The sequence below is a fragment of the Pleurodeles waltl genome, chromosome 6, assembly GCF_031143425.1.
Source record: "Pleurodeles waltl isolate 20211129_DDA chromosome 6, aPleWal1.hap1.20221129, whole genome shotgun sequence".
Lineage (NCBI taxonomy): Eukaryota > Metazoa > Chordata > Amphibia > Caudata > Salamandridae > Pleurodeles > Pleurodeles waltl.
In genome coordinates, this window is record NC_090445.1 from 449,237,035 (window position 1) to 449,381,213 (window position 144,179).

At 42.4% G+C, this 144,179-nt stretch overlaps 1 protein-coding gene and 1 long non-coding RNA gene across 3 annotated transcripts; both read right to left on the reverse strand.

Moving 5' to 3' along the window:
* Positions 1–43,266: 43,266 nt before the first annotated feature.
* NUCKS1 (nuclear casein kinase and cyclin dependent kinase substrate 1) lies at positions 43,267–64,760 on the reverse strand. 2 transcript variants are annotated; one of them, XM_069238563.1, is made up of 8 exons: positions 64,479–64,760; positions 59,806–59,849; positions 58,851–58,944; positions 58,645–58,706; positions 57,594–57,746; positions 57,284–57,427; positions 56,833–56,982; positions 43,267–46,152 (listed from the first exon to the last, which is right to left on the reverse strand). In XM_069238563.1, exons 1-8 carry the CDS (start codon positions 64,493–64,495, stop codon positions 45,878–45,880), a joined length of 939 nt encoding a protein of 312 aa, XP_069094664.1. In that variant the 5' UTR covers positions 64,496–64,760; the 3' UTR covers positions 43,267–45,877. The 2 variants fall into 2 exon arrangements, with proteins under 2 accessions (XP_069094664.1, XP_069094663.1); XM_069238562.1 differs by having other exon boundaries at positions 57,284–57,430; positions 64,479–64,752.
* An 11,022-nt stretch (positions 64,761–75,782) lies between these two features.
* Positions 75,783–118,823, reverse strand: LOC138299878 (uncharacterized). Its single transcript, XR_011204843.1, has 3 exons — positions 118,674–118,823; positions 106,462–106,533; positions 75,783–75,845 (listed from the first exon to the last, which is right to left on the reverse strand). It is a non-coding gene; the product is annotated as an uncharacterized lncRNA (long non-coding RNA).
* Between the last annotated feature and the right edge of the window lie 25,356 nt (positions 118,824–144,179).

Here is a 144,179-nt window from a genome sequence, read left to right on the forward strand (position 1 = left end):
ATGCATAATTTGGGATAAACCTCGAATAAAACTCACACAATCCTACAAAAGAGCGCAACTCATCCTTATTTTTAGGAGGAAGACAATGACTAACGGCATCCACCAAACCAGGTCTCGGTTTTACACCCTCCGAGGACACAACATGTCCCAAGAATTCTATCTCTTTTTTCCAAAATTCACACTTATCTTCTTTAACTACCACTCCATTCTCCTGAAAAATTTGTAATACCATCTTGAGAATCGTGTTGTGATCAAGTAACTGTTTGGCAAAAATCAATACATCATCCTGGAACACCAGGACACCTTCCAAATCTTTCAGCAAATGGGACATAATATGTTGGAAAACCGAAGCAGCCGAAGCAAGACCGAAAGGCATACGACAAAACTGGAAAGTGCCAAACGGTGTATTGAAGGCAGTTAAATGTTTAGAGTCTTTCTCCAGGACAACCTGATGATAGGCTGAAGCCAAGTCAATTTTAGAAAACCAGACTGCGCCACTAAGTTTCTCAAGCAAGTCATTAATCCTAGGTAATGGAAAAGAATCTACCCAAATTTCTTTGTTGAGACTTCTTAAGTCAACACATAAGCGGATTTCACCATTACGTTTGCAAGCAACGACAATAGGAGATAACCATAAACTAGATTCAATCGGTTCAATTACACCAGACACCTGTAATCTCTCCAACTCTGATTTTAGGTCGTCCCTCAAACTGAATGGAATCGCTCTTAATTTGTGCTTTATAGGAATAGCATTGTTTTTAATTTTAATAGCATGCTTAAAACCTTTAATACATCCCAACTTTTTCTCAAACACATTGGGGAACATCGTATGGAGAGTAGGCAGATCCACGTCACGATAGTCAGTAACCACCATCACTTGCTCAGTAGTCCCTGGCCTCAGAACCATACCAAAAAGACCTTGATGGAACCAACCTAGGATATTGAGACACTTGACAGCAACATATACCTTTCCTCTAATCTTGTGCCCCTTGAACTCCATTACATCTTCAATAAAACCTTCTAGCTCAATCCTCTTTCCCTCATAGGAAACCGGAGCTCTGTCGGGTGGAAACAATTTTCTGGGACCCCACGTCCTCTTGAACAAGTCTAAAGTTATCATCCTAATTCGTGCGCCTGAATCCACCAGTAAATGTAGAGTTTTCCCACCCACACAAATATCTACATATGGATCCACACACTCTTCAACATCACTTGAACGGGATTGCTCATCAGTGACAACAAGAATCATGTCACACAATTCACTTTCTAAACTTTGACTAGGCATATCACTGGTATTAGCCACAGTGCTGACATGAACATTCTTGTCATTCCTAATACTCTGACACACTCTAGCAAAGTGGCCTGTTCGGCCACACCTGTGACACACTACATTCCTAGCAGGACAACCCTTAGAGTCCTTAGAGTGTGGTAAATTGCCACATCTAAAACAAACATTACTGCGTTTGAAAAATTGATTATTGTTAGTCTTGAGTTCTTTATGCGAAGAGACAACATTGACACTAATTTTCTCTTCCTCCTTGCGTTGGTACGAAAGTTCCTTAAGAGAAGCTTGAGCAAGCTCAAAACTCTTCGCCTGTTTTATTACATCCTCAAGAGAAGGATCCCCCATCGTTAGTAGTCTCTGTTGGATGTGTTTGTCGAAGCAATTGCCAATGAGTTGATCCCTGATGAGTTGATCACGAAATGCACCAAACTGACATTGAGCACACAACTTACGAAGTGCACTGATAAACTCATCAATAGATTCACTTTGAAGCTGGACTCTCTTAAAAAATTTGTGGCGTAGTACAACCAGACTAGGTTGTTTAGCAAATCTCAAAATAAGTTTTTTTACAGTCTCCTGATACTCATCCAATTCTTCATCTTCTAACACATCAATTTCAGGAAGGTGTTTTAACGTCTCACGGCCCTCAAATCCCAGTGAATGTAACAATAAAAACGTTTTCCTTTCAGGTCTGAAACGTGATGCACCAATGGCCCCTAAATAAGTTTCAAAGGCGTCAAACCACTGAGACCACGGCACAGGTGGCTCCCCAGGTGTTTCAAGAAAAGGAGGAGGAGCCAAAACGGATTGCATAGTTCAGAATACAAATGTGTCCCACCGCAAAGCACCTGCAAAATAATGTTCAGTGACAATTCTGAGTAAGATTGATACACCGTAGTCAGTGACCTGAATAAGAACTAATATCCAAGAACACGCCAGCACAGAAACGCGTGTCTCGCCGTAGAAATCTATATATAAAGAAATGATTGGTAAGATACACGTTGGTTGCCAAGGTACGCGCTGGTTGCTAGCGTACCATTTGTGAAAAGAGAATGCGTGCGCATGCACTTCTTGCTGGCGTTTGTTGATTGACGTGAAACTACGCCCACGTTGAAAGCACAAAGAGAAAGACGCGCGTGAGGACCGCGTGCCGGCCGTCGTCTCCCGTCTGTCCTGCCATTTGATAAGTTTTGTTTTGACCAATGACTTTGTGTTTCACCACTGCGCATATTAGTTGCTCAATGTTCACCAGTAGCACATGGTATGTTTTGTTCAGTTTAGCCGCCTATTGGCTTTGACATGGCATTAGCCATTACTTTCTGTATTCAGTTTAGCCGCCTATGGGCTTTGACATTGCATTAGTCATTACATTCTGTATTGTGCCTATTGGCTTTGACATGGCATTAGCCATTACTTTCTGTATTCAGTTTAGCCGTCTATGGGCTTTGACATTGCATTAGCCATTACATTCTGTATTCTGCCTATTGGCTTTGACATGCTGTATCCAGTCTAGCCGCCTATTGGCTTTGACATTGCATTCCTATTGGCTTTGACATGATGTATTCAATTTAGCTGCCTATTGACTTTGACATGCTATTAGATATACTGCCTATTGGCTTTGACATGATATTCAGCTCCGCTGCCTATTGGCTTTGACATGATATTATACATTACACTTTGTATTCAGCTCCGCTGCCTATTGGCTTTGACATGATATTATACATTGCATTTTGTATTCAGCTCAGCTGCCTATGGGCTTTGACATGATATAAGACATTGTATTTTGTATTCAGCTTAGATGCCTATTGGCTTTGACATGACACTAGACATTGCATTTGATATTTAGGTTAGCTGCCTATTGCCTTTAACATGACATTGCATTTGATATTTAGGTTAGCTGCCCATTGCCTTTAACGTGGAGTTCTGTATTTTTCCAAGCTGTGTTTTTGCACCAGAGAACCAAGATGTTTTGCTCTCACAGTAGACTAGACCTGATAAGAGAGAGTACATGGGCGTTGTTTCTCTTCCCTTGAGCTTGGGAACAGGAGTAGTCTTGGAGACCTGGCCAGTCTCCAAAAGGCTTGCTCAGTTTCCCAGGTCTGAGGGGAGGGGGCACACCTTTGTAACGAATGTAACAGGCTGCAGAGAGTCAGATTCGAATCTGCCGGACCTCGTGCTGGAGCTTGGCGCAGGCTGCCAGCAATCCCGTGTGGGTAGATGAATCTCTCTTTCTCGCGGTTGACAGGGGTCCTCAGCTTGCAGACCTTAGAAAGATGAAGCTGTGAATAGTTCCCACACGGTGAAGTATTTGTTTTGCTTTGCATTCAATATTTTATAAATATAACCTGCTGTGTATATTGCAAACTGATATATTTTGTTTGATTAACGCGGACTTGAAAGCTACTAATTCGTCATTCATTCATAAACATTGTGGTTGGGGAAGAATAAAATAACAATAAAAGTCTTCTTTGACCTCACAAGTGCATTTCTGTTGTGTTATGTTAGTGCTTAGAAACTAAATAAGAGGAAAGCACTACACCGTCGTCTTCAGGGAGTGCTAGAAACAAGAAATAATTCCCGGAACAAATCCACGATGAACAGCGGCACAACGAGCAGTCTCACCTTCAAGCTGGGTAATGTATTCATCAAAGATGTATCGTCTGTTTGCCGAACATGGATGAATAATATGCGTAGATTCAGAGGTGGCTCGCCCCCTCGTCGCCAAAATTATGTTGTGGTTCCCAGAACACTGACGCTGAGAACAGGTGCTGGTAATAGGTTTATTCGCATATAAGTCCAAAGATGTACAGAGCCACCTCACAGCGTATTGCCGGCATCTTCCCCAACCGCCTTCCTTCTGCCACCCAACCTTCCACATTCCACCCCACGAGCCCGCATTCTACTCCCCACATTCTACCCACAGACACTGCATATTAATTAACATACTTCAAACCCTGGATTAAGATACTACAACATAACAATGAGCTTGTGGCATAAAACCAATTTTGAAAAGGCAAAGTCAATTTTGAAAAGTTCCAATCGATTCTGGGACCATAGAGGACAGATCTTCCACTTTGGCCGATGTTAAAGTTGGAAAGTCATCGCCAAGAAGGATAAAGGAGCAGGTGTGTTCCGTAGCCTCAGCATCAGCCAAGGAAGCATTCTGTGGTGTGTCCAGTGATGAGTCGTGAGCTACATCCTCCAGGAAGGGCAACTCATAAGTAGCTTCTTGTAGCAAACGCAACCTCAGTGCACATGTCCGGTAATGAACCCTCAGCAAGAACATTAACAGATCAGCATCCAATGTAGGCAAGCGCTGCGTCGAAAGGCAGACTTCCAGTGCGTGTTTGAAAGATCACCAGAGGCACCGAAACACCGGCTGCACACAATGCAAAACCGGTCTGAATGACAAAGACCAGCCACACTTCAATTGCTCCAGGAGTGTTGCTCCAAAATACTGCATCATTCATTCACGACAAAGCTGCGATGATAGCAACAGCGAGATGCCAGCTAATAAAGCCAAAGTTATCGGAAATCCCCCGAAAATGCTAGAGAAAATTGAGTGAATTGCTGATGGTATTAAACCGAATATGGAGGAGAAGGTGTGAATGAAACCAGAACCAACAGCTTTAAAAAAGTGTGCGATTCCAGTTGTACTGGACGCATTAAATATTCGTCCCACGTGTTCACCAAAGTGTCTCAGAACGTTTGTATTTAAGAGGGATTGTATTTCTGCTGACGACCTTGCCACCTGAAGTGTGTAGGTCTCGCGTGCAGAAGTAAGGGCCACATGCTTTTGAAACAGTACAAGCCTTGAGTCTGCTCCGCTTGTCAAAATTCACATTTGAAGTAGCAATATGAGGCCAAATGTCAGCTACCTCCTTAATTTTAGTGGGGGGGGGGGAGGGAGTACTTTCCCCCAGCATATAACGACCTTAGAGACCGAAACAACATTACTATTCCGGCTCGCATACCACAACAGTCTTCACCATTGAGGAGGATGTAACTTCTGTTTGAAATCACCTGGAACGTAGGTCTAATCAAGGGGACTGGAACTCCCTTCAGATAACAAACTAAGTTCACTGCAGAAGCGTTACCCGCCCTATGCAAGGACAGCTGTTTACAAACCATTGAATGGCTGACTGAAGTCCTGCATTCACTACCGCTAAGAAAGACTTCTTTCATGCCACTGAAACATTTGTACGAGAAGGGAAGCTCCCACACCTCATGGATGTAAAAATCTCCCAGCCTTTCATATCTGCCTACCGGAATGTGTTTTAAACAGGAGGTGAATTGAAGTGTAGAAATAGGTGGCTTGATGACCCCGTGTATTAGCCACTCAGCAGATGGTATTTCAGCCACATTAAAAGGCAACTTTTCTAATTTCTCAATATTAAGCATGACATAAATTGCTTCCTTCTTAGCCATTAGTTGTTGTTGTCGCATTAAATTAAAGGAGGAAAATACCTCCCTGGCACTGAGGGAACGCAACCCGCCTTCAATGTTTGAAGAGTCCAACCAAACTGCATAATGGACCTTAGCTGACTTTGTCCTTGATATAACGAAGACATATCTGTTTGTACGATGTCTATAGCAGAAGAAATGATGTTATTTAAAGTGTATATACGGTCGGACAAGGTGTTAATCCCATTATCCACAACAGCTAATGCCTTTTTCAGATTTTCCTGGTTTATTTGCCTTAACCGGGCAGCTGCGTCTTGCTGGGAAAGCTTCCAAATTTCATTATATTCTTTATATAAGAAACGCTTCCTACGGTGTTTTCTGGGGCCTAACAGGAAGTCCTGTAAGTCAGTGTTATTAGACAGGAGACTGAGGTGTTCTCTAACTGCTTCTAGTGAGGAAGTTCCTAACCACTGCTGGCATAATTTCCCTACACTATATGTCGTAACTATAGCCGCATGTTCTGATGATATATAGCGAGGGTCCGGCCTACTAGTTCTAAAACCCCTGAGGAGTTGATAAAACGTTGATGACACCCATTGGTAGCTATTGTGCACAATAACCACCCGCAGGACGTGTCAGTAAAACATTAAATGTACCATTCTGGACCCATTCGTCGAGCTGATCTTCAGTTGCATTCGTATATTTTTGCCATTTATTAAACTTTGCAGGGGCAGGTATGCTGGGCATATTTAATTCATTACTTTTAGCTAAGTCTAAACAACTTGTTTGTTGTACTGTTTCATTTAAGAATATCACATGTACAGGTATAAGGCATGCTCTAAATAAAGCTTCCTTTCCCCTAATTTGCCAATGTCTAGTTCCCCATACACTTTTCAGATCAATCGATTTCTGCCAATATTCATAGCCTTTGATAGACAAAAGGGAAACAAAGGACTCTGAATATATAAATTTAATATTCGTCAATAGCATATGTATATCTTTAGCAGGTAATACTTTAAAATAATAAGACTCAACATTTTTCACATTGTGCCCAGAAAAATATGTAAACTTTTCAGAATATGTTTTGGAACTCCCTTGCGGTGGAGTCGGACTATGTTCCCATTGTGTATAATTAAAAACAGTTTTGGGGCTGCTTGCTCTATGTATGAAATAGTGGCCATAATAATTATAGCCAAACATTTCACCATGATTCTCTTTAGATTGATAAACATCTTTGTTTTTAAATACAGTGTAATACTGTAATTCAGTCATCATCGAATCAACTGTTTTCACATCCCAATCATCTGAAACAATGCCTGGTATTATAATATCGTTCATTGATAGTTTGAGCACATATGGTATTTGAATTACTTCCGTGGGACCATGTATATCAAATATTACTTTGTCCCAAACAATCCCATCAGGAATTGGTACTGCGGAAATGTTCACAAATGATAAGTCTCTTCGGACCTTGTGTGATGAAAAATGTGGTTTTAAGACCTCCTCCACCAATCCAACTATTGATTTTTCAGGAAGAAAATGACCATGTATTAACAAGAAAAAGGTAATAACAAAACCAATCCAAAGTAGGAAAGCTAGGACAGTCAAAGAGAGCCATAGATAGTTCCATGGAAAAATAAAATGTGTGTTTTTTAAGCCAGTTTGTTAGTTTACGTGTTTTTGACAATTCAGGTGTCAAAGAGGCAAATGAGTTTGTGACGTCATCATTGAAGTCAGCAAAATATCCAGAAGCAGTACGTGCAAAGGCTGGAGCCATGGTCACTGGTGGAGTTGGTGTTTCCCGTGGTGGCACACAATAGATAGCACCATCCGTTTGTGTTGGAGTTGAGTCAACTCAGTCAATTATTTCTGTATTTTTCGATGTTAGTGAAACCAATGCAAGATCATCCTCCACCCTCCCCAAGCTTGGAGAGGTGTCAGTGTTGGTATAAACAACTTGTAGAGAGACTTCTTGACGAGTAGTGAGAGGGATTCAGGAACTACTGGATGCTCCTCCTGGTCTGCTGTGCAGGATCGGCCACATGGTGTAGTTTGACTTGTTGATGGAGACAAAATGATTTTCTTTGGCACCTGCCAACGGTGGTAGAATTACAGTTCTGGTACCGTGTATCCCCAATACTGGGACTGGTGCTCGATAGGAAGGGCCGAATTCCTTTTTCACAGCGACATTCTCGCGTACAAAATCCCCGACTCTGGGAATCCAGCCGGTGGATGTTACAGGCACATCCTTGATTCCTGTGGAGGCAGCACTGATAGAAGAATTATCTTCACGGAACTGTTGCAATTCCTGTAAAACAGTGACACGTTCATTTATGTCAAAAGGTGTATCCGCTGCCTCCACGCCAGGACCATCAAGATCCGGAACATACATTCAGGTTCCGAACAGGCACTCATATGAAGTACGACCCCTCAGGGACCTTCTAGTCAGATTATTAAGTGCTCTCTGTACTCCATACCGATGATTAAGCCAACTACGACCCGTACCTAGGACTCTGGCTCTTAAGGATTGCTTTAAATCATGGTTTAATCACTCCACAACACTATTTCCCTCAGGATGAAATGGAGACGAGTACTGGAGTTGGACCCCCAACAAAGCCATGGCATCCCTGAATGCCCTTGAGCTGAAAGCTGAATCGTATTTGGTGGTTGTAACTGTGCGCATTTGTCTAAGAATTGTGGCGCTAGGCTCTTTCCTTCACTTGACAGCTCATATCCCAGAAACAGGACGCTGAGGAAGGCGATTTTTTTTTTTTTTTTTAAATTGAATTTGTACCCAAATTCAGCGAATCCTACAACAATGCGGGCTACCCGTCTTAAATGTTGTAGCAATTCATCATCCGTAAGATAGATATCATCTACATAGGACAATGCTTCAGGATCAATCTCGGGCAAAATTGCTGTCACACGAGCTGCGAACAGTCCTGGACTGTTCTTATACTCCTGAGGTAAACAACATAATTTTTTCTGGGAGCCTAGTGCACTGAAACTTTTTAAGTCTCTACTCTCATGCGCTATATTCTGGCAGAAGAAACCATTGGAAATATCCAGTGTTGTTTTGTATTTTTTACGCACTATTTTGTTCATTAGTGCTGTGCTACGTGAATTTTGTATAGCATACGTGCGTGTATGACTGTTCAAGTGTCTGTAGTCTAAGACTATTTTATATGAATGGTCTGGTTTAGCTACTGGGAACAATTGATTATTCATTGGGGAGACACAGGGTTCAATTACGCCCTGGTACTCTAATTGTGTGAGTATTTCTCTCACAGGTGCTTTTGCTTCATGTTTTATTGGATACTGAGTTTGGGGTTGAGGTTAATTTTTAATGGGAATTACATGGTAGAGGGATTCTTTATCCCATCCTATGTGATTTCGGTATAACGCAGGTGCCTGTGCCAAAGCCCAATCGATGGCATAGGATTCAGCAAGTTCCTCTGAAACAAGGGGCGAGAAGGAAGGCTTAATGACGTCCTCTCCAAATGGGCAGGTACGGACAAGTTCAGGCAGCCAATCTCGTTCAGCCAACAAAACATCATATATGTTTACTAAGCGATCCCACAAGATTGCGTCTATTATGCGCTCAATGTCTCCTTCTAACTGTAGCTTTACTTTATACACCCTATCAGGCGTGGAGACACGCATGTCCGCAGTTTCTACTTGTATAAAGTCATCAGTTGCTTTCACCTCCAGATGCTCTAGAAGACTCCTGCGAACTATTGTGACCTCTGCCGCGCTGTCTAGCAGTGCTAGAGCCCACTTCTTGTTCTTCAAGAGGACCCTCTTCCTGAGTGGCATGTCGGACTGTGACTGTTGCCACTTTTTTCTTTTTGAATTGGGGTTTTTGTTGGGCGGGTTTCTCTTCCTTTTTCACCGCCGATGAGCATTGTGACTCCTGTCTCGGTTTCACGTACTCTGTTCTTCGCTCTGACCGCCCACCTCTCTCATTTCTTTTTTCCGATAAGTCCTGGAAGGGACGAGATTGGCGTGTATCGGTATATTGATATCTATCAGGCGTTTTTAAATTATCTCTATTTCTGAGATTATATCTATTTTGTGGGGTCTCCATTCGTGGAGATTCTCCCCTCTCCTTTTTAGGAGTTTGTTGTTTTTTTATCCCAGTGTTTCTTATTACCCTCAGGATCTTGCTTGGGAAAATCTTTATTAGATTTGCCCAGAAATTGTGGTTTAGATGGTCTGGCCCCTAAACTGTCTCGACCAATGCTAGAATAGGTCTCTGCAATGATTTTAGGCAGCTCTCGTTCTTGATCGTGTTGCGGAACGACATGGAGCTGCATGCGCACTGCCAGTGCGACCGCTTCCCCTTTAAGGTTACTTAAAATGATTGAGGGAACTGTGGCAAAATTGCCCATCAATTGCATCCCCAAATCTAGGGCCGGGGCAGCCCCGTATTCATCTTGAATTTGTTTCAACACCTTGGATAAATTGGAAAGTGTCGGTGTACCGTGTGCAGTTGTATAGAGCGCAGCAAATACCATGCCCCAAGTATTGCAGTTATCTACTGTAGGGACCATTTCAAATGGCAAGCACATCGTTAGAATTCTATGTTTATTCTGAGGTCCCGTATGGGGAAATACCGCTTCCAGCACATTTATTTTCTGTGCTAACCAAAATGGATTTTCCTCTCATTTGGCGGGTACTTTACCCATAATTGAATGTACAGTAGCAGGATTTATACCTGGGGTTACTGCATGGGGATGTGCTGGGTTTGTATTTAATGTTTTCATTACAAATTGTACTAATCCTCTATATATCTCTGTTAATTCTGTATAAAAGCGACAAACCTCAGCTACCGCTAAATTAGCAAATGCAGGGAGTGGTGTATAGGTGGCCAATAAAGGCCAGGTAGGACCATCGTTACTTAGAGGACTTAACCCTACTGGTAAAATTGTGTGTGGTAGGGCTCCATCAAGCCAATTATCATGTTCTTGATAAGATAATGATATTTCTAAATAAGCGTATGCTCTGTATTGTCCAGGTGCAAGTGTATAATGATGAAATGTATTTGTGTTCCCATCAACTGCTGGAAATGTGACCCAAGAATAAAACAATTCTGTTCTATAAGCTGCATGGGCATCCACCACAAATGTGACTGGACCCCCCTGGACCGTTAGGCCATTTGCTAATAAATGTGCAGTCAAAGGTTGTCTCATATTAACTGCTATTTGTATCTGCTGTGGATTCACCAATATAGACTGACTATAAGTTCAGAGAAGGCACACCAAATAGGGTTTTCCTTTTAAAGTTCAAGCTTGAACAACCTCCAGAATTCTGCCCTTCAGGTTCCCTTGGGAAGACATCAACCCCCATACCTGAGCAAAGGCCTGCGGTCTGCGTTAGCATCTGTAGCGAAGCATTCAGCAATCAGCATAGAGTCGTGGTTCACTGGCTGGAATCTCCCTCTAACGTGTAAGGGACCAGGAAGTGTTTTTATAATAACACAGCTGATGTTCTGAGAAATGTCCCTACGTAAGGATGTGTGTTTTCTACGAATGTTGGAGACTAAACTTCTACGACGTTCAGCAGCAATGTGCCATGCTGTAGCCTTGGAAGAAGCACAGAGTGATCAAGAATGTCTTGTTTGAGAACAGAGTGCTGGCCTAGGCAAAAACAGTTAGATAAACGGAAAATAAAACAAGAGCGTAAAAATGGTTATTGTAACAATAATAAGACGAAGCTGAATAAAATATATCTAGGTTAAAGTGCATAGCAGCCTAATGTGTTGGAATAACGTGCATGGAGCTGTAACTAAAATGGCTACACAACACACCCTTACCACTCAAATGCTTACCCACCCCTAAACCCTAAAAACACTCTTACCACCCAAATACCCTTTTCCAATCTAACTTATCTGAGATATACTTACAATTTAGTTGTAAAGGCATGTGTGGCAAAGACAATGCGTGGTATAGGCATTGCGTGGAAAAGACCGTATGGCAAAGGCTTTGCGTGGTAAGAACTGGGTTGTAAAGGATGTCCCCCACTCTGGATGTCAAGTGACTCCAAACAGTAGGAGTGGCAGGACAAAGGAGACCCATACCTCAACTTCATGTGCTTGGATTTCTTGGACTTACCTGGACTTCAAAGAAGAATGGCTGAAAGATCAGCCACAGGAGCAAGGGAGCTTCTACCAATTTGACCATGGACCTAGCCTTCTTTGTTTTCCTTCTAAGGTCTGCGACAGCAAGTTCAGCTTTGCAGTCATGGAAGTCCTTATTTTTCTTCACGCAACACTGAGTCAAAGCACCTAAGACAAACATCATGGATGTCTGTTACTAACATCTGACAGTTGCAGTCCTTGCAAGGCTTGAACCAGGTGGCTTTTGGAGGGGACGTACCTCTACTACACTGGAAAGGTTTTGAGGGAAACTATCAGAGCTACTGAGTTTAATGGAGCTCCGGATCCGTATTTCAAATGGGGTGCGAGGGGGTGGTAGAAAGGAACAAACGTCAGCACACAGAGATGGAGCAGTTGTAGTGGCCCCACCGTCACATCCAGGGCAGGTGTGTGATGGATTTGACACATTTCAACACCACTATGGCGCACAATGGGATTGCTATCAAAATTTTCCAGATCCAGGCTGGCACCTGGTGGAATACACAAGGTCAGGCATCTGCGGTTAATAGTCTGTATCAGAAACAGGTGGTTAATTTGTTTTCTTCTTATTTTTTTTTTTAATCGAGTAATACATGGTCAACACATGGATTCATTAAGATACCTATTAATATTATAATAATTGAAGGTTGTCTTATGACAAAAAGATGCCAGATGGTAAACACAGATGAGAAGCTCGTTTTTTAAATATAGTTAGGAGATTCCACATTCCGTGCATCAGTTGCTTAAAGAGCAATGTAATTTGAACTTTGAAACACTGCAAGTCCTTTAGAGACACCATGTATGTGTAAAGAGATAATATTCTATAATAAATGGAATGCCAATTACATTTTTAGCAAACAGTGACTAATGGCTCATATTAAAACATTCACAAAAAAACTGCTGTTCGCTCAATGAACATAACACATATTTATTGGCTGTGAACAAATTGAGTATTGTTGTCATAAACTACACCTGGCAACACAGCAAGTGGTGACTACACTTTGTTGGCCGAATACTTACATGTTTTGTACGCACACCTTGACAGATTGAAAAGCATACTTTTGTTGTTATCAAAACACGATTTAGTAGTATAATCTGTAATTATGCAGCATGATTTATACACATTGCACATAAAATACTAGTTATAAATAATATATCCACCTTATTTTACTAAAAGTTTAGAAACTATATCACATGCTTAAAACACAATCATGATAATGAAAGCAGCAGGAAACGGCAAGCTAGAAATAGTTAAGTAAACATTAGTGTTAGCTTCACATTCACAACTTATTCACAGGACTGAATCCTATTTTATTAGTACGTACAATAACAGTATTTGTAAAATAGATTTGAAGAAAATAAATACTGAAATTACCATAGATGTGTTGTGTGTGTGTTTTGTTATTTAACTATTACTATGTGCTCCTTTTGGTGACTTGTGTGCTCGAGGCTGCATTCGAATACAGCAACTTGTTATGTCATTGTTTCTTTTCAAACATGGTCTTGTGGTTTTGTTTATGTTTAAGATATGTATATGAGTGTGATTCGTGTGGCTGTGTCTTCGGTTAAGGCAGTTTTTGCTTTTCTCTTAGAGTTACCGGTCGCACAGGTTGCGGGCTCATTTTACCATGTCAGGAAAATAAAAAGTTAGACTTCTTACTACAATGTTTTTTCTGGATGGTTTTATTTCCTACAAGTTGTGGGACAACTCGTATTACATTTTTGCATCTTTATGAGCCTGAAACCACGTTTGGATTTATTTACTGCTTCTGAAGAACCAATACTGAAGGTTATTATTTGAACTGGATTACTCACGGAAGTGGAAGTCAAGCAGACGTGTGTCCACATGTTGTGTGCTGTTACCAGTGCTAACGCGTCCCTTTATGATAATTTATTACACATCAGGACTCGTTTTAGGCCAATTAATCTTTTGACCCAGTTGAGAGACACCTTAGGACGAGATAGCTAATCAATATGTCAATCTATATGTCAATAATGTCATCAATATTTATTACAACAATGCATTTCACTTCAGTCAAAGACATCAATCAATTCAAGACACCACCATGACATGGCAGTCATGCATAACCACACCAGTTTAGTAGAATGTTATGAGTTTTATTCCCTATTAATTACAATTCTAAGAGCAAATGTGTTAATCTCAAAACCAAGAAACAAAATAGCATAGTCACAATATGGCAACTCTGATAAGATTTAATTAAGGCAAGAATCACAAACATCAAAACATAACACGGCGTGAACATAGATCAACTTTAGCAGAGTGTCGTTAACGCATCAGTTCAACAAAGCATAGATTCAGTCGTTTGTCTATTTGCGCCAGTTTAGTGAACACCTGTCCTAACCACTGATTAGCATTAGCATGTTGGGCTTCATGCAAAACAATTTAGAACACCAATTTGGAAAACATCTAGCTATGGTCTCTGTCAAAAGTAAGCAGTTGGTACCTAGAAAGGAAAAGCAAACAGACAAATCACAATTTCATTGTCATAGTTACCCTCCAAGGTTTAGGTCAGCACTCAGGTTCAGCCTTCGTCTTCAGGACATCAGTTTATTTGCCATCAGTCAAAACTCAGCCCTGGGGCAAAAAGGACCACTTCCCTCATAAGGAGGCAAAGTGTAAAATGGATAATCTAAGAAAGAGGATGGTTTTAGTAAACCAATAAGTCACCAAACAGAGTGACAGATTTTCTGGATAAAATGAATAGCATTCCCTAACACCTCTCTAGGCTCCCCGTGTCATGGGTTTTTATCCCTTTTTCATTGTACATACCCCTAAAATCTAATTGGCTAAGGGGTTGCACCCCACTATCTCTACCCAATTAATTTTGAATTAGCTCATCAAATTTGTCACCCCACAATAATTCACAGACAGTCTATTGGTCCATATGATTGACGTCTTCAGGTAGCACGTCCGGTATGATTTCATCCTTCTGTAATTCTTTGCACATCTTTTGGTCAGTAGCTCCATTGTCTTCACCGGTTTAAGCGACCTTGTACATTACATTAATCTACACTGTTGCATTTTGGCTAAACATTTCTACAAGCAATATGAATTTCATGAGAACGGATCTACTATGGTTACATTCAGCTTCTAGTTGAAGAAAACAAGAGGTCATGTCCTTTTGCGAGTCAGCACACTGCACGTTAGCAAAACACATTTAATATGAGAGCCAGGCAGCTAATCTTCGGCTCATGCTAACTTAAGGCCTACAAGACTCATTTATCATCACTTAAATAATATAATCATTAATAATTAGTACAAAACCATTCTCTAATACAAATAGTCATAGGCATTATTCCTCTTCATTAGTCCCTGTATACATTGGCGGCCACTCCCCGTGGTCACACTTCAAGTGCACGTTATAGCAAAACAGGTTAATACAACTTCTAAGTGGCATTATCACACATTAGTCCATAAACATTTCATGTAAATATAGATTCTATAAGCTACGCTCTCTCAGTCCCTCCTCTGATGACGTTCGTCATCACACAAACCTTTCCTTTTTGACCTTTCACTTTCAATTTTTCACTTTGCGCATAATGCGCATTTCAACACCCTGTCCTTTGTGTGAACTTTCCCAAATTTCATTAAACATTTTCTCCCTTTCACTTTCCTCGTTTCTTCTATTCCTTTTGGTCCAATTTCTTCTAATTTTCTCATTTATTTTGCATGCTCCCCATAGACCTAATAAACAAGCCAGGACAATCAATAGACCCCCTAATATTTTTGCAAGTACCCCATTCCAAATATTGGTAAACCAGCTCCCTACTCTGGCAATTCCTTTTCCAACTTTCTCCCAAACTCCGGGTTCCTTCAAATCTTTCAAATCTGCACTATCTCTTGATAGGTTAGTAAGCATACCTCTAATCCTTCTACTATTATCCGGAATAAACGAGCAACAATGACGCTCGTTAAGCATCTTACAGACTCTGCCGCTCTTTGCTAAAAGAATGTCTAAAGCAAGCCGATTTTGAAGAGTCATAGCTCTTTCCGCAGCAAGTTCAGTATCCATCAGGAGTATAGCCCCTGTGAAGTTTGTCAGCATGTTATCCACAATAGTAGACAACTTTCGAATCTTTATGGAGTTTAAAATAACCCCTACTGAAGAAATTATGGCTCCAAATATGTCACCAACGACAGCAGCCGCTGTCTCTCGTTTTTGTCTAGTATGTTGTAATTCAGACATTTTAGGTATTTGCTTTAATTCATCAATCTGGTAAATCTTTGGGAAAACTATCCCCAGATAACATGTCCCATACCATTCCTTAGGGAGACGGTAATAAGCATTGAGTCCACAGATGTAATAGATCCCAGGGATCGCTGGATCCTGTCCATTTAACATGAATGTCCATTTACTCTGAAACAAAAACACATGCCTGCATTCACTCGTTCCCACAAATAAAGTGTCATGATCAGATTTCGGCCTATATATACAAAGCCTACCTACATGCAATGCATCTATAGCTAATTTGCCCTGCGTCTTTATTGCGGTGTAAGCATAATCATTTGCATATGTGCGTTTCTCTGGCCCTTTTTCTAATCTTTCTTTCAGTGCTTTGCGTCTATCATCAGTGTGATCTAAGAAGTTTTTCTCTACAGGTGTTAATAAGCAGGTCAGATTGTTGCGGTGTGCATAAGCTGTGCCAAAGGTTAGTGTCGGCTCAAAGAAACCTCTAACTAATTTTATACTGTGTTCTTTAGCTAACTTATTCAAAAATTCAATCACAGGTACAAAAGAAAACACTACATCCAGATTTGAATAAAAATATTGCACATGTTCCTGGTCATAGAATCTTGTTAGTTGCAGACTACAACTTATCCCATATGTTAATGGAAGACTATGATAGGTGACCCCTTCTTGTACTGATGAAGGAATCTTTGTGCACACAAACAGTTCCTCGCATCCATAGTATCAACATACTCATTCAGCAAACGATAGAAGACTTTAGTAGAGAGTTCCCCCTTTGAATTAGTTCCCTCATGCAAATATTTAGTATCCTACTCCAACTTCTCCCATGGAGTTAGTGTAGCAGTCTCAGATTTTGAAGCATTGTTAGTCACTTTCTCATCCAACCATGGCATTCCCACAATCACACCCACAATAATTAGTGTACACACAATACCCAATATAACACTTAACCAACCACATACTTTACTCTTTTTGCTACTATCCCTAGTGTAAGCCATGATCTGTAAAGAATCAGATAGAAAAATAACTCAAAACAAATAATCAACTTTAGGACGATTAAAAGCTCTTTTTTTTTTTTCTTAATGCAAAAAGTCTCTTTCTCTCTCCTTCTTGGCGTATATTTACAGCGTTTCACTCACCCCAGGACCCTTTTGTCAAATTAGGTTAGCAACTTGTCATAATCGGTTTTTCAGAGCCAATTCAGGTTTTATATGCCAAATCCGGTAATTTATAAGTCTCCTTTCTCAGCTTTCAACTTTCAATTCTCAATTTCAATTTTAGCAGTCTTTTCTTATTTGAATTCAGGTACCGTAGTATTGGCCTGGTACTTCTCGATCAAAGCAAAATGCTAAGAATTCTTGTTGCCATTCAGATGTCGTTGCATATGCCCATTCAGGACCTGCGTACCTTCTGTTTGTGATTCTCTTTCTTTTCAGTCTACGTTCACTTCGCAACTCTCCTTCACTAAGATCCTCCTTTCTGGTTGTGTCAATTTCTTCCTCTATTGTTTCACCTGGGACGACCTCTTTCCTTGCAGCTTGTTTCTCTGGCCAGTTATCACCTTTATGCGTTTTCTTCCTGCTTGGTCTTTCAGGACGCTGAACAGCACCCTCCTCTTGTACTATGGTGTTTTCTCTAGACGGACCTGCAATTCGCTCAGGAGATATCTCTGTATTTTGATCTCCTTCTGCTCTCTCCCCCTCATCTTCTGGGTCTGTAACGGGTTCAAGCTCTAACCCGTATCCATCTACTTCTGGGAGAACCTCTCCTTGTTGCGGTTCTCCTGCTGCCTCTACTGAGATAGGCTCACCGTCACCTCTCAAACTCATTTACTGTTTGAGGGACTAGGCCGTCCTCAGTGGGCTCTCCTACAGTCTCAGTTTCCCTTTGAATACTCTCCGGCCCTGAGACTTCCCTCTCTGGAGCTGTTGTTTCGGGCACTTCAAGTTCCTCATCAGTTGGACATGTTACCTTCTTTGTGTGACTGGCATGTATCCAGTTTGGAACTCCTGCACACTTCACAGCAGTGGTTGTTGTCAGTATTACTTGATGTGGCCCCTTCCAGCGCGGCTCCAAACACAACTTTCTTACATGCTTCTTGACAACCACCCAGTCTCCAGCTTGTAGAGTATGACCTGGATCAATGATAGGTGGCAATGTATTGGCCTCCAACTGGTGGGAAAAAGAGCGGACCACGTCAGCCAAACCCTTGCAGTAGTCCAACACCATTTCATCCGTGATATTCACAAGAGCATTTGCAGGTACTGCGGGTAACCTCATAGCTCTGCCCATGATTATCTCATGGGGAGATAATACTGTCTTCTTGTCAGGTGTGTTTCTCATTTACATCAACACTAAGGGCAATGCATCTGGCCATTTCATATTGGTAGCTACGCACATCTTTGCCATTCTCGATTTCAAGGTACCATTCATTTGTTCCACTAGTCCTGATGCTTCGGGCGATAGCTACAATGCAGCTTCTGCTCAATGTCTAATGCGGCACACAAGAGCTTTATCACCTCATTGTCAAAGTGTCTGCCCCTATCTGATTCTAAAGAGACCGGAAAACCGAACCTTGGTATTAACTCTCTAAGCAACAGCTTTGCTACTGTAAAGCTGTCATTCCTACGTGTAGGATAAGCTTCAATCCAATGACTGAAAACACACACAATCACCAACACGTACTTCAAGCCTCCACACACGGGCATTTCAATGAAATCCATTTGCATCTTGCTAAACGGACCTCCAGCTCTCCGGCTCAAAGTCACTACAGTTCCCTTTCCTGCATTCATCTGTTGACAGATGATGCACCTGTGACAGGTAACCTCTGCGGCTTGTCTGAATTTCGGATTAAACCAGTCAATTTTGAACAATCTGATCATTGCGTCTCTCCCAAGATGTGCCTGTCCATGATAAAGCCTTGCAAATTGTGACAAAAGACTGTTTGGCAAAACCAACTTCCCCTCCTCTGAGACCCACAAGTCGTCAGCTCTCTGTACACATTGCATTCTCTGCCAGGAGCGTTTTTCTTCTCTGCTAGCACTACCGTGCAGTGATTTTAGCTCATCTAATGTATCAACAACTCTTAATGCAAAATTTAAGCGCGTTTCATTTTCTGTTTGTGGTAACAATTCCCACTGATCCTTGAACGATATACAGTTCAATGCGCAAAACCTTGCGACTTGATCTGCATAGCCGTTTCCCATTGACACAAAGGGGGTCATTTCAACCCTGGCGGTACAGGACCGCCAGGGCTGAAATGAGGGAAGCACCGCCAACAGGCTGGCGGTGCTTCCGAGTTCATTACGACCGCGGCGATTGCGGCGCGGTCGCACCGCTGGGGCCGGTGGTTTCCCACCACATTTGCCCCGGCGGTGATAATCCACCTGGGCAGCGATGCTAGCAGCGCTGCCCAGGGGATTACGAGTCCCAGACCGCCAGCCTTTTCCTGACGGTTTTAACCGCCAGGAAAAGGCTGGCGGTACGGGGAGTCGCGGGGCCCCTGTGGGCCCCTGCACTGCCCATGCCACTTGCATGGGCAGTGCAGGGGCCCCCTGATAGGGCCCCTTGCAGCTTTTCACTGTCTGCTAAGCAGACAGTGAAAAGCGCGACGGGTGCAACTGCACCCGTCGCACGGCCGCAACACCGCCGGCTCCATTTGGAGCCGGCTCCCATGTTTGCGGCCCACATCCCCGCTGGGCCGGCAGGCATAAACTCGGTTTCCGCCCGCCGGCCCAGGGGGGATGTCAAAATGGGCATGCGGGAGTGCGGCCGCATTGGCGGCCGGCAGTTGCCGCCCGCCAAAGTTGTAATGAGGCCCATAGTCTTGTGACTTAACATGAGCATTGCATTTCACCACGGCAATTTCAAGAGGCAACTGAATCGCATGTAACAAATCCTTAATCTGTTCGCCATTTTTCACCGGTGAACTAGAAGAGGCCATGAAACCCCTCTGTGACCACAATTGACCAAAATCATGTACAATTCCAAACCCGTATCTGCTGTCAGTATAGATAGTAACTTTCAGATTTTCAGCTGCGTGGCATGCCTTAGTAAGGGCAATTAATTCAGCCACTTGTGCGGAATACACTCTTTCGAGCCAGGAGGCTTCTATAATACCGGTGATTGTACACACAGCATAACCGGCTCTCAGAATTCCGACTGAGTCTCTCAAACATGATCCATCAACAAACATAATGCAATCATTTTCTTTTAGCTGCATATCTTTAATGTCAGGTCTGGGTTTGGTACATAGTTCTGTTACCTCAAGACAGTCATGCTCCACTTCTTCTGTGTTACTAATCTCAGTGTTTTCAACAGGAAGTAGAGTTGCCGGGTTCAATACAGTACATCGCTTTAAGAAGACATTAGGTGACCCCAAAATAATTGTCTCATATCGGGTAAGTCGGGCATTTGTCATGTGCTGAGTTTTAGTTCGGGTCAACAGAATTTCAACTGAATGCGGAACCATTACTGTTAGGGGATGTCCCATCACTATGCCTTCACACTGTGTGAGGCTTTGACCAACTGCTGCAACTGCGCCAAAACAACCCGGTAAGGCTGCTACGACTGGGTCCAGAGTAGCTGAAAAATATGCTAGAGGGCGGTTTGCACCTCCATGGACCTGTGTTAAGACAGACAGAGAACAAGCAGTAGAAAAGGTTTCGTATAATCAGGCATACCTAGAGCTGGTGCCCTACACATGCACTCTTTCAATTTTATGAATGACTCAAGCTCTTCCTCAGATAAAGTTATGGTATACGGTTCATCCTTAGTTTCCTTGCCTGTCAGCTTTATCAATGGTTTAGAGATAATCGAAAAGTTGGGAATCCACTGACGACAGTAACCCACCATTCCCAAAAGCATTCTGACATCTCTCTTTGTTGTCGGGGGGTTCATCTGCAGTATGGCCGTCACCCTCTCTTTTGATATTCTCCTGGACCCTTTGTCAATCAAATGCCCTAAATATTTTACCTCTTTCTGACAGTACTGCAGCTTCTTTGGGGACACTTTATGTGCATTCTTTCCCAAATGGTTTAATAAGGCAATTGTGTCATACCTACAGTCATCTTTTGTTCTGGACGCAATCAGCAAGTCATCAATGTATTGTACCAGAGTCGAACTGAAAGGTAATTCTAGCGATTCCAAGTCCTTCTTCAGTATCTGATTGAAGATGGAAGGTAACTCAGAAAACCCTTGTGAAATTCTGCACCAACTGTACACCTTGTCCAGAAATTTGAAACTGAATTAAAATTGGCTGTCCTAATGAAGAGGTACCGAAAAGAATGCTTGTGACAGGTCTACAACTGGGAACCATTCTGCATCACATGGAACCTGGAACATAATCACTGCTGGATTTGGCACTATGGGGCAACACTTTACCACAATCTTGTTTACTTTTCTCAAATCTTGTATAATTCGAACCTTCCCACAAGGCTTTTTCAGACCCATTATTGGTGAATTACATGGGCTGCTCAATACCTCTTTCAGGACACCTTGCTTTATATAGTCCGCAATTATCTGCAACACCTTAATAAGGACATCTTGTGCCATGTGATACTGCGGCACCTGGGGGAACACTGCATTTGGCTTCACTTGCACTTTAACCGGTTCTACTCCTTTTATCAGTCCCACTTCCTTTCCTGTCAGGTCCCACACTTTCTCTGTCACAGTTCCTTGCATCTCAGCTGGCAAGTCAGTCACTGTAAGCATCGGGAATAAGGTTATCAAAGGGTAGTCTTCATTTGCGGTCTCTGTTTCTGATTCTGAAAACTGCCCATCATCTCCCTCATCATCACTGTTGGTTTGTACCTTAATCCCTTCATTAGAACAGGTAATCGAACATTTTGTCTTGCACAGTAAGTCTCTTCCCAGTAGGGATACGGGACTCGAATCACAGACCACAAACTTATGCAGTCCCTGGAAGTTGCCAATCTCAACTTGAACCGGGTCAGTAATCGGATTTGTCAGGTACTGGTTTGCTACTCCTACCACTCTTATGGTACGTCCTGATAGTGGTAATTTCGGAACCTCTGCACTTCTGACTGTAGAGCGTGTAGCTCCTGTGTCAACCAAAAATGAAACCTTGTGACCCATCACTTTTCCCTCTACATAGGGTCCTCTCTGATCTACTTCTGGGATGCTGCAAGCCTGCACTCCTCACTGTCTGAACTGTCATCCGACCATTCATCATTCATTCCATCCTCACCACGCAATGGGAATTGCTGTACTGTGTTATTTTGGCTCATCACTTGACCTGTGACCTGCTGAGGAAGCATCACCTGTTGCTGTCCCATTGGAGCTAATGGTAATTGCATTTGCTGTCTAGGTACCATGGGAACCTGCTGTTGTACTTGCTGCATTTGTGTTGGTTGAATACGCGGCATTTGTATTTGCTGCATGGGCTGTAACCCCTGCATCTGAACCATGTTATTCTGGAAGTTTTGATATTGACCTCTCAATTTTGGACCCCTCACATTTTGAAATGTCCTGACATCAGTGCTTTGTTGAACGACACCATCATGCACCACATTTGGGCATTCCCGCTTCCAATGCTCCACAACCCCGCACGCTTGACATGGTGAAATCTTTTTCATCCCCTGCGCGTCATTTTGAACCACAACCGTATTCAAGTCTGGACCGCGATTCACAAAACCTTGACCTCTTGGTTGCACCTGAAACACGCTATTCCCTTGCGATTGCTGCTGTATCATTTGCTGGATTCTGTTTCCTTGCATACATGCCTGTGCTGCCTCACTCTGCATCACCATCACTTTTTCCTTCAATTTTCTCTGCTTCAGCTCAATCTTGTCACTACAGTACTTTGCATACTGCAACACCTCATCAATTGGCTTCGCTTGCCAACAGATCAAATGATTCTTAATCATCTGGCTAAACTCTGGTCTTAGCCCTTCAACAAATCTGAACACAAGATGGTTCATGTCTTTCGGCTCAATAGTATCAGTGCCACTGTAATGTTTGAACGCTTTCAACAACCTCTCATAATAAGCATGGATTGACTCTTTAACCTCCTGTGAGGTCTGGTCGATTTTCTGCCAATCAGTCACTTTCGGCGACACTATCTGCTTCAAAAACTCAATCACTTTATGATAGTATTTCATCACCTCCTCAGATGGTGCTCTAGTCACCTTATCCCTTGCCGGTTCCTGTGTCGGCCAGTCTACACCTCTTTTACACTCAAGCCATAAATCAGGTGGAACAATGATCTCAAACAAGTTATTCAAGTCCTCCCAGAGACACTTTGCAAGCTTCACAAACCTGTCTGTCTGCTGGTAACCACTCTATCGGTTTCTCCCTCAACCTGGGATAATCATTTGTAAATGAAAGAATGTCTCCCCTTGACCACGGTACATGGATTAGAACCCCACCAGCTGTTTCTCTCATCGGTAACATCTTTACTAATCCCGTATCTGGTGAAGCTTTAGCTTGACTTGATCCCGGACTGTCGCTTTTCACCTTATCTCTTTTCTTTGCCCATCTGCCTTCCCATTTCTCTAAGGCTCCCCAGATCTGCTCACTTTGCAGTATTTCTTTAAGATGCGCTTTCATTCCGGCAGACTCATGTGCTCAAAGTCCTTAGAGTCAAAGTCTAATCTGTAGCTTCTCTTCAAGTGTTTAGTATTCTCAATATCAATATTGTATTTGTCTGCAAGGTTCGCCAACCTCTGATGTACCTTACCTACTTCTTTCGTGATTTTGGGGCACAAATATCTCAATTCTGCTTCTGTGTATGACTCTAATCTGTTCACCCCCATTGTCCCTTCCACTAGTTCCGCAGGTTCTACACCCAGTCTTACAAAGTTTAGGTAATCATCTCTCTTTGATCTCTCTGAGATCACTGTAGCAGTTTGAGAAGTTTTGTTATTTCCCAGCCACTCATTTAGTTGCTGCATGGATAAACCTTGCAACGAGATAGTTCCTGCCTGCAATAATGGTGTCTGTGATGTATCCACACTCATGGTCTGTGGGGTTAACACACTTGACCCTACTTGTCTCATTGCCTCTAAAGGAGCCCCAACTGGGCTAAGGCTTAACAGAGATCTAAGATGTTCGGCTGTTTGCGACCTTGATCGAGGTGTTCCTGTGAGTCCTTCTCTCATTATCTCCTGGGTCCCCACCCCTTGATCACATGTCAGGTTTACCCTGCGCATACAGTGGTACAGGTGGACCAACAGTAATTGGTAACGATATGGTAGCTGGTGTCTTCCCTGATCCCAAACCCCGCGGACCAGTAACTCCCAAAGCTTGGCTCCCAGTGGCTGGTGTAGGTACGAATGGGGATCCTACCACTGGACTGTAACTTGGAATCAGTTGTTGCTGCGGCTGGGGCAGCAATTGCGGAGTTGGCTCAATCTGTACCAGCCTTGATTTTGTATATATCGGATCAGGCGGTACTATTAGATTCGTAGTAGTCTCTAGTACTGGGACTTCTGGTTAGATTCTCTGTATCTGCGGTGGAGGTTGCAACTGTATCTGTATGTCTGGCGCAGTGGGTACACTGACACCATTCTGTATCAAACCCGTATCACCAGTCTGTACTGTATCTGCAACTCCCTTCTCCTGCGTCTGGTTCCCAGGACCCGCACTAGTGCTCGGGCATTGTCGTCTACTGCATAAGGTGGCGGGCGATCATGCAACAACAGATTAAGAAACTGTTCATTGTCTGAGTCATCTTCTTCTATCCAGGACCTCTTAGTCTCTTTAGGCTTATTAGAGTCTTTGTCTGTCTTGCAGGTGGCTTTCTTTCCCTGTGTTTCATCTCCCTGTGTTATTGATGGGAACAATTTAAGTCCATCAACTATTCCCCTTCTCCACATTTTGCTCTCATTGCCCGATCTAGCCTCGGCTAAGGTCTTTTCTGCCCTCCTCATTCTTCTCTCAAATTTCTGCTGTGTTTGTTTAGTAGCCATTAAATCCCAGACTGCTAATGCCTCGTACTGAGCTGGCCTTGGAGGTGGCTTTTGTACACTTAACATCCACCTCAAATTCTCTAAAATCCTTGTATTGAACGTTCCGTGTTCCGGAAACGCCAAACATCCCTCCTTTTCTGTCAATTTGCGCCACTGTTTCATCCATAAGCAAGGCGCGACTCCCTTCTCCTCCATTACTATATAAGCTGGAGTACCCTCGGGCGGTGTAGGCTCCTCTTCACTCGCCATAATGTACGCGTCTCCTTTCAGAGCGCTCCTAAAAGTCTTGATAAAATTCATCTTTGCGTCTTTTCTTTTGTTTTGTATTTAATCGGAAGTGACTTTAATTCCCAGGACACTGTTCACCCACCTTTCTCAACCTATTGCCTCTCACGGACGGCTGCCAATCCGTGCGCGACCCCTCTCGGCAACTGACCTATCCCAGCGTGGCACCACTGACGTCACACTCACTCGCAGCTGACTAAGTCTTGCGGCTTGTCCGCCCCTTACTAGATTCACACCAAACTAATGCAAAATTACTGTGAGCACCTTTAACAACAACAACAACTCAAATTTGCCTGTTTACTACAGGAAGGGTACACAATCGCTTTAGAACTTTACAGAGATTTCACTTGAAGCCTCGGCCGCTACTCTCTTTTTCTCAGCTCCCGCATACGCAGGCAGAATTCGACCTGCAAATCCTACTCTCGACTTGTCAATAGTTCGTTCTAGTGCACTTTAGAACTAGCCAAATCTCCATCGAAGGTTTCACTCACACATTTAGACTCAAACTCAACTTGTCAACCACGCCCGATTGACCTAATAAAGCGCACAAATTACAATATAAACCCAAGTGTCTCCTACCCTTTATCGATATACTCCGGAGTCTTAGACCACGACGGGTCCGTACATTAACAACCAACCACGTGAATAATTTTTTTAGCACAAAGCGCCACACTCATATGAAGTACGCTGACTTCCCTACTCTCATGCTGTGGAGTACGCCCACTCCTACTAAAACAACATTTTCCTGGCCTAAACACACATAATCTTCACAAAACACCTGCAATATGCATAAGTTGAGCAAGCGCAAATCTACACCACACATGCTAAGATGCCGAGAACATTCCCAAATCACTTAGGCAGGCTTCGAGATCCCGGGAAAGTCATGGGGAATTTAGAAACACATCATATCTCCAATTTGCATTATCTCAGAAAAACAATCTAAACAATAATTCTCCGTCCTAGGGCCCCAAAGGGCCTAAACCGTCGCTCTGCTACCAAAACTGCTAACGCGTCCCTTTATGATAATTTATTACACATCAGGACTCGTTTTAGGCCAATGAATCTTTTGACCCAGGTGAGAGACACCTTAGGACGAGATAGCTAATCAATATGTCAATCAATACGTCAATAATGTCATCAATATTTATTACAACAATGCATTTCACTTTAGTCAAAGACATCAATCAATTCAAGACACCACCATGACCTGGTAGTCATGAATAACCACACCAGTTTAGTAGAATTTTATGAGTTTTATTCCCTATTAATTACAATTCTAAGAGCAAATGTGTTAATCTCGAAACCAAGAAACAAAATAGCATAGTCACAATATGGCAACTCTGATAAGATTTCATTAAGGCAAGAATCACAAACATCAAAACATAACACAGCGTGAACATAGATCAACTTTAGCAGAGTGTCGTTAACGCATCAGTTCAACAAAGCATAGATTCAGTTGTTTGTCTATTTGTGTCAGTTTAGTGAACACCTGTCCTAACCACTGATTAGCATTAGCATGTTGGGCTTCATGCAAAACAATTTAAACACCAATTTGGAAAACATCTAGCTATGGTCTCTATCAAAAGTAAGCAGTTGGTACCTAGAAAGGAAAAGCAAACAGACAAATCACAATTTTGTCATAGTTACCCTCCAAGGTTTAGGTCAGCACTCAGGTTCAGCCTTCGTCTTCAGGACATCAGTTGATTTGCCATCAGTCAAAACTCAGCTCCGTGGCAAAAAGGGCCACTTCCCTCATAAGAAGGCAAAGTGTAAAATGGACAATCTAAGAAAGAGGATGGTTTTAGTAAATCAATAAGTCACCAAACAGAGTGACGGAGTTTCTGGATAAAATCAATAGCATTCCCTTAACACCTCTCTAGGCTCCCCGTGTCATGGGTTTTTATCCCTTTTTCATTGTACATACCCCTAAAATCTAATTGGCTAAGGGGTTGCACCCCACCATCTCTACCCAATTAATTTTGAATTAGCTCATCAAATTTGTCACCCCACGATAATTCACAGTCTATTGGTCCATATGATTGACGTCTTCAGAGGTAGCACATCCGGTATGATTTCATTCTTCTGTAATTCTTTGCACATCTTTTGGTCAGTAGCTCCATTGCTTTCACCGGTTTAAGCGACCTTGTACATTACATTAATCTACACTGTTGCATTTTGGCTAAACATTTCTACAAGCAATATGAATTTCATGAGAACGGATCTACTATGGTTACATTCAGCTTCTAGTTGAAGAAAACAAGAGGTCATGTCCTTTTGCGAGTCAGCACACTGCACGTTAGAAAAACACATTTAATATGAGAGCCAGGCAGCTAATCTTCGGCTCATGCTAACTTAAGGCCTACAAGACTTGTTTAGCATCACTTTAATAATATAATCATTAATAATTAGTACAAAACCATTCACTAATACAAATATTCATAGGCATTAGTCCTCTTCATTAGTCCCCGTATACATTGGCGGGCACTCCCCGTGGTCACATTTCAAGTGCACGTTATAGCAAAACAGGTTAATACAACTTCTATGTGGCATTATCACACATTAGTCCATAAACATTTCATGTAAATATAGATTCTATAAGCTACGCTCTCTCACCAGCATCTAGAATTTTTTTCAACGGTCCGTGTTGCTGAGCAGCGTTTTATTTGAAGCATTTCTCCGATGCAGTGTTGCTGAGAAGCGTCTGAGGTGATGCCTTTGTGAGCTGAGCGGAGTTGCTGAGCCACTTCCTGGTACTGTTTTTAGTTAATGGTGCCTGCGCACCTTTTTAGACGTCGCACAAGCCCTGGCTGTGCTTACTTGGCATTAACTCTTCAAACCTGTGATAATTTCAGACGCATTGTGCTCTGTTGCTGTTTTAATCAGTGACAGGCACACCTGTTCAGTTTTGATTGCCTGTTTACTTCGTTTTGACAATATCTTAGGTGACAGGCACATCTTTCGGGACCTTTTTGTTAAAGTATATTACGTCACTGGAACCTCAAATTGATGCAATTTCACTACTGGATTGTAAAATCAAAGATCCTGTTTGTCAGGTAAAGTTGGGTGATACTATTACTATTCAAATGGTGTATAATTCAGGAGCACCAATCACTATTATTTCTGATACATTGTTTTATTCACATTGGAAGGATACTGTAATGTTGAAGGAATCTACATTGTTGGATATTTTGAACAACAAACTGCATGTTTGGAGCGGCTAGCAAAAACTATTTTTTTTGTAGCCGTCAAACGTCGGCATATTATTGGGTGGCGAGATCTGGCAAAACTGGGTCTTATTTTACTTCCAGGGGCTGATTCGCCTGTCCGAGTGTCTGATGTTGATAATTCATCAGTACAAGCTGCAGATTTCTCATGAAAGTATACTTAAAGCTTATTAGGATTTATTCAATGATAGCATTGGTTGCAAATATGTCAATTCCATTAAGCTTAAATGCAAAGCTATTCCTGTTGTGCATAAACTACGGCCAGTTCCACTAAGTATCAGGGCAGAATTGAAAGTTTTACTAGAGAAAATGTTGAAGGATGGTGTGATCAAAGAAGCTGGTCCATCAGAATGGGTGAGTCCCATTGTTATTGTTCGTAAAAAGGACAATAGCATTAGACTCCGCAGTCTCAACAAAAATATTATTGAGTCTCATCCTTTACCTAAAATACATGAACTCTTAGCAAATATTGGTACAGCTAAGCATTTTTCGTTCCTAGACCTCAAATCTGCTTACCATTCCTCTTGATGACATTTCACAGGATTTTACCACATTTGTCACCCTTGTGTATTTTTTTAATTTACTAGGCTACCGTTTGGATTAGCCTTAGCAGCTAGTGTTTTTCAGAGGTTGATGGACAGTTTTGGATGGCATTGTGGGGGCACAGGCTTTTCAGGATGATGTTCTTGTGTTTGCAAATAATCTGTCTGAACATAACAAAGTGTTTGACAGATTTAGGGAATTTGGTAATACACTTCACTCTGACAAGAATAAATTTAATGTACACAACTTTGATTACTTGGGGCTTAGCATTAGTCCTGAAGGTATTTCTCCAAAATATTCTCTTATCCAAGCTATTCCAGATGCACAACATCCCAAAGATAAGGATACCCTTAGATCATTTTTAGGTTTAAGTGAGTATTATTCCCATTTTGTAAAAGGTTATGGTTACGTTGCACAGCCACTAAGAAATGTACCTAAAAAAGGGACAAAGTACATTTGGACCAAAGAAGTGGATGAAGTGTTCACTACGCTGAAGAATATAATTTTATCTGCACCAGCATTATCACCTTTTGTTGCAGGTAAAAAAACGTGTCAACATTGTGGACATGAGTCAGATAGGTTTAGGAGCGGTTCTGTCTCAGATTGATCAAGGTAATGAGACCACTACTGCATTTGTTTCACGTTCCCTCTCTAATGCTGATTCGCTTTACAGCACCATAGAGCGTGAAGCATTACCATGTTCATGGGTAGTAGAAATATTTAAGAATTTAAATGGGGTGTTAGGTTTGCTATGATTACTGATCACAAGCCATTACTTCATCTTTTGAATGGAAATGGTTCTGGAAGAGCATCTAGTCCGTTAGTGAGGTTACTTTCAAAATTGAAGGCGTATGATTTTATTCTTAAGTATATTCCTGGTGGTAGGAATGTTCGTGCTGATTGTCTTTCCAGATTGCCAGTTCATTATGAAGCAGACATTGATAGTTCAGATGAAGGTGATTGTGTTATTGCTCTAGTGCAGGACATTGTAGATGATGCTGGTTCATTATCATACAAGGCTTGGATTACAGCAGCACAAGATTAAACATTAGTAGAGATTAAAACTTTCTTCAAAAAAGGTTGGCCAAAGGAAAGGAATGTTAATGCATGTTTGCATCCATATGTGCAAGTATATGATGAATTAGCACTTATAGATGGTCTGTTATTGCATGATGATCGTTGCATTCCTCCAGTTTCGTTAAGCAATATTCTCATTAAAGCTCAGAAGGGGCATTTAGGAGTTAGCAGTACCTTCAAAACTCCTGTACTTTTATTGGTGGACAGGCTTGGAGTCTCAAGTATCTTGATTTGTTAATGAAGGTACATCATGCCTGATTTTGGATAAACATTAGAAACCTGTTATCACTCCACTTTACAATGTTCCATTACCACAGGAAGCTTGGCAAAAAGTAGCTTTAGATTTTGTGGGTCCTTTTGAGACACTTCCAATATCACAAAGGTACATGATGGTTCTGGTTGATTATTTTTCAAAATGGCTGTTTGTTGGTTTACATCTATTCCAAACACTAATTCTATTTTTAAATTTATAACTAATATTTTCTCAATTCAACGAGCATCTAAGGAAATAGTTACCGACAATGGCACACATTTTGTTTCACATAAAATGAGGGAGAGTTTATTGAAAAACACCAGATAAAACATATTACAGTGGCATTATATTCTCCTTCTGCTAATGGCTTGGAGGAGTGCATGAACAGGTTTCTTAAGGAAGGGGTACAAACAACATTGGTAAGTGTTATTGAGGTCAACAACTTTTTACAACAGAAAATTTGGTCATATTTAATTACTCCCCAGAGTACCACAGGGATGTGCCCATTTGTTCTTTTACGTAAAAGATTTCCCGGGTGTGCCATTTGTCCAGACTGGATGAGGAGGTTCAACAAGAACAGGTTAGAAGATATTTCTGAACTTGAAGCTACAGTGCTAAGGAATCAGATTTGATCACAGGAACCTTTTAATAGGAAACACAGAATTAAGGATGATTACTTCATAATTGGAGATTGGGTACTGATGAAAATTCCTACTAGAGTAAAGAAAGGTAATTTCAAATTCATGTCACCAGTACAAGCTGATAAAGTTTTAAAGAGTTCAGTGTTTTTGAAAAATAAAGGGTGGTGGAGTAAAAGAGATCTTATCAAACTCACACCTGTTCAAGCACGTAAAATTTTAGCAGCCAAGGCTGCCGATTCATTGTCAGGTTAAGCATTTATCGAGGATCAACAAACAGGCAGTGATGGTTTCAATGATGGTGCATGCATGCCTGATTTAGTAAATGTTTCTGAAAGTAAAGTGTTGTCATCACCTTCTGCAAATGGAGATTTGGTACCACATCAAGCTTGTACTATAGAAGTTTTACCCACCTCTGTTGGTGAGAAAAGCAATGTGGGTATGCCTGTTAAGTTCAAGGATTATTATATTTCGTGAGTTTTGTGGGTTTTTGTGGGTTTTACATTATATTTCTTTATTTAATGTTTTTTTGGTTTTTTTTTAAAGGGGGAAGGTGTTGTAGTGTGTGTTTTGTTATTTAATTATTACTGTGTGCACATAACTAGTACTTCGGTCGAGCTCTCTCGGGTGACGTGTGCTCAAGGCTGCATTCATATACAGCAGCTTGGTATGTCATCGTTTCTTTTCAAACATGGTCTTGTGGTTTTGTTTATGTTTAAAATATGTGTTTAAGTGTGATGCGTGTGGCCGTGTCTTCGGTTAAGGCAGTTTATGCTTTTCTTTTGGCAATAACAGGTTGCAGGCTCATTTAACCATGTAAGGAAAGTAAAGTTGGACTTCTTACTACAACGTTTTTTTTTGGATTGTTTTATTTCCTACAAGTTGTGGGACAACTCGTACTACAAGGTGTTCCAAGAGTAAGAAAATGGATTGAAAAAATGGGTTACCTTTCACCCCACAACTATGAGGTGCACTGAACTGATGAAGTACGAAAAAATGAATTTTATCGCTTCTTTAACCCAGTGAAAAGCAGCACCATGACTCTGTAAAGGCTCGATCCACACTAAAAATCAGTACACACTCTTTTGGGAACGAGATCAGTGAACAAGACTAGTTCCCAGCTCCATTATCAAGCTCCTGCTATCTCTACACCATTCTGGTGCTTGGCTCACTGTCCTCTTTAGTCCAGCATAGAATTCCTTCTTTCCCGCTGACTGCCTAAGGGATTTCATTTTCTCAATTGTAGTTTCCATATAAGCCCACTTTCGCGAAGGTCGGCATTCTAGGAAACAAACAACAGGTGAACATACAAGTACATTCAATCTTTCTTCCTAAGTGGTCATGCATGGACAGCTGCCCTTTTAAATCACTGTGCTCTAAGTATGCGACTTCTTGCAAGGCAAAATAATCTGTTCTTGAAAGGTTCAGTGGTAAACTATGTTTCCACAAATCTCACAATTTGTCATTTTCTCAGGTACCTTCGTAGGGTTATGTGGGTCAGACTGAGGGTGGCAACCATACATTAGGTGAGCTGTGCGCATGCATGTTACCATCTTTGTTGAAACAATGATCTGTTTCGTTCTTCCTTTTCTTTCTTCTCCGAAGGCTGCCACTGAGGGGCCAGGGTACAGATCAGATGCTTCCTCTGAAGCTAAGGTGATTGCAGGCATTGGTCTGTTGCAGCAGATGCAGAGACACTTGATGCTGCTGCAAAACACACGCATTTGCAATGTAATAGGTCTCGCAATGAGAGTTAGAGCTATTGGCGCTGTAAATGACAATGGGCCTGATTACAACTTTGGAGGAAGGTGTTAATCCGTCCCAAGAGTGACGGTAAAGTGACGGATATACCACCAGCCGTATTACGAGTCCATTATATCCTATGGAACTCGTAATACGGCTGGTGGTATATCCGTCACATTTGGGACGGATTACCACCTCCTCCAAAGTTGTAATCAGGCCCAATGTCTTTTACCTATGTTTATTTATTTGGACTGTAGTGGATGTATGCCAGGTGCCACAGCAATCCTCCCAAGCCTGTCACTGCAGGAAAGGATACAACAAGGTCACCATCTTGGGAGGGTTTTTGCCTCATTCCTAGAGTGGCTGTGACATTATCCACAGGAGTCCAGAGGTTGATGGGGAAGTAATCTGCGTCTGTGAAAGGGACTGGGGGGGTATTTGAAGTGGGGCCTCTTCGAAGAGGAAGCAGTGCTATTCGAGCGCTGTTTTAGACAGCGCTTCTTGAAGTGGCATCTGCAAGGTTGCAGTAGCTGTGAGGGGACTGTCAAAGCCATGACACCAGTGAATTTGGAGAGGAGGAAGTGACGGAGTTTGCTCCACTTTTTTGCCCTATGATATTCTGCTCCTCTCACTGTGGCACCCTTCTGTTAGCTTCTTTGCCCTCAAAGAGTTAAGGAAAATAGCTGCCTCTACTTACTGATCTCTATTTGGAGAGGTCCAATTTATATCAAAAGGCTAGATATTTTTTTGCTATCAAGCTTGAGGTCGTGAAGTGCTTGGCTCTAGAGACATGACTCCTTTTCCACCATTTTGGAGACAAACATCTTTCGTCATCTTTTTGCCTAGAACTAAGCTATGCACTTGGGTGGTGACCCTCCAGAGTTTATCAGGAGCATGTGCTATTGCCTAGTGTTGAGTTCTACTCAAGTCAGTTGGTTAACGCACCCACTGCAGAGGTCTTGACAAAACGAGAATGTCACAGATTACAATCTTGACATAGCATTTTCACCTCTTCATTGTCGATGGAAATGAATTATAGCGATTTTGTTAAAAATGACATCTGCTTTCCAGCGCTATGAAATGGTTGAACCTGTATAAGCAAGCACTATACATAAAAATAAAGTTATTCCCAGACTGCCCGAACAGGCACCAGACAAAGAACCCTAGGGGAGAGGATGTGGCCTAAGTGCCAGAGCAGCAGATTTTGGAGCTGGGGAACGCAGTTCGAGTCTCACCACCGGCTTGACATCCTGTGATTTTGGGCAAATCACGTAACCTCCCCTTACGACCAAAAATGAATGTGCTCTTATGTAATGTAACCAGTGCTCATGTGAACCACTGTAATACCCTTGTATTAAGTTTGTGCTATATAAAACTGCAAAAAAAAGGAAAGTGCTCTAATACCTTCAAGTCAAGTCCGCGCTACATAAAACTGCAAAAATAAAATAAAAAAAAAGAACTGCAGACATTGCAAAGAAACAGCAAGATGTCCGAATACAAGGAAAAGAAAAAACAACATACGGCCATGCAGTGCAAAGCGGTGAGGCAAAAGAGAAATATAGTGCGCCACACTAAATTACATGGCTGCTCGTGCAATAATCCATGTAACAGGGTTAGTCTCCAAGGCAGTAACAAACCAGCCTGAAGGCGGTACATATGTAAAGCATTTACAACAATGTCAAGGGATTTTTGAAGGGCAGGCCCAGCAACCAATGAAAGTGATGGGTGTGAGATGGGCATGGTTAAAGCCCACAGAATAGATTACAACATGTCGAGAAGAAGCAGGGCACGGTTTCAATAAAAAAAACTCCATCCACAATGGCCACTGACCTCACAAGATTTCAAAATCTTGTGGGACTGCAGTGCTCCGTGTTCAATACTGTTGGCAAATAAGCAACACATGCTCGTCATGTCCTGCCACAATGCTTTTATTTTGTGGACTAAAGACGGGCCCTGCTCAAGGGCATTGTTTTCTCTCCATACGTTTGCCCAGGGATGGACTCAACTTGGGGCCCCACTATGACGCTTTTTTGTTTTTGCTCATTAAACGAGTCCATATTATATAATACTTCAATTCAAAGAGATAGATGTAACAATACAGGTGTAGAAATTGCTCACAATTGTTAAATACATAAACACGGGGGTAAATGATTGTCAGTCTGACAATGGTCACACAAAATGGATATCATGTGGCAGGGTAGTTTCAATAATAGATATAAGTGATGCCTGATTGTATGTCAACAAGAAAGCATTCGCTCTTTGGAGTGTATACGACAAGCTCAGGACCTAGAAAACCAACATTCTGAATGGTGCCAACAATATTTTCACAGCTATAAGTTGACATTAGTTGCATTTAAAAAAAAAAAAACTAACTTAAAACATTACTCTCTCTAAAAGCTGCAAGGTGACGTACAAAGATTAGAGCTACTAGGTCATCTTGACGTTTAGAATCAGACTTGTAAGGTAATAGAAGTGTATTCATTTGCTTTCCATCTCGGTGCTTCTGTGCAGCAGAACCATTGCTAGTGTTCCAGAGTGATGAAATATGAAACTGCCCAGGAGTTCACCCTTCTCGGTCCATAGAGAATAATTAAGGGAGAAAGTACAAAGGGATATGAGCATTTTGAAAGGGCAGCCAATAGAACCGACTGTTGAAGGGGGACATGCCGAGGAGCAGATATCAGACTGCTGACCTTATGGCGATATAATGTATATATGGGTACTTACACTGCTTGGCACATAAATAATTAGACTGGTCTAATAACCATTCCACCAATATAACAATAATGAAGCTGATAGCACATGCAGATATTAGATAAGCACTAATCAAATAAGGACTGCAGGGATGAGTGACAACATACGTTTGGGGGATTTCTAATGTTCATTTTGTATGGTAAAATACATATAACCCTATACTGGAGAACACCAACGGGGAGTGCATACTATAGCTAGGGCTAGAGGACATTAAGTGTTATTCCTCTTTGGGCTCAGAAGATCTACTTAGGCCTGCCCCTGCCTCACAACAGAAATGATTTTGTATGATTATTGTAGAATTTTAAACATCTGCAAATATTTTTTTTAAAAATAGTTTCCTCTTTGCACTTCCTGTGGCATTTGGAAAGAATGATTTGAATGTTACTGGTTCACTGAGGTGAAAGACACCTGGGTAACTTTCATATATGATTTAGATTGTCCAGAGTCAAGCCTTATGTCTCCTTCAATCTTCTAGTCTTCATTTGCCAGATATACGGGCGATCCCTTCATGTAGTGACAACAATAATGGTGCACGGGATGCTGCCAGTGCTCTCCAGAAGGAGGGTCAAAGATGAAAAAGCCAGTGGCAAAAAAAAAAAATCCAGGAAGACAGCAACAAGCAGCCTTCAGATCAAAGTGGGAAATAAGGTGAGCAGGGGCTGAATTCCACAGGATTCAAGGAATTTTCTGAAGCAAGAAGAAACAGACAAAATCTGGGACAGAAAAATAGACTAGGTAATGAAGAACAAAGCAAACTACACGTCTGAATATGCTGCTGCAAGGAAGTGTCCTTTTTCTCCTCCTTTTATACCAGAGGAAGAGGAATTGTTCACCATCCTACTCCCTCCTCCAATAGAAACGATGTATCAACAGGAGAAAAGTGGTGGCCATCTTGGATTGAGAAGGAAAAAGATGGCCCTGGCAAGGCCGGGAAGCAGGTCATGGTGTTACCCTGCTCCAGCTCCAACATGGGGGCACAGCACAGCAGGTGAGAAAGTCTGTGCTACGCAATGGTCTGACTGCACTGCATTGCATCTATGGCCTCTGCCTGGGAACAGCTCACACGCGATGATTTAGAAGACTGTGTACAGGGTTTTCGGGCAGGGAGACAGACACCACAGTTCAACAATATACTCCCTTCTGAAACTTAGAGGTTATGCAGAACTTGCCTTAAACACTGGTGGATCAATGTAGGGGAATTAACAGAGCCTGGGTCTTCCCTGAATCCCCGATTAGGTGGATAACCTTTCCAGTCAAGAAGAAACGGAAGCTTTCCTCTCCTAGATTGACGACAGACTTGGACCAAAAAAACGTGGTGGGAAACGATCACTGCAAGCAAATTGATCCACCTGGAAAAGTTTTAACTGGGAGGCACAAAAAAAAAAAAAAAAGATAAATCTTCCATGTAAAAAACAGGAGAAAATTGAAAGCTACAAGACTGATGCACAAAACTATACTGAATGGGCGAGAAAAACAAGGTATACACTTGCTAGCTGAAAGGTGTTGAGGCACAAACCAGGAAGAGACCATACTTTATCTCTAAGTTTGTAAGGAGGGTTAGGTTTACTTTGGATGTCAGAAAACATTGCCATCCTGATCCCAAAGTCCTGAGGAGTGTTAAGGATCTTGGGCCAGATGTAGCACGCCGTTTGCATGGCGCAAACTGCGAAAAACGCAGTTTGCGCCATACAAACGGCCTCACGCGGTGCACATTCCCAAATTGCGAGTCGGAACCGACTCGCAATTTGGGAATGCGTCTCGCAAATAGGAAGGGGTGTTCCCTTCCTATTTGAGACTCGCATCGCAATTCAGAGTTACTTTGTGACCGCGAATGCGGTCGCAAACCAACTCGCAGTTACCACCAGTGTCACACTGGTGGTAACACATTCGCAAAAGGGAAGAGGTCCCCATGGGACTTCTTCCCCTTTGTGAATGTCGACATAAATATTTTTTCAGAGCAGGCAGTGGTCCTCTGAAGAAAACTAAACCAAATGGTTTCGGTTTATTTTTCATTTTGCAACTCGTTTTCCTTTAAGGAAAACGGGCTGCAAAATGAAAAAAAAAAAAACTGCTTTATTTAAAAAGCAGTCACAGACATGGAGGTCTGCTGACTACAGCAGGCCACCATCCCTGTGAGTGCAGGGACTCGCTATGGGGTCGCAAAATGCGACCCACCTCATGAATATTGATGAGGTGGGTTTTGCGACCCCATAGCGAGTCGCAGAAGGTGTCTGAGACACCATTCTGCATCCGTTTTTGCGACTTTAAAATTGTGAGTCGCTCAGACTCGCAATTTGCAAGTCGCAAAAACGGATTTTGCTACATCTGGCCCCTTGTGTCTTAGTGTTCAAAGTTGTTTGATCAGTTCTGCACCTACTGGTACCTTCTGATTCCGGGACACATAGGTTAGGAACGTTTGGGGATGGAATCCTTGTAGGGAAAAAAAAAAAAAGTATGCTACCCCTTATGTGGAACTACGGACTTAGATATTATAACAAAATTCAGCTAGAGCCAAGTAGGGGGATGAATTGTTTTGCATTGAGTTACAAAAGCATCACATCAACTGTTGTAAGCCTTGACTGACTTGCTCTATTAGTTTGGCGGTGGACGCCAGATGGCAAACTTATGTCAATATGAAGAATTTTACACAAAGCTTTCCAAAAATGTGGTCGTCAATTATGATTTTTGTTTTTTTTCAGAGCCCATGTAACCTTAAGGTTTTGCATAGGAAGACGTGGGCTATCGTCTTGGCTGAAGGTAAGGCGTCCAAGGCTGTGAAATGTGCCATCTCAGAAGATGAGTCAACCGTCATTATGATTACACAATTTCCCTCTGAAGAGACAAGGCCACCATGAAGTCAGTAGAAATCGTGAGAAAAAGCCCGGGGGGGTGGGAGGCGGACAGGTAGAGGCACCAGGAGACTAGAAAGTTTTAAATGGGATGTCTTACCCTAAGCTGAAGCTGGACAGTAACAGACAGGGTGCCCTAAGGAGTCATCATTTTGGCACTGAAGAACTGCTCCAACAGCCTTACCAGAGGCATCCATCTCGACAAATAACTTTCTTGTTGAAGTTCAGTGACGAAAAAGTGCCCGAGTGAAGGCTGACTTAAGTTTACTGAAGGCAGATTAATCTCTAGCATCCAAGCAAAAACCTCATAAAAGATTTCTTCTTGATCCTTTGAGTGGTAGCATCGGTCAAATGTGCGAAGCTTCAGACAAATTGTTGGGTAGTTTGCTAAGCCCAAACAATGATTGTCTCTCTTGGTTGGAGTTGGCCAGTTTACCACTGCAGTGATCTTTTGGGGATCCCTGGAAATGCCTTGGGCACTAACTTGAAAGCCTAGATACTTAAACTTCTTCCTTGTTGAACTCTCATTTCTCCTTCTCGCGGAACAGATTGTACAGTCTTAACCTGGTCAGGACTTGGATTACATGCTGATGATGATCCTCAAAATGTTTGGAGTACAAGAGGATGTCAACCAGGTAAATGCCTACAGATTGCTCAAGAATGTCATCAAAACATGATCCATAAGCCTCTGAAAATTGGTGGGTGAGTTGCACAGACCGAAGGACATGATTCTCTCTTCAGAAAAGCCCAGTGGTGTCCAAAATGCAATTTTCCACTCATCTGCAACTTTCATCCACAGAAGAGGCAACTCTGGCCTAATTTAGTGTATATATCATCATTTCACCTATGGACGGCAGGATGTTCTTAATTAGTGGAAGAGAATAAAAGTATGTTATGGTTACCTTGACCAGCCTTAAACAGTCTTAGATTGTTAAGACATTTTAGGAACAAAAACCCTTGAGGCTCCACCTAGAGAACATCAGGCTATGAAAGGGGGGGTGGAAACCGACTGAAGCATGTTGACTGTAGATGAACTCGCTGAAGAAATTTCTTTTTGAGCCAATTAGTTATCAGATGTGGAACAATGTTCATGGCAAAATTGTGACAGTAAAGATATGATCCGGGTTACCCAATTAGAATAAATATTATGTTGCATAAGCCAGGGAATTCCCAAAATTAAGGAATAACGGCAAAATTATATATCAAAGGAGACCAACTCCTGGTCACCAAAAGTCAACATCAATGGAGCAGACATTTCCTTAACTGAGCTAAAAGCCAAATGGAACCCATGCACAGTTTAGAACTGTTCACGGGGGTCCTTGCAACTCGTGCAATGTTTCTTTCCTTTGCCCACCTTTCATTCACATACAGTCCACAGGCTCCACTATCCAACACAGTGGACACTTCAGATGATCTTCCATTGGTATGAGTAGCTTGAACTGTAAGCAAAAAGAGAGAAGCAATATCATTTCTGAATGATCCAACAGAAGGAGTTTGATGTTCTCCCAACTTTCGCCTTTTACTAATATGTCTTGAAGTTTCCTAAAGGCCTTTTTGGAAACGTTGGGCAGGCCCAGATTAGATGCTTAGGAGATCTACAATACATGCAGAGCTCGTTCTTCTAATGAGGCTCCCTCTCTGCTGCTGAAAGCACTCCTCGAGAAGCACCAATCTGTATGGATTCCTCTCCCCCAACTACAGAATGCTCTTCAAGGTCTTGTTTAGGCCTCTGGGTGAAAATCCTAGTGCTTCTCATGGCTGGGGGATTCCAAAATTTGCACTTCTCGAATCTCCATTCCTGGAGACGATGTTCAATAGCAGCACTGTATCCATTATTTCAGAAAAGACTGAAAGACGGACAGAATGGATGAGCTCATCACTGAATTTCTCTTTAACCCTCTCCTAAACTGGGTTATTAGCATTCTCTCAAGCCAAGTGATCTCAGCTGCTGGTTGTCCGAACCTGGTAAAGTACGCTAGAATATCAGTTCCCCTGCTAGATGTTGCACAGGATTTCCACCGTGCAGAGTTCCAGGCCAGGAATCTCAAACTTCTTCTTGAAGCTTCTTAAGAAATCGACATAATTGGAAAGCGTGGTATATTTGGAGGTAACCAAGTGCTACCCATGCCAACGCTGGTCCAGACTCCAATTAGACAACCACCTTAGCCTTTTCTTCCACAAATTGTGCAGGACCAAAGGCAAATAAAAGTGTACCACTAAAGCATCCAAAACTGCTTTAATTTACTTTTGTCTCCAAGGAAACAAGGAATTGAAAAGGAAGTGACAGGAAGATCTGAAGCTCTGGCAGACAAGGGCTGTCTTATGGCCAAGTTATTTTCCCAGTAGCTGCAGAATTCCCTGAGACTGTTACTGTAGGGTCCCAGCCAAAGCTTGCAAGGGATCCAATGAGGGATCCTGCAGCAGATCGATCTCTAGCTCTAGCCAGATTTGCAGGCACCGCAGCCTGTCAAGAGCTGGGTGCTAAGTCTCCTTAAGTCTTCTTCTACCAGAGATACTGGTGACCCCTTCTAATAACCACAATGACGCTAGTAGAGAGCACACTCCCAGCAGCTAGTGGCCTGCAGGCGCCCCAAGGAGGAAAAAGCCAATGGCAAAAAAACCTCCAGGAAGACAGAAACAAGGAGCCTTCCAATATGTGTGGAAAATAAGGAGCTTGAATTCAGACCAGACTGAAGAACCAAATAATGTCCTAAATCCATAAGAAAAAAAAACCTGAGACAAAAATAGTCCAGGGGGCAAAGAATGTTGTGAAAAATACAATTCTGAATGGGCTACATCACAGATGAAGTGTCTACCATTCCACTCGCTCCTCTTATAGAAATGTAACACAAGGAGAAACAAAGTGCTGGCCATCTTGGACTGGGCAGGAAGAGTAGGACGACCCAAGGGAGGCTGGGTAGCAGGAGGTTGGATGGCCCAAAGAAGGCTGGGTGAGCGTGGGGTTACATTGACAATGATCCTGGGTGTTTAATGTTGATCCAACTCCCACTGTTTTGAGAAACTCAGCTCTGCTGAGGACATCTGCCCAAGAGTTCACTACCCCTGGGAGGGCTTCCACCCAGAGTGTGATCCACTTCTTCCTGTGTAGACTACATGAGTTGTACTTATTCCAAAAGCAGAAGACACTCCATGCTTCCTTGTATGTTGACAGAACACTGTATGTTCTTACTAGAACTCCATATTTTCCAGCTTTGGAAGGAAAGGGCCCCTTTCACCCAGGTCTGAGCTCCATGACATACATCTTAAGGTCCTTCTATATTCTCCAATGCTACCTTGATTCCAACTCCTGAAGATGGGAACCCAGTCCTTCACCTATGTATACAAGGGCATGACACATTGACCTATCTGAGATTGGAAGTGTAAACCTTTTTGTGAGGTTGGTCAGCTCCAACCCCCATGTTAGGACTGCTTTGAATTAGCTTGACACCTAGATCTGACTAAAGGACTCGGTTACTTGGAGCCACTGTGCCTCCAGTTCCTCTGGAAGTGGGCACACCTACAGTCTACATAAATGAATTTATGCCCAGCAACAATTTGAACAAACTGGTGTTGATTTTAGCTTTTTGGAGTAGTCGGCGAGGGACTGAAGACACACAATTCTTTTCTCTGACAGCAACGTTGGTACTTAAAAACTAGATTGACATCCAGGGTTGAAGATGAGGCTTTGCTACATAAGTGGAAATATCTAAGTTCTTTGATAGTTTCATACATTCCTTTGAAGTGGCTTTAGAAACATTCTTCCTTTTTGATCAGCTTGTTGCCAGAATACACAAAAACGCTGTGCCCTTATCGACAACGCGGGGCCCTGCACTTGGTGAATTTCTGTAGCACTGACTTGAGACCAAAAGGGGAAACTTCAACTGATAATGACACCCAGCTACTTCGCATCCCAAAATTTGTCATGTTTGGGGTAGATGTTTATATGAAAGTGGGCACCCAGAGAGGCCGGGAAAGCCATAATAAACTCCTCTTTGCTTTTTTAAATGTTAGCTGCTTCAGGCTTGTAGTGATCACAGTAGACAGGATGCACAAATCAGGAAACACACAGACCAACTGTCATCAAATTCACCTGCCAACTCCTACTCCAATACAAATCCCTGGTAGAAAAGAAGGTCAATACCACCAAATTAAGATTAAAACGGTCAACAGAAAACCCAATCTGCAAGCAAGGAGTCACAACAAATAAATAAAATGTGAATAAAGCAAAACAATAATTTAGTTAACAAAACGCCATGTTCTGTGATTTTTCCCTAGCTCGAAAAAAGAATGGAGATAAATTCTAAAGGATGCCTGCTGGATTTCCAGAAGTCAGTACAGTAAATTATTAAATGACAGCAATGTTTTCAGATGAGACTATCCCTGTGAGTATATTTCCCTTCAGTATTTTTTCATTAACAATGTCAACTGACTTTGAGAAGCAATTCTGCAACAGGCATTGGAGACCAATTTTTTATGGGATTTTGGTATCTTCCTCCTACTGTTATTTAGACAACAATGATAACCTTTACACGGGTATTTGTCTTTTGATTTGAAGAGTAGTCTGTTTTAATAGTTCAGAAATTCAATATTAACTAGTATTACTGAAGACCCATTGATAAAAAAATGTCCAAAGACTGTTCCACTATAGTAACAAATTCACACAATAGGAAGACTTGAACTCTACACAGACTTTTTTTTTACTTTTAAGTTTCCCATTTGCATGTCTTGCTTGAGTTTCTAGCTCACCATTTAGCCCCACCTGGAAATTTGACTATTGCAGCTATGTGCCATCAAACAAGTTGGGCAGGACAGCTGTCAGCAACAGCCAAGCACTCAAAATGTCTCACAAAGGCAAAAGAGCAAGGCCTTTTCTATTGATCACTCTCCTAGCCAATGCTTCCCTATACCAAAGATAGGAGTCATGACAAAAACAATTCTCTTTTCTTTTTAATACAAAATACAAGCAAAGGATACACATACATAAAACAGAAGCTCTGGGGCTGATACATGGCCTTAAAAACGCTTCAATAAAAGCAAAGCAATTTTATTTTCTTTGCAGGTACAGACCGCAGAATGTGAAAAGTAAAACTATCACAAAGACAAGCACACAAATTTCAAAGTAAATGCAAGGGCTGCATCCTAAAATATTACAAACTTGGCCAACATAACTCTGATTTACTTTATCCCCATCTAGGATATTTTTGCATGTATATATAGTCTTTTTTTTTTTTTAAATAAAAACATGACATTGCACCTGATCTCCTAGTACCATGCGTCCAGATTTCAGCACTGCCAAGGTATCCCCAGTTATCCTGCCCGACCCCAGACTTCAAACACTTCCACTGCCACCCGCACAAATAATGTTTAAAATATTAAACCAAAAAAAGCAGACCAGTCAATGGACAGTCCCTCACAGAAAGCGGGGCAAGGAATCCCAAAGCTAGTAATTGTTCCAGCTTGATCACAGGCCCAGCCTCAAGCCTATCTCACACCTAAATGTGTAACATTAGAGGGATCACTCATGAAACCAAGAGGTTTCTAGGAATACATATTGCATCTCTTCAATAACTATGCCTCTGTTCAGAAGATAAAGCAATAATTGTAGCTAGTGCAGACAGATAACAGTTAGAGAGTGTATAGTTACTCACAACCACTTCTCCAAGTCAACAACTAAACCTCTCCCCAGGAAGCACAGAATTGCATGTGTTACAGATTAACATCACCACAGAAAAGGCAAGTCACTTTTTTTCAGACAGCTAATCAGAGTTGGAGCATCTAGAGAACACATCCAGAATGCCACCCAAAGCCAGAGACTAGTTATAAACTGGAAAATTGCCTGTCTGATTCAGTCTCTCACTAAGCAGTTTTGAAGAGCAATGTACATAACCGTATTCAAAAACCTAAAATGGTTTACAAGTACTCAAACCACCACTAACAGAGAGGCCGTCATCTTTTTTTGGGGGGGGAAGGGGGTGGGGGGGGGGCGGTAAGAGGGCTGGCTCGATAGTAATACCCCAAAATGATTTCTTACACTAAATAGAAAAATCCAACATCTTCCAAATCACATATTCATAACGCTTGCCTATTCACTCCGAATGGGCCATTTTTTGCCTTGTAACTGCAAACACAAACACAACAATGTCACACACCCTCGGGTATTGTAAGAGACGTATGATTTGCAAAGTTAAACTAACATGGTCTGCTTCAATAGGTTTAAATCAGGTTACAGAGTAGCTTCTAACAAACAATTAAGGCTTTGAATAATCTGTAGCTAGTAAACTTGATCAATGACAGATTAAAGAAATCCTTAATAATCATTCCATGATTAAGTTTGTGCTTCATGCTAAATCTCCCCTCCCTAATGTACACACTGGTTACAAAAATAAATTCCGTTTGAGCACACTCCATAAATTGTAGCCTGGAAATCAAGGCCCATTTCAAACATAAGCAAGTCCAAAGAACTACAAGTACATTTCCATCACTTCTCCCCGTCCCCAAATTAAAAAGTAGATAAATACAACAAAAAATAAGATATGATCAGTTATAGTTCTGAGCTGAGATCAGAGAATCCAAACTCGTAACCCACCCTCCTCCCCCCACCAACAAGAAAAACAAAACAGAAAGTGGCCACACAGATGGCACTGACTAACCGAGGAGTTTCCTGACCAACTATTATCAAAGCTATGCAACCTTTTTCACAAATTCAGTTTTTACCATGTGCCTAAATAACAATTCAGTTTTATGTACACAGGCGCTGCATGGAAACAGGTTATTCATACAAGAAAAACTAATGTATATTAACCTGAAAATGTAACACCACTCCACAGACTTCAAAAGAAAATTTCGTGCTAAGTGTTACAGTAGCAGTTTTTTTATATACTGAAAAAGGATGGAAACATTGGTAGTCCCGTTACAAGCGCATGTTTCCTTTGGAACTGAAGTAGAAAACAAGGAACAGGCTCAAAAGGAGGGGTGTGGGGATGGTTATTCGGTTTTACAATTGAGACTGGACTAAATCGTTACCTTTATTGAGGTCACCCCAAAAAGTCAAAAACAGCAAGCAGAAACCTCAAAAGGCAACATCTCATGAGTCAGCACACATTTGTCCAAAGGAAGCAAACGGAATCTTTATCAAGAACGTCTAAAGAATTCTCTTGAAATTTACAAGTCAAACCGCAATTCATTATAAACCGCCTCTCAACTTGCACTTTATGTATGATGGAAAATAATAGCCTTCCAATAGTCTGCCCAAGTATCTTTAGCACAAAAAATATATAACAACAAATAAGCAATCTAAACCAGACATTTAAAAGGCTTTAATTGGCCATCGAGAGAAGCAATGACAGCCATCAGTAAATGACCAATGGCATCATTCCACTACTTGAATAGTCCTTTTATTAAAATAAAAAAAAATATACAAGAAAAGATAAGCATTTAAAGCCCAAATGTCAAGTCAAAGCCAAATCATCATTTCCCCTCCGATATTTTTTTTTCTTTTTTTCTTTTTAATATATAAAACCCCTATCTGTTGCTCAATGTGGCTTCTTAATCTTCAGCCGATGGGGGCTCTTCTTCTGAGCCTTCCTCTTCATCTCCGGATTTCTCTGCTGGAGGGTCGACAGACTTCTTTTTTTCTAAGGGGCTTACAGCTTTCTTCTTTTCTGGTTGTGGGCTTTCTGGTTCTTCATCTTCTTCTTCTTCCTCTTCATCCTCTGGTTCATCCTCCTCTTCATCTTTCGGAGGAGGAGACTTCTCTTTTGTAGCCTTGGGAGCAGGCGCTGGGCGTGCTTTCACTTTGCTTTTCACTGGACTGGGTGTCACTAGGAATAAAGAGTAAAAATAAAAAAATAGACCTCAATGTAAAAAAATACTAGTAGTTTACCCTACTGTCAATTACTGCCATTCTCCTACATCCAAGGCAAGTTGGTGAAGGCACATATCCAGGTCACATCAAACCCAATCAAACTTATCCCAAGCTAAGAAAAAGAAGGTAAAATGCCCACAATAAAAGTAGATTACAGACGATAAACGAAGGTTAATAAACCTAAATACAATTTTTACATCCTAGTAGGGTAGTCTGTAGCATGCTCTAATTGCCAGGAAAGAAGGGCGTAGAAGTATAAAGCATAGCAAATATGCATGTGAAGCAAAGTAAGTGGTGTAGCTGTTTGATTTTGGAGCCAAGCCTTACTCTTTAAATCACCTGGTTCCTTCTCTACTGAGCAGAGGGAATTAGTAGAAATATAAAAGAGATCTTTGTGCAGATCTAGGGGTCTATCTAAGCAGATTGGATCTTTAATTGGGGGGGTCTTTGGATTCTCAAACATTCAAATCCAAAACCCTATGTAATGACTGACGTTTACTGTTTCTGTTTTTCCCTACACTGTCAGTTTCTTTCCTTGAGATGCTCCAAAAGTTCTACTACGAACATGGGACTCGCAGCAAACAAAACTCATGTGTACTTTGAATGGCTTTCATGGGGGCAGCAGTAGCAGTCAACTATAATGTCTTATTTTAAAAAAATATATATTTTAGAAAAACATGCCATACATTCTTGTGTCAATGTGCTCATAACAGCACTGCCCAGCGCTTTACAAGTGCACTCATTACGAATTCTAAACACATACCCAAATCAGCCCAAACATGCAATGTTTTGGCTCTTAAAAGAACACCACTGTGCTGGTTACTGGCTACTTATAACACATGCCAACAGAGAATATAAGAAGCAATTCAGTTTCTGGATTTCCCCTCCCCTTCCTGACAAATTACGTCTGATCCTCAACTACACCAACATCGAATCAAGCTGCATTCTGTGAGGGACACACTTGGAAAGTTATACCCAAGACCAGAAATCGACCTCCATGCCATACTAATCGCAGATTGTTAATTAGCACCTATTTACAATTAGATTTGATGGTATTCAACTGCAGTATGGGTAAAGGGTAGTGGTTGCTTGAGCGAGGGAGGAGGGCAATAAGGTCACAGTGTTAAAGTTGGGGAAACCAATCCTAAGAGGTGATATAGCGCTAAATAGACTGTTTCAATACTGGACCAGTGCGAACATCTAACAAAAATAAATAAATGGCCAAATCGGGCTGTTGATTTGTGCCCGGGCAGAATAGTAATCTGGTTAGCACACATAGGAGGTAGATATTGCAGAAGAGCTGGATGCTACATTCCTGTCTTAACTGGTGACAAAAGAGAAGGGGCACACATTCCTTGCTTCCGTGGCCACATTCATTATAGTTTTCTCCTTTTTTTTTTTTTTGCTTAAAAAGGTCATACTAGCTCTACGCTTGGCACTGTAGTTAATTGGTCACAATTTAAAGTTATGACCTAATAATACACAGTTGTAAAATGCGGGTACACAAGGACAGGAGCAGGTCGAGTGCTGTAAAAACACAATCCTTACCTTTAACTGCATTAAACCAGCAGTCTCAATAGATCCACATGCTTGATTTATTCCTCTCTATGCTAGGACCCCCTCAATATGAAGCATTAAAAACCGCTGTGACAGAAATCACTAATTTAACATTATATCCACTGCCCTAACAGGTTTCATGGCTGGTTGCTAAGGCAAGATGGTAATTTGGTAAACACAAATGAACGGTATATATCATGGTAGGGGTAGTTACCTCAACTCTGGTGACACACGAGAAGGGGCACACAGCCCTGCTCCAAATGGCCACGTTTATTATAAAAAATATCCTTCCCCCCTTTTGCCTAAAATGCCATACTTGCACTACGCTCAGCACTACAGTTAGTTCGTAAACATTTACAGTTATGATTTATTAATACACAGCTGTAAAATGTGTATTGGAAGGACGGCAGCAAGAGGAGCGGAGCAAAACAAAAACCTACCTCTCACTGCGACTCCACAGCAGTACTCTCCCTCGTACATTATGTTTGAATAATTCCTTCTCTTACTTAAACACTTAATAAGGAACATTAAAATCGCTGGGAAGGCTGCAGAAGTTCAGCAGGTATATTAACTTAAGATAGGAACGTAATGAACAACGGCCTTTGAATAACTAATGGGGTTTGACAATTGGAAAGAGAAGTGATTCAGTATCCGAAAGTGGGGAAACTAGGTTGGGGCAACATTAGACTAGTTTTGGAACCGTTGACTTTACCATTTTATAGTATCCTTTTTAGGTGTACTGAAAAGGTTATGTTTTCTCTGAAATAAAATAAGCGATAAAAAAAATGCCAGTCAAAGAATTTATATTCGGCAGAAAGCCATAAAAAGGAAGAAACAAATACGAAAATACATACATACTACTGAAAGAATAAAACATGATCAAATACAATTTATAAACAAAAACATAATTCAGCCTTACGACCATGGGCACACTTTCTATAAAGTTCAGCAGTAACCATTTGAAATGAACTTCATATAAAACGAATATTCACAGAATAAAACTTTGATGTCATACGCCGATATAGTCAAGATATTTTCTGATACTGAGGGCTGGACATGAAAAAAAAGAAACTTAAAAAACAGATGTATAACAGAGTTCAGACTCTAATAGTTGAAGACGCTGAATGCAAACAGTAAAATAACTATACCCAAAGTTGCACAGCAGGGGATGTAAAAAATGTGCCCTCGGCCTGGTATAAAAACCAAACATAATAAAAAAAAAACACAACAACATAAAATATGCCAATGATTCTTTGGAAGTACAATCACAGGGACATGGTGGTAGAGAGGAAAACCAGGTACCCTGATGTGGATGGGATACTAGAAATTGCAGGGCGCTTAATCTGAAGCATGTCAGATAAATCTACGTTGAGAATTTGTAATCCATAAGAGCTGGGTTCCACACCTTCCACCCGTTTTAAATCTAAATACCAGGAAACTGTACTAAGATATAGGGATTTCAACATATTTTTCGTACTGCCAGTAATATCATTTGATAAAAAGAAAAACTCTGAAAACCCGGGGACATACAGACATTGGTTAGATGCCATGTGATCTTGCCTTAAACAGTCTTTAATGACCATTTGTGTAAAGGGTGTATAAGGTGAAAGCCAGACCTTGTGAGAGTGGGGCAACCTGAACTTTATCCTGAAAAAAGGAGAGGCCAACTTCCAGATGAGTAATAAGGCTAGCAGTGCTCCTAGGGGTTGCAAGTAGCCCATATGTGTTTTCAAACATTTGGAGACAACCAGGAGTGATGTAGCTCTAAACACCAGCCCCTTATGTCTGCAGAGACAGACATTGCTCTTATATAGGGTAGTAGTTTCTTTAAATCAGCTTATGTCTGAGTCTCTTGGAAAACAAAAAATAGCAGCTATTGCACCTTCAAATTTACAAGCTCTCCGTCTCAAAAGTGTGTCCCAACTCTGGTCGCTAGACAGCAAAACCCCCAGGTAATGACAGTTATGTACTAAAGATATGGGAACCCTCGCTATGTTATGAGAGGGTATTTTTGAGGCCACCTATGTGGATTTCTGATGGTTGCTTTACAACTTCAGCTTCCCCCTAAAATCATAAAAAATATCAAGTAATTACTGGAGACTATTAGCAGTGCGGGCAATTAGGACCACGTTGTACGCGTAAAGCAATACAGGGAAAATGCAATTCCCAAATCTAGGCAGATCGTATTCCTCTTATCATCAGCTCCTTCTCAAGGGCATGAGTATAAATGAGAAATAAAAAGGGAGCTAAAATACAACCCTGTCTTACGCCCTTTCCGAAATAAAAATAGGGGATGCATTCACCATTTGTGCCATAGCGAACCTGAGCCTTAGTTCACCAGTCCAGTCGGTTTAACAGGTCTTTCAAAGCGGGACAATCCCTGCTTTTCCAAATCAATTACCATAACTTACCCGTATCCACCAGATCAAAAGTGCTCAAAAGATCCATGAAGGCCATATGCAGTGCCCCACCCTTAGCCTAGACATATTTCCTCAAAATCAAAAGGAGGTTCAGTGATTGTTCAACTGTGCAGACTCCCGGACAGAAGCCATATTTGACCCCTCCTCCCCCCAAAATCTTGCTGTTGGCAGCCCAATTCTCCAAAAATTGGATAATGACCCTCCCCAGGATCTTAATAGAAGAATCCAGGAAGGAAATAGATCTGTAACAAAAGGGCTGACTTCTGTTGACTTTTTTAAATAACGGAAACCAAAATAGTCTCTCCAGGAGTTGGTAATCTCTCCTCTTACTGCATTACGAAAATGTCTGTAAACAGAGCAGCCCAGAAAGAGGGGTTCTGTTTATAAACATCAATATGGACCCCATCTGGGCCAGGCGCCTTAAAGGCAGATGATTTTGTTAGAAATTGGGTCTCTAGTTGGAAGAGGTATCTACCCTGTCGAAGTAGGGACCACAATCCTAGTCAGGGTAAGTCACAACACAATCCAAATTATCCTGTAGCTTGGCACAGAGAAGGCAGGCTTACTTTAGAAGGCAATGTGTTAAGTCTTTGTGCACCAACTCATACAGTAACACAGTGAAAGCACCACAGGTACTCCACACCAGTTTAGGAAAATAGATCATATTTATTGGAATAAAATAAGACCAAAATAACAAGAATCCAATGTACAGAAGTAAAGTTATGAATTTTGCAAGCTTAAATCCTATTATAGCGCTTAGAAACATAAATGCTCCAACTGGGGTTATTACGACATCAATACATTTGTGCGCAACAGGCGGACGCCACTCACGGGGGAGTGCGGGCCGGTCACAGAGTCACAAGGACTCTAGGAAACTTCAAAGAGGTTTGAGTGCACAAATTCCCCTTTCAACCCAGCCCTGTCTGCCAGAATCCCTGTGGAGGGTTACCAGTCCTTTGTGTCGGGTCAGGCCACAGGCATTTTACATGTAAGTGAACCCCTCCACCCTTCCTCCCCAGGGAGACCCAATCAGTATGCAGATGTGACCGAATGTCCTGTGTTTATGGCTGTCTGGGTGGAATGCACTAGGGGGCTGTCAACCAGCACAGGCCAGACGTGGATTGGAGACAGGCTGTAAGGCACAGATGGCAGTAAGCACAAAGAAATGGCCACTTTCTAAAAGTGGAATTTCTAAAATAGTAATGTTAAATCAAACTGTTCCAGTAAGCAAGATTTTCTATTACCATTCCGGCCATACTAAACATGACTGGCCTACTCCTTTCAGATCATAATCCATCATTTAAAAGTATATAAAGGCAGTTCTAATGCTGGCCTGTGAGAGGAGCAAGTCTCAGTTGTGAGGAACGAATGTGAGTTTTTCACTGCCAGGACATGTAAAACACATAACTACATGCCCTGTCTTTTACTTACATAGCACCCTGCCTTATGGGTTGCCTGTGGCCTTGCTTAGGGGTGACATATGTGGAAAAAGGGGAGTTCAAGGCTTGGCAAGTAGTTTTAAATGCCAAGCCAAGGTGGAGGTGAAATTGCGCACACACACGGGCCTTGTAATGGTAGGCCAGAGACATGGTTAAAGGGCCACTTATGTGGGTGGCACAATCATGCTGCAGGCCCACTAGTAGAATTTAATTTACAGGCACTGGGCACATGTAGTGCACTTTACTAGGGACCTACAAGTAAATTAAATATGCAAATTAGATATGAGCCAATGTTACCATGTTTACGGAGAGTACATACACTTTAGCATTGGTTAAGAGTGGTAAAGCGTTCAGAGTCCAAAAGCCAACAAAAATGAGGTCAGAAAAAGAGGAGGAGGAGGGCAAAATGTTTGGGGTGACACTTCAGAGAGGGCGATTTTCCAACAATCTTTAAATAACTCTGGTTACCTTACTAACATCAATAGTATTATTTAGGGCAGGGGTTTTGTCTGGGGACAGTGGTGAAACCTCTACTAAGATCTGCGGACACGTATCATCACTGAAGATTTCTGAAAAGTGATCAACCCATTTGTCTGCGGGGACATGACATTATAATCTAGGCTGATTGTCTTCAGAGAACACATGTTCATAACTTCCCAGAAGGCCCTAGTACCCCAAGGGTAGAAGCCGCTTGTAGGTAATCTCAAGTCCGTTTCCTAACCTCGTTTTTCCTAGCCTCACCCGTGGCTTTATACGATGCCCTAAGCAATATGACTTGTGCCTTATTATGTGGAGACATTTTTAGGGCCTCTTTTAACTATTTTAAAACAGTGGAGCAAAAAGCGTGTGGGTCTACAGACTTCGGTTGGAAGACCAACGGGCTGGAGGCATGTTTACAAATGCCATGAAAGCTCTCAACGACCCCTACATCACTGACTTCATCAGACAGACAAGTCAAAATGTCCTCGTATTTCTCGGAGATTAGCTTTTCCAAAAATGTACTATGTGCTGCTTTGTCCCATCTAAGACAGATACCCTTACTTTAGAAAACTGTAGGTCAAAGGAACAACAGTGTTTTTGCACCTTAAGAGAGGAGCATAATAGAACTAAAACCTTGGATTATGATCATGTAAGGTGGAGGAGCAATAAGAGTCCTGAATGAACACAACATTATGGGGCGAAAACAAAATAAAGTCAACTATTGAGCTCTTTCCTTTACCAGTATAGGCTGACAAGATAAAATCGCTATGTTTGAAAAAGTTGGAACTAAAAAAATAAGTTCAACTTTATTACGCTCTGATTTAGGGCGTCCACATACAGAGTGTTTAAGAAATCGGTCAAATTTTCATCTAACAAATCAGAGACTTCACGCACCTGAAAGGGGACAGGTAGCGATGTTAATATCACCCATCCTAAGAATGCCTGCCCCGCCCCCCACCTCACCTACCCCCAAGTGGGATGCCTCGAAAGATAGACAGATATAGATTTTTCCAACTACCTTATCAAATCAATAGGATGGTTAATAAAGATAGAAAAATAAAAATTAATAAAACATCCAAAATCCTCGGGATTACCAAACGCTAAATTTGAAAACATTAAGTACATGTAATAATTTCATCTTTTAGTAGACCATTCCTCAAGATCAGAACTCCAAAACACCCCCCCCCCCCCCCGCCTTAGATCCACCTGAAGCAGATGGTATAGCAGGCGAACAATAAGACTGGTACCCACCAGTATAAAAGTTCTCCAGGGCCAAAGTCTTTTGGCAACAAACAACGTCAGAGCCCTTAATCAGGCTCATCCAGCCAATTTGATGAGCGGCAAAGAGGTTCACATGCGTAAAGGAGGGAACAGGTCCCCCACCAGATGGCCTCCGGGCCAATGATTCAAATGAGGGCGGTAGATAGAACAAACCTAATGGTAATGCATGGCTCGAACCAGGGCCTTTCACATGGTGATCCAGACTGTAACAATTGGCTGATCAGGTGAGGATTTTGAAAGTTTAATCACCACACAATCACCTCTGGAGGTGTTTGTAGAATTCCTTATGGAGCCTAGCCTCCTGACCATAATGATTTCCTCCGCCAAGTTAGTTGGCCAACCTGCGTTTCAATGGCACCAATGGAAAACTAAAACTTTTTTTTTTCTTTTAACCTTGCCAATCCTCGTGTCCTCCCACGGGCACAGACAGGGTACACAGCACACCTTTGAATATGATATTATATGACATATAATCCGGCGGGGTGGGTATCCAAGTAGGCAAAAAAACGTTTGCATACCTCCAGTAGTGCTGCTATAATATGTATGCTGGTGATGGAGTTGTTATTGGAGGGAGGGAGGGGGGGGGGGGGGGGGTGAGGGGGGAGAACAGGGAGGGTCTGCTGGTTTTATACAGGGCTTTTTTTTGCACCGACTGCTCCTAACTGCCATGTTATTACATCTTTTCCTCTTAGCCGGTACAGGCTTTGAAGCCTGTGAAGAAGTGGTATTTGGGTTAATAATAGGGGTGTTCATGGAAGATTCATTCACAGCACTGGGATTATGAACAACCACAACACCCTCTATTAGAATCACAGGGCGCGAGTTTAAAGCAGTTTCTGAATTGCAACCAAGATGTTTCGAGGAGATACCCAGCGCAGCTTTGTCTGAAGAAGGTCCTGGATGGTAGTTGGTTACCATTTACTTGAATTGGGTCTATGCTGCTTTCCACCATCTCCAATTTTGCAGAGATTGCACCCAACGCCGATAAAAGATATGAGGTGACTGGGACAACATGACTGAGACCCTTGTCTCCGGATTTCCGGCGGGCAGAGGGGGGGGGGTCCCTTTTTTACCATAGTAAGATGTTTAGATGAAACGAAAGAAAATGAAAAGAAAAAATGCCAACCTCAATCTGGCACATACCCTGTAGTGGGGTTATTTTAGCGTTTTGCGTGGGCACTTTTAATTTAGTTCTAAGCCTGTGCCCTCTTACCCAGATTCATTTCATTTATTGCTTTTATTATTTTAGCAAAAGCTTTGTTTTCGTGGTGATGTTTTATTATGTTTATCAGCTGCCCTTCCATGCAAAATGTATTGGTTTTTTGCACAACATTTCACCTTATGCTCAGTCAAAGACTGTGTGAAATTGTGCATGATTGTTTACGGCGTATTGCTGGTACAATATCTACCCTTAACAGGAAAGACGGTTTATCACGTCAGGGCAGTTCTTAGAACAACAGCACGTTTTATCATAAAACAAGAGACTGCCACTTACTAGTTAGAGAGGAACATTCCAGCCAGTCACGCAATTTATGCTGCACCATGTTTTCGCCGCTCAGCTACACTTGGCCTCGTCACTCCGACCACCTAGGAAGACCGCCAGCAGACCAACAGGCAACCCCCTGCTTATTTTCCAGGCTTAAGGATGGGTCTTCTTTGCAGGGACTACATATGGGCATATTAGAGCTAACACTGCTATTGCTCTCATGTAGTTTTTAGATGTGCAAGTAAGGATTTTAGATTCACTAGTGTGACAAAATGTTCGGACTTTTTAATCGGATTCTCATTTTTTGTCCCAATAATAGGGTTGTATTTTGTTTTATCGTCCTAAGAATCGCAATCTACGCTTCTAAGTAGAATGCAGTTGCTCCAATAGATATATATTGAACCAAATTCTGCTTCTGTTTGTCTTTGCATGTAAGAGACTTGTGCAACTGAGAGAAAGGGGGCATGATCTGTTCCACTGCAACTTCCCTGAGAAATCAGTGTCAGGCGGCTCACCTTTACTTCTATGTTTTGGTGAGGTGCTACTAGCTAGCTGAAAGGGTTAGGCCAAAAGTTAGCAGAAGGTGTGGGAAAGCACTGAGGGCCTCATTAAGACACCCCCCCTCCCACCACCAGCCCCCAGGGTCGTGGTCGGATGGCCATCAATGTGGCGGTCCAACTGCCACATCACAACCGTGACGTTAGCTCCACGGTCGGACCGCCAGCACTGCTAGTTTTCCTCCAAAGGAGAGACTGGCAGTCCTAATTCACCAGGGCTGCGCTGTAAGCAGTGCTGCCCTGGGGATTACGACCCCCTTCTCCGCCAGTAGTTACATGGTGCTAGCACCGCCATGTAACTGCTGGCAGAGACGAGGTGCAGGGGGCCCCTGCACTACCCATGCACTTGGCATGGACAGTGCAGGGGCCCCCCTGGCCAGCCCCACCTCAAAGTTCACTGCCTGCTTTGCAGACAGTGAACATCGCAACGGGTGCTATTGCACCCTATGCACCACAGCATAGCCGCCAGCTCTATTATGAGCCGGCGTCAATGTTATAGGTCATTTCCTGCTGGGTCAGCGGGAAGGTGACCACACTGGTGGCAACCTGACTGGACTTTAGCGGAGGGGATTTTCTGTCCGCCTAAGCCATAATGACCCCCTCAGTTTCCACACACAGTGGTGCTGCCGCCCGAATCCAGCAGTCTTGCCCCCATGATGAGAGTCCTATGACATCCAGGGCAAGAAAAAGCAAGTAACAAAGAACCAAGGGCTGGCCCAGCCCAGACATGCCAGCTTTTGACCTGGTTTTCACCCAGATGCGTCCAGCACTGCAGAACGGAAAACGCATTTAATAGAGCTATGCCAGGCACAGATGAGGGCAACTGTCAGGACCGTCTCCTGGGGAACTGAGCACTCTGGATGGTGTATCCCCTTCTACAAAGTCCAGAAACCTACACTGCGGGACAGGAAGACGTGCTTTATAGCACTATGCAGGGCACAGGTGAGGACAATTGTCACAACAGCTTCCCGGGGCCCAGAGCATTCCAGGTGGTGTAGTCCCTCTAAGTCCAGTAAATTAAAACAAACTGTAAACTGAATTCTACAAAAAGGTTATAAATCAATTTCAGGAGATTTAGAAGAAAACTCACCCCATGAATGATTAGTATTAGGTAAGTGGCACCGCGATTCTAACCCGTGTATCTCTCCTGCCGATTGTGCCTTTTATAATTAATGGTGGAATTAATAAACTTATTTGCAAGTTAACTATTTATCACCAACATAAATCTAGAAAAATTAGTTGGCATACTTAATGTCATAAAATCATCAAATTTAAACAATCTGACAAACGGAACAAATATTTTCAAGAGGTGCTGTTAAAGTGCTTCCTGCAAAAGAACCTTAATGGGCCGAAACAAACCGCCATCCAACTTTTCCACCCGAATGGGAAAACTCGGGCTCGCCAAGGCACTCTTACCAGTGGCTTTTAGCCGAGGTTTCGGCAACTTCTTCTCCTTCCGCTCTTGTTTAGGCCGCCTCACCACTTTCTTACTCCTCTTCTTGGATCCCCCATAATCACTGTCATCATCATCCTCAATCATGAAGTCATCATCACTGCCAGACTCCTCTGTAAGCAAAGAAAGATGCAAGAGAAGAAAACCATGGTCAGAAGGCACACAAATGCTAGTTAAAGAAAAAAGAACCTATGTTTTCAGGGAAAGTACTTTAAGTCTTTCACTGGATATGATGCAAGCTCAAAATTTGCTAATGCTCCTGATCGGGGAAGTGTTCTTATGATGAAAACAAAAGTTTGACAAAATAAGCAATACAGAGAAGCTTACAAGAGCACCAATGGCTTAGATCACTTGGACAAAAGTTGCCTCGTACTCCAACATTGTTCATAAAGGTATTTAGCATTTTTAACTCACTGTCCAGGAGCTGGGCTTCATCTTCATCTTCCTTCTCTTCACTTCCTGCATCATCAATTAGCATCTCCCGCTGCTTGGAAACTGCTTTGGAAGCAGCCTGACGCTGCTGGCGCACTATTTTCCGATCCGTATCCTCATCGCTGTCTTCTGGAGTAAAAATAAATAAAAGAAGAGCCCATAAGGTCTAATAAAAATTAGGACCCCCCCCCCCCAAAATAGAAAAAAACGAAATCAAGGATAGTGGATGTTTAATTAATATTGTGCCCTCCACATACACTGTATACATAACCTCTTGAGACTACGTGCTCACCTGTGTCAGCCTTTTTCTTAGTCTTGGAGACAGGTTTCTTTACTTTTTCAGGTTTAACTTTCTTTTCTTTTGTTTTAACCTTCTTGGGGCTTTCATAGTCGCTGTCACCTTTCCCATCACCTGCCAAGTCTTCCTCATCACTGCCAAAATCACCTGTTAAAGAGAAGATGGTTTTGAGCAGCGAGTTTTATGGTGCAGGTGACATTTTCTTATGAAAAAAACAAATCCCCACTTTCATTGTAAATCACCATGCTACTGGTTAAGGGTTTCCAAGTTTAGAAAAAACACCTGGTTGATTACATTTGTTGGCTGAAATTGGTCACCACCTCAAAATTTAAATGAGTGAAAATTTGAAACATTTACAATAGAATACTGCTACATGTAACTACAATTTTTTTGGGGGAAGAAAAACACAAGGATGAATCTACAAAAGCTCTGCTTTGTTTATTTTAATTTCCAGGGCAGGTCATAAATAGATGTTCACTGAGGCCAACCGCCAAGACTATCAACGTATACTAACGTATCTAGATTAGCCCAACACAATCAGCCCTACCATCACAGCTCTTCACACTAGGTACTCTTCTTAACAGCTGGAGAAGCGTTACTGGCAGACCTAGAAACAAGGAATTCTAAAACACAAGTATTGCTGTGAAAGCCTATGTACTGATCAAGAAAGACGAAGGGACAAGAGATTTGCTAAATAAGAGGGTGCTATGCACTCGTGGGTTCGAATCCCATCCTCATTGCCAATATGTGGAGTGTAGAAGTGAGCTTCTCAACGTCTGACGAATGGGTGAAAGGTTTACTGAAGTAAATAAGTGCACAGCGCAAAACCCCACAACCGCTTCTCTTGCATCTTCTGTGCTCTGAGGAAACGCGGAAAGCTATTCCACAGAGCATCCAAGAAAGAGCGCGCAGAACATGCAAGTCATAATATAAGGCCACATTCTTAGTCTTGTGAATAACAAGGAACAATAAAAATAAGAGAAATCACATATATGCATAGAACAGAGGGTCTGACTTTTCTTTGAGTAAATAAATTAAGAAGTACCTGCTGAGTTATCGTCTTCCTCCTTGGACTTCAAATCTTTTTCCTCGGTCTCTGACCCTTCACTGGGAATCAGAAGAACATTTCCTGTTATCCGTGTATAACCAACTCAAAAGTGGTACTGTGCATATTACCAGCATGCTTTCCTTACCGCCACAACGGTATGCCTATAAGCAAATAAAAGACTATATAAAGAAGTGAACACCTACCTTTCCTCCTTTGAGTTCTTAACGGGCCGCTTCTTAATTTTAGAATCCCGGGTAGATGCTCTGACCTTCTTGGCAGGTGGTGCAGTATCCTCATCTTACAAAACAAAAGTCATCTTAAACCATGGACATTCACAATATGATATGGCAGGTCTAATTAATCTGTTGTCAAGATTAAAGATAACAACATTGAGAAAAGTGTTTCTGTAAACTATGGGCACTTCGCATTTCTACGAGTGACAACAAAACCTCGATTCATTTTCTTAAGCGCAAGCTTGGACACAAGCTGATGGGAAGAAATGTGCACAATAGTGTATGCAACTTGCGTTTGTGATTTCAGAGTATATGCAGGGAAGCTTACATAGTAGGGGCAGAGAGGGCGAGTTACAATCCAGGAGCGATGGAAGGTAAATGAATAAAAGTGTTTGTTTTAATGCTTGAGGCGGAAAAGACATTCCATTAAGAGCCTTTACAAGCATTGTCTGTGAAAACAGACTGTCAAACTATCCAAATTAGAAATCCAATATGCACACAGGGGAAAACGCCAAGTGGCGCACACTGCAAATGGCAATGAATTCGTCTGCATAATTAGAGAAAAACGTATGCTGTGGGCCATCTAAAAACAGGTTTATATATGACTATGCTTGACCGAGTTGGATTTCAATTGTAATATATTGCATGGGACATTATTCCTGACGGTCACAGATACTGAACCCGTTTCTGTCTTGTTGCAAAAACACACTGTAATATTACATGGTAAATTCAGGTCAAATATCAAGCTAGGACCATAGCGTCTGGCTACAACATGCACCTGTATTGATCCATTACATACATATGGCATGACAAATTCAGATATTGGAGGGGTATAGCAAAACATGCGTCTAGGGAACTTTTCTGGGCTCTTAAATAAGAAAACAATAAATGTACCTCAACTATTGAGACTCGCATTAACACTTACCATCAGAATCCTGGTACATCGAGTAATCAACCACCTTCCTGTTCCTGTTGAGTGGAAAAAGGTTTCTAAGTTTTACATGCACACAATACTACTATTACTGTGTCTACAAAATTTATAGCGTGGATTTAGTTTTGGTATAGGGTGACAAATAAAGAAAAAGCCATTATTTGGACGTGCTGAGCAAGTCAAGAAATTGATGCAAAAGCAGCAGAAGATGTGCGTTTATATTTCCTGACCAATAAGTTAACAGCTTGGCTTTCAGTTTTAGCAAGCTTCCTCTCCATCTCACCATGTTTACTTGCAGTGCTGGACATATAGGTTTAATGGCTAAAGAGATTTCTGTGAAGGGACATATTACCGGTTACAACTGGAAGTTCTGGGGAGAGATGTCTTCAAATTAACCAAAGCAATAACCACCCCATAAAATGCAAAATACCAGAGTAACAGATTTAGAGGTCCCCAACGGGCAGTCTTACATTGGTTGGATTACGACAGGATTGTTAAGAACAGATTTCTCAACAAAAATAAGGTCTAGGTTTTCTATGTAGAAAGTGGGACCCAATAGATAATGCCCTAAAAAGCCTAGTGAGATACCACCCTAGAAGAACAAGGTGAATAACCTAAGGGCCAGAAGCTAAACAGCAAAGTTGGAGGCGTCAGTCAGATGCGGCCTTAATTATGGTGTGCACTCACAACTGAGACAATACAAGATTAAAGTGGTGATACGGGTTCAATTATGTGGGGTTACATGAATTTTAATATCCTCCAAATCTAGGTAGATGAATCACCCTTCCATAATTATGGTTTCTAAAAACACATATATACACCAAACTAATCTATTTCACACATTAGCGTTGGTATCAGTAGTAGTGTGGAAAGATCATGTCTCAAGATTTAGATGAGCTTTATAAAATGTAATAAAAAACAGATATGTCACTAAATTAGTCACGTATTTCCGGGACAAAAAGCAGTCATAAAAAAAAAAAAAACAGCCATTCTTGTATATCTTGCAGACACTCCAGGCTCGTTGCCTTGATCTATAATTTGCTTACTGGAGGGAAATCTCTGTTGCAGTGAATGATATAAGGTTGCATGAAATAGTGGGTAACAAAACTAAAAGAATTAGATGACCTATCAATGTTAAACATTTCCTCAAACATTTCACAGATAAAATCAGTCATGATAAATAATTTCAACTGCAAGACTGCATAGTCAAACCAGAATACAATATTTGGGACTCTTTAGTACCTACCACAATTAAGGATTAATCAAACCTCTTCAGCCCACATAGTATTTATTCAGTCATTTATAATAGCGTTTTTTTTGTATTGCTGGGAGAAACATGGAGGGTGGTGTGTGGGAGGAAAGTGCTATGGCTCAACCAGCGATGTCCCTATCATAGTGCTTGCACTATTATCTGAAGACTGGGTTTTGGAGAGGCGATTCTAGTGAAAGCTCCCAGAGCCCCATCGCTTTCCTTATGGCAGAGCTGCAAAATTACGGTGAAGTCCCAGGAGGCACAGTATGCAGAAGAATCCAAGGCTGAGCGTCTATAAGAAATTAGGCGACACTGGGTGACCTGAGGAACCACTGTAAGCATACGACTATCCCCTCAGAGTATGTGGGTCATCTTTCCTATTCCCTAATTTATGTACTTAACCGCAGAGCCATAGATAGAAAACTGTGGCAAGAGTAAGGCCAGAGATGTTCCCCATGTACATCATCAACGACAGGGGGAAGCTCTGGAATACTGACAATGCTGCTAGAATTTGAGACCTGTCCCAAGCCCAAAGCTGCTCGAACGTTTGCCCAAACAAGCCCAGTGCATACCAGTGTCAGCCCAAATACGCCCAAAGTTACAACTCTCAAACATCAAGGCCTATCATGCAACATTACCCCTCCTTGACGTTCCAGATGACAGGTTAGGTCTATCACATTGGCCACTAAATGAGATGTGTGATGTACAAAGCCTCCAATTTACAAGATTGTTATTGAGGTGTGGGGATATTACCCAAAAAAAAAAAAAAGTGCACACTCCATTTTTTACTGCAGAATTTGTTTTATGGATACGTGATCTACAGTGGCTCAAGTGGGAGCTAATAAAGAGCACTTAACACGGTGGGCTGCATAAAATGACAGATGTGATGTTAACAGGCCATGATATAAATAGGGACAGTCTGGAACCATGGCATCCAAATAGCTTCTACATAAAATGAAGGTGAACCCAGTGATAAAACGAAAAAAGCGGAGAGTTGTGCGGAAGAGAGACGAGAGGTCATGGCCCACCAAAGGTTCTTTGAGAATGGGGTTGTTAGTTTTTCAAATGTGCAATTTTGACCTTTAATTGCGGCCCCCGATGAACAGAGCAGGAATTCAGGAAGCTGTGAAACAGGTATACTTTATTTACACATTAAGTAAGTGGACCAGACAACTTATCTTTATGAACACCTTTAAGTTTAAAGACATCTGTCATTAAACATGTTAAAACGTGATAAACTCTGCAAACTTCAAAAAAAGGGTATTTTATTAACATGCATGAGCATTTTACCTTACTAGATCAGATTATATCACTGCACTGAGAGGCATTTTGTTTTATTTTTTTAGAAGTGATAGTTTTCAAACATGATTCATGCTGTCCTCATTCGTAAAATAATGCAATTAGTGAACCGGGAGGCAAGTAATTTTGTCAGGTGCACCTTGTGTTTAGCCTTGGTTGTTGTAGAACTGGAAAAACATTATAAATTATTAAATAAAATACAAGAGAAGGTTTTGTACAGCACACATCCTGAACTCTGGCATTTCTCAGACAGGGGTCTTCAAACTGGAGGGCGGTCCCCCGAGGGGGCTACAAGTGATCCCTGTTTGGGGGGGAGGGCACCAGGCTCTGGCCAAGAGAAGCAATAATAGGGCTTTGTTTAAGCTGAAGAAAAAAATGAGCAGTAAACTTCACTGTAATCGGCCATCGCTAGCATGTGTTGTCACTTATATCCAAGCTGAGAGTTGGTGTCAAAATTGGGAAGGGACTCCAAATACTCTTCAAAAACTTCACTTCTTATAATAACACAGTGGATACTATTTGGGCACGTTAGTAAAGCCTGCCTGACCAGACCAGTCTGTTTGGCATCATGTATTTTATTGCATTTTTAAAACAGTAACAGGACTTAACTACAATGAATAAATATGTGTAGATGTATTGAAACATTGCCAATTTAATAGAATAATTGTGAAAAATTAGGGGGAGGGGGATGGCATTGAAAAGTTCGAAGACCACTGTTCTAAGGTCTCTCTTATGTGATAAAGAAAAAAACAGGAGGCAAAATGAAATTAACCAATAGCCTAGGATCAGACAGTTTGGTAAAATGGAGAAGCTAGGGCTGAAGCCAGGTTTTCTGGTTTCACATTTTGCAATGCATCCACTAAATAAGCATGGCTTTGCGTCTCTTTGTTGTCCACACCATGCATCTGCTTCACGCACACCTTACATCACCCTGACACTTTCCCTGCATGCAACGGTTCGGCCCTCGGGCATGCCACAGACAGTAATTTGTGTCTCCTGGGGACATGTTTCTGAGTATCCATGGTGTATGTCAAAAGCGAACTAGCTCAGTAGACCACCATGAGAACCACACCTTGTTCTCGCCCACAGACCAGTAGTTAGTCGAACTATTCTTAGCGCCGAGGTGCATTCGGTGAGCGTCGCGCTTTAAAATACAACAAACAAATAAAAACTCAAACTACTCCAAGCGCCCAATGGTCGTGTTAAATACGAATCGTTTTCCACCCAACTGGCATATACCAGTCGCATTCTCCTAGACAGGTAGTCGAGAATAACACACCACTGCCAAAGATCAAGTTCATGTAAGGCTGTCTGCACTAATGAGTTTTCTAATAACAATTGCAAGTGGGACCAGTAGTGTCCGGCTTCCGGCTAAAGTATTGGCTCCGCCCCTAGGAATTGATATGGCCGCGCCCACCCTAGCTAACCGGGCTATTGGCCATTAGGTAAATGAGGTCTGCAGGTCCAGTGCGCGCGTAGTCCTGAACAAAAGGACTATAAATTGAGCGGGACCATCCTAGAGAGTGCTAGCTCCAATAGATACACTATCAAACGGGTGCGAAAAGCCCGCATGATTCAACGTTGTAATGCTGCCATAAAGTTGGAGGATAAGGTGACTGCGCTCATGAAACATGCGAGCGTGTAAACGTTTGAAGCCAGGTGCACGTGTCTAATTATAATGGAATATTATCGCAGGATCCGGGCACAGGTTTTAAAGCTAAAGACTAACCTTTTGCATCGCTCGAACCTTGCGCAGTACTATGCCTGGCAACCAGACGTTTTCAAGTCTCCAAACGCATTTAGGTAGGTACTCTGCTACAAATGTACTCCCCAGGCTCCCGCAGAAAAGTCTAGGCTTCGCTTTCGAGCAAGTCAACATGGCACCCTCAGATAGGCCTCAAAGTTGTCCCCCCCTCCCTCGCACCCCTAACCACACTGACATACGTGAATAGGTTCCAGTGCCTCGAATGTTCGGGCCTCTCATCTTCCAGACAGTACCAAACTAACAAGGCCTCAGCCACACACACGCCCTGACCCATCATCATATCACGAACATACAGGCCCTCCGGTAGCGAAGCACTCAAGAGAAAATACTCCACTCTCGCGAAAGACTCACCTGACGGGCCTTGCCATGGCGCACGCTGGTTTCACGGTGGCTGGGGAGCTGCAAGTCCCTGCACGATCGGCTGGACGCTAATCAAGACTCTGAGATTACCAGTAAAACGGTGGGTCCTGGGGGAAGTACCGGGGGCGATGGCGTTTTCTATCCCTGGTTCTTACAAGCCCCCGGAGGTAAAATGGAAGGAAATAAAACAAACAGAAAACTGCAGCTTCTCAATCTAACCCTGCTGCTACTGCAAATACTCCCGCCCCTCAGGGTGCTCACCCTCCGCTATCATTGGACCGCATAGTCAGATGCGCCTCGCCCCATTGGCGGCTTCGAATCTCCGACCGGGCGGCCAGCTGTCTATCAGGGGGAAAAGGAGGGGGCGCGTTGTTCCCGCCTTCCATGGAACAGGGCAGAGAAGCGCGCGCATAGACAAGTTAAGTTGAGAAAGCGTTACCGAAACACCAACATGGAGGGTCACGGGTGGTCTTTGAAATTTTAGCTGCATATTCGACACGTCAGCTTGAGCTGATTGCCAACTAAAGTCCGAGGCGATAGCATCCCTGATCCATAATTTCACTCGTCATAGAGGATAAAGGTGACAAAAAGCTATATTATAGCTTTCAAGTTCGCTACTTCAGTAAGTCCTTTTGTGTCGGCACATTCGTCAAAGAGGACTCGGAGTACATTTTACACGAAAGAAGCTCCCTTTACACTCGACAGTTTTAATTACCCTGCATCATTTCTCAGAGATGGCCCTAGATATGGAATACATACAAAAGTTGGGAGTAATGCGTGCAGTTTGTCTAATTACTGGCAGTAGCTTGGGTAGCATTCCAACCCACCGTCCATTTGGCCACTGTGCCTTGGTTGGACTCAGCCGTACGGAAATCAGGAATTACCGCACTTCAATAGGATAAGGCCAACCCGGGACAGTAAATTCGCAGGGGTCCATGATTTTGTCGACCCTTTTCTGTCCGTGAATTTTGTAAACGTTATGGGTTCTTCAACCGTCCCTCTCCATCAGAGGTGGATTGTGGAACTCTGCCCTACATACTGACTGCTTCTATTCTGTTAAGTCGACGTTCTTGCTTTTACACATATACATATGTCATGGTTAGGTCATACTTTCGATGAGAAGGGTGTATTTGTTTTGTTAATTACTTTGGTGCAGTTTGACAAAACTTTGCAAAAAGGTTATTCACCTCAGCCCCTTCTTGGAAAGTTTCGTGTGATTCCCCTAGAGGGAGCAGAGAAAAGAGGGTGAGTGGGTCCCAAAATGCAATTTCCATAGCGAAAATGAGGCAATGACATTGTGTAAAGCAGAGCAGAATTACACCAAATTTGTCAGAAAGCTAGCTCTTTACACAAAAATGCTTTATGTGGTTTGATTTTAAAAAAGATAGTTATATGAACAGTTGGTCCTTCAGGACTGGAAATTAAAAATAATTCTTTGTGAGTGGCTAAGAGTGCTCTTTCCACTGTCGGTTATTTTGGTCCTGCGAGACTGAGCTTTCTGGGGAAAAAATGTTGCAGCCACAATACAGCACACAACAACTTGGTCCCTGTCTCCTGCAAATGTTTGAAAAATGCAGTATAAGTGGTTAGCAGGACCCTGGCCTTTGGGATGGGGGTCCCTGGGCTCAAAATTGGATAAAAAACATATTTGTTGTCGCTGCAATCCTGCATGACCAGGAAAATGAATTACAAAAAATAAACCGGCAGGCAAGTCCAACGCCACACATGGCTGGTTACCTGTTGGGGAGATGGGTGTTTGTTAGGGCGGGGGAGAGGGGTTACAGAACTTGTGTTTCTACCATGCTCTGCTTATGACGTGACAGACTGCATCATTTGACATGTTTAAGGACTTCATTGATGACATCTTAAATGATAACCATGGCGGGGACACAAGTTCTAGTTAACTCAGTAAACTACCAGTGGTGAGTTTCAGTGCTTTTTTAAAATTTATTTTTGAGTTTAACTGACATTTTTACCTAACTATAACATTGTTTTAACCTTTGTTTTTTTTTTTGTTTTTCTTCAATTCGATATGATATATGTATTACCCAGTAGTGGTTGCCACTGGGTAGTTGGTTGGGATCATGTTTCCGTAGGAAAAGCATTTTTTCATTGTCTCAAAACTTTGGCACTGTTTGAATCTTTACAAAATTTTGCAAAAAAAGTCTTATTCACTGCAGCACCTTACTGGAATGTTTTGAAGTGATACGTCAAGCGAGGGATGAGAAAGGGGGTGTCCAAAACACATTTTGTCAAATTTTCTACAGGAAAAGTGAACTGCAATACCGCAAAAAATGCTCAAAGGAATTGCACTAAATTTGCCAGAAAGCTAGGTCTTAGTCCAGAAAGCATGCTTTTTGTGATTTGGTGTAAATCCATTCAGTACTTTTGAGAAATTAAGGTTACAAATTTATGTATATATCACTCCGTGGAGGATTGGTGGCGCAGACAGATCTAAAGATAAGATCTTATCGGCTGCTAACACATCAACAAAAGTGGTGGCAGCCATTTTAGGACTCTGGGACTCAGTCCCCTGTGCAAAAAAAGGCTTGAAAACAAATAACGGGGGCAGGTTAGGAATTCACTGCCATGCTCTACAGAAAATAAAAAATGACAGGGTCCAGCCCTTTCTAAACTAAGCCCCGCAGGATGGCCCCGGGGGTATGTATTTCAGTTGTCTTTGAGAATGATTAGTTTTATGATTAGGATAGGGTCCTAGGATAGGACTACTGCCCTCCCAACGCCTTTGAGCCCCCCCCCCCACTCCCTAAGCCACAAGAAGGTCCCCATGCCGCAAGGCCAGTGTTCTTTTCAGTGAGGGGGGTGCCGATTTCCACCTACCTGAACTGTACATTGGCCCCAGAGACCCCATCCCCCCAAGTGCACTACTGGTTCCTGCCCACTGTCTCCTGGCCAGGAAATACATCTTCGTCTGGGCAGGACCGGTACTGGCTGATGAGCCTTTGTGTTTTCCATTCTTGTGGCCCACACCCTTTGACAAGTTTAGGGTGCCCTAGGTGGGCACAACCACACCTGTAGTAAAACAATCTCTGGTTCCTGCCAGCAAAGTGCAGCAAAAGCCTTGGTGCTCCCCACATCATGTGGCCTCCAACATTCAAAAAGGTGTGGGCTCCAGGACACCCAAACAAACATTAAAAAAGGAATTTGTGTGACAGGAGTCGGCCTTGTGTTATTTGCTGTTCCATAAAAGCAGCACCCCATAATGCCCAGCAAGGGCTTTTTGTATATATTTTGGGATCATGCTGTTACCCCTGAAAGGGGCAGGGACACCCCAAACAATTTTTTAAATGTTGTGGGGGCTGCAGGGAGTTCAGCAGACCCCCAGCTCCTTGGTCATTAATTCTGTTACCTCAGGGGACTGTGAGCACCCTTCAGGCTTATTTGTTTTGTTATAGTACCTAAGAAGCAGGCGCGTTGCTTGGTCAATGAACCTTTTGACTCGTTTAAGATGATCATATCCTAAATATCACATAAATATCAGCATAAGTAAACAATTCAGATTTGTTAGTCAGTAATTGTATGCACCATGACCCTTTTGGACACGATTAGTGGCACCTTTTATTATCAGTTAAAAGGTTTATTTCCCTAAATTAACAATGCCAGGATCACTAAATTAGTCTCAAAACCATATGATAAAAATATAAAAACAACACAGGCTGTCCGAAATGCCTAAAGAATCTTAGCTTTATCATAGCTACACCAACTATGCCTTTAATAGCTACGGTATAAATCAACAGTAATAGTAATTGAGCAAGGGTAATAACATACATTTGATCAGCAATTGAATGTTGTCAGTTCGTTGTCAAAACATGAATAGAGAAAACACCACTGACTCCAGATTAGCATTAATATGTTGGGCTTCATGCAAAAGGTTTAGTAACCCAAATTTAGAAATCCTCTAAACTATGGCTCTATCAAAAGCAGCAGTTGGTACCCTGGAAACAAAAGACAAAAACAACAATGCACAATTTACACATAATACCTTTCTTAGGGATCAGCAAACAGCACTACCTTCATCAGGGGGACATCAGCATCAGAAATGAGGGAAAGGGAGGGGCATAGCTCAGAATTTGGGTATTAAGATCTCTGAACCATCAGGTTAATTATCTAAGTCAAGCAGCAAAGCGCGACAGGCTCTAAGCATTGAGTGCTAAAGTAAACACCAGTATCATTGCATGGAACATAGGAAATAAACTCAAAATAATACAACACCAGAACGTCAGTAGACAGGCTGGCAAGTGTCAAAGTGACAGAGTCAAAGTGGCTGGTTGTCATAGAGTGACATAGGAATAGTTGTGCAGAACTCCAAGAACAGTGCAGTTAAGTTAAAGTTGTCCCACGTTTTCCATTGGTCAAACATCTTGCGATGAAGATTGTCCAGTTACAGATTTACTACATATCAGAGAAATATGCTAGACAGACATCCGCAAGTCAATGATTTGTTCTTCTCCATTTGTGTACATCCAGTTGATACAATAAGAATCAATTTGAGGAAATCTTCAGTCCATTATCAGTGGGTTCATCTCATTTCTAATATGCTTCGAATCAAGAGTTACAGTTATGTAGAAACATTCTTGAGTTACACACTATTTCCTTGAAATAAATATATTTTATTAATACAAGCTCTGAACAAGTTTGAGATTTAAACAAATAATGTGTTATACAGCAGACATGAGATTGTTCTACTAACGTTACAACTTTCAGTGTTTTGGAAGACATTCAATTTAGATATGGCCTTGTAAAACTTGAGGCCTCATAGTTAGTACAAGTAAAAATAATAATATTTATCTGCAAATATGATAGAGTAATGCACTTTTAAGCATATATAAACTCTGTATACGTATTAATACATTATTAGTTAACCCCATGCACGATGGTGGCCAACCAATTAGGCACATTATGAGTCACATGTTATTTTTATGTTTTTCTATGCTAATACATCTTATATGTTAATTTAAATACATGAATACTTGTAATAATTATTAAGGTTAATTTCAGTGCTCACAGGACCGTACCAAGGTTTTTAAAAGCACTCAAAGCTAGGCTCTAGGTTCTTCAGCTGGAGCACAGGGATCCATTGGGGTGGGTTCTATGGCTGTACTTTATGGTGTGAAAAATGTTAAAATCAAGATTCAGACATGTAGATTTTTTTTTAATAGGAGTTTAATACAATATGACAATCATTGTAATGTATGAATTTATAATATACATTTGATTATAGTTATTAGTGACTTTTTGACAAAGGTAATAGCTCTTCTTTGTTAATATGGAGACCCCTTAATACTGTATAGCCAGTAGAACCACTTTTTATATTTTGGTGCTCTGACCCACTGACAGTCATTAGGTCTGCCTTGCTTAAAATGAAACCCCTTATTGTAAAATAACCCAGTCAGCCATGCACATCCTTGGGGCTTTGGGCACAGTGGCTAACTGATAGCAGTGTGGGATTTGGGTGCACTGCGGTTGAGGTTAGGGCACCCAACCCCACATCTCTCATGGCAATGGACATCTTACTTTACATTAAATAAAACATGGTACATTCACTGAAAAAATAAAGGTTAGAGGGACGTTATAGTTATCATTTGTAATATGTTACTTTACATTAAAACCAAAACTTAAAAATTCATAAAAAAAAAAAAATTACAGGGACATTATAGTTGGGTAAAAATACAACATACATTTTTTTTAAATTTAGAAAACCACTGAAATTCACCAGTTATAGTTCTCATGTAATTATAGCTCATGCCATGAAGTAACTATAACTCACACCCTCGCCGTGCACTGTAAATTTACCTCACAAATTGCATCATTCATGACATTTTCTATGATCATTGCAGCACCTGAAATTACATAATTAATGACAATGATGCATGGCGGGGATGCGAGTTCTAGTTAATTTAGGGCAAAGTTATAGTTATTTCGGATATCTATAACTGGTGAATTTCAGCGGTTTGTTTAAAACAGTATGTTTTCCATTTGTCAAGTGTTTTTCTATATCACATACTACCCCTGACAAGGTGTTGGATCACTTTGAGGTGAGTAGCACAGTACCCCAGAGCCAAAGATTATAGGTTAATAGTTAGTAATTAGTAATTGTTTTTTTTCTTGTGCATTGGTTGTATTACATTTGTGCTCTGGTTATCTTGTGTGTTTAGTAGAGTTTAGAGTATGGATAGAATAATGGGAATGGATTTGAAAGGGGAAATAGTAAGTTGTTTTTGCTAGTGGTCACGTGTGCCTGTTATTTGGGTGACATGGCTAAACAAGCATTGGCAAAGCCAATAGGCCTGGCGTTATCCATCAGCATTTTGGCAATTCTTTTTTTTTTCAAAACATTATTGTTCTGATAGATGCTGGATACTTGTCAATGTAAGAAAAATAAAATAGAAAAAACATTGACTAAAGGGGAACATGTTTTTTGGTTTCAAACATAGTACTCCCTAGCACTGAAGGGAACTGCTTTGTGTGTGGATGTACTTATTGTGAAAGGGAAGCATTCAGTAACTCGTAGGTAAGTCAGACAATGGCTGAAGTGGACCTAAAGATTGCTACTTGATGCATGCTTGAGTGGGCTTGAGGAAAATGTGAGTGACACAACTACACAAATGGCTGAAGTGTGGCTAAAACCCTCTATGAGTAAATACGTCTTACACATAATTTCAATAAAATATAACACTCTTGGCCAACACTGACCTAAAAAAGCCAATTGTTCTGCAATTGTTTGTCAGCCTCTTGTCTTTGAGAAAGGAAGAAGGCAGGACACCAAAAAACTGAAAGACAGAAGTACAAAATGTTGTACTGTTTTTCAAAAATATGTAAAATGTGCAACTATTAAAGGAATATTGTTTTTTACATGCTTTAGTTTTAATGATGCTTAGAGGAAATAAAGAAAAAGGAAAGATGGAAAGAGAATACAGGAAAAATGAGTAAAGAAAGAAAGAAGACGGGGCAAAGAAAGCATGGAAACAGGAAAGAAATAAAGGGGAAACAAAAAGTTGAAGGTATTGCAAATTAAACACAGTAAAGGATGATTTTCTTCCTGGGTATTAATGAACCAGTGTAAACATATTCTGAAGAATGTTCCGCTTATGAATCCACATGTATAATATTGAAACTTTTGGTTTGTGTGCAGCATGCATAGTGTTATACGTTTCCTACTAAGATAATGGGACTGCGTATTAGGACAACAGACTTCAGAATGTGGGAAACTAAGAGCCTGATTTAGAGTTTAGCAGAGGGGGTTACTCTGTCACAAATGTGACAATTATCCTAGCCACCGTATTACAATTCCATTATAACCTATCAAACTTATAATATGGTGGAAAAGATATCTGCCACAACTGGAATAACCCCTCGGCCAAACTCGAAATCAGGGCCTTAAATCCGCCCATACCATCAGAAATTGTCAGCTCAATTCCTCGCTAGCTCACAGTGCCTCACCCGAACTCCTAAACCTACCGGAGTGGAAGGTGATTATGGCAACCTGAACATAACACTGACTCCCAGAGAGGTCTTGGAAACAAATCTCACCCTTTCGTCGCTTCACTCATGCATGCCCAGGTGACAACACAAGAGATACAAGAAGATTTAATTACCTTCATTGAAACAATCATAATCTTGCATAAAAGAGAATGAACATCGGTAATTAGGCAGATGAAACAAAGCAAAGTAACTAGCATTATGAATATGGTATTGACTTTAAATAATCCAACCATTGTAAATGAGTTCTAGAGGTCTCTATATAACCCTAAGACTATACATGGAGCATAGTGGGTGTATCCTTCTGCCTGGCATGATGTAAGGGACTAGCCTTAGCTCCATACCTGGAGATAGTCAGGAGTCAGCCTGCAGAGTGGATGACAATCCTCTCAGAAAACTGAAAGATTAGCACCAGCAAAGTTGCATGTTGGATACAGCATTCGTCCTAGAATGTTCGCGGCTGGAATAACCCTCTGCCCCTTCTGGATTAGTGTATCACTTATATAATAAACCCACACTGTGCTAGAAGCACAGTTCTAATGTAATGCTATATCTGGATGTTAGAAGCTGTCTCCTGAATGGGCAACACAAGAACCAGGATACCGTGTACAGTGTTCTTAGCCTTGAGCAAAATGTTCTGATTACATGTCGAGAAAAGGTTAACTTTACAAGCATATTGTACAGCTATTACTAGAAGAATGCAAGGAAAGTGTGTAAAATGACCTTGCTAAAAACGATACAGCTAAAATGTGTCAAATATAAAATTAAGCTAAAAAGGGGGAACCAACTTGGGTCTAAGAGGTCCTCACAACATCTTTGCCTTGCCAGTCAAAAAGACAGGCTCTAACACATCTTGTTATTGAAAAGGAATAAATAAAATGTTCACTCCAACAAGCAAACAAAATGTATAAAATAAACCAACTAACCATGACCATTTGCTTAAAAACAAGGACCAAATTAAAAAATCAATAGAGTCGTACATGATGATATCCAAAGTTTTAGTGGTAAAGGGATCCAAAATAGATCCGACATCCTCAGACAACAAAACCACAATGGCCTCAGTGAGTAAGTTGAAGGAACAATCAACCAAGAGCGTCACCCTCGGAGAGGGATGTAGCTTCCTGTGCAGTGCCCTCAGTGGGTGAGCCAGAAAAAAGGAATCCTGGAGCCGCAGCATCCATATCTATGTTGAATGGCTCATAAAAGGCATTCTGAAGCAGTCCTAGTCTCACATGACAACTCAGAAAAATAGCTTTTGATGGGAACATCAGCAGATTCATGTCCTTAGATGGTGCCAATTGCATTGCAAGACACATCCAGTGCACACCCAAAAATGCACCAAAGACAGAGGAACGCCGGCTGCACACAGTAGAACCATAGTGGACGGAAAGATAAAGACCCATTCTCATGTAACTCCTCCACTAAATGTACTCCAAAGTACAGTCATGCGTTCACGACACAGCTGGACGTGTGGCAGTGCCATCGCCATTTGGCTTCAAAATGGGACATCCTTTGCAGAGCAGCAAAAGTAGAATTATGATACCACCAGTTAAGGAATACCACAAATTGTATTCCTCCAAATACACTAAAAAACAAGGCGTGTATAAATTGCAGAATCTTTGCAAAAACAGTCTGGAAGGTGCTGACAAACCCAGAGCCATTTGCCTTAAAGTGTACAATACCCAAGGTGTTGGAAGCATTAAAAATATGACTCATAAGTTCACTGAAGTGTCTTGGAATGTTGGTGTTTAACAGCAACTGTATTTCCGAGGACGACCTTGCAGCTTGCAATTCAAAAGTATCATGGGCATATGCAATAGCCTCGTGTTTCTGAAACAATAGGGCTTTAGTCGGCTCAGACTGTCAAAGATATTGGCAATAAGAGAACTCTGTGAAAGGCAACATTTCTAATTTCTCTGAATTAAGCGCATTGTGTATGTTGCATCTTTCTTTGCCATTATCCGTTGTTTTCATATTAAATTAATCAGCAAAAACAATTCTTTAGAGTTCACATGCTTCCAAGGCACATAGTTTGATTTCAGAACTTGCAATGTCCAACTTAACTGGATAATAGATCTAAGTTGACTTTGCTCTTGATGTAAATAAGACGTCATTTTGAATTAGGTCAATTGCAGAAGGGACAATATTATTTAGTGTGTAAATACGTGTGAGCAATGTATTCATTCTGTATCGACAACAGCCAATGCCTTTTCTGAATTCGTCTGATCTACTTGTCTCACAGGTGTGGGGTCTTCCATTTGAGAAAGCATACACATCTCAATTAAAATGGCATAAAGAAACCTTTTTAAACTAAGTGATCTAGGACCTAACAATAAATCTTGTAAATACATGTAATCAGAGAGGAGCTATAATATGGAATGTTGCAACCTTTGCTGACATACCTTCCCTATGCTGTAAGTGGCGATAATCCCCCATGTGTTGTGCCTGTCTATAACATGGGTAAAGTCTGCTTACTTTAAGACCCAGTGAGGAATTTTATAAAGCGTGCATGACAACCTTTTGTGCCCACTGGCCACCGTAACCACCTGTTGGGACCTGAAAGTGTAGAGTTGAATATTACATTATGTATCATACCATTGAGCTATAATCAGTTTTTGCTAAACCTAGGCAGGTAGTCTGCTGAACCGTTCATTCAGAAAAATCCTCTGCAATGGAATCAGACACGCTTTAAATAAGGCATCCATGCCCTGCACTTGCCAACCTTTTGTTCTCCAATCTGATTTTACATCATTTTTTTTCTTTCATACATTCATAGTCTTTAATAGCTAATTGGAAAACATATGAATTTGAGTAAATTAATTTTGTTGGCCAGCATGTTTTTTGAAGGCATTGAGTTAAAATAGTATGATACAGGATCAAAAGTATCATGGCCAGAAAAATCTGTGAATTTGTCTGAATATGTTTTTGAACTACCTACTGGTGGAGTCGGGCAATGTTCCCATTGTGTATAGCTAAAATTGCACATGGAGTACTAGCTCTGTGTAGGTAATGGTGCGCATGGTGATGGAAACAAAACATTTCACTGTAATTGTCTGAATTCATGTACATATCTTTACTTTTCATATGCAGTATAATAGTCGACCTCAGAAAGCACTAAGGAAACTGTCTTTACATCCCAATCATCAGCTGCAATCAACACCTGCAGACCTAAAAAAAAATCATAAAAATGCTACTAGACCTGCAGGTCGTGTAACTTGAATAATCTACTCAACCTAACTGTAATGTACTTGACTCGTAAACGGGTCTAAAATTGTGTGATCATAGACCCATATGAGTGCGCCTTCAAATGTGAGTTCAGCATTTCTGCTGTACAAAAAAACTCTTTTGTTTGATTAGACTAAATGTTCGCTCTCTTGTCTCTTAGTTTACTAATACCATTGCCATCTGGGTAGGAGTGTTTCTCAGTTTGTTTAAACACTCACTTTGAAAAAAATATAGATGACTAAAACATGAAGCGGTAGGACACTGTCATTTACAGACAGTACATTTCCAAGAAATGTCCAAAAACCTTCCCACTAACTTGCAATTTTACTGATAAAACTATAATTTGTATTAACAATAATCTGTGCAATTGGATTTCAGAAAACATATTTATAATTTGCACATCACCAAGTAAAATGTTCTGTTTTGTTTTCCTCCTATTAAAATATTTTTTTCATCGCAAAGATGTAAACCAAAAAAAAAAGGGGTTTCACAACTACGGACATATTTTTAAATGTTTTCACAGTTCACTTAGTTATTTAAATGTTGTGTGTAAGGAAAAAATTGACACCACCGTCTTTCATTGCAGCCTTCTAACAGCCGGTCAGACAGTTCACATTGCAAAATCCTGGAACTCTGCAGTTGGAAGGAAAAAAGACAAACTAACTTTTGACCTCTGTCTCTGAACACAGAGCAAATGTGACAACAGTAAGATTAAAAGGCGTCTTTATTACTCCTTCACTTTCTCACTGAATACCTGTTCTTGGTTAACCTGACAGAAGAGGCAAATAGTTCCTAAAAATAGCTCAACCTGATCAAATATGACACACTATAGTGAGTTTGTGAGTAGATTTTTTTCAAGTCCTCACCTGATGCATAGTGGAACCCTCATCTCGGAAGCCTTGGAGTTCCTGTGAGATGTTAATTTATGTCAAAAGGTGCTTCTGCTGCCACTGTGCCAGGACCATTAAGATCTAGGACATACATCTAGATGCCAAACATGACTTATTATGAGGTTCGGTCACCCAAAGATCTTCTAGGCAGATTATTTAATGCTCTCTGAACTCCATAAAGGTGGTGGATTCAACTGTGACCTGAACCTAGTACTCTAGCTTTTAAGGATTGCTTTAAGTCTTGTTTTTCCTCTCCACTACCGAATTTCCCTCAGGATAGTAGGGTGAGGAATAATGGATAGCCACACCCAGGGTTCTTATGGTATCCCTCTATGCTATAGAGGCAAAAGCAGGGCCCTGGTCTGAGTGAATGCTGCTACTGCATATGTCTAGATAAAGACTTGCAAGGGTCAGGGTGTCGCTTTTGCAAGATAGCTGACTGGATGCGCTCTTAAGAGGCTCCCGTCCGACCCCCACTTCATTCCTGGATGATTCTGCCTGAAAACCCGCAGCTGTGGTCAGCCCTGTTGGCGGAGGGCACTGTGGGCGCACCCTACACCCGAATAGCAAATTTGGGGCCGTTGGAGGGCATGGAGACCTTGTGACTGGGCTTGATGCCGCACTGAAGTTCACGGGGGCGATTGCGGCCCCTGCTGCTGTTACCTGCAACAGATTCACTGATGGAGCAGGGGAGCGGCCACTTGGAGCATGCTCTGGGCGGCCGCCGGTTCCTCTAGTGCATCGGGAGGAGGTGATGAGTTTGATTGCGGGCTGTGATGTGGCAGCTGTACATAGCTAGATTCCCTGTGCGCTGGAGCTCGGGGTGGGGCATGTGTTTTGCTCAATTTGTCAAAGGCTTTGGGGCATTGGCAGCGATTGTGCTGCAGAGAGCTCCCCAAGCACAGGAGGGAGAGGCTGTGCTGAACCATTGGCGGCTTCCCTGTGGTCATTTATATCTTCTCATTGTTTGGCTGGCTCCATGGGCTCAGTGGAGATTATTCTGATGGTGAAGGCTTGCTTATAAAGACCCTGACTGTGTTCTGTGGGCGACCAGGGAGACCGATCTAGCCCACTTTAAAATTCAGAGGCTCTTCATTTATCCTGATTACACTAATAAGGCCCAAAGCTTGAGAAAACACTTCCTGGAAGTCAAGGCCAAGCTCTCATCCATGGGCATCTGCTACATGCTGTTGTATTCTGCCAAACTCCAGGTGATCTCAGGGGGCAGGTCTCACTTTTTTGATACCCCCGATGATATATGGTGATGGTTGGAGGTGTGGGATAAGGTGGACAAGGCCACCTGGTTGTGATTGAGGCCCGTGAGTCTGGGGGGGCTCATAGTTCCAACTGAAGGCAATGTGATGTGACGGCCAAAAAGGATGGTCTGCTGCCGGTGGGAGGTGACCCACAGAAGGTTGTCATCCAGGATGGTGGCACAATTGTGCTCGCTACCTGGAGGTGTTGGAGAGGAGCTTGCCATCTCATGAGAGTGCAGTAGTGACAGATGCTTTGGTTCTCTAACAAGATTGCATACGGAGTCGCCTTCTTTGATTCTGCACTGTATGCTTTTCTCTTTTGCGGGGGGTGTGTGGATAAGGTGTATGTAAACCTGTTACAGTTCACGATGCACGTTAATTTTAGCAGTTTGATAAGGCATTATATTCTGTTGCGGTTTGAGGAGAGCCTCTCCATGGCAGTGGTAGGCAATGGTTGCGGTTTGTGGGGTTAAGCTGTGGGCCCAGTCAGCAATCGCATTATTGGATTTGGAACATGTTTATTTGTTGCTTTACTGCTTATCCAAGTGGTAACTTGGAATGCCAGGGGGCTCAGAGGGTACACTACACAATACATTAATTTGTTCACAGGCAGCAGTTGCCGATAGATGCCTACAGGAAACACACCTGATGGGAGAACAATCTTAGAAACTGGGGAAGTGGTGGGCAAAGTTATTAGCCTCAACGTATTCCTCCTGTGTGAGGGGTGTAGCCATTTGGACTGCGCCCGGGTCTCCTTTAGACACATATAGTGAAGCAGATGTGGAAGGGAGATATTTCCTCCTGTAATGTACAGTGGATCAGATGCCTCTAATATGTATACTCTCAAAACCGATGACCGCTTGTTATATGATGAAATGCTTGATCTGCTGGAGGATGTGGTGGATTCTTCCATTATCTGGGCCGATGACTTCAACTGTGTGTTGGATGGGGACAGGGACCGCCACCTGCCTAGCCAGGGAACCAAGCCTCACCGGAGACATGAACTGTTTGGGTCTCCTAGATGTCTGGAGGGCCCTGCATCCGGAGGGGCAGGAATACACGTCACTCTGAATCTCATGGTGCATATAGCTGCCTGAATAGCTTTCTGGTGGGAGTTCACAATTGACTGCAGAAACACATCTGGGAAGGTTTTTATCGGACCATGCTCTAGTTCTGCTGGCTTTCCGTTGGGGCCCATAGCAGAGTGGGGCATGCTCTTGGCATATGCCTCCTAACATTTCTCACAGAAGCAGTGGTTCGGGAGGCGCTGGTAACCTTGACAGATTATTTGGAGTAGAATTGAGACAAACAGCAGCATAGAGCAGTCAAGTGGGAGGCGCTGAAGGCTGTCATTAGAGGGACGTGTATAGGAACTACCTGTGGGGTTCACTGCCTTACAGAGGACAGAGGCACACACTGCGGATTCTCGTAGGGACCAGTTGACCTTGCATAGGGATATTCATAGGCATTGGGAGATGCTTGAAAAGTTGACACTTGGGACATACTGTCAATGGTTACATAGGGAGGGTGACAAATTAGCCGCTTGCTAGCTTGGATTTAGAGCTGGTTAATTTATTGCAAGGGATGGGACTGCCCAGGTGGGACCCGATCATAGACAGGAACTTGAGGTGGCTATATCTGTGGCGGAACTAGGAGAGTCTATACAAGCACGCAATAAATGTAAAGCGTTGGGTGGGGATGGATTTCAATCATACATGCTACGCTCAAGGACAAATTATTGGAGGTGTTCTGGGAGGCACGGGAAAGGGAGTCATGCCAGAATCAATGTGTGAAGGAATTGTCTGCCTTGTATTAAAGCCAGGGGCATGGGGATGCAGCAAATTCCTCCTCATACAAGCCCCTATGTCAAACACAGATGTCAAGCTCTTTTGTAAGGTCCTGGCAACCAGACTGAGGGTTCCGAGATCTAGTACATGAGGGCCAATGTGGTTTTATACCAGCACAAAGCCCCACTTTTAATTAACTTTGCCTTGTTCATGAACAGCATTAACTCCGGAGCTCCAACAGACCCCTGTCCTCACCACATCTACAAAAAAGCCAGTGCATCCATTGCCCTGAACTCTGCAAGAGGCTGAACTTCTCCATCAAAACAGCCACCTTCCCCGAAGATCGGAAACACGCCAAAGTCTGCCCCCTCCTGAAGAAAGCCACAGCCGACCCATCAGAGCTCAAGAACTTCCGACCCATCTCGCTACCCTACCTAGCCAACTTCCTGGAAAAAGCCATAAACTCACAGCTGCAACAATTCCTCGAGGATAACATCTCTCTGGGCACCTCGGAGTCTGGATTCCGCAGCAACCACAGCAGAGAGACAGCCCTTCATGCATCCACCAACGACATCTGCACACTCCTTGACTGCAGACACACCGCAGCATTCATATTCCTCGAACTCTCAGCAGCCTTCAACAAGGTCTCCCAGAGCACCTTATGCACCAGACTCCACAACACAGGAATACACGGAAAAAAGCCTTGCAATGGATCCACTCCTTCCTCACCAGAAGAACACTGTCAGGCTTCCATTGTTCATATCGAAACCAACAGAAGTCCTCTGCAGAGTCCCTCAGAGATCCTTCTTGAGCCCAACTCTCTTCAACATACATGGCTCCGCTTTCAGCCATCGTCAGAGACCATGAAATGAACATCATATCTTACGCCGATGAGACACAACTCATCATATACTCACTGAAGACCCGGACAAAGCTAAGAGGAACTTTCACACCGGGATGAAAGCCGTCGCCGCCTGGATGAGTGAGAGCTACCTCAAGCTCAACTAGGACAAGACCGAGCTCATTATCTTCAGAAACTCCCTCCAGACTCACTCGGGACAGGTGCTGTGCTGAGGGGGGCCCCCTGGAGGGGAGCTGCGGGGCCTATGTTACGCCACTGGTGGCAATGTGTGTGTTTTTTTTTTTTCGAGTCCCAAACCCTTTTTTTCTTTTTACCAGTGTTTGTTAAAATGGTGAGGGCCTGGCAGCTCCCACAACAATAAAGTGTTAAAAAAAAAAAGCCATGTCAAAACAAGACACGCATTGACGAAACCAAAAGATTCACAAAAAATGTTGAATTGGTTGGCTTTGCCAGTGCTTGTTTATTTTCATGCATCCCATAAACTTGTTGAAAATGGCTACACTGATTTTCCATTAGGAATATTTTTTGGAAATACTAGCATGCATCAACACATTTTACTAAGCGACTCTTCAAAGAAATAGCACCTACATTTTCATAGTAGCAAAATGTTTTTTTCTGAACGTTTTATTTTGAAAGCAAAGAATCATCACTCTTGCTTACAAGCTTCTGCAAACACTTGCATCTAATCAGAGAGCATTCTGGGAGCATTATACTTAGCCTCATTGTTAAACTTTTCAAACGTGTGAACGCTTTTCTTTTTTTATATATATATATACTGGAACCACTGTCCGTAGTGCAGTGTGAACCCTTTTCTGTAAACTGTCAGCCAAAGGGTTTATGCTGCAGGGGGTTGGGCCTACTTGCTTCGGACAAAATAAACATGAAAACTTGTTGCCCTTGACCCCAAACATTATGTCCCGAGCGTCAAGCGGTAGGAATTCTACATCCCTGTTTACAAATTCAATAGGGACATGCAGCAAAATCTGTACATTTTCTTTGTCAGGTGTGACTGCATAAGCAACACAAAAGGATGATGGACGGAGTGCTGAACAATGCAAACACTCACCCCTAGTCACAGATCTGGGTTTAATCCATCGTTCTTCTGCTCACTATGCCACCCCAGTTTGGACCTAGCCGTATGCAAATCAGTCTTGACCCTGTTCCTCAGGGGAACAGTCCAGCCGGAACTGCCAGGCCAGGTCCTCCCTGGACCGGAAACAGGCATCCTGGGACCGGTTTCAGGGTATCACACTTCATCAGCCAGGCTAGCTTGAATCCAGTGGCACAGTGAGCAAGGGACCCATGTCGGGGGACATACCCTTCCCACCTAGGGCAACTTTAGCAACACAAAAGGATGATGGACGGAGTGCTGAACAATGCAAACACTCACCCCCAGTCACAGATCTGGGTTTAATCCATCGTTCTTCTGCTCACTATGCCACCCCAGTTTGGACCTAGCCATATGCAAATCAGTCTTGACCCTGTTCCTCATGGGAACAGTCCAGCCCGAACTGCCAGGCTAGGTCCTCCCTGGACCGGAAACAAGCATCCTGGGACCGGTTTCAGGGTATCACCCTTCATCAGCCAGGCTAGCTTGAATCCAGTGGCACAGTGAGCAAGGGACCCATGTCGGGGGACATACCCTTCCCACCTAGGGCAACTTTAGCAACACAAAAGGATGATGGACGGAGTGCTGAACAATGCAAACACTCACCCCCAGTCACAGATCTGGGTTTAATCCATCGTTCTTCTGCTCACTATGCCACCCCAGTTTGGACCTAGCCATATGCAAATCAGTCTTGACCCTGTTCCTCATGGGAACAGTCCAGCCCGAACTGCCAGGCTAGGTCCTCCCTGGACCGGAAACAAGCATCCTGGGACCGGTTTCAGGGTATCACCCTTCATCAGCCAGGCTAGCTTGAATCCAGTGGCACAGTGAGCAAGGGACCCACGTCTGACCATACCCTTCCCACTTAAGGCATATGCACTCTCCCCTAATCTCACACCATACAGACGTGCAATCAGTATAGGTACAATAAGGCACACAAATGGACATGAGCCATCATAGAGCATACTTTTGAACTACCAAAGCGCGATTCAGATGTCTTGACGTACAAGGTACTCCCCTGAAGTTATAAGCAAGATAATAGTAACCTGTTTTGTCTTACACAATATTGCAGTACTTCAGCGCTTACACATACCTCTAAACCCTCACCTAGGCCTGAATCCAGGACACTGGGCCATTGTACCACACAGAGGGCTGGGTATGCAGGTGTGAGAAGCTGGTTGACACTTTTTTCTCTTGAGCCACTGGTTGTGTTACGGCCTTTATGTAGTTGTGCAGTCTGTTGTCATTGATAATTGATGGACATTTAATACTCTGTCCATAAATTCCATCCTGGGACTACTCTGTAAGCCATATGTAGTAAAGGATTCACAAGAAGCCTTTTTGTGGTTTCAGGTTGTTGAGTTTATTCTTCAGAAATAAACGCGATCCTCCTACCTCGGCCAGCTGACACCAACTGCCGCGGTAGGAACGATCGCTCGCCCACATTCCACTACCGTAAACAATAGAATACAACACATCCCCCTCCCTTCCGATCTTCCCAAAACACCCACACGCACAAAACAAAAACACAAAACTGAGAATAACAAGATACTAATATAGCAACACAGCAAAATTAATTAACCTAATAATGATGTTAATAACTGAAAAGCAAACATAAACTTAGATACTGTTCAAACAAACTGAATATAATCTCTTAGATAACCAGGCGGTCTGCGAACCCTTGGGTTGCGACCACCATTTGTGGTGCTATCAATGGAAACAGGTTCTGCTAAACCAGAAACTGCTCCCTCCTGAACACACTCCGTACCACTCGTAATCGGACTATGCAACACTTGCTCTGCAGCCCCAGAAGAATTTTCATCCGACTTGGCAATGAACTCTTTTTCACTCATGAACATAAAACTATTGTAATCCCTACCAAAAGAAAAATTGTCTTTGTAATCCCTACTAAAAGAAGAATTGTCCTTAAACACCACCTCACCTTCTTCCCTCTTTTGGTAGAGCGCAACCTTCCTTTTATTCCATTTGTCCCTATTTTCCAACTCAACATGATTAGCTCCCACCTTTCTGACTTTAAAAGGACCCCAGAATTTAGAAAGACCACCAACAACTCTGCCATGCCTGATCTTCACCCAATCACCTTCCTCAATATCATTTTTCCTTGTTTCTTTGTTTACATACTGTGTATTACATACAACACCATTCCATAACCATGCTGGCAGTAATTTCGAACCTGCCTTCCTTCCCCTCATTCTTTCAAATGGGGTTGTATCTGTAGACTTATTTAACGTAGTACGGTGGGCCCAAACCATCTCGTTCACAATCTCCTTAACATCTTTTCCACTCTGCACCCCCATTAAAATTGTGCCTTTCACCAATCTGTTTATTCTCTCTACCATTCCATTGGCTTGAGGATTATATAGAGCAGTACGCTTATGAATGATCCCCGAGTTTTCTAAAAACCTCTTCATTTCATGAGAAGTAAGTTGAGTTCCATTGTCTGTTATTAGGATTCTGGGAAGACCTTCTTCCAGAAAAACTTCCCTCAACACTTCAATAGTGCTCTTGGTGGTAATTTCACGTACAAATCTTAAGACCACCCATCTAGAGTACACATCAACCATGATCACTGCATTTTTGTATGCATTTCCTACACCCTGCATGGGACCAATGAAATCTAAACACACACTCCACCACGGTAACCCAGGATCTTCAATATGGCCTTGAATTCCATGCACACCAGTTTTCAACCTTTTTTCGCTCTCTTTACATGTTGCACAATCTACAACCCACCTTGAGATCATATCATCCATGCCAGGCCACCAAAAGTGTTCCCTAACTCTCTTCTTAGTAATGGTTTGACCCAAATGACCCTCATGGGCCAACACAAAAATCCTCTTTCTTAGACCTTCTGGTGGAATAAACTTGTCATTTCTCATAAGCAATTGTGAATCTAGAACAGATAACTCATCCACCAATTTTATATAAGGTCTCACGGAAGGAACAACCGTGCTGTCTCTCCTTTTACCTTCTAAAATCATGCGTATAACACCCTTGAGTACTGAGTCTCTCTCCATACACGTCCTCCACTCCTCTGCCGAAAACGTGCCTTCGCCCAACTCCTCAATGTCACTCAACCAAGCCACTGCTCCTTCTTGTCCTTGAAGTATATCCTCACCCTTGACCAAACCCTCTACAGGGAGTCTAGAGAGGCAATCTGCCCGAGCATTTTCCCAACCGGGAATATAACTCATACTGAAGCGATATTCTTGGAGTCTAGCAGCTAATCTCGCAAGCCTAGCGGAACCTTTACCCGCACCACCAGGACTCAACACTTTGAGTAATGGTTTGTGATCGGACCGTAAAGTAAAATCTATGCCCCAAAGAAAGGTTCTGAAATACTCAACAGACCACACAGCCGCCAAAGCCTCGCGTTCAATAACAGAATAATTCCGTTCACACTCCGTTAAAGACCGCGATGCAAAAGCCACAGTAGCTTCTTTCCCTTTACTTACTTGAGACAGTACGGCTCCCAAACCACAAGCACTCGCATCCACAGTCAGGATTGTCCTTAGATGAGTATCAAAAGGAGACCGAATACCAGCTCCACAAATATCTTCCTTTACCATATCAGACACACATTGTTGCTCCTTTCCCCACTTGAAGTTGGACCCCTTCCTCAGCAACATTCTTAAACTTTCAGTTTTCCTTGCAAAATTCCCAACAAACTTGTTGTAATATTCTATCAAACCCATAAATGAGCGCAACTGATCTTTAGTACTAGGAATGGGTGCTGACCGAATGGCAACTAATAACTCTTTTTTGGGTCTGTACCCATCTCCATATACTGTATGGCCTAAGTAATCAATTTCCTCCACCAAAAATGTACACTTGTCTCTCCTCAATGTCAGACCACTCTCTTTCAATTTGTTAAGAACAGCTTTAAGAACCGAATTATGTTCACTTACTGTTTGACCAAAAATTAAAATGTCATCTTGAAAATACAACACATTATGTAATCCCGAAAACAAGCTCGACATGACTCTCTGAAACACACTTGCTGCAGAGGACAGCCCAAATGGCATTCTGGTGAACTGAAATGTACCTTCCATGGTCACAAAAGCAGTGAGGGCACGAGACTCATCATGTAATCTAATTTGGTGGTAAGCACTCCTCATATCCAATTTTGAAAAAAACCTCCCCCCTTTGAGAAAAGCCAAGAGTTCATTTATGTTTGGAAGAGGAAAGGAGTCTGTGACTACAAATTTATTCAAACTGCGTAAATCCACACAGAAACGAAGCTTGCCATCCTTTTTTTTTGTAATGACAACTGGTGAAACCCAAGGTGAGGCCTCGACAGGTTCAATTATGCCCTGATCTATCATAGTTTGCAATGATTTCTTCACTTCTTCTCTCACCACTAACGGTATTCTCCTCACTTTGTGTTTCATGGCCACGGCACCATCTTCCAGCACTATTTTGTGGACATACCCTCTCAACTCCCCCAACTTCTCATCAAACACAGCATTAGCATCATCAAGAATTTTCTCTAAAGGTTCATCTTCTACTATCAAAACCTTATTGTCAGAATGAGGGTCAATGATGATGTGCAAATCATACTGATGCTCCCATCCTAAAATCGGTGGACCAGATTCTGCCACATAAACTTTCCCTTCCACGCAACGATTTTCAAACTTAATGCTAGAAGTAAAGTAGCCTACAACATCAATCTCCACCCCTTGATACCCTCTAGGATTTATATCTTTAGGTAACAAAGAAATATCATGCCACAACTCAAGCCACAATGACCTTGGAACAATAGTATACAGTGAGCCCGAGTCCACCATTAGTTCCACTTCTTTGTCGGCTATAGTAAAGCTTCCTTTCGGCCTGGTTTTTCTCCCTTTGTCTGTTCCAGAAGTCTGAACAAGTAAGATGCGGTCACTATCGCAGCCTTCTTCCGCCGGATCAGCTACAGCAACTCTCGTTTTGAAGCTGTCTTTACACATTCGTGCAAAATGCCCCTTGCGACCACACTTCCTGCAGTCTTTATTAATAGCAAAACACCATTTAGCATTGCTGGTATGCGCAACGCTCCCACACCGTGCGCAAACTTTAGGCGAATCTCTTGATCCATGTTTGCTATTTGAAGTACCACTGTGCTTGAACTGATTAGGTTTCTTAGATATCACAGAAACTTCCTCTTCAGCTGCAGGATGGCAAAGGATCTTGGTTAGAGGTGACGATGGCTCAGAATGACCTTAAAATGACTCCCTTCAACTCCATGTAAGGAATTTGCTGCTATTTATTTCCTGTATTTCATTTATTATAGTAAATCTTTATCTTCTGGCACAAGTGCGGTGCCTCCGCCACAAGTGTGTAAGCTCCGTAAATGGAGGGGAGACTCAGTAGTCAGGCTGGAACCCAAAGATATACAGGAAATGACAAACAGGAAATAAACAGCAGGAAGTTCATAATAAGAAGTTGCTGGCAGTCATTTCATATTCATTCTGAGCCATCCTTGCATCCAAGCAAGATCCTCTACCATCTTGCTGCTTTGTGTATGTAACTTGTCCCCCACATGTCTGAGGGACTTGAGGACGAGGCACCCCTTTCAATGAAACTGAATTGAACGTTCTAACTGAGGGGATGTTTAAGTACCCTCAGGTTTATGGGGACCGAAGAGCAGAGTATTGCAGTGCGCGCAGAGTCTGGCAAGACATCGTAACACGCTGCAGTGCAGAAGGCCTTTGCCATTGGTGGGCCTGAATGTGTCACAAGCTCTGGGAGGATCTGCAATGCTGGTCTACAATTAAGGCCCAGGACTTATTGGGCCTCTCCTTCCAGACCCATATGCAGAGGCCCCACCTTAGCCCACTGTACAGGAGGGTGCAGAAAACAGCCTGGCCAGCCTTGCTCAACTGGAGGATTATGAGCAGCAGAGACCTGGTAAGCTCATAAACTGCATTGTGTGTCTGGTAGTATGATGTGAGTGGAGAAAGAGATGTAGCATTGTGTTTTGTTTGTCACCCTTCACTATATTTGTGTAATGGCTACAGTACGTATAAGGTCTTTGCCTCCTTGGAGCAATTGGAATGCTGTTTTATGAGGGCATTCTGGGACTTGTAGTGTTCTAAACACAATTGGGATACATGTCCCTTACAGTTGCATTTTAATGAATAAATGCATTTACAATATCATGACTAGTCAACTAAGAGCCTCATAACCGTTGTAGCCAAAGGGGAAGGAATGGCTTGTTCAATGTCTAATGTTGTTATGTAAGGGGTTTGGTTATTGGATGCTGTATCATACATGCCTCCTGTATGTATTTATTTCTAGGTTGAATAATATATTTATAGACCATGTAGTAAAGATTGACTTTGTGATATTCAAAATGATACAAGATAGAGAGAGATGTTTGTATCACATGTTCTCCGTAGTGGCACATATGCCATTTCTAATATCTAGGTTGGTGTACAAACTATACATATGTGGCTATCAGTGTACAGCACAAATGAAGCAGTCTTGACATGCTAAATGAGGCATGTGCCATGTAGAGTGTCTGATTTTATTGACAGATAGTCCCATGTTTTGAATCACATCAGTTAGAAATGGGGTCTCTAGTTGGCAGTGGCTTGCACCCTGTAGGGGACCCTCACTCTAGTCAGTGTAAGGGAGCCACACAGCTTGGGTAACCCTTGCTCACCTCTTTGGTAGCTTGGCACGAGCATTCAGGTAATGTGTAAAGTATTTGTGCACACAGTAACACAGTGAAAACACCACAGATATACTCCATACCAGTTTAGAACAATAGGCAATATGTAGCTTAGTAGAACAAGACCAAAACAACAAATATCCAACATGTACAAGTAAAGATACACATTTATAAAGATTAAATCTTAGTGCAGAGCTTTGAGACATAAGAGCTCCAACTGGAGCTATCATGTCGTCTTGGTGGAGTTGCCAGATGATGCCACTCGCGAGGGAGTGTGGGCAGGTCATAGAGTCGCACGGACCCCGGGTACAGGAGCTTGGAAAACGATGTGGAAACAAAGATGTTGCACAGAGTCGGGGAGGTGAGGCGTTGCTGGAGCCAGTGCAGTGTTGGTTCCTTACTGCTACCGGTGGAGGTGAGATGTCAGTTCCTTACTGCAAGGCAGGGGAGGTGAGGCGTTAGTACCTTACATTCGTAGAGTAGGTGATGTGGCGTCGGTGGTGAGGCATTGGTTCTATACAACAAGGCGAGGTTGATGAATCCAGCAGGTCAAGATGCAAGGCATCGACTTTGCGGTGTTGCAATCACACCACGGGGCCACAGGTGCTGGGGCAGAGTTGTATTCGGGTGTCACGGATGTCAGTGACATGGCACTTAGGACTTAAATGCTGTGGCAGGACTTCGGAGGCGCTGCAGCGGTGTTGGGCCTGTTTTCCAGGTCGTGGTCGTTGCACTCAGTGGGGAACACAGCTCAGGTTCAGGCGGCGGCTCTGAGTTAGAGAGCAGCGCCGGTTTTGAAATCGCTCTGGAGTCAATGTGCTTAGTTTCTGCTTGGTTGCACAAAGGGCCCAGGAACTGGATTTGGCACCTCTTGGCAAAGCTGGACTCTCAGCAAGAGAGCCCAGGCCCTGGCAGGTCTTTGATGGACCTGACACTTCTTGACAGGTTGCGTGCCCTTGGAGAACCTTCGAAAGCAGGATGTAGAAAGCCAACTCCAGTCCTTTAACTCCCACGACAGAAGCAGCAGGCCAGCACAACAAAGCAACAGGCAGATTAGCTGTCCCTTCTACATCATCCAGATCTTATTCCTGGCAGAATGTCCTCAGTCCAGAAGAGTTCTAACTCGGCGGTGTCAGAGGTCCAGTACTTATACTCATTACTGTCTTTGAAGTGCACAAGACCCTGCCCTCATGTGGCTACGCATGTGGGTGGTACAATCAGTGCTGCAGACCCACTAGTAACATTTGATTTACAAGCCCTGGGCACACATGGTGCAGCATACTAGGGACTTACTAGTAAATCAAATGTGCCAATCATGGATCAACCAATCACCAACACATTTTAGAAAGAGAGCAGATGCACTTTAGCACTGGTTAGCAGTGGTGAAGTGGCCAGAGTCATAAAGCCAACAAACAGGTCAGAAGAAATAGTAGGAAGAAGGCTAAAAGTTTGGGGATAACCCTGCAAAAAGGGCCAGGCCCAACATATATTTGCAAAGGTCATAATCAAGGTCTTGTTTGTATATGTACACTCAGTTTTGTAGGTATGTAGTGTTTCAGTATGCTACACAACAGATGACATTTAGATAATAAGTGTAAGACTGTTAAGACTGCACAATATGGATAATCCTGGATCCACTTTTGGGTGTGGATATATCCATCCAGACTGTGTCCCATCTCTACTTGTAAATTTACATTGGAAGATAACAATGTTTCAATGTCCGGAAACTCACATTGCACCAATTCTGAAGGTGAGGGTTAGTAAATACTGAAGAGTATATTGACCGAAATTGTGAAAGATGTCATTGTGTGAGTAATTTCAGGACATTCCAGTAATAATACACATACTTTTAGGTTCAGAAACATATAATTGGCTAATGAAATAAAAGGAGTACAAAGTCAGCACTTGTTTCATATTGTTGTGAGGTTTCTTATGAATTGTACACCAGCTACATAATTGTTTTCCTTTCATTTCAGTGGACCATCCTGACTTAGGAAGATCCAGATAGGACCAGGGGCAGGGCACCGAAACCCCGGCTCATCAGTGGGCAAGTCCTCAACAGCATTAGTGAGTACGAGGAGGGAGACTACCAGCCAAGGGGAGGGGAAGAATGTGGGTCACCCCCTGGCCTGAAGACCTTGAATTTGAAGTAGTGTCCCCAGGGCAGGCCGTATTGCCATCTGTGCCTGCCACCAACCCCTGCCTAACTCCTGAGGCCCCCCATTCCATTAGGCTCCACCTGCACCCCATCTCACTACTCCCCCTTCAAGTGCTTGCCCAAAAGAACTGAGGGAGGCATCCGCCCGAAACCCTACAGGCCTCCTGTTCAACCCAAACCCCTCTATGTATTGTTACTTCTGTGGCTGCATCCCAGGAAGTGATGGTGGCATCTGAGGTATAACAGAATGTGTCCTCTTGTATCTTACATGAGATCCGAGATGAACTCTGTAGGATCCGAGAGGCACATTCCAGGGATATAGCATACCCCACTGCCTCCATTACTTCTTCGGGTGCAGCCATATTGTCTCCGTTGGCCTACTGACCCACCCAAACCACTGTTGTAGTGATCCCCAGTTCATATTACCTCTCTGTTTCCCCTGCTATCCATCATGTTGCCTCCTCCCATGGTGTGTCTGGACCAGCATCGGCTAGCTAGGAACAGTCCACAGGAGCAGTGGACTTGAACATCATTGTCAAGGAGGACAGTGAGAATGGCCAGAGACTGGAAAATGGCTGTATTGCTTACTTTCTTTTTTTTTTTTTTAACTCCTTGTACATAGACTGATTCCGCCGACGCTTCCTGGCATGTTCTATTTATTTTGCTCAACCCTCCAAGTCCCCTTACCCAATCTACTATAGGATTTTATTTTATTTCTTTTTCAATGGACATTTTTTCATTAAATTTAATTTCTACATTATATACATTTTTCAGAAGGAACATCTCTTTTTTTTGTGTTTTTCATTATATTTGCTGTCTTCAAAGTATGGAAGTCTACATCGGTAGGTTTTTAGCTGTGCTTTCAATATGACAGCTTGGTAAACAGATGGTACTACAAATATACCTGTCTTACACACATTTATAGGCACACAGAGGGCCTAAAGACAGAGTAACCAATTAACCATTGTCAATTATTACTGAACTGAAATGTGTAAGATATCTCTTTGTTTACAAATAATTGTAGGAAATATATTTTACAGTGGTCATGGGGGGGATCTCTCTTGCGACGTAATAGTGGTGGTGAGGATCACAGTGACTAAGTGCGTTTTCTGTGTCTGTGCTGATGAGTGGGTGTGGTGCTTCTGTCTGTACAGTTGGTGAGTATGCCTGTACAGGGGGGAAGGGTGCTTGTGCAGTTGGTGGGTGTGCCTGTACAGGTGGGAGTTGTAACTGTGCAGGGGGGCATGTCCGAGGAGGTGGTGCCTGTTTACTACGGGGGTTGCTTGTGCAGGATGTGGCACAGGTGGCTGGGTGGGGTGTGCTGCAGGTAGATGTGTTGGGTCTCCTCAAAGTGTTGACCATGAAGGAAGTCCTTCATCATCTTCATGGCCAAGTCATAGTTTCTTGCACTCTCTTCCCTATAGATTGCTATGATGTAATTTTGCCTCCTTGACAAGATTAATCAGTCCTGCCCAAGACATGGGTCTATCTGTCAAGCACCTCGAGGATGGGGGGCGCAGGTCTTCCTGTAGTGAGTTTGACATCTCAGACAGACTAGCTCCTATGGCACAAATATCCTCCCTCACATCAGCCCGTTGTCAGGCATGCTGACCATCTGCCAGCTCCCTCTGCATGGGGCAGCCTCTGATATGACTGTCAGGTCCACCAGCATGGGGAGGGGTGGCACTTGGGAAGTTGTCGGGAGGAGATTGGTACCTAGGGGAGGGGGGGAGTGGAGACCTGTTCCTCACCGTTGGTGTTAGGTTCCTCAGATGCTTGAGAGAAGGCCATTGAGGCATTGTCATGGGAGGAGTCTAGCTTGGATGTGAGAGCTGTGTAGAGGTGATGGTTATGTTGGGGTAGGTAAATGCTGGGCCGGGTTGGCTGAGTGCTGGGACTGCTCAATGCTCAATCCTCAGAGGTGAAGTAGGAGGCAAAATGCTGACCAGACCTGATGTTACCTTCAGTGTTTTGCCCAGTTGGCCAACAATGTAGTCCTGATAATGCAGGTCCTCCTTCATGACCAGAACTACTACTACTACTACTTCTTCGGTGCAGTGAGATTGAGACTTGTTCCAGTTTGTCCCCCCGGGAGAGCTATGGCCACCTCTATCCTGGTGAACTTCTTCTTCACCCGCCTTGTCTCATCCTGCCACTTCTTTTTTATGTCCGTGACAGACCGGACAGCCTTCCCCCAATACACTGACTGCAGTAGCCAGCTGCTGCCATAGGGCTGCCTTCTGTGTTGCACTGTTAAAGTATGGAGGTAGACCATGTAGTTTTTGTGTATGGTTCTTCACTACTAAGGTCACAATCATGGTGGCCTCCAGTTTTTCTTTCTCGTTACAGGTAGCGTGGTGATGGCAATGCGAAATGCAAGTTGGTGACGTGTGGGTGGGGAAAAACCAGAACGTTAGGAGTGTGCTTTTATGTGGTTTGTAGTGCATGGCTTGCAGGTGACAATAATTGTGTGAGGTTGCATAATATTACACGAATTCCGTTCCGAGAGCAGAGTCCTCACCCAAGTGCAGAGATTCTGCCTCAAGTGTATCTCGGCCCCGAGTGCAGAACCTCCACAGTTGTAAAGACACAACTCATAAGTCTCTTTGTGAATACCAAAAGTCTTAAAGTTAGACTTTTAGTCTAACTTTGCCTTTGTAAATCGGGACCAAGAATTGTAGTTTTGTAATGGTATTTGGTTGTTGTAATTGAGCACACTTCTCTAGGAAGTGTGGTGCCAGGCTCTTTCCCTCATTTGATAACTCGTATCCTAAAAACAGGCATTGAGAAATGCAATTTTTGTTTTCTTAACGTAGAATTTGTAACCATGCTCGGCAAATCCCAAAACAATGCTATCTATTCTGGCTAGATGATTGTTTGTCATTGTCCATTAGATATATGTTGTCAACATTGGAGAATGCTCCCTGCTTCCAAGTGCTCTGTTTTGGCAGAAGAACCCATTGGAAATATCCAAGGTAGTTTTTATTTTTATTTTTTTATGAACAATATTGTTCATTAATGCCGTATTATGTGAATTTTGTATTGCAGATGTGCATGTGTGGCTTTAAAATGTCTATAATCTAAGACAGTTCTAAAGGAATGATTCAGCTTAGCTATTGGAAACAAAGGGTTGTTCATGGATTGTGCACAGGGTTCAGTTACTCTATGGTACTCAAGTTGTGAGAACATTTCTCTCCCAGGAGTTTTTGCTTCATGTTTTATTCGAAACTGAGGTTGCACTTGCGGACTGGACCTTATGGGTATTATTATATGATAAGGCAAGTCCGTATCCCAGCCCACATTGTTGCGGCATAGCGTGCAGCGTATTGTTATTTTACATGCTCAAGGACTGAGAAAGAAGGTAGAATCACATCTTCTCATTGTGGGATGAGCTGAATAAGGTCCGGAGGCCAACGTTTTTCAGCCCTGAGAATGATATATCTAAGTGGTATGGCTAACCAGAAAATTACTTTAGTTGTGCATTTTATGCCCTCCTGAATCCGTATACTCAATTTATCCACTCTGTTTGGAGGGTTGACCCGCCAACCTGCGGTTTCAACTTCTATGTAGTTGTTAGCTGCTTTTGCATCTAGAAACTCTCAAAGATTCTGGAGAACTATTGTGCCCTCTGCCACATTCTGTAGCAGAGTCACTGCCCACATCCTGTCCAGAAGTAATGCTCTCAGTATGTGTGGCATATTTTGCCTAAATTCCTGAAACCTTCTTCTTTTTAGATTTGGGTTTCTGTTGTGGCAGTTTCTCTTCCTTGTTTATGATGATGTCAGACAATCGTTGTGAGATCTTTTTCACTTTCACGTCTTGTCTGAGATCTGACCACCCCACTGTCTCGGACAGTTTGTCGGATGACTCCTAAAAGAAAAAAGAAGGGCAAGTGTCAGTGTACTGATGCCTGTCAGGCTGTTTTAAGTTATCACTGATATGTAAACTATAGTGATTCTCAGAGCTCTCCGGCTCAGGTTCTACCTGTGATATTGTTTTACCTTTATTATTTCTTTTTTTAGCCCATCATTTTTGTTAAAGACTCTGGTGCTTGCTTGGTTTTATCCTTGTAAGGATTACCTTTACTCTGTGTATTATTTGGTCTCACCCCCAAATTATTGTGACCTATGGACGTATAGGCATCAGAATTAATTTTAGGCAATTTGCGCTCCTGATCTACTAATGGAACCTGTGCGAGGTGATGGTGAACTGCCAGTGCTGCTGCTTCCCCTTTTATGTTTCCTAAAATAATTGAGGATACTGTGGCAAAATAACCAATTAATTTTATTCACAAGTCAAGGGTCTTGGAAACCCTATATTCATTTTGAATCTGTTTTAACACATCTGGTAAAACAACAAAAGATGGTGTACCATGGGTTATGGTATATTTTGCAGCAAATACTCTATCCCATGTAGCACAGTAGTCAGTTGCAATTGAGGAAACCATTCCAAGGGGCAAGCTCGTTGTGAGAATTCTATGTTTATCTTGGGATCCTGTATGGGGAAACACTGCTTCAAGTTAGTTTGTGTTTTTGAGCGATCCAGAACAGAATTTCCCCCTGTCTGGTGGGTACTTTATCCATAATTGCATTAACTGGCACTGGGTTAATCCCAAAAGTAGCCAATTGTGGTTGGACAGCTTGATATAATCTCACTAAATGATTATATAAGGGACGTAAATCGTCCACTGCTGAGTTTTGTATGTTTGGCTATGGTAGCCATGGTTAGAACTGGCCATGTAGCCCTGTCATTACTGAAGGGACCCAATCTAATGTCTACAACGTGTGGTAGGATGGTTTGGAACTAATTGTCGGGTTTCTGATATGTTAAGGGTATTTCTAAGTGTTAGTATGCTCTGTATTGGCCTGATGGATTGGCCACTGTGTATATATGAAAGTATTTGTATTGGCATCTACTGCAAATGGACCCATGAGTAAAATACTTCAGTTTCTATACGCATTGTGTGCCACAACCACAAAGGTAACATCCCCACCCCCATTAGTTAGCCCATTTTTAAGTAATTGCTGTGTAACAGCATGTTTGCAATTGACAACTATATTAACTGGGTTTGCCATTTTTTGATGGAATTCAGAGAAGGAAAATACTAAAGTGGGGTATCCTTTTAAAGGTTCAAGCTTTAACCTACAGACAGATATATGTGTTTCCTATATTCTTGAGGAGGATATTATCCTTAACACAATGGACTTCTCTGTACTAGGAGAATAGGGCACCTTGGGCACACAAAAGAAAACTATTCTGGAGACCCGTTAAACGAGTACCTGACCTATATACGTGGGTGGCACCTTGTTATGTGGTTCTTACTAAGATAATAGATCTGGGTATTATGACAACAGAACTTCAGAATGTAGGCGGCTAAGGGCCTGATTTAGATATTGGTAGACGTGTTACTCAGTCACAACAGTGAGGGATATCCCGTCCGTCAAAATCTAAATTTAATAGATTTAATAAGATATAATGGGGTTTAGACTTCAGTGGATGGGATATCTGTCATCGTTGTGACGGAGTAAGACGTCTGTCAATATCTAAATCAGAGTACACAAGAAAGTACGGGGTTCTCTAAAGAGGGCGTCGCGGGTACCAGCGTAGCCCTAGGTTGTACGTGTTCCTATTTGGAAGGGTAATGTCAGTAAGTAACTGCAGAGTGCATGCGCGGGGAGAGACACCGGGGGGAGTTCCTTTTACGGACTATCCAGAAAAATTAAAAACACCTAAGCAGACACCTGTGAGGAGTGACAAATTTTGTCACTCCTCACAGGTGTCTGCTTAGGTGTTTTAAATTTTTTCACTAGATTAGCTGGATCCCGATCTTTCCAGAAACAAGTTTATTTACGCACTCCCTCCTGTTCCTTTAACAGTGAGGTTGAGTCCGCCCAGGTGGCACTGTCCTACCTGGGTGGGTCTAGGTGGTCAAATGATGAAGCATGACACTATATAGTGTGTGAGACCACCTAGTCCGTAAAAGGAACTCCCCCCGGTGTCTCTCCCCGTGCATGCACTCTGCAGTTACTTACTGACATTTCACTGACATTACCCTTCCAAATAGGAACACGTACAACCTAGGGCTACGCTGGTACCCGCGACGCCCTCTTTAGAGAACCCCGTACTTTCTTGTGTACTTTGAGTTATAGAAATAGGGAGCTAAGTACGGTGGGTTCCTCCATATTTGTCCCTCCTTCTCCCTCTTCCTCTCTCCATGTGTATTGATAGTTGAGCAGCTGTTTAGCTGCGACAGTCCGTTCTAGTGAGCAATTTTTGGCTCCTTCTTTCCAGGCTCACACGCCGACACTAAGGTTCTTTGTCTGTCTAGGTTAAAAAAAAAAAACCTTCCCCCCCCCCCCCACAATTTTACTCCTTTTCTCCCCCATCACTTTCCCACACCATTGTTCTTCCTTTCCCCAGTATGGCGGAAGGTCTCTCTTTCAGTGATGAGGATTTGACAGCCATTCTGTCAGCCCCTTCACTTCTTGGTGATACAACCCTCTCCAAGAGTTTGTCCCACCTGGGCGACTGGGACACACTAGTAGAACTAAAACGATCACATGTCAAAACTATTCTCCACGGAGCCGTTCTAACTGAATACCTCCGCAGCAATACAGCACCCAATGGGCTGTTAGTCACCAATGCCCCACGTATATTCCTTGAAGATCTGGAATTTAGAAAGGATTGGGCTTTAATAGCATGGAAGTGCACCAGAGATTGGCTCATCCTTATCATTAAAACAGCGACAAGGTTATCTGAGGCACTTCTAATTCAGATAAAAACGAGTGAGAATAACCTAAAATCAGGGTTGAGTATTCTCTCCTTTAAAAAGAAACTAGAGGAGGTAAACAAAAATATGAACGAGCATAAAGAATATCTCACCCAGCGAAAGATCTCTAAATTCCAGAAAGATCTCGACCGGTTCTCTCACGAGAGAATATACCCTTACACCAAATCCGACTACGTAGCAAAAACAAACAACATGTCTGACACTTCATCTGGCGGGAACACCAGCTCAGATAATGACAGCACATCATCAGACAATACACGGCAACGCCGTGGACGACGCGGGCAACGCCGGGGAAGGTGGAATCATCCACCAATGTTACCCCCGTGCCCCCCATACCATAACCAACAATGGGGTTGGCCTCCTCAATATGGACTCCCACCTCAATACCAGGCGCCCTTTTTCCAGCACCCTGCACAATGGTCATTTCCTGAGCCACCGCAGCCTTTTTTAGACAGAGGCAACGGGAGGGGAAAAGGGAAAAGGAAAGAGGTACACTGGAGGCCAAGAGAGGACGCCCCAGAGAATACGGCACAAAGGGAACCCGTCCCAGGGACAAGCAAAACACTATAACTAGCCTGATGGATAATCAAACAGATAACATTATCAATCTGAGCAACCGTGTTCTCAGTGAACTTGAAACTAGGGCACTGAACAAGGGCCTAAATTTTGTTCCCACACCTAAAATTGATTTATTTAAAACCCGAACAGAACTAGCAGGTCTGTTCCGTAAAATCCGCTTAAAGACTTTCTTTTTGGGCACACATTTCGAGGCTCCTGAACGAAACACAGGACTACGCCCCAAGTCCACTTTCTGTCCAACCACTGGACAGATGCCCCCCGAGGTCCTGGCCTTTGAGAAATCAGTATCCCTAAAGGTAAACGCACTTACCGGGACCACTAACAAAACATACCATATCATGAGTATGGATGAGCTCTCAGCTCTGAAAGGTCTAACATCTGACCCTACGATAATCATCAAACCAGCAGACAAAGGTGGAGCAACAGTAATTTCTCCACAAAAAATGTATAGAGATGAGTGCGAACGTCTATTGGGTAACACCCATCATTACAAACGCTTATCTCGAGACCCCACACCTGACATTCAAGATGAGATTTCTTTTCTCGTGATGAAAGGCATGGAGAATGACTGGATTACTCAACATGAAGCAGACTTCCTGGTACAGGCTAACCCTAGGATTCCCTATTTTTATGTTCTTCCTAAGGTGCATAAAGGGCAAATCCCCCCTCCAGGTAGACCTATAGTATCCGGTATTGGCTCGGTTTTAGAACCCCTCTCTCAATTCGTGGATTTCTTCCTTCAGCCACTGGTTAAAAGAATTCCAACTTACCTTAAAGATACTACGGTTGTGTTAGTTTTACTAGACTCTGTGTCTTTTGACAAAACTAGAGAATTGTTGGTCACCCTGGATGTGGAATCCCTTTACACCAACATTCCCCAGGAGGCCACTTTGCAGGTCATCAGCGATCTCTTGGAAGCCAATAGAGAAGAGTCATGTACGCCCCCTGACTTCATACTGGACCTGGCACATGTGGCTCTCACGAGGAACTATTTCAAGTTCGAGGATAACTTTTTCTTGCAAATACAAGGAACATCTATGGGCAGCACTTTCGCACCTAGCCTGGCATGCCTTTATGTCGATCACTTTGAGAGACAGGTGGTCAATCATGATGACAACCCGTTCCTCCAGCAGATTAAACTCTGGAAACGATATATAGATGATATCCTACTGGTCTGGACAGGAACTAGAGAGGAGGCTATGACTTTTGTAAATTGGTTGAATGCAGCCAATCCTTTCCTGAACTTCACCATGACCATAGGTGACAGCCGACTAGCATTTCTTGAATTACTCATCTATGAAAACAATGGGGCACTGGCCACAGAGGTTTATTATAAACCCACAGACCGGAACAACCTGCTTCAATTTCAGAGCTTCCACCCAAGGTCCCTGAAGGAGAACCTCCCTGTAGGTCAATTTCTACGTCTTCGACTGAATTGCTCCACCCTCACAGACTACCGTAAACACGCTGATAAACTGGCTATTAAGCTACAAACCAAAGACTATCCTACACATCTGGTGAAGAGAGCATACAAAAGAGCGCGCAATAATAACCGGGACCAACTATTGCAACCACGCGCTAGGACATCTGACACTGAACAAATAGTGTGTGTAACCTCTTTTAACCCGCTCTCCAACAAGATTCAGAAAATCATTAAAGAGGAGTGGAAAATCCTCACATCTGGGGGTTTACCTTTTCAGCAGCCACTACATGCCTTTAGGAGAGCCACAAACATACGGGACATGGTTGTCCACACAGGACCCAAAGAAAAAATCAATTCCCTCACCACACAGACCACACTATGGGGTCTTCCACCACCAACAGGACACTACCCATGTGGCAACTGTAGTGTCTGTCGTTTTACTCAAAAATCGACAACTATAGACCTAGACCTCAAAACCCCATGGGTACAAAAATCCCTAACCAACTGTAACAGCAAGAATGTGATCTACTTGATCAGATGTCCCTGTAACCTCAAATACGTGGGTATGACCTCGAGAAAGGTCGCCACGAGAATCTGTGAACATAGGAGTACGATCCGTTGTAAATGAGAAGCAACGAAATTGACTAACCACTTCCTTTTGAAAAAACATTCTGCAGATGACTTAAACTGGACGGTCATAGAGCAATTGCCTCCATCGACCTCTAATATGACACAGAGATTGCTCCAGACCGAACAACGTTGGGTCTGGAGATTACACACGGACACCGACGGTCTTAATGACGAGATCCCCTGGTTCACACTCAATAAATGAGTCCTTTTACAAATCTATGAGTCCTCCAATCCTTCCTCCTCTTCCCGTGCCTTCCTTGCTTTCCCCCACGCCCCTCTTTCCTTGACCCCAAGCTCTTGCTCTTCCCCCACCTGGTTTCACTTCCTTCCCCTTTTCTGTTTCCAATCCTTCGACTCCCCTGTTCCCCTGCTCTTCTCTCTCACCCCGTTTGTCTAACCCTCTACCTCGTCTCCTCTTCCCGCACTCCCTTTACCTTTGCTCTTTCCTTTCTTCTTCTTTACCATTATCTCCTTCCTCGTCCCCTGATACCACCACCCTACCCTTATTCCGCTCTCTAGATCTCTCTCATTCGTCTTTCTCCTCGCTCTCTCTTTATTAATTATAATAAAATAATTTCTCTATCCCCTTTCCTTCCCGCTGTTTCCTTCTTCTCCCCTCTTCCCCATACCTCGTACCACCCCTCCTTTGTTCCACTCTCTCTACCTCCCCACCCCCCTTGTTTTTTCACCCCCCACGTTCCTTTTACTTGCTCTCTCCAACCTTCTCTCTCTTATGATTTTCCTCTTTCGTTTCCCCTTCCTTCTTTCCTTTCTCTCTTTTTTCTCCCCCCACCCATCACTCTCTTTTGCCCTCCCCCATGCCCCCCTGTTCCCTTCCCGGTTGTCACCCCCTCCCTCCCCTCTCCTTCCCCCCTCCCTCTTCTGTCCCCCGCTTTTGCATTGTTCCCCCCCCCTCTCTGTTCCTGGCTCCTTCTCTCCTTCATTTCTTCCTTTCCTTCCTCGCACCGGGCCACGGGACCGCTGGGAACTACATTTCCCAGCGGCCCCGCACGGAGCGCAAGGCTTCCGGTTGTGACGCTCGGGCCGGAGACTTCCGGCCCGGGCCCCACCCGAGCACTCACACACATCCATGCCGGCGCCCCGGCTCAGCTGGGGCGACCGTGATGATGGCGACCACATCGAGGCTAGAAACGCACCAAAAAGGCCCACGCGGTGATTCACTGCACATAATCTCTAATTACCGCGCTAATAGGGCGCACCTGGAACATCAAGCAGCCTTAAAAAGACCGTTTTCCTTCAGCCACTTGTTCCAAGCGGTCCAAGGAGAGGACGGTATAGGCGCACGGCGAGCGCCCCCTTTGATGTAGTGAGGGACTGAATGGATCACAGGCAGCCCAGATAAGACTTCTCTTCTTCCTCTCCCCCCCCCCCCCCTTCCCTCTATTAATTTTACTTTCTATCTGTTTTTCGACTACTAATTGTAGCCATCCCTTGTTACTACTTTACTCATTATGCAGTATCTTTTTATTTAGTAATGACAGTGGGTTCCTAGTGGGAACCACGCCGCTAGTCCTGTTCTCCCCTGTTTTTGTACTGGTTACACCTGTTCCCTTCCCTTCCTCACTTTGTATTTGTGTCCATATCTTTCTGTGTCTCTCCTTAGTGTTTGACTATAAGGGGACACTCCCCCTCCTGGATACCAGAGGCTAGCAGCCTCTATGAAAGGGTAAGAGTTGTAATTCCCTGCAGTGGTAGGATTGTCCACATGTATAGTTAGATGTACCCACTTGGTCACTCTACGCATGAAAATTGCCTATTATGAACATATGTGTTATGTGCATGAATGCATCCCCTTGACACATGTGTAGTTGGTTGGTTTTTGCAGTGTCGTGTGCCACTATTGTTCTAATTGTTTGTTTATCCCCCATAGGCCGCCTCAAGGTAATTCCTTGGGTAAGGTAGACCTTTTACTTCACACTCTTTGACCTTCACATAGAGTAAATTTCCTCCAACGTGAGACGTAGGGACCCTAGGCCCTGACGAATGCCCCAAGACCTCTATTGGCTCACTTCTGAGGGCAGAAACATGTTGGCTATTAGTTAGGTGACCCTGTGAGTCCTTATCCTCACAGAGGTGTCCCAACCCCTGTTTTAACTACAACAATCAGACACCACCATTAAATTTGTCACTCCTCACAGGTGTCTGCTTAGGTGTTTCAAATTTTTTCACTAGATTAGCTGGATCCCGATCTTTCCAGAAACAAGTTTATTTACGCACTCCCTCCTGTTCCTTTAACAGTGAGGTTGAGTCCGCCCAGGAGGCACTGTCCTACCTGGGTGGGTCTAGGTGGTCAAATGATGAAGCATGACACTATATAGTGTGTGAGACCACCTAGTCCGTAAAAGGAACTCCCCCCGGTGTCTCTCCCCCCCGCATGCACTCTGCAGTTACTTACTGACATTTCACTGACATTACCCTTCCAAATAGGAACACGTACAACCTAGGGCTACGCTGGTACCCGCGACGCCCTCTTTAGAGAACCCCGTACTTTCTTGTGTACTTTGAGTTATAGAAATAGGGAGCTAAGTACGGTGGGTTCCTCCATATTTGTCCCTCCTTCTCCCTCTTCCTCTCTCCATGTGTATTGAATATCTAAATCAGACCTTAAGTCCATCCACACCACCAGAAACTGTCAGCTCAATTCCCGGCAAGCTTACAGTGCTTCACCCGAATCCCTAACTCTACCGGGGTAGATGGTGATTACAGCAACCTGAATGTGACACTGACTTCTCAGGTAAGTCGTGGAAACAGGTCTCACCCCTTCATCGGATTACTCATGCATGACCAGGCCAAAACACAAGAGATACAAGATACGTTTTCAATACATTTATTGAAACAAACATAATATTGCACAAAGAGAATAAGCTGCAATAATTAGGCAGATGAAACAAAGCAAAATAATCAGCATTATGGACATCGTAAAGACAATAAATAATCCAACCATGGTAAATGAGTTCTAGAGGTACCTACCTAACCCTTAGACTGTACTTAGAGCATTGTGGGTGTACCCTTCTGCCTAGCCCGATCTAAGGGAATAACTTTCGCCCCATACCTGGAGATAGTCAGGAGTCAGTTTGCAGTGTGGATGGCAATCCTCAGGAAGCTGGAAGATTAGCGCCAACAAAGCTGCATGTCAGATACAGCATTTGTCCCAGGATGTTCGTGGCTGGAAGGCCCCTCCGCCCCTTCCAGGTTATTGCATCACTTGTATGGTAAACCCACACATTGTACTAGAAGCACAATTCCGATGTAATGCTATATCTGGATGTTAGAAGTTGTCTTCTGACAGGGCAACACAAGAACCAGGATATTGTGTACATTTTCTTAGCCTTGAACAGAATGGCCTGATTACATGTCAAGAAAAAAGTAACTAAGCAAGTATGTTATACTACATATTCTTAGAAGAATATCAATGAAGGAAAGCATGTAAAATGTAATTGTTAAAAGCAATGCAGGTAAAAGTTTAAAAAAAAAAAAAAAAATGAAGCTAAAACGGCGGAACCAGTTCAGGTCCAAGAGGTTCTCACGACAATAGCAAAAGGAAAATAACTTACTACATAACAGTTTCAAATGGATGCAATCTGTTATGCTGTAAAATACTGGCAGACAGGTAAACAACAGACACTTCCAAAATAATTTATAGCAGCATTGGCAGGGCACAGGGACTGTTGCCTGTAATCACATCTGCTTGAAAAGTCCTACCTTCACCTCAGGCTCCAAATACAAAGATAACACTAAAGTAATTTTTAAGTAGTAACAAAAAAACACTGGAGGTGTGCAGATGTGCTCCTTGTGAAAAAGCAAAATGCAGTCACTCAAAGTTAAACTAACCAGTGGCTGAAGTAAGCTGATCCCTTGCCAGATGCTGTATGCTCTAGTGGGCGGAAGCAACATGTGAATGACACAACAACTGACCAGTTGATGAAGAGTGGTAGCTGAAAGCCCCTCCAAGTAAGTATATTATGCATAGAAGTTTAGTAAAATTGAAAGGTTTTGGCTAACGCCAGACCTAGAAAGGAGGGGGAAGTTTGAAACGGACGCTTGGGAGTTCATTGTATTCAGAAAGGTTAGGGATGAGTCTAAGAGAGGAAACTTTAAATTAATGTATGCACACATATATGCACATTACACTTGGTAAAGTGTTTTTGGCTGTAGAAAATCCCTCAATATAAATACCCAAATGTGCATAGAAGCAGCAATATTTACATGGTCTGCTGTGCAGATCTTTTGTGTGGTAAAGTATGGAACATTTTCATGATGTTTCTGAAAGTTCTAGTAACAGGCGTAAACCCTCTCTACATATGCAACTATGTGTACAGAGAATCGGCAGTTATGACGTGGTTGTTACTATGTAAATGTATCTGCTTATAACAGGAATCTTAGTTCAATGTACATATACGCACATATTACGCTAACTTCTTCTCTATACTGTGAAAAGCATAGTTTGTCATGTCTGAATATACTGTTGTGGTAAACTATTGTGTTGTGAGTATTGTGGTCATGTGGGGAAGAGCCTGATCTTGACTGATATAGAGCTAAGATGGTGGTCAGTGCACCTTTGTTTGGGGCTAACAAATTCCATAGTTTGGCTGCTTGAAGAGAGAAACATGTTCCAGTTTTTTGTAAAAAAATTTTTATATGAAAGAATTTTGAGGCGGGGAGACATTCCTGAGCATAAGCTTCTTTGTTGTATGTATTTTATGATTTTCTTCCTGTTGAAGAATGATTCTTGGCCATGTATTGCTTTGTGTGTGATACAAAACAGTTTGAAGGTGGATTGTCTGGCAATTGGTAACCATTGTAGGGTCCTCAGTGCTGGGAAAACGAGCTTGTTGGTTTGCATGTAGGAGAAGTATAGTGGCAGCGTTCTGAATTCTCTGTAATCTTTTCGTAGTTAATTAAGGTGAACTGTAATACAGACCATTCGCATAAACTAGTTTTGATAGGGAAAGCGAGATGGTAGCTTGAACCTTGTGGGGGGAATCCTAGGTGTGAGAAGATGTGTTGCAGGTTTTTATTGTGATAAAGCTTGATTTGGCTACCCTATCCACTAGAGCATTAATTGGCAGCTTGATGTCTATGGTAATACTGAGGATTCTTATCACCTTAGATATTTTTGGTGGTGCTCCGAAATTGTCAGTCCAGGTCCAGAGAGGGTCATAGGTTTTCCAGTTGGAAATGTGAAGTTGAAGAGAGTGATCAGATCTGGTAATGATCTCAAATAGATGAAGAAAAGCACAGGTGAGATGATTGAGCCTTGAGAGACTCCTGCTGTAATGATGTATGATGTAGATGAGAAGGGAGGGGTATGTATGATATTTGTTCTATTGTGTAGGTTTGAAGTGAATCAAGTGAGGGCTGTCCCCTTTATTCCAGATTCATCAAGTCTTTGGATTAGCATGCCATGATGCAGTGCGTCAAAGGCTGACAAAAGATTTCAGAGAAGGACAGCAACCCTGTTCTAGTCTACTGTGTTTTTATGATACTCCCAAGTAGATATTAGGGCTGATTCAGTGCCTGTTCCTGGACTGAATCCAGTTTGAAAGTCAGAAAGTATGGAATGGTCTTCAATGAATTGCGCCATCTGAGCAAAGCTGTTTGCACAGGAATGGTCTGTTTACCATGGATCTGTAGGTGTCCAGGTCTTGATTGTCCAGGTTAGGTTTTTAAAAACAAAATTAAGGGTGTTGATGAGTTTTATGACTCAGAACACTCCTGAATTTGACAGTAGAATGTTTTTGAAGATTTCAGGTGGACAAGGTTCTTAGTTGACATTTTCACCTAACTAGAATATCCCTTTAACCTTTGTTTTGTCAGTAAAGACACAAACACCTGCCCACAGAGTCTGAGCCCTATCCAGAGGTAGCTTATTTGGCTTGAGGGCATGGTGTTGAGGCCTACTGATGAGACCACTGTTAGGGTGAGCAGACTTGATATGGACTAGATTTCTCCAGTGATAAGTTTGCTGGAGGTAAATATGGCAAACTTGCAGGTGGGTGCAGAGTGCTGCAAACAGATATTACAAGACTCTACAAAGGAAGCTGGATCTTCATTGGGAAGCTGAAATGGCATGGGCTAGTGCTGATGAGCAGAAACATTCTGTGGGGCCTCTGTTGCAGGTGGAGGGAAGCATGTTACAGCTGCAGGTGTGCTTGCAAAATGTCCAATGCTTGCTTTCTCTTGCAGTGAGGGTCACTAGGTTGTATGACTCAAGGAACGACAGCTGCTTTAAATGCAGTGCACACATAGCTCAGTGTCTGGCATGAAATAGGTGCTTTGGGGGAGTCATGTCTGTAATGGGAGAATAAAAGCTTAGCAAGCTTAGTGGTGGAAACACTCGGTTGCCAGCCATCCAGCATCAAGTCATGGTGAGTGTTTAGTGCTGCAGGGGGCATAGCGGCTGACAAAAGGACCAGCTTATCAGCCAGTTGTGCAGACAGACTTACCTTACTCAAAATGAAGCATAATACTCCATAATATTGCACATGCACCACTTTCAGTGGAAGATGTGACACATGCTGTGTAGTAGGATGTCACTATTATCTGATTGCTGACGAGCAAAACAACATTGTACCCAGCAATGTCAGTTGGCTCCAGTGTGTGTAATGTACATTTAGATGAGGATTATAGCTTGGGAATTTATTATGTTCATGTATGATATGTTTATATCAGACAGATGCTTCCCTACCAACACCTTTCCCAAGAACCCCCTTAGAGGGGCACTCAACAACACCTTTCCGCAGACATTCTTGAAAAAGACATCCGCCAACACCTACCACTGGCACCCTTGAGAGATACATCCACCAGAACTTGTAGCAAGACATCAAGAAAGAGGCAGAGAGAAGAAAAAGAGATAAGAGGGCCAAAGACAGAGAAAGGGAACATGATAGTGATTAAAAGAAAGGGGAGAACACCCGGAAGAGGGATGAAAAGAAGTAAAACAAAGGAACATATAGGTGGGAGAGGGAAAGAAAATACTCCATTTGCTACCCTGCAACATCTCATGTGCACATAAGACAAAATAGGGAGTAATACTAACATGCCAAGCCCCACCTCATGATCTACTCACCTCTGTCACCCGACTCATCTTCTGAACACAACAGAAGAGAAATAGTCCTCCATGTTTCTTTCTCATCCTGTGCTGCTGAGAACAAAACAACCATTAAAATATAGTCACAGGGGAGAAACAAAGCACACGACCACACAGACCCATCTTTGGAGCAACCATCGATAAAGCCCAAATGGAGTGGAAAATATGTGGACCACGCGATACATTGAAAGGTTTGAGAGGCCCAAACATAACCATTTCCTTGCCCCCCATCTAAGAGATCTGCCGGTCTGGCGAATATGTGAAAATGTGTAGAAAGGAGTCCAATATTGCTTCCCCTAGCAATGGTTCTGAAAAAGACAGTTTCTCCCATTATTAGTGATGTATGATGGAAAGTCAGGGCGCCCAACCACTGCTGCACACAGCTATATGTGTGCAGCAAAAGTCTGACCACGCCTTGTAGCCAGCCTTGGCTGGCAAAGGTGAAGGCCATGTGCGGCAAACTTTGGTCGCCTACAGAGAAATGGCCAGGCTTTGCAGCCAAACCAACTTTGCACAGCTAAAGGATGTGTGCAGCAGGGGCTCTCCCAAAGGGTTGGGTACAGTACTTATTTCTGAAGCTAACATCCGCTGCACACAACCAAAAGCAAAGTATTAGAACTACTAGATGTTGTCAGCAATTCTGTTATTTGAGATGTCATCCGTGATGTCATTTAACATATCATGAGTGATGTCTTATGTGAGGTCATCAGTGCGTGACGTGACGTGAGTTGTGATGAATTTCAGTGATTTTAGGAAACCCCACATAAATTTGTTGAGCAACTCGAGGATCCTTGATGTTCAACCAGTGTAAACATTTAAAGCCCTTTTGAAGTCTGTAAGAACACATAACACATACAAATTAGGAAAAGTTTTAGAAGTTGTCTAGGCCTAGTATTTTGTACATGAAGGGTATCATTCCAGTACAAAACCTATGCTAGACCCTTGCACTAAGATGCAAACGTGTGTGCATGTCACCCGGCAGCTGAAATCCGCGCCGGCGCTAGGGAAAGGGGAGGAGAGAGCCATATCTCTGCAGATATGGGGCTCTCCTGATCCCACCTTCTTGTACAACACAGCACAGATTGTTTGGCCGCTGAGTTGCTGGGAAGGATGGCAAATCTGCCCCTTAGTCTCTTGAATGGAAGTCAGAAATCATCAGCGAGGTAGCAGGCTGTGGCAAAAGGGGGCTCCATGTCGTATGGTAGCCTCTGTAGGAGGTCTCAGTAAAGTCAATTACTTTTTGCAGGAAAGCTCCGAGCAGGAGAAATTAGAATTTCACACCCAGAGAAGGTCCTTCAGCAGCTGGATACTTTTCATGCATTCACCTAGTGAAGATTTCCACCTTCAGATTTAGTCACTTTTTTGTAGCTCATGGCAACCTGTGTTTCTACTGAAGATGTGATTCCAATTTCAGGCCACCTTGAATACATGTCTATTAAAACTAATACATACTTGTCAGTGTTGGAATATCGAATAGGCCCCAAAATGTCTAAAGAAACTTTCTGCCAAAGTTCATTTCCATAGGTTGAATTTTACACATCAAGGTCTTATCAGCTCTGGAACACTCCACACACTCTCTAACACTCCGCTCAATTTGGACGTCCATTCCCGGCCACCAATATGTGAGTGTTAATCTCTCTTTAGTTTTAGAGCCAGTATGACTTTTGTGTGCTATTGATATAAGTTCTTTCCTTAGTTTCTCTGGAGGAACAAGTTTAGTCCCTCTCAATAATAGACCTCCCTGAGAGGACAGCTCATCTTTGACCCTCCAGAAGCCACATAAGTGTTGATCTTGCTTCTCAGCGCCAACCCATCCATATTTGATTTTGTTAAGAGCTTCCTGCATAACTACATCACTACGTAGCTCAGTCATCCACTCACTTTCTCTAATTATGCCTTCCCTAATCATCAAAACATCAAATTCATCAAATCTTCTGACAAGATGATCCGCAGAATCTGAAACTTCATTCACAAGTCTAGAAAAGCAATCCGCAATTAGATTCTGAGCATCGGGTACATATTGTACTTCAAAACAAAATTCTTGTAAAGATACTACCCATTTCCTAATCCTTCCTGAAATAGCATCTGGCCCTTTTTTTTCAAAAAATTCTTTCAAGGGTTTGTGGTCAGTTCTCACAAAGAATATGCTACCCAAAACAAATTTCCTTAGTTTGTTCACAGCCCAAAATACAGCTAGTGCCTCCTTCTCGATCACAGAATAATTTAATGCTTCACCTCTTAAACACCTCGAGATGAAGAGTATTGTTTTCTCCACACCGTTGTGAATTTGTAGTAAAACAGCACCAAGACCTTTGGCACTAGTATCAGACATAACAATAGTTTGTTGGCCTGGTTCAAAGCTGCACACTTCAGGTTGTGCTTCACATTCCTAAATTAATCTTCACATGCTTTGTCCCATCGAAAGGTAACTAATTTTTTTACCAACCCTCTAATGGCTTTGGTCTTTTCTGCGAAGTTGTCCACAAACTTATTATAAAACTCAGCCATCCCTAAAAACTTCGTCACTTCTTCTTTTGAGGCTGGGCTCGCAAGGTTATCAATTGTGCTAACTAAGTTTTTCTTCGGCTCAATACCATGAGAGATCTTGTGACCCAAATAATCAATTTCATCAAGATTGAATTTACATTTTTCTGCTTTCAATGTTAAACCACTTTCCCTTAGCCTCTGAAGCACTTGCCGAACTCTTGTATTATGCTCAGTTACATCTTGGTATATTTTGATGCCTTTGAATTCCTTCAAGAACTCTCTCCATGGCACGTTGGAATACAGCGGCCGCAGAGACCAAACCAAAAGGCATCCAGATAAACTTGTAAGTGCCAAAGGGTGTTATGAAAGCTGTCAAGTCTTGAGAATCTTTGTGTAACTTAATCTGGTGGTAAGCAGAGGTCAAGTCAATGGATGAAAAACATTTTACATCACTAAGGAGAGCTAACATTTCGTTAATGTTGGGCAAGGGATAATGATCTATTATCACACATTTATTCAGCTCTCTCAAGTCAACACACAATCTCGGCTCACCATTAGCTTTTACCGCCATCACAACTGGAGCCAACCACTCAGTGGCCTCTACCCTCTCAATTATTCCATCTTGTTCCATCTTCTTCCAGCCTTTCTAATTCCGCTCTCATTTTCTCCTCCACCATCAAGGGAACACCTGCACAAACGCGCCGTTCGCCGTCCACATCCAGGTCGTCAAGCAGCAGCAACTCCTGCAACTGTGCCAGACTCAACTCGCACAACTAATAGGTTCACCTCCATATCCTTAAGGAGAAATGTCTGGTCTGAACAATTTCAGGGGATTTCAAATGTTTTTTAAAAATACTCATAATGTGATCTTCGCACCTGAATCGAACATCATAGTGACATCTACTCCTTCAATGCGTACAACCTCCACCGGGCCACTCCTTCCATTTTTTATTTGTAAAACAAATTCTTTTGGAGAAGCATCATCGTCCAACGTTATTTCCTGAACACCCTTTTTTTAATTCGAATTTTTGCAACATGAGGCAACATGCCCCTTCTTACCACAGGCTTTGCAAAAAAACTTTCCAACCTACACAACCTTTAAAATTAGCATAGGATTCTTTTACCTTGTCAATGTTGCAGCCCAACATGAATTGATCCCTCAACCACTCATCTTTACTGCTACCAAAACCACACGTTGAAGCTAATTTCCTAAGTATTGTAATGTATTCTTCTACAGATTCCCCTGACCTTTGAAATCTTTTCCCAAAATGATACCTCTCTAAAACTGTGGAAATTTTCGGCAAGTAGTGCAAATCAAGTTTTTTTTATACAGATTTCAAAATCATTGAGATCACTAGTATCTTCAACTGTAAGTTCAGGTAGATTTTCAAAGACTTCTTGTCCTTCAGGTCCTAAACAGTGCAATAGAAGAGACATGTTCCGTTCTGCACTTAAGGAGGTTCCACAAACTATAGCATAGTGCGCAAAAACACTTTTCCATTTCTTCCAAGGGATTTGTGGTTCTCCAGGAGAAGACAAAAAAAAAACGGCAGACAGGTAACATTCTGCATGTTGTATGATACTGTAGAAGTGTAACAAGTTGAAACACACTGAAGAGAAAATTTGTGCTTGATTAGTTGAAATTTCTTGTGCCTGCCGCTATAACTGTTGAGGAGATGTTTTCCACCGTAATGCACGCAATAAAGAAAGACATCCTTGAAGCTTCTTCCACCTTAATGTACACAATAAAGAGATGTATGAAGCTTAATAGGTGTATTGTAAAAACACTGCAAAGTAAGATGGCTGCCGCAGAGAAACAATTCTTATATTTGCTACTATGCACAATGAAACTCAAGATGGCTGCCAGAAACTTCCATGGGTGTGTTTTCCAATGTGAAGATGAGGCTTGACACGCGCTGTACTGTGCGTGTGTAGAAGCTTAAAAAAACCCATAGAAGATGCAGAGTTTCTGCGTAACAAAGAGAGTGGAAGAGGTCGGGGCTCGCTTTCTCTCGCTCCGGAGTGAGCTGTCGTAGCCCTATATCGATCCTGTAAATCAGCGCATGCCTGGCCGGTAAGGTGCAGCGTGAGTTTAAAGGTGTTAAATGAGCGGCGCCGGTGAGCGCGGCAGTGCGCGATACTTAAACAGCGTGTGCTCAGCCAGTTTGATGCGGCGCCCGGTGCACAATCAGCGCGTGCTCTGCCGGACAGAAACTACGCGTGCCGAAACCGAAGCCCAGCCCACCAATAATGTACACCAGGTTTTACAAAAATAAACCGGCTGGAGAAACTGTAGCGTGACGAGAAAAACACAGCAACCAAAAGTCAACTGAAGTCGCACTATACCAGATAGGGTAGTTGAGGTGTTCGGGTTACGACTCCACCAGAAGTTTCACCATCCTCGTCGAAGGTGAAAAGATAGTAGGACACAGCTTCTTCAAATGGGAACAATGGTTTTAATTTTTATAAGTTTCTGGTATGATAAACACCTCAGCCTACAGACGAGTCTCTCCTCAGCCTCCTGCTGCCTCTCTTCACTCAAACTGTCGCTGTCACCTCAGAGACTCTCACATTCTAATGAATACATTCTAAACCTAGAATGCCACACCCTGCTAAAGTGTGGAACACGGCTTCGTATTCCTCAATCAATGCATCCTCTTTTTCAGCTCAGGAATAAAACTTAAACTTTTCCATTACTGTATTGATTTTCCTTCTAAACCGAATACTCATTTTCTTGATGGTTTGGTCAAACACATATATATTCCCAGCACCATCTAAAGGGGGGAGATTATTAAATTCTTTCAAATGTGCTCCTCCTAAACAGTGTTTTAATAAAGAAAGTTTCCTTTGTGCTGAACAATCTCCACCTTCAAGTACTTCAAAGTAAGCCAAAAACATAGGGAACCATAATTCCCACTTCATTTTAGGTTCACCCTTAAATTGTAGGAAATGGGGTGGAGCTGCTATGTTAGCCATTATAAAGAAACTAATATGGACACATAGAAAGACAAATAAGGCTTAGAATAACTTGAATTAACAGTACCCTAGTGTTTAATAAATAACACAGGATTTCTTGAATTACCCAAGTACAATCATCTTATAAATGCCATAACTAATATACATTAGGTGCAATGTACAAAAGAAAACCTGTAGATGGCATATGAGTTTAACATATACATGGAAGATCCCAAAATTAAGTGGTTGAACAGAAACTGTGAGGATGAGCAAGAAAATATAAATCTACCACAGTAGAAGCTGTGCGAATCAGCGACAATAAGAACACTGATCCGCTTTTGACTTTGGGCTGGACGAATCAGCATAGCTTATAGAATTATACAATTTCAGACCTCAGTTCAGCGAGGAAAATGAATTGACGGTAATAGAAGCTGTGCGAATCAGCGACAATGACAGCACTGATCCACTTTTGAGCTGTGAGAATCAGTGTACCATAATAGCACAGTGCAACACTAAAGTTCTCACGAAGACAAACTGCCTAGTGTAACGTTGTGCGGATCAGCAGGAACGGGAGATGTACCGTACACTTTGCTGCCAGCGGAATAATAATTATACTCAAAATATTGCTGCGGATTTATCACGCGGCAATAGTCACGTTGAATTTAAAACTTGCGGTTCAGCGCTATTAAGAGGTTTACCACACACTTTGCTACCAAACGGAATAACGATAATGCCCTCAAGATGACCGTTGCCCTTCTGAGGCAATAGTCAGGTTCCAAGTTGCATCAATGCAGCCAGCGTGTTCTAGTTTTCCTTGCACAAATGTCAGATACTAACCTCTATGATCCAACCCACTGCCAGTTTGCATACTTAGAGTTGAAAGATATACAGACACCAAACAGGAACTGAGTCCGGGGCTGGAAAACACTGTTAGTTTTATGAAGTGAAAAACGCTAGATGACTTAAACTGGAACAACACTGAAAATAGGTGAACGCTGCTCTACTGTCCATCCTTTTTGCCAATTTGTGTGAGAAAGTGCACAAAGTGGTGGGTATCTCTTTGAGTATTTATTTCCGTAGAGCAGCCTAACAACCACCTGCTTCAGTTTCCAAAATCCCAACTGCTAACTGTCCATTCATTGAATCCTGCACTCCCCACATTCCAGACATGACATCACACTGTAGTGATATGTGTGTTTTGACCACTGACTTCTTGTGGCACCACTTTGCACCTGGCTTAGCTGTCCACTGTCACATTAGTGGTCACCAGTTACAGACTCCATTCTGTATTCAACTTAGCCTTAGCTTCACTGCCACATTAAAAGCTGCAAGTGATTTTCCACGTTTTACAATGTGCATTCTGTCTTGTTTTCGTACTTTTTCCCACCAAGGGCTTTGGCCAATAAGAATGTACTCAGACGGCAGGGAACGGCCTTGTTTGGATTATCACCTTGGGATTGTGGACACATCCTGACGTGTTATTTTCATAGCTAGCCAAAAGCATTTTTTTGAATAACTAAACTTCTGCAGGGAGAGGGAAGTCTGGAATTTTCCTGTCTTGTTTGTTTAAAGTATAAGAGGCCGAGGCCAGATGGACCGGGGACAGAGCAGATCTCAGGCACATCCAGAACACTAGTGTGTGTTATCCTTCCCATGAGGATAATTGATCTCTCTCTCCTCGATCAATTCTGGGATCTTGATGCTGATAAGAGAGAGATGAAGGAGTTTTGCCCTTGCCTCATGGTGATGCATACTTTTTAATTCATTATTTGCTTTGCATTATAATATATATACATATATTTGCTGTGTATATTGCAGTGGAGAATCATTTGTGTATGCTTTCATTTCATTGCTGTGACCATTTTTAAACGTGTGCTTTCAACATGCTAATCTCCTTTTAGGAACCTTGCGTAATGAAATAATAAATGTCTTCTTTGGACTAAGAAGTGCATGCCAGAGCTTTTTGTCAGTGCATGAGTGTTTCAGCTCAGTCATTAGTGAGGCAAAACATTTTGGCGTAGATTGGACAGTCTGAAAGGGAGGTTGGAGGTTAAAAGTGTACGATTTAAAAGTGAAAATATGTTTTTATTCAGAGAGTTAAAGGAAGCACTGTAAACCAGGTCTGAAATCCATGTGAAATTAAAATGCCTTATGATGTTTTGGCAAATGTGTTTTCTTCTTTATCAGGACTTTCTAAGTTTTGGGATGGGTGCTTGGATAAAACAAAATTATTGAATGTTTTTACATGTTAGAAAAGGTGCTTTTTGAACGGAATGATGTCCCTTTTGTTCTTGATAGGAGGGTTTGGATACTTTTGTCTGCTTACAGAAAAATGCATGAGAGATGTAAGCAGTTAGAATATGAAAAAAAGACATTACAGGAACAAGTTCATACAAAAAATACTGTAATTATGCAGAATGAGTTATTACAAGATAAAGCTGAAATCTACCAAGCCGTCACAGGGAAATCTGATTTTTCACATTCCAGTAATGAGGAGGTTAATAAAGGTGGGGGCCAGTGTGAGCTACATGAACAAAACGTAGTTCATGCAAAGCCAATATTTAGCCGACAAAATACAGAGTAGCCCACAGTTTTTGGCAGGAGTTGAAATGCATTCTTTAAAAGATTACACCCAGCAAGAAGTTAAATATGTTAACAATATATTCATGGAGCCTTTGCAGAGTAAAATGTGGATAATTCATTCAGACAGGACACAGGGACTATTGCAAAATGTGCAGTTCCTAGGAATTCAGTGGAATCCAGGACATAGAGAGATGTTGTTACAGGTAAAACAGACCATTTTGGAGTTTGCACCTTCTCGCACTAAACAAGAGACACAGCGTTTCATGAGATTGTTTGATTTTTGGAGACAGCATGACCCTCATCTGAGTGAAATCTGTACAAAGTGACAAGAAGAAAACATGAGTTTGAATTGGGTGAAGAGCAGCAGTGTACTTTTAATTTGGCAAATGAAATAATTCAACAGGCTTTAGACTTGTGGACAGTGCAGGAAGGCGGCATTGTGTTGCACATAACTTTCCTGGGACAATATGTAGATGGGAGCAGGTGGCAAAAGCAGAGAACAGGAGTGTCCCTGGGGTTTTGGACTAAAAAATTATCTGATGGTACTTTGAAAAACTGGAGTGAACATTTAACAGATTCTGAATAACAGACCATTACAAAATGTTGAAACTCTCCTGATACAAGCACATGTGGCCACCAATACCATTGTGTACTGGGAAATAAAACCTAGAACTTCACCTTACAGAGCCACACCAGAATCTGCAGGTCTTGACCTACTTGCTTAAACAATTGCCCAACTTGTTATAAGTCAGGTGTATGGAGGATTGGTGAGGAAGGGGTCTTCCCCAGCCCTTCTGACAGTGCAAGGACAGGGAGGTTTTGGTTCAAGTGACAAAAACCCTGGTGCTAAGGTGTGCACGGAATCCCCAAATGGCCCTCCAGAATATGCAGAAATTATAGCCAAGGGCCCCTAATAATGTTCTGCTGCTCATAAAACAAGGAAAGGAAAAAGGGGAGCACATTTCAGATGACAAATGTTATGTGCAAGAAAGATCATACTTGTTTCTTTTACAAATCATACTACGACTTGCCTCTGACCATGAGTGTGCTGTGTGGTCTCTCTTCGGGTATGTGCGAGTGGGGTCGGGGGAGGGACAGCACCCCCAACCTGAACCTGATTGATCAACCACGTTGCGCAACACCCCTGCTGCTTTTGAAGTGCAAAGACATATGGATCCATTTGGCACTAATTGTGCTTTACAGATCAAAGTTCTGCATGGGAACAATGCAGGGTACCATGGATGTCCTATTAACCTGTTTGATTGCAATTCTAATGGAACAAACCACATGGCTTGTTATCACCTGATGACTGTTGCCAGTCACATTAAGCATGTTTTAGTTACCAGTTGGCTGACTATTTCAGTATGGGAACCTCACTTTTACTTACATTCCAACAAACATTACAGGTAGACCGTGTACATTCACATGATTAGGACTCATGATGTTTCCATCTAATTCTCTATACCAACTTGTTATCCAAGAGACACTATTCAATCAGTTATTATCCCAAACGGAATAAGTAAGCTTCAGTCTTTTTATTGTAGGTGTGCCTGGTTTAACTGTTTATAAGATCAATATGTTAATCCCACTTCCATTGCTTTATAGTGATTGCTTTTGTCATTTTATTATGTTGCTGTGTACAATGCATACCTGATTTGCTTGTAATTGTTTTAAACAATTTTTTTTTTTTAAAAGACAAAAGTTGATTTTAAACCTGCAGACTACACAAATCATTGGTAAAAGGGCGGAATGTAGTGATATGTGTGTTTTGACCACTGACTTTGTGTTGTACCACTTTGCACCTGGCTTAGCTGTCCACCATCACATTAGTGGTCACCAGTTACAGACTCCATTTTGTATTCAGCTTAGCCTCAGCTTCACTGCCACATTAAAAGCTGCAAGTGATTTTCCACATTTTACAATGTGCATTCTGTCTTGTTTTCGTACTTTTTCCCCTCCAAGGGCTTTGGTTGATAAGAATGTACTCAGACGGCAGGGAACGGCCCTGTTTTGGATTATCACCTTGGGATTGTGGCCACATCCCGACATGTTATTTTCAAAGCTAGCTGAAAGCAATCAGCATTTTATTTTAATAACTAAACTTCTGCTGGAAAAGGGAAGTCTGGAATTTTCCTGTCTTGTTTGTTTAAAGTATAAGAGGCCGAAACCAGATGGACTGGGGACGGAGCAGATCTCAGGCACATCCAGGACGCTGGAGTGTGTCATCCTTCCTGTGACGATAATTGATCTCTCTGTCTCCTCGATCGATTCTGGGGTCTGGCGATTTGATGCTGATAGGAGAGAGATGAAGGAGTTTTGACCTTGCCTCATGGTGATGCATACTTTAAAAAAAATTATTTGCTTTGCATTATAATAGAGATACATATATTTGCTGTGTATATTGCAGTGGAGAATCATTCGTATTTGTTTTCTTTTAATTGATGTGACCATTTTTAAAAGTGTGCTTTCAACATGCTAATCTCCTTTTCGGAACCTTGCGTAGTGAAATAATTCCTCTTTGGACTAAGAAGTTCATTCCAGAGAGTTTGTCAGTGCATGAGTGTTTCAGCTCAGTCATTAGTGAAGCAAAACACACATTAAGCAGAATACTACACTTACCTTGTGCTTAATAAAGTATTAGTCTAGTTTATACACTTGATGGATGCAGACAGGCACATGTGTTTGAGAAACTTTCAACATAATGTAACATGGGGGACGCAACAGGCATCTGCTTGTCAAATGCAACAGATTGAAATACTGTAGAAGAACATACATTTTACATTAGCTGCAAGTGCTGTGAAATTAAACACAAAAACCTACAGATGGTCTTGTTTTCTCACTGTGGACTTTACAAACTCCATGAATCTATAAGAATCCTAGAGATCTTATTTCACCAACTTGGTACCTACGGATAAGTCGAGGAAAGCATCACAAATCAAATCTACAAGAAATCTGGCAGATGCTTGATACATCCATCTCAGATTCCTCATTGCAAATGTTATGTAGATTAGGAGGGTACAAAGTTATAGGGAGATCATACAGTACTATTATTCAAATTCCCATAGGAATTTTACTCTCCGATATAGGAAAAATGAATGCATACAATTACAACAAAGTTGTCAGGAAAATAGAACTTCACGGAGAAAAGGTCCTTTTTTGTTTTAATATTATTCACTAGTTGGAGATGTTTGCATTATAGAAATGTGCCAGGCAGGCTTTGAAGGGTTAATATATTGTTGCACTGTGTTAATCTGTAAATGCTCTGTGAATCCATGTCCAATGACACCTCTGCACTTTGGGGCTGCAGGACCAGGTACAACTCTTTTTAGTAATGCACTGTAGAAATGGCTTAGGGTTTCTGTCATAACACAGTTGGACACTTACTCGTAGCACACTAGTACTACTACTATGTATGCAAGCCTGCTCCTCCTTTGCAGGCCATTTCAAGGTCAGATCATAACAAACAATGTAGTGTGAATTGACGTGTTTTACATTATTTGATGGTAAGAATGCATCTAACATTAGCATATTGATGTACACAGGTTATGTCAGATCATTATAAAGTTATGATGGAACGTCCCATATCATATAAGCCACGGTTCAAAAGGCCCATCAAGTGACCACTTGGCAGGAAATGTCCTTCGTCCCAGAGTATCATCAAAAATACTGCCAGAATATCTTGACAGAAACTGCCAGACTGTTATGATGCCATAGCTGCCTGTTCTACGCTGATACTGTGCCAAGTCCAGAAGGAGAGGAGCTGATGCTGATGCATATTTTCCTTTCAAGAGACCACTCTCTCCTGGCTACAACATCTTCCTGTAAACAGTTATGTAGTGCGATGACTCTCTCTAAGAAACTCTAGTTTTATGCTACTTGATGTTCTCATAGCATAGTGCATAGAAGTAGGTTGCAAGGTGTTAGATGATATTTCAACTATTTTATAAATGTTCATATTGTTTTGATTCTTAGCGACATGCTTTATTGCTGTTTTAATAATATTCTGCTGGGTTATTTCATATGTGCTGAGCAACAGGGTGAGCTTGTTGAAATAAACACTTTTTAAACATAAAGTGTCTTTTCTTAGTTCATTACTTGTGATGGGTAATTTGAAAACCCAATTTCGTTCTTTACAATATCACACACATCTATAGAGGCTATCATACCTGAATTCCACTGCAGGGATATCATGGACTGCCGAAGAATGTTCACACCTTGACCCATTGAAGTTCAATCTCCAATAACTATGTTAGAGTGCATAGACTCCCGGGGAAAGGGTAAGGGATAGAGAAGACAGCAGCCAATAATGAATTCAATGGTCAATACCTAAACAAGAAGATAAACACTCATTACTATTTATGCATGTCTTTAGTGCTCATATATGCCTAGAGTGCAACCCATGTATGGGTTAGCACACTATTTCATGCCTAACTCCCTCTCTCTCTAATGATGTGTCTATAGAGGTTTATATCTAGAAAACAAAATGTATTAGAAATCATAAACTCTGAATATCAGAATGACAACATATCCATCAAAGCATGTTTGCAAGAATTCTTGAGTATGGTTACCTGGTGATTAGAAAATAATCTATTCTCATGACATTTCTTTTGTGTTCACATTGATTGCAGTACTGTTAATTCACATTCTGCTATAGTTTTCTTCCTTCTAATGAAATAGGACCAAATGCCGATCTTTTAAGTTTATTGAATTAATTCTTAGAACAGTTCTGCTTTTGGTCACTAGATGGCAAGGTTGAGCCTTCCTGAACCCAAATAGAATGCACTCGAGTTGAAAACACTTAGGTCCATATTTATATTTTTTTACCGCCGCATTTGCGCCGCTTTTTGATGCAAAAGCGTTGCAAACTTACAAAATACAATTGAAGTTTGCGCTGCTTTTGCGTCAAAAAATGACGCAAATGCGGTGTAAAACAAGTATAAATATGGGCCTTACTGAATTCCAATCTCTTTAAATCATGGAAAAATACAAGGAATCTTAGCTTCAGCAAACTGCATCAATCCTTTAACTACTCAGCAACACTTCCTGAGTTCCAGTTTCTTTAAATCAGACAAGACAAACATAAAAGGATATCCCTAAAGAACTGGAGCAGTCCATACATGAGTATCAGAAAAACAAAACCTGTTTTCTTCCAGAGAAGCAGTCAGGAATCCTTGAAGCAAATATAAGAAAAGGCAGAGATTACAACATCCTACTTCAGCAGCTGGCAATGCCACAACAGTTGGGAAGCACAGATCTCTGTTCCAACTCTGTTTAAATAGTGACTACAACGTAACAGGTGACTGCCGACTGAACCACTAAACCACAGATTCAAAGGTACACTCAACATGTCTGCCACGCATGTGTAGAAGTTCAATTATACTTAATCCTTTCTTGTTTCCTGGCTGTATACAGCAGTAATCGGAGGAATACACTGCCAAGAAACATATGTTATGTCAACAACTATCTATAATTCCACCCTTTCTCTTCCAGTCTCGGATTGTAAGTAAGGGTCTATTTCACATATAACCATACATAATATTTCTGAGTCCTGACATTACCACTTTGTCACTGAATCCCTGTTTAGGGGCTGTTAGTAACCTAGAAAGCACGGACACCAAATAAACTACATATTGAGTAGGGTTGTGTGGGGCTACAACAAACTGTTTTTTTTCACATTCAATTGCAGGTGCATTGAACTAAGTGGTACCCGTGGGTGTGAAAGCAAACCTTGTAAAGCTAAGCCAGTCTTAGTTTATGCAACATGGCACCCAGTGCCGGCATTCAGAGTTTTTGGACCCTTGTTAGTGTCTTTTAATGTGCACACACAAGTGAACCATTATTACGGAGACATCTGTAGTAATCATGGTTACCTCCTTCAGAGAATAAGGAAGCACCTATTGCTGTAGGTTTGTCAAGCTTGACTTGTAAAAGGTTATTAGCCATCTGTGGGTTTCCCATGTCTTTTGAATTCAATACATTTGAATCCATTGAATTAAAATGGCATCTCCTGTTGTGATAGTAGCAAATTACCCGCAGGCAGTTACTCAACATCTCAAGAATAGAGATGTCCCCTATGCGAGCCAGGAGCACTTACATTTGTAAAAGCTGCTCATGCAGTGTATGCCTTTGAGACGTTTTACTCATGGGTGGAGTTTGAGGCTCAAGGTGGTTTTAGGCTTAAAAAGTAGCAACACCACTTGCACACCATACGGAATACCAGTATCTGGAAATCCCTTCAACCTACCAAGAACATCACAACTGGTTTGCTTGCGGGTTACTGCATAAACACACATACACATGATTGTCCAATTGGGACCCCTCAGTAATGATGGGGCTACGTGGCTAGTATTAGCTGTACAGAGACACACTTTCCACATCCTGAGACTCTACCCCTCGCTGATGTGGTAGGGATCTTGAATTACACAGTCTCCTAATACAGAAAACTGTTTACTATGCACCATAAACTCTAGACCACCTCTACCTGGACTGTCACAATATGTTTCCCGCACTCTCAAGCCCACCACCGGGGGGCTGAATTTTGGGACCTTCCAATGCTCTAATAAGCTTCCGGCCCTTTCCCTACATGCATATCCTGACTTCCAGCCGTTTGGACCCTCTTTGGAAATTACCATCCATTTCTAATCCATGCCGGGTTTTGTGGAAGCCAGTCTGCTCATGCTTGGAACTCCAATACCTATAATCCCCTGCTCACTGTTTCATCTCTGCCCCTGCAGGTCAAGAATGGGTGGAGGAATTCAGCACACCTGTGGCTGGTTGCTCCTAGCCTGCTCACACCTGATGCATGTGATTACTGTGAGCCATTTTAAGCATCAGCTCTGTCAGGATAATGGCTGTGCGCGGTCCAGGTCCCGCCCAAAACTCCACTGCGCGTATTTGTGGTGCTTCATGCGCACCACTTGTCAACCCTTCCTGTTCTAGAAGTGGTCATCAGCATCGCCTGCCCTGTGGTAAAGCTCCTGTAGCTGCAGGATCAGGACATTGGTGGACAAGATGCACTTATCAGTGCTATTCTATGAAGGGACTACAATTCCCAGGTTTTTAGAGGCAGCGGCCATCTTGGGGTGTGGCAGGCCTATAAAGCCCAGCCACACCCAAGCACCTTGCTCACTATTTTGAAGACTTCTATGCAGTTTGACCTTGTGGTGGTTCCTCTGAAGAAGAGCAGATTTCCTGCATGCCAGATTGACAACAAGTCGAAGTATCCTTGTTTCTATGGTGAATTCAGATACGAGTAGGTCGTCCTCGTAGCGGTAAGGTCTTGATGAGTCCAATCGTGAAGGAAGTTGTTTCTTCCAAAAGTACAGCGCCCCTTAGCACAACGAGCAAAGCGTTTCCAGTTCTAAGAGTAAAGCGGCCTTGGCGCGACGATCAAAGCGCTTCAGATCACAGGAGTAAAGCGCCCCTTAGCACAACGAGAAAAGCGCTTCAGGCCACACGTGTAAAACGCCCTTGGCACGATAATCAAAGCATTTCAGTCCACATGTGTAAAGCGCCCTTGGCACGATAATCAAAGTATTTCAGTCCACATGTGTAAAGCGCCCTTGGCACGATAATCAAAGTTTTTCAGTCCACGTGAGTAAAGCGCGCTTGGCATGACAATCAAAGCATTTCAGTTCACGTGAGTAAAGCGCCCTTGGCACGACAATCAAAGCGTTTCAGTCCACATGAGTAAAGCACCCTTGGTATGACAATCAAAGCGTTTCAGGCTACATGAGTAAAGCGATCTGGGCACGAGTATCAAAACGCTTCAGGCCACGAGTAAAGCGTCCCTTGGCATAACAAGTGTAGCGCTTCAGACAAAAGCAAGTAAAAGCTCTCTGGTATAATGAACAAAGCGCTTCATGTATGATGATTAAAGCGCTTCATAAACAACAAGCAAGGTGCTTCTGCCCAATTAACAAAACGCTTCAAGTTCAATGAGTAAACTTTCAGGCCTAGGTAGTAAATGTGAAAACGTTTTCAGAGATAAGCAAATTATAGTTTCATTGTTGTTTGGGAAGCATAATATGTGAGGCACATATTTAAGTCTTGGAGAATTTCTAGGCTGAGATCAAACGTTTATCTTATGAATGCATAATTATTACATGATTGATATTTAGAATATGATCATAGTCGAAAGCCGTTGCCATCTCTAGGTTTAGAAGTTGCAGTTTGTTCTTGTTCCATGATTTAAAGAAGGGGCTACGCCCAATTCATAAAGGGTCTCAATCTGATATCACGAAGACGCCTTTATTCAAGAGTCTATTGGTGAGTTAAACTGATATGAATGAATGTATGCATATTTGTTCTAACCGTTTCTTTTCAGATCTCTCTCCCTGCAGTTCCCTACCCTAGTTCCCTTCCTCCGCCTGGCTTCATCATAACTCTGTGCTAAAATAGCCTTCTGAGTTGGTGACGCCGGGAGGTGGGCCTTTTGTTCAGTAGCGTGCTGATCCCGAGGAAAAGACACTTTGACAAGCTACCTTCAGCCCAGTGTTGGTCATTATAGCTGTATTCCGGTGACACCATCCCTTGTTTCCTGAAGTTTCTGAGCCATAGTTATTTCTTGTTCCTGTTTCTGAGCTTTTCTTATTCCTTGTTCTTGGATTAGCACTTTCTGCAGTGCTATCTTGACTCCTGAGCCTTAGCTATCCTTATTTCTGGATTAGCACTCCCTGCAGTGCTACCTTGACTTCTGAGCCTTAGCTAATCCTTGTTCCTGATCTAGCACTCCCTGCAGTGCTACTTGACTCCTGAGCCACAGCTATTCCTTGTTCCATGAGCTATTTCTGCCTGTTGTATTTCCTCGTTTCCTTGATAGCTGCACCAGCACTTCTTGTGCTCCTTCAAAGCCTTTCCTTCTGTAGTTTCCTTTTCCCAGTTCTTTCTATTCCTTTGTTCCAGTTCCTAGTTTGCTGTTGTCCTGCTGTCTTTCTTCTAGTTTCCTTGTATGTTTGTTACTTGCTTTCTGCCAAGTGTGCCCTTTGTTTTCCCTTCTTTCCTGTTAAGCCCTCCTCCTTGCTAGCTCTTTGTCTATCGTGGTTGTATTTAGTTCTACACCCTTGCTGTTACTACATTGTGTGTTCCCCTGTTTGATCACCAGATTCCATTGGGCTCCGCTGACAACCGTAGGAATGTTTCTTGTCCACCTCAATTTGGACCCACATATATGCAAATCAATCTTGAGCCTGCTTCAGTAGGAACAGTCCAGCCCAAATTGCCAAGCCAGGTCCTCCCTGAACCAGTACACAAGCAACCCAGAACCACATTTGCTCTAGTTATTGGCTCATCAGCCAGGTACTGCTTGGGTCCACTTCTGGGTATATCCATCCCTCTAAGGGCAACACAATAAGTATACAAAACAGTGATGGATGAAATGCTTATATTAATCTCAGTCACTGGTAATCACTCGGGACGTATACCAATCCATTGTTATTTTGTCCACTATGCCATCTCAGTTTGGATCCAGTTATATGCAAATCAGTCTTGACTCTGCTCCTCTAGGAACAGTCCAGCCCAACCTGCAAAGCCAGTACCCTCCCCCTGCCCCCCCCCCCCCTCACACCCGGAACTCCACAAGCAACCCAGGACCTGCAGTCTCCTGACACACTGAAGAAGTTACAATCTCATTTGGGCTTTCTTAACTTTGCACACTTGCTGCACTGTGCTGCGCAACAAAAGCCCTTGTTTGACATGATCTCTCTCACGTTTTCAGCAGAACAATGTTATCATGCATGTGCTGCAAGCATACAGACTGGAGACAAACTATTTACAAACCAGGGATAGCTAAACCAACCTAGTGTTGAAAGTCATACCAAACCAGTCAGGCTATACCTATATGAGATACAGTGAGGGACAGTTCCCATAGCACATATGTATTCCCCAGGCGAAGCACGTTTTGCTTCCACTGTGAAAGTTCTTGCAGCGGTGCAGACAGCTGTTTTGAAAGAGCGCTTGTTGGTGCAGGGAAAACTAATAATTGTATTTTCTCCTGTACCACTACGAGAGGCAGTCATTAACTCAAGGCATTCATAATGCCTGAGTCCTACTCCCAAGATAGTGCAGTGGATGTAAAGTTTCCCTCTTTGTTCACAAGCTCTCCTTTAATATGAACAGAATGATACTTAAACTTTAAGGCCCATATTTATACTTTTTTAGCGCCGCATTTGCGTCATTTTCTGACACAAAATTAGCGCAAACTCACAAAATACAATTGTATTTTGTAAATTTGCACCGATTTCGCCTAAAAAAACTACGCAAATGCGGTGCTAAAAAAGTATAAATATGGGCTTAAATGTTTTACCCATTAAGTCATATCAGAATTTTTTCTACACAGACGTCTCTTTTCAACTAGCAGTAGTAGCAAGATATATGTACTCAGCAGCCTGCACAGCAATGCAAGGAGTAGTGGAAGATGGTGGATTGCATCCCCAGTGCACCCACACTAAAAATATAGATGATAGCACTGTGCAATATGCAGAAATTCATGCCCTGGTAGTTGTATTACAGAAGGCTGTCACATCATTACCTACACTTAAACTATCCAACTTATCCTTGCGCAAGAGTACAATGAATATTTGAAAACACTGGTGCCTAAATGGATTCAAAATAGAAACCTATTAAGATTAAGCAAAAATGGGGAAAAGTAGGTGTCGTAAAAGATAAGCGTCCATGTGACACAAACTTTGGGCCACTGAGGGAACTGTGCAGCCGATTTAGCTGCCAAGGCTGCAATACAGGCTGTCAGGGTAGCAGTTCTAACCAGACCTCAGATGAAGATTGTGAGAAATTGCATTGTTGGTTGACTCGGGAGTAAGGCCTGGTCAAGCAACAGCCACAGACCCTTGCAGGGTAAACCACAGCATGGTAGTGGGACCTTGCCTTCAAGTAGCAATGGCAGGCTTAGGAAATGTTTTCAAGTGCTACTTAAGTGGGTGGCACAATAAGTGCTGCAGGCCCACTAGTAGCATTTCATTTACAGGCCCTGGGTTTATGGTATACCACTCTACAAAGGATTTGCATGTAAAGTAAATATGCCACTTAGGTAAATGCGAATCAAACCATGTTTTAGGAGAGTGAGCACAAGCACTTTAGCACTGATTAGCAGTGGTAAAGTGCACAGAGTCCTAAGGCCAACAAGTAAAAATCCAGCAAAAAGTAGGATGAGTAAGGTAACATTTTAGGAGCGACCCTCTAGAAAGGGCAATTTCCAACAGCATGCTTTTTTCTTATGGTGTAGAAACGTATCACGAGTAGCGCACAGCAGAAAGTGCTCTGCTGAACCAGCCCAGGGCATGTGTTTTGTGAGCAGTGCCCAAGGCTTTTTTGTGTCAAGGATATCAAGGTGTAAATATAGTTTGTTAGACACAGCTAATTGTTTGGGTATACTAGGAGTTTAAGACGTCAGACTGGCCAACAAAGGAATGTGGTTGTCCCTACAGATAATGCATAGTTTGGATTGACTGTTATACAGTTATTAATTTGTGACTATTGTTTGGATTGAGTTATGTATTTATTAAACAAGTGGAGGTGGTGCTCGGGTAGGATAAGAGCACCAGTTTAGGAACAGTTTCCGAATCTGTGTATGAAAGAGTGGGGTGAAAGGATGTCCACCATTCTCTGTGTTAGTGCTTGATGTATCAGAGTGATTCTTGTATGTTTTTAAGGGCATGCCCAACAGCTGCACTAAGGGACGGCCATGTCCCTGACTTCACAAACCTTCTTTCCAACCCGTTTTCTGTTGTCCTGCCTCATTTCTGGGTGGCAAGGATGTGGATTTCTCTTCGAGATCACACACCTCCAGCACCTACGTTTCCTTTTTGGCAGCAAGACTGCAGCTCTTTTCAAATACCTCTAGTACATGTTCTTTACATCTATACTTCCTACTAGTGAAGAAGTAATGTGTGCCTTCTGATGAACGTGTCATTGGCAGGCAATGTCATATTGTTTTTGTTTGACTTGGTGTTGTGTTGTTTTTCAGTATTAACACTGTACAGCGTTTCTTCATCCTTATACCTTTGTTTTGTATACTTCGTATCTCTCCCTCTTTTGGCCTGGTGTCTTGACTGTCAGGAATGAGTCCCGGGAAATTGTTCTGCCGGCTGTCTAGCGCATTCATGTGAGACGTAATTGTTTGAGATGCAGGGTGAGTTAGCTGCTCATCATTTAATACTGACTAATTTTTATAGAACATTGTCCACTGCTCAAATGATTAATAGAGAATTTAAAAGCTGTAAAAATAGTGGCAAAAAGGGGAAATTGCCACACCAACCTGTTATTCTCTTGATTTCAAGTGTACAGAATTCAGAAGATAAGAGGTTATTTGGTGGCACCAAAGAGACCACCATCGTATGCTACGATGCCAGAATTAAACCCAGCAAATGTGTTTTCTCATTTAGCGTATAAAGAGCTTGCAACATGTGACGTCCAGCTTGTAATGCATGTAGATACATTGTACAACGTATTTGACACAGCTTATCATGAGTTGTCAAATACTCCTGAAGCTATCTAGAATATTACTCATCAGTGTTCCCAAGAAAGTGTAGTAGCACGCTCCTGTGTGACACACGGTTTTCTGTGGCCTCGGAAATATGACGATCCTTATTTCTTATCCACCATGACAGCCTCTGCACTTAATTGTCTCATTTCAGGTTTGGCTACTAAAGTGTGGGAGTGGAGTAAGCATCAGTATCATTTATTCCAGGAGTCGAGAGAAGCTTGCCGTAACCTCTTCCCATACAAATGTTTGCCAGTAAAGCTACACATGAATGTGCAGAACTGTTAGATCAATTAACTGATTTACAATTTGAAATTTTGCAATGGCCTCCATCTGTGGCTTCCCAAGACTAGCTAGCTGAACTGTTGCTCTTCAAGCGTGACTGGACAGATACTGTTCTCTTTTGCATGACCTCTATGCCCACTACTTTAAAGTCTCAGGCGTGTTGCTAGAAGGTAGCTTTAGAGACCAGAACATGCCTGATAAGTATCACTGTTCTTCTAATGTATTTCATTTTACTACAAGCCAGTTGTACGTAAGGGGTCCTTAAAAAACACTATCTCACTTTCAACAGGTTTGAGCTCAAATGCAAATGGTTATGAAAGCTATTCAAGTTCTTAATCACAAAGGCCCATATTTATACTTTTTTTTAGCGCCGCATTTGTGCCTCTTTTTGATGCAAAAGCGGCGCAAACTTACAAAATACAATTGTATTTTGTAAGTTTGCGCCAATTTTGTGTAAAAAAACGACGCAAATGCGGCACTAAAACAAGTATAAATGTGGGCCAAAGTGCTTCATTTACAAATACAAAAATTAAAACTTCCTCTCACATTAGTATCAGATTTAAAAGATGACAAAAAAGAAAGTTTACTCACATGCCTGAAGTGGTTTCCTTGCCTTAGTTCTTAAGGACAAAGAGCGCTATTTTCCATTTTCAAGACGTTAGCACATTTAGGGTTTGCATAATGTGTTTGCATTAATGTTAACATTTCTATAAAGTGGATTACTGCAATGCATTTCCATCTTCAACTGCTTTTGTGGTGCTTCCTCTACTGAAGTTTTGTTTTTTCCTACTGAGTTTCCAGGCATGGGGAAGGAGTAAATGTAATGATGTGTAGCACTTGTATCCTCAGCACAGGGTTCAAGAATTATACATTATTTGAAAAACTTCAAGATGTCCAAATGTGATACTTAAGATAAGTGATAATTCCACTACTTCTAATAGTAAGGGTGTCAAGTGTGAGTTCCTCCGTACCTCTCCTGTTTGTTGTTCTCGCAGTATGCAAGAGTCTAACCATACAAGAACTACAGCCTCGGGAAAGAGCCAAGACTGGTGCCCCCTGCCCAGCTCAGATCTTTCTTAAAAGAGCATCTGAGTTTTACAACATCATGCTTGCAGAAAAGGGGAAGTGGCATCCGACGATAGTGATGTCTGCCATGCCCCAGCCCCTCTAGACTAGCCGCAACTATTCAGTCTGTGGCACAATCTGCAGCAGCAAGAAGGAATTAATAGGAAGGAACAAAGCTATTGAAAGGGAGGGTGACAGAATGGTAAGATAATCTCATTGAGCAAGTGGGGTACAGAAAAAAGTAATAAGATGTAATCATGTGTTCCATCCATACTTGCTATATATACGTATCACATTTCTTTCTTCTACCATACAGCGTCACCATTTGTTTTAACAACTGTTTTTCAGTGTTGGGAGTTCCTTAGTGATATATAGTGTGAAAAATCGCCATCATTTTCATAGGAAAATTGGGATTTTCCTAGCCTTGGTGTCTGAAAGGCTAGATTTTATTAAAGACATGGAGGCGAGTATTATGCGTTCTTTTCTTACTTTATTGAACACAGCAGCCAAGAAACTACCAATCCCACAAACCCTGGGAAAGAAACTACAATATAATGTCATAAAGAGGGTAACCAATCATACATCGAGTATGAGTACAATTATCTTGACTGAGAGCAACAAGCCCTCTTTTCTTGCGAGAGTCAGTCAGCATAATCTGAGAGCGAAATCAAAACCAAATAGAAAGTCAACAGGGCAAGCAGAAAATCCATAAAGGAATCCATCCAGAAAGAAGCAGGCAGAACAGGTAGCCAGGAAGCACGATGTGACGATATGGGACACAGCGAATCCGAATTCCAATCAGCCAAATGTGGCAGAGCTGGTTGACGGTAGCAAAACTGCGAAGGAAACAACAGGGAGGGTTAAAGAAAATGCAGTGGGATAATACTCGCCTCCGTGTCTTTAATAAAATCTAGCCTTTCAGACACCAAGGCTAGGAAAATCTCAATTTTATTACAAGACCGGAGGCTCATATTATGCTACTTCAAAGCAATGAAATAACATTGTCCAATGGGTGGTCAAGAGGTTTACAATAAAATGTTCTAAAAGTGTTAACGTTTGACCAATCTGCAGATCTGAGAATATCGGTTAACCCAGCCCCCGACCAAAAGGCGCGAGAGGCCGCAGCCCCTCTCACCCAATGGGCACCAAAGGAAAGGGTAGAAATTCCTGCTAGGGACATGAGACATTTAATCCAACAGGCCAGAGTGGGAGCAGACACAGGCTTATGTGGTTTTTTAAAGGAAATGAGTAACTGGGAAGAGGAAACATTTCTAAGATCTGCAGTTCGAGAAACTTAAGACTTTAAACAATTACCAACACACAACTTGGGTTGCGAGGGGAAAAAAGGGGTAAAACACAGATGATAGATTAGTTTTGGTGCATCTGCTGACCTGGAAATAAACGCCCCTAGAGGAATAACGGAAGGAGGAAACATCTAAAGCCTTTACATCAGAAACACGTTTAATAAATACCAAACACAAAAGCATTGTCAATTTAGCAGACAAATATTTGAGTGATAAATCAGCATTATCTGACCATGCAATGAAAAGACGAAGTACAGTATTAACATCCCACATAACACTGTATTTAGGAATTGGAGGTTTAACAAAACGTACTCCCTTCAAAAGTCGGCAGACTAAAGGATGTTCGCCAATAGGTCTTCCGTCCACTCTGATATGTTCTGAAGAGATTGCAGATCTATATGTATTAACAGTCCGATAAGCCTTACCTTGGGACGCCAAGGAGGCAAGGAAATTGACAACCAGGGTTACATCTGCTGAAACAGTATCTGAATCCCTGTCCAAACACCAGCTACACCAGGCCGACTTATAGACCTTTGTTGTGCCTGGAGCCCAGGACTGTTGGATAAAATGGATAGCTTTGTTCACAATTCCTGGGGCTCTCCAGGAAGCCCCGAAATCCTCCAGGCAACGAAATGAAGAGCGTTGTCTATTACCAGGGGATGGGGAAGACCCTGGGGGTTCTGGAGTACATCGGGAAAGGGAGGAATCAACACTGGAAAATACGAGATTAGTTCCAGTAGGATTGGATACCAAGGTTGGGACTGCCAAAAGGGAGTGATCAAGATGAGGGATGACTGTTGTCTGCGAACTTGTGCTAGGACCCGAGCTATAAGGAGGAAGGGAGGAAAGGTGTAGAGAAGGGGAGGGGCCATGGCTGAAGGAAGGCATCCATGGCCATTGCCAAAGGATCTGCTATCCAGCTGAAAAAGGAAGTTGAGTGTTGAGACAGGAAGCGAAGAGGTCTATCGACATTATGTCAAAGATGAAAGGAAGATGATTGAAAACAGAAGGATGCAGATGCCAGTCACTTGAGTCATAAATATGTCTGGAAAACCAATCGGCCATGACATTGAGCTGGCCAGGTAGATATTGTGCCCTGACAGAAATGCAGACAGAATTCCCACCAGCTTTTGGCCAGTAAAGCCAGAGGTCTGGATCTGGTACCTCCCAAATGACTTATGTAACTGACAGCTGATAGGTTGTCCATCCGGAGTAACACCGTGCACTTTACTCTGCCTTTTGTAAAGGACTGGATGGCAAAGGAACCTGCAAGCATCTCTAAACAATTGTTGTGCAGTGTTGACTCCTGAGCGGACCATGAACCCCCAGTCGAGAGTTGACCACATCTTGCGCCCCAACCTGTCAGACTTGCATCTGACTCTAAGACAAGATCTGGGGCGGCAGAGAAAATCGTTCTCCCGTTCCAGGCATCTAAGTGACTGAGCCACCAAAGGAGTTCCTCTCTGGATTCCGAATCCAGAACGACTGGATCATTAGTAAGCGAGACCTTGAGGGAGATGACGGATTTTTAGCCTTTGAAGGGCCCTGTAATGAAGAGGCCCTGGAAAGATGGCATGAATGGAGGCAGAGAGAAGGCCCACTAACCAAGCCAAAGACCTGAGGGAGGTAGGTATGGGAAAATGACAAGGTCTGACAAATCTCTTTCTTTATCAAGTCCAGCTTGATTTGAGGGAGTTGAAGAATCAAATCGACTGTATTTACTAAAAAGACAAGAAATTCCAATTGTTGGGAAGGGATAAGGACCGACTTGTGAGGGTTGATGAAGAACCCCAGACTTATCAAAAGATTCAGACAAAGATCTAGATGAACCAAGAGACGGGACCTGTCCTGAGCCATTATGAGGAAGTCGTCTAAATAGACTATGAGCCTGACTACCTGAGCCCTGAGGAAAGCAACTACCGGCTTGAGAATTTTGGTAAAGCACCAAGGGGCTGAAGACAAACTGAAAGGCAGCGTCTTGAATTGGAAGAAAGAATCTTCCCACTGGAACTGAAGGAACTTCCTGAAAGCCGGATGCACGGGGACCGAGAGGTAGGCTTCCTGAAGGTCTAGACGGACCAACCAATCGCCCTGAAGGAGAAGGTCTCTGAGATGAAGGATAGTCTCCATCTTGAAATGATGATAAACTATGAAATCGTTGAATATTTTTAAATTTATGACTGGATGATGTTTGTTGTTTTTCTTGTGAACAAGAAATATAGTGCTCAGGAAACCAGAAGGATCGAAGGAGACCCTTTCTATGGTTTGTTTCATCAGTAAAGCCTGTACCTCCTCTTGAACCAACAGAAATTGGTCATCTGAAAAATGAAGGGGTTGAGGAAGATGGGTCTGGAAGGGACGTTGGTAGAATTCTATGCTATAGCCCTGGACAGTTTGTAAAACCCAGGAATCCGACGTTAGAGACAACCAAACGTTTAAACAACATGCTAGTGTGCCTACTACGGGAGGAAGGCCAGAACTGAAAGTTCTTACCTGCAAATTGATCGCTCTAGGGTTTGAAACCCCTGCCACGGCCTCCATGGAAACATCGGGGATAAAACTGGGGTTTGTAGCCCTGATAGAAATCTTGCTGGGAGTCTTGGTTGAAGGATCCTCATTTGAGGTATTGTCCTCGGGATGTATAACGGCTGGCAAAGCGACTCCTTCCTCTGCCGGCCCTGCCAAAAACCTGTTGAGAAAATATTTTCTTCATAGAAGACTGGGCCTTGTCAATGGAGGCGAAGGTTGAGACGTATCTGCTCATTTCCTTGATCAAGGAGTCCCCAAAGAGAGTACCTTCAGCCTTAGGTCCTTCTTCTTTGGTAGCCAAGGAACTTAATTTAGGGTCAATCTTGAGCAAAAGGCTCTTGTGTCGTTCTTGAGAAATGTAAGCATTGGCGTTGCCAAGCATTCCAATTGCCCTTTGTGCCCAATTGGGCAGGGTCTCAGGATCCACCTGACCGCCCTCCGATTTAGCCTCTTCCGCGAGATCCACAATCCTAGTTAAAGGACCAACCAGATCAAGAACCCTATCCTGGCATTTAGACCAGGCTCTATCAACCCCTTTTTGGGGTCCTTGCCGAACTTGGTGGAGAATAATTACATGTTTGGGTCAATAGTGGGGGTATCAGTCATCATGGATGGAAGGGAAGGTCTGGGACATTCGGACTTTAATTTATTCCTGCATGACTTGTCTAAAGCATGCCGTAAATAAAATGAAACATAGTCTGAGACGTGCTCAGAAGGGAACCACTCTGAGGAATTGGGATGGTGGATTGACATAGGGTCGAACATGGGTTCCCCAAACTGGCCCACCAAATCATCTGACAGTGCAAGGGATGAAATGGCAGAGGGAGAAATTTTTCGCCTTTTCTCCAAAGGCCCGTGATCAGAAATATAATCATTGACAACATTGTCAAAGGCATCATCCCCATCACTGTCTGTATCCCTGAGGTTAGTAACATTAAGGGGGGAAGAAGGGAGCCCCGAAGGATTCGCCTCTCGGGTGGGAGGCCCAATTTTTAGAGAAACGCCTTTAGGAGGCACCCAGGATGGAGCCGCACGTTTCGTTCCCTTTTTTGAAGGAACATCACCAGAGGGCTGTAACATCATAGATAATGAGGCTTCTACATTTTTGGAAATATCCAGCATGGACACAGAAACGACATGCTGCACCGGATCTTTAATAAAGTACTTTAATTGTCTTTTAAAAACTGAGCCTGCTCATCCCCAGACATTATGAGGTAAATTGGAAAATACTCACTATTAAAAATAAATACTAATTAATAATAATAAAAATATTTAATGAATATTGCAGGTGGAAACCTAGCAAACGATAGAAAAGCCCACAATAATCTATTTAAAAACTGTGGAGATGAAAAACAGACATGCAGGGGTTAAAATAGTTGAGGCCGGGGGGGGTGTGCCAAGGCGGGGCCAGAGAGAGACTGTCGGATAAATCGGTAATCCCCCTGAGGCAAGAGGGGACGCCCGGAAGGCAGGCGAATGAAAAATACGGTGAGCGAGAACCAAATTGCCTGAGGCCTCGCAACGAAGAAAGAGCTCTGCACCACAGCAGTTAGAGGAGCATAACAGCAGAAAGGAGGAAGGCCTCAGAGAGGCAGTTTGGCATGATAGAATGCTGAGGAAGTGCGAGGAATGCACATAAAAGGCAAGGCAAACAAAGCTATGTATTAAATATACACCAAATACACACAATATACACATGACGCATGAAAAATAAATGTATATAAAGCGAGCAGAGTACTTATCTTGACTGCGAGCAGCAAGAAAAGAGGGCTTGTTGGCTCTCAGTCAAGAAAATTGTACTCGTACTCGATGTATGATTGGTTACCCTCTTTATGACATTATACTGTAGTTCCTATCCCAGGGTTTCTGGGATTGGTAGTTTCTTGGCTGCTGTGTTCAATAAAGTAAGAAAAGAACGCATAATATGAGCCTCCGATCTTGTAATAAAATTGTACCTTTGATTATATGGTGTTTGGTAAGTTCACTATGGTATATAAGCAAACATTTCAAAATGTTTTCTATTTACTTCCTACTGATTATACAGATATATTACACATTAAGTGCTATTTAGGAAAAGGCAAACAGGGTAAATTTGTGCAGGACATATTTCACAGGCGATTATCTCATATAACCAACATGATTGTATTTAGAAGTAAATGAGAGTAAGGCAGGTGATAATTAAGATTTCTGGCTGAAGTATGTGAAAGAGTTGTGGGTTTTAAATTGCAAAATAAATGGACGGTTTAGCAACACCCAGTGAATGTCAACAGCATGTGAAGAGGGTTGAAGTAGTGTTGAAGAGAAAGAGTTCTGTACGTGGGACACAAGGCTGGATTACAAGCGTTGTGATAACTTTAACAATTTAGCAGTGCAGTCACTTCAAAGTATTTTCCCCAGCTAATTTTTTTTTCCAGGTTAGCAGATTAAAATAATTATTTATGCCCGATGACTCTTGGCATTTCGTTAAATTCACAATGATGCTGATTCCCTTTTAAGACTGTTCTAGTCTACGTGATAAGGAAGGTTATCTAATTGCAACTTTTGTTATTTACTTTGTTCCAGGAAACAAAGCAGCTGTTCTGTGACTGAGTAGCTGTTTAGACATTAAGGGCCTGATTTATGAAAAGTTAGCGCCACCTCTATGTAATTTTTGACGCAAAAGTGGCGTAAACTTACAAAACATAATTATATTTTGAGTCAAAAAATGACATAAAGGCGGCACTAACTTTTCATAAATCAGGCCGTAAATCTATTCGGACAAATTATTATATGCATTGACACACATCATGAAAGATACATTTGGGTACAGGATCAGTAACCAACAATAGGTGATTAAATTATCAATTGATTTTCAAAAGTTGTTTCTGAGTGTTTCCTATGTTAAACGTACACTATATGGAAAGGGTTTGGTGATTGTTTCTATTTTTTCCTCATAAACACCTTTTGTTACATGTCTCAAGCTCCATTTCAACATTCCTAAGTTTTACAGGTTCTCAATATAATGCAAATGGGGTTCAGAGCCAATAAAATAATGCATTTGATCAGATTTTCAGTTTCCAAATTGTTGTTGTGTTTTGCCATCACTATGGTTGTTTTTTGTTTAAAAAAAAATACAGGTTACAGCATAAGGTCTGGAAAACCTACTCACATGCAACCAACAGTCAGAAGAGATTGCACTAGAGAGTGCGTACAAGTGCTGATAACCTCTGATGCATGTAATGGCTGAGATCTCCTCAAGACAAGCCAGGAAGTGGCAGTCATGTGCACCTTTTTAGCAGCAACAATAATGACAATACTGCAAGATTGCTATGTTATCTGTAACAGAGTGGTTTGCTATAAAAATCAGATTGTTTCAAAGAGAAAATGTTTGCGTCCTCATCCCAAATCTTCAGGTGGCCCAATACACTTATAGCGACAATTGTCCCCACTGCATCCAGCAATGCAAATTGACAGTAGTTACTGTCGACTTCTCTGCTTCCTTTTTTGTGCAGGGGAACAAGGAAGCTCCCTCTCCAGGATTCTGGCAGTCGGAAAGTGGGAAAACCGTATTCAAAAACATTTCAGTACTGTTGTCCAATATCAGGATAGGGACTTCACCTAGGCCCCTCGCTGAAGGACTTTGCTTTTCTGGTGTAACTTTTTATCTGATTGTTAGCGAATGACTCAATAAGTTCAATTGTTTGAATAGACATGTCTAATGGATTTACAGCCTTATTTAGTTTGTACTATTTCCTGATATAATCAGACCAAATTGTCTGTGGTATCTCATTTATTGGCGGGTCCTTTTTAACTTTCGCCTGCACATCGCTCGCAAAATATGTTCTAATTAAAAATAAATCTTATAAAAGACTGCCAGCCCTCCTCTACTTACCATTCGTATACATCCAGGTCACTCTCATTTTCTGGCTTCTCATTAGTCAGCAGCATCAGGGTCACCTCATCTAGGTTCACTTCCTCTTTTCTGGCTGTTCCTTGGAGCCTGGACCAACTACAATTTCTGACTGATGCCATTGGCTGGTGGTCAATGTCCTTCCACTGGCTGCATGCTTCTTGAGGTACTTATTTTTCATTTACGTTTTTACACTCCATAAGAGTGTACATGTTTTCTGACGGTCTAACCTCCTCCTTCACATTCCTTCTGCATAGTTACTTATGACAGACCCCAATCATCCATGTTGTTGCACGTACCAGCCCCCACACACCCTCATCATGCATGCACTCTCCTTTTGCGCAGCTGGGAAAAGTTATATGTATTTGTGGGAAAGCAGCAGCTGACCGGGTGTTTCCACACTGTGCAGTAAAAATGCTTTATGTGCTCTTGTTTTTAAAGCTTCCTTTTACCAATTAAAAAATATTAGCAAGTATGCTGCAGTAGTCTGGGAAATGCTTTCTTATAAGTTCACGGGGCTTCCTGTGTCCTTAATAAGCGCACAGCAGGAGAGGGTTATAAATGCTGCTATATGCTGGAAACGCATAGGCTGCAAAGACGGCTCTCTAATTCTTTTTTAGACCTCTTCTCGACCCTGCCTGAATGAAGGTTCGCGTATGGCTTGGGCTTCTTTAGGGATGTCTGCCCATTCTGGGGTGAGTACTTCACGGGCTATGCGGTGTAAGTCGTCCCTGGCAGTGTCCCCGAAGCTAGAGTTCGGATTGGCTCTGACTACCATTTTTGTTATGTAACTAATCATATTAATAATAAAAATAGGCAGAGACAGTTGAGTTTTTAAAGATGCCCTTATTTGAAGATGAGAAGTAGGGTATGTGTGCTGTGATCACTGTTGTGATTGACTGTAGAGAGATAGAAATTGTATATGATACAGTTTGTGTTCTGATTGTCCTACGATGTAGTTGAAAATATAATTTAAAATAGCAAACCTTTTAGACTCTGGGTATTTTTTTATAGTGCTTACATACTGGACTTAATGAAGTATAAAGCTCTTCACGTGGAGATGTATGCTGCTGTGGGATGCACATGCTTGATTAGGTATTCTTAATCGACACACTTTATGACTTTGCGCATGTTCATAGTTATCGCTTGGCACCTTGCCATTTGTCAGTGCAGCTATTGTGTATTATGGTGTCCCATTTGCTGTATCATCTCCTCGGCCGTCGTTGGAAAAATACAATATTCCAATGTAGAACAGGCACATGCCGCAGATGTCAACACTGCGCTTTCTTACCGAACGTGTTTGCATTCCACTTAAGTTCACAATAAAGTTCAGATTGAGAACTACCAAATTTGTTTCTTTGAATTCCTTTTTGCAAATACATGTAATCAATTGGTCAGGTTGTAAATATTTAAGACGAACAGGAAAACATTGAAATTAAAACTCTGGTATGTTTGCAAATGCTTTATTGTTTATATTTTTGGGAAAGCTTGAAAATTTTGCTGGGTGGCTTGGAGGAAAAAGACATAGTAATCATTAAAATCAGACCTCAGAAATGGAGAGACAAGTGGCAGCTATTCCATAGATACAGGAAGCTACCAGATTGTCAATTTGTTGTTTTTGCTGCTATCTATTGTATATATTTACTTTTAACAAAGTAGGCACAAAGCCAGTAGGTCTGGCTTTTTAACTGCATGCGCGCATCAAAAGAAAACTGGTGTATTTAGCTGTATGGACAGGTGAGTGCCAGTGTACGGATGCCTAACTGGTACAAGATTGGGTCTTCTGGAAAAAAGGATTATAGGGCTAGGCTTAAAATGAATTCAATAATCGAGGAAGTAAACTTGATTCCTATAGCTCCATAACTTCTTTCTCTAGAAGGTATCCACACCACATTTGCGTGCTGGTTTTCCAACATCCAGGGGATTCTAAAGGTACCTTGGGTTGACTGAGAAAATAGGCAAAATATAGCAAAATAGTTTTTTTTTAAAGAAAAATAGGGAAAAGTGCTTCAGAAAAATGTTTTTTTTTTTTCTCCTAAAAATGCATTGATGAACATTTTACTGTACTAACGTCACCATCTTCCCAGCTTTCAGGAACATGCAGAGAAGAATCAAAAATCCTAATTTTGCACAACAGTTTTGGCTCAAAATATGATGTAAACCAGGGGTTCCCAACCTTTTGGCTTCTGTGGACCCCCACATTTGTATTACTGGAACCCAGGGACCCCCACTGAATCATTACTGGAATCCGGGGACCCACCCACTGAGTCATTACTGAAATCTGGGAACCTAATGTGTTAATATTAATTTTCGAAGCAGTCGCGGACCCCCTAGGGTCCCCAGTCTACAGGTTGGGAACCGCTGATGTAAACTGTTGCACAATCTATTATATTAAGCTTCAGTGCATGGCTAAAGCCCTGCTGCCAGACAACAAACATCTCACAGAGCAGAGACCGGCTGCAAGTAAGCATGAAAAAGAAATGTTGGCAAAGCCAGTTGGTCTCCCCTACGTGAGGTATTTAATTTGTAAATGTTTTAGCCATGTTGTACAGCAGGGCGCTGCTGTACAACATGGCTTAAACACTGAAAAAGCAAATGTCTCCCATATGCGAGACCTATTGTTTTTTTGCCCAACATTCCTTTAAGTGACCTTGAGTCACATACTGTTCGCCTCTGTGTTTCTCATATTGCTAGGTTTGCTTCATTAGCCTATTTGTCATTTCGCACCTTAAAAAAGACAAATATGTCTCTTTCAGTGTTATTCAACCTTATGATTTTACTTTACCAATCCCTTACTCCTAAGATTTGGGTCTCCCTGTTACTTCTTTTTGATTTTCAATGTTTGATGTTTTACCCCATGCATGTTTCTTTTTAACATTTGTTCTTATTTAAGACACAACACTGTCACAGTAACATCACTTAAGGGCCCAAATACGGCTAAAAGACACTCACATTGACAACGCCAATACCTCAGGACATCGGGCCTTGCTGAGACCTGTTGGCTTTGCCAGTGCTAGTTACTGGTGAAAATACTGCGTGGTGTGCTTCATGCCATGTAACACAATCAGCAACAAATGTTGCAAATGGATTTGCTCCACTTGTGTGCAGCAGGGCATATTTCATACAATACAGCCTCAGCTCTTGAAATGAGACAGTGCAGCTTTAGTCTTCAAGAAGAAAGTCATTACGTGCTGTTAGCAGCGGGTGCTGATTTAATATTTTTTGTTGAGTTTGTCTCTGAGCAGGATAAATACTTAGTTGCACCCAAAATACAAAGATAAACAGATACTGTATGTAATTTGTTTCTGTCATAAGCAGACATGGTCATATGATGCATACACACATGCAGCACCTTTAAAATAGGACTACAGGATCTTAGCTGCAACCTGGCTTTGCTTACAAGTGGGAGTGCATTTCATCTCACCACCTGCCCTCCTCACGCTCTCCAACATATCTTTAAATAAAAAAGTTGACAAAGCCAATATATTTTGCATAGGAAAAACCGACTGGCTTTGACAATGCTTGTTAAAAATTGAATTAAGGGCAATTATATGCTAAAAAGCTTGAGCATTTTTGTTTAAAGCCGATTGTTGTAGAGCCATTCAGAAAGGTCCTGCTTCCTACACTCTTAAGACCTTCTAGGTGTGTCTATTACACAAAAGTGAGGAATTAGATGGAAAACTGCAGAAGATGTAATTTTATAGTTGATAATAGAGGTGCGGTGAGGCCTACATCTGGTTGCAGTGGCTAGGAAGTCAGCATCTTTTTGTCTGTTTCACGGGACTATTCCCAGTTGATTTCTTTCTTCCAAAAGAAAAGCACCACATCTGTCACTTCTAATCCATTTTGGAAAGGAAGCCTCTGGTATATTACAGCTTTCCGCAAGATCAGTGTGCTGGTGTACATTCAACAAAGCATTACATATTTTGCATTAAAGTCTTCTTTAATTAGAAGCCAAGTAGGTTTTACTTTCTCTCGTATTTCCTTTATGTCCACAGAAATTTCTTTCACTATGCAACTGGTCTGACTACCTAGTGGCGCACACACATTAAAAATTAGTAAAGAATTACGGTAAGACTTCAGAGGGTTGAAAATTAGGTATTTATGAAATTAATACATTTACTTTCAGACGGAAGTTTGAGGTTTCCATTCCAACTCAATAGTAAGTAAAATGGCCAAGCACCCCCATGGTATGACCTCTATTTGTTGGCACCGCAGGGCATTTAAATGCATAACAAGATTCGACCATTAATTCATATTTAGACCACGTTTCTTGGAGGCAAATCAAAGCAGGGTTGTGCAATTTAAGGTAGTTTATTTTCCTTTCATCCATCCCTGCCATATTCCAATGCAAAATAACAATTTTGTTCCAACTAAACAAATTGTGAGTTTAAGGTAGTGGTACTATTGCTGCTCAGTACTTCAAGAAGCCATGCCCAAGATGGACCTTTCAATTGTACTCACTTCTGCTTTTACGCATTGCGTAAGTGTATGCAAGTCTCTTGGGAAGTCTAGAGAGTTTGTATTTAGATAGGAGGATCCGTTCGTGAAATTATAAATCATACTATTCGGTTTCCCCTCGTGCACATCTTCTTGGTTGGGAATATGGTGTATATATTTTATCCATTCTTCTGGAAGAAATCAGCATTTAAAAGCATAATAAAAGGGGCCAGATTAGACCAGAATTCTGCTTTTGCGAATTTCAAATTATTCTTATCAAGAAAAGATACTCTTTATTTTCCCAGAAGGAATGTCAGTGGTGTGAACAGATGCAATAAGTTCAGAATTGTCTCTGTTTAATGATATATATTTGCCTAAACAAAAGTAGCTAACAGAGTTTAACTTGTTACTCACATTTGCTAATAAAAATTCAGATGACATGGAGTTCCCTACTTCTCTGTTTAGTCATGGAGATCTGTGGGATTGCAAATTAAAGGCAAGCAGACTCAGCAAAGAGTTCAGTGCGGTGCTACTATTTTGGTCAGGCCCTCCTGAGAGAGGTCTTAGGTAAGGTTTTCAGTATAAGGACTAACTTGATTTACAGAGACCATTGAAGATTCTGCCCCCATCCCATTGGCCAACTTTTAACTAAAGGATTTTTTGGAGAAGCAAAAGAGCTTTGAGCGACAACCACTCAGCACTAAGACTTTGGGAGTACGCTTGAGCACTAACTGCTGCTGAGTTTGCCTTGTGCACTGTTATGGTACACTTCGTAAAACCAACCTGAACTTGAGGCCTCAAAGGGGTTCCTCAGTTTAAGCAGATGATTGTTCTCTGAACCTTATTTTCCATTTTTAACTTTTCAAATCTACTTCTTGTTAGTTTTTTTCCTTCCTTTCTTTTTTACTTTCAATTCAGTTATAGGGGCCGCAGCATATTACCAGGATTCTTCATTTCTGTTGCATTTTCTACTTAAAGTGGGACTAACTTGCCCAGCTTGGACTCTTTTTCTCAAATATATGGTACATAACCATAGGAACCTGCTCCACAGTATATTGTGTTGCGCTTTTGTCCCTATCCAACTGTTCTATCTCTTCTCCTTGGCCCATATCAAATAGGAATAGAAAACATCATGTTTTTCTGGCTCCTTCCTAGCATTTTTTTTTTTTCGCCCGCCCACCCCCAAACTGCATTATTACTTCCTTTGTCAATACCAGTCTTTTTTAGATTTCAGACAAACTGCTAGTAGAGGAGAATGTAGGTGTGGTGGTTTCAGAGAACTCACCCCGTCCTCGTTCTGAGTTACAGCTAAAAATGGCTGATAAAGAGTCCAAACTATGGTCAGAATTAGGAGTAGATCTTACCTGAAGTTTTAATATTGAATCCAATATGCCTTCTAATAGTAAAAGAGTCTCAGATAAAACTATATACTTTCCAGATGGTAGCTGCTAGCATTTATTGAAAGGTCTGGATGTTAGAGAGAACTTCCAGAGGTAGTGGACTGCTTTCAAAGAGAGACATTGTCTCCCATGGGGGGTAGGGTGCCGTGTACGGTCTGAGAAGTGACAATCTTTAAACTATCATTGGATAAAAGCTTTACAGAATCAAAGTCAACATTTGGGCAGGTATATTCCATCTCATCCATGTGGCTGGTTGAGAGTATTCCCTCAATGGGTGTTGCTTTCATGGGATTCTTTGGCTGTAATATTTTCCTTGTAGCAGATTCAGGGAATAAGACAGAATTTGCCTTAACGAGGCTTTGCCTTCTGGGGTTGTTAGCTAACTCCACTGGTTGGTTGAGAGGTATAATTGGCAGCGAAGCAAGTGATCCTGAAGGGGAAAAAGGTTGGACTCTGTGTAACAGTTTTCATGCTCCAATATGTGGGGCTCACCTGCGCACTTTGGTTTTACTTTTATAATTAAATGATGCATGTGGATACCTAGCAAAAATATGTCTATTTCTTATTTTTTGATAACCATAATTACTCTTTCACTATTGTGCTGCTCAGCAGAAACGTGTGGGAGAGGGAAGCAAAGAAAAAACTCTTCTTCAATAGAGCTGCTAACCCCTCCACCATGCCCACTTGCAAAGGTAAGATAACCTTCCAGCTACATAATCTTTAACACGTGGAGCTAAACTTCAAATGATGTGTGTATTTCAAACCACACAATATACCAACTCCTATCAACCGGCACGGGCACTGCCCAGCACTTTTCCCTCCTTTTGGTTCACCCAGTCCTTTGCCTAATACACTGAGGAGTAATTTGTAGGAATCACAACCAATCCTGAATAATGCATGTGTGTGGCAAGCCACACCATGCGCTGCCTCCGCCGACACTCAACCTGCACGGGTGTTAACCAGTGCTTTTTCCACCTCAGGAGCACTTCACTGTCCACCAGAGCAGCAGCAGGCCAACTCAACTTCCCAACCCCTGCACCACCCCCTCTTTGGACAGCCCATCAACTATTTCTGTCAAAGACAGAAGGACTAGCAGAGGCCGCCCCCAAAGGGGGCCTCGAGGGCTGGCGCATTAACATCTGCTGGGGACTTGCAAAGACCAGTTTAACTGGTTTCTGGGCCACCTTGACAGATTCATCAAAGGGGGTCAACTTCCACCAGACCCCCTCTCCCCAACAGGAACAGCAAGGGTGCCAAAATTCGCGTGAAAGGGAGGACCAATGGGGACCTGGGAATCTTTTGAACCCCCACTTCCCCAATGGAGGAGGCAGGTGGGCAACCTACCTGGGCAGTTGGGGGGCTTATAAGGCCACGCACACTACCCCCCACACACTTTTTTTCAGGCATCGTACACTCAATCGCGGGGGCGGCACACTGGTAAGCAAGTCCTAACAACATCATCTGTTGCAATGCTGCTCAGATAAAAGTGGGGCGGCAGATAAAAGGTGTTCATTTAGTTGGTTAAGGAGGCTCACCAGCAAGGCGGTGTGCCAAAAATTAGGCTACTCACCTGGGGATGGCCTTACGGCAGGGTGAGCCAATCCAACACCGTGGAGTAAGCAGAGCACAGCAGTCGCAACCCAGACCCCCAGGACGGACGGGCACAAAACACACAGACAAGATAGCGAGCTAAGCCTTAACACTATCAAGAAGCTACCCCCCCTCACAAACAGAAACAAACCAACAAAGAATTGCTGAGCCCCAAACAGTGGCATGTATGACTGCATGAATAATAGGCAGCCATAATAGAAGGACATATGACAACAATAATTGATGACCTGTCTGACATTAATGTTTTATGACCTGTCAATTACAGATGATTTATGGTCCTGTCACAATGATTGATGATGTTACGGTGATTTATGACACTGTCGTTTTTTGATTTATGACCCAACATGATGGTTTATGAACCAGTATTTGAATTGCGATTGTGCATACAAGAATAAAATGCAGCTATGTTTTTCTACAAGATCACGTCACAAGTGAATATTTTCTAGAATCTGAGTTTAAGCAATGTAAGAGCTACATGAGATCTGGAGTTGTCCAAGTGCGGGGGGTTATCGGGCAGGACATGCAGGGAAGCCCACTTACAATTCCTGTCGTCCCTGCCTACGTGAAGTCCCTTGACTAAAGTTAGATCCTGGATGCGGCAGACTGTTAAGGAAGTCTCAGGGGCTACTCTGAGGGCCATGCAGACAGGAGAG

Bases quoted from the DNA above. Each gene is read 5' to 3' on its own strand.
- NUCKS1 (XM_069238562.1), bottom strand. The intron at 57,747-58,644 runs GTACTTCTTAAT...TCTCTTTAACAG, and splicing joins GGAAGACGATAACTCAGCAG to GTGATTTTGGCAGTGATGAG. The intron at 46,153-56,832 runs GTAAGAGTGCCT...CTTTATTCCTAG, and splicing joins ACCTCGGCTAAAAGCCACTG to TGACACCCAGTCCAGTGAAA.